Source organism: Bidens hawaiensis, unplaced genomic scaffold (genome assembly GCF_021521415.1).
Source record: "Bidens hawaiensis isolate Kalapana, Puna unplaced genomic scaffold, B.hawaiensis_p1.1 tig00026608_1, whole genome shotgun sequence".
Taxonomy (NCBI): domain Eukaryota; kingdom Viridiplantae; phylum Streptophyta; class Magnoliopsida; order Asterales; family Asteraceae; genus Bidens; species Bidens hawaiensis.
The window spans coordinates 44,658-164,065 of record NW_027494276.1 but is presented as its reverse complement, the minus strand read 5'-3'; the positions used below and the strand labels follow the sequence as shown (position 1 = coordinate 164,065).

General features: G+C 36.4%; 7 protein-coding genes and 3 pseudogenes across 8 annotated transcripts; 5 read left to right on the top strand and 5 right to left on the bottom strand.

The window, feature by feature from the left end:
• The first annotated feature begins 1,730 nt into the window (after positions 1-1,730).
• Positions 1,731-3,906, top strand: LOC143573684 (uncharacterized). Its single transcript, XM_077058495.1, has 5 exons — positions 1,731-1,768; positions 1,882-1,913; positions 2,320-2,516; positions 3,078-3,191; positions 3,266-3,906. The coding sequence occupies exons 1-5, from the start codon at positions 1,759-1,761 to the stop codon at positions 3,309-3,311; spliced, it is 399 nt and encodes a 132-aa protein (XP_076914610.1). The 5' UTR covers positions 1,731-1,758; the 3' UTR covers positions 3,312-3,906.
• A 2,402-nt stretch (positions 3,907-6,308) lies between these two features.
• LOC143573683 (dirigent protein 22 pseudogene) lies at positions 6,309-6,885 on the bottom strand (annotated as a pseudogene).
• Positions 6,886-10,369: 3,484 nt separating this feature from the next.
• LOC143573681 (dirigent protein 22 pseudogene) lies at positions 10,370-11,120 on the bottom strand (annotated as a pseudogene).
• Positions 11,121-18,593: 7,473 nt separating this feature from the next.
• On the bottom strand, positions 18,594-20,783 carry LOC143573664 (glucan endo-1,3-beta-glucosidase 4-like). The gene is made up of 4 exons (XM_077058479.1): positions 20,380-20,783; positions 18,987-20,204; positions 18,861-18,888; positions 18,594-18,773 (listed from the first exon to the last, which is right to left on the bottom strand). Exons 1-4 carry the CDS (start codon positions 20,462-20,464, stop codon positions 18,629-18,631), a joined length of 1,476 nt encoding a protein of 491 aa, XP_076914594.1. The 5' UTR covers positions 20,465-20,783; the 3' UTR covers positions 18,594-18,628.
• A 1,484-nt stretch (positions 20,784-22,267) lies between these two features.
• On the bottom strand, positions 22,268-25,124 carry LOC143573663 (serine/arginine-rich SC35-like splicing factor SCL30A). Its single transcript, XM_077058478.1, has 5 exons — positions 24,916-25,124; positions 24,490-24,567; positions 23,429-23,590; positions 22,814-22,972; positions 22,268-22,737 (listed from the first exon to the last, which is right to left on the bottom strand). The coding sequence occupies exons 1-5, from the start codon at positions 25,077-25,079 to the stop codon at positions 22,458-22,460; spliced, it is 843 nt and encodes a 280-aa protein (XP_076914593.1). The 5' UTR covers positions 25,080-25,124; the 3' UTR covers positions 22,268-22,457.
• A 4,541-nt stretch (positions 25,125-29,665) lies between these two features.
• On the top strand, positions 29,666-32,564 carry LOC143573680 (transcription initiation factor TFIID subunit 7-like). The gene is made up of 5 exons (XM_077058494.1): positions 29,666-30,723; positions 30,800-30,933; positions 31,028-31,147; positions 31,438-31,507; positions 32,379-32,564. Exons 1-5 carry the CDS (start codon positions 30,615-30,617, stop codon positions 32,528-32,530), a joined length of 585 nt encoding a protein of 194 aa, XP_076914609.1. The 5' UTR covers positions 29,666-30,614; the 3' UTR covers positions 32,531-32,564.
• An 8,795-nt stretch (positions 32,565-41,359) lies between these two features.
• LOC143573679 (IQ domain-containing protein IQM2-like) lies at positions 41,360-44,302 on the top strand. The gene is made up of 8 exons (XM_077058493.1): positions 41,360-42,304; positions 42,400-42,514; positions 42,599-42,664; positions 42,751-42,839; positions 42,928-43,018; positions 43,100-43,339; positions 43,430-43,531; positions 43,595-44,302. The coding sequence occupies exons 1-8, from the start codon at positions 42,012-42,014 to the stop codon at positions 44,123-44,125; spliced, it is 1,527 nt and encodes a 508-aa protein (XP_076914608.1). The 5' UTR covers positions 41,360-42,011; the 3' UTR covers positions 44,126-44,302.
• Positions 44,303-50,549: 6,247 nt separating this feature from the next.
• LOC143573678 (putative disease resistance RPP13-like protein 1) lies at positions 50,550-54,265 on the top strand (annotated as a pseudogene).
• Positions 54,266-87,750: 33,485 nt separating this feature from the next.
• LOC143573661 (uncharacterized) lies at positions 87,751-93,976 on the top strand. Its single transcript, XM_077058477.1, has 20 exons — positions 87,751-89,000; positions 89,241-89,444; positions 89,512-89,616; positions 89,752-89,817; positions 89,908-90,072; positions 90,153-90,227; positions 90,305-90,456; positions 90,535-90,670; positions 90,742-90,811; positions 90,892-91,019; positions 91,138-91,194; positions 91,287-91,469; positions 91,614-91,706; positions 91,812-91,897; positions 92,304-92,370; positions 92,454-92,520; positions 92,598-92,734; positions 92,821-92,912; positions 93,025-93,091; positions 93,587-93,976. Exons 1-20 carry the CDS (start codon positions 87,768-87,770, stop codon positions 93,749-93,751), a joined length of 3,348 nt encoding a protein of 1,115 aa, XP_076914592.1. The 5' UTR covers positions 87,751-87,767; the 3' UTR covers positions 93,752-93,976.
• A 21,596-nt stretch (positions 93,977-115,572) lies between these two features.
• On the bottom strand, positions 115,573-119,198 carry LOC143573660 (tubulin alpha-5 chain-like). Of its 2 annotated transcripts, XM_077058476.1 has the most exons (6): positions 119,015-119,198; positions 117,525-117,739; positions 117,252-117,451; positions 116,660-117,168; positions 115,901-116,023; positions 115,573-115,818 (listed from the first exon to the last, which is right to left on the bottom strand). In XM_077058476.1, the coding sequence occupies exons 1-6, from the start codon at positions 119,125-119,127 to the stop codon at positions 115,698-115,700; spliced, it is 1,281 nt and encodes a 426-aa protein (XP_076914591.1). In that variant the 5' UTR covers positions 119,128-119,198; the 3' UTR covers positions 115,573-115,697. The 2 variants fall into 2 exon arrangements, with proteins under 2 accessions (XP_076914591.1, XP_076914590.1); XM_077058475.1 differs by having other exon boundaries at positions 115,578-116,023.
• Between the last annotated feature and the right edge of the window lie 210 nt (positions 119,199-119,408).

Below are 119,408 nucleotides of genomic sequence, written 5' to 3'. Positions count from 1 at the left end.
ATAGCTTTTAAACTAGGTTATAACATCTCATTTATTTGTGAAACAATTTATTATCAAACCATAAGTATATTATTAATTTTCATACAATTAAAAAAATGTAGATTAAAAAAATAAATAAATATTAGAATAAACAATATAAAACAACACTCGTAATACGAGGGATAAAAACTAGTATATTATATCTAACAAGGGTATAAAAAATTGTTTTTGAATTACTTTTGGCACATGATTTGGATTCCTAGGAGTGTACGAAGGTTTTGGTTGTCGTATGAAAAACTTTAGTCAACTTTATATTTTTTAACCATAGACAACCTTTTTGCATAGTGACAATAAAGTAGATAATGGATGAATTTTAGGACTTAGGAATATACTTTAGCGGGTGTATGTTCATCAAATAATTAAACTTTATATAGATATCTATAGAAATTTTAAATCAAAACCTCAATCGTGTTTTGACATGTTTATAATCGGGTTTTGTATGATCCTTTCTTTTTCTTAAAGGTTAATACATAAGATGCCTTCGTATCCAAGACAAATATAAACTTAACAAAGACAATATTAATGTTGTTATAAAATAAAGAGAAATCTGCAATTGCCTCCCTGGAATATATCGTCGCTAGATTGAATAACCACTGAAAACAAAATTGCGCATTATGCACGTCTGTGATATTTTGGCGGGGCATTTTGTGCCCTTCCCTTCAGTTGACCGTTAGTTGACTAACCAAAAAGGTTGAAATGACCATTTTACCCCTGGGTCAATAATTAAATCTAAAATTTCTTTCAAATGGTGTTGCTGTCAGGGTTCAAACCCCCGACCTTTGGTTTAACACAAACAAAACTTACCGTTTGAACTGAACAAGTGTTTGTTTATATTTATACTATATGAAATATATATACTATATGAACTGAACAAGTGTTTGTTTATACTTACAATTTTTTCATATCCTTATCCTCAAAATCATCATATATATCATCATATTTTTAAACTTTTCACCCGAAATGGGCCGTTTTTTAGTAAACTTTTCGCCCGAAAACAAAGAAACGGACCGTTTTTTAGTAAACTTTTCGCCCGAAAACAACGAAACTGGCCGTTTTTTAGTAAACTTTTCGCCCGAAAACAACCAAACTGGCCGTTTTTTAGTAAACTTTTCGTCCGAAAACAACGAAACGGGCCGTTTTTTAGTAAACTTTTCGCCCGAAAACAACCAAACGGGCCGTTTTTTAGTAAACTTTTCGCCTGAAAACAACGAAACGAGCCGCTTTAGTAAACGTTTCGCCGAAAACAACCAAACGGACCGTTTTTTAGTAAACATTTCGCTCGAAAACAACCAAACGAGCCATTTTTTAATAAACTTTTCGCCTGAAAACAACCAAACGAACCCCAAACCCGAGCCCGAACACACAATGAACACAAATATTCTTTTATATATATTACACAAACACAATACATAAACACATATATCAAAACACAATACATTAACACATATATCAAAACACCGGAATTATAAACATTTTACATATAACCTGTTGACCCCGAACACTATGGAAGGAGAAGCGGGTCAAGATTCCTGGTGATCCGTGATGGTGATGGTGTTCCTGTGTAAGCTTCTCTTCTTCACACATTTATCTTTATAACTAGCAGATTCAAAATTCAAGTAACTTCCTCTCTCATCTCTGATTATTTCTCCATTCATCCTCCATATAATAAATAGTCGCATATGGAATGTTGATGCAATTGAAACCTCTCTTTGATTCGTCATGCAATCAGGTATTCACCTTCCCATCTTGCTGCATCTGCCTCTGTTGGTTTTTCCAGAGTGTTTGGCTATCAGTTTTTCAGAACCCCCCTTTCTAATGGTTGATTTTGTGTTTTCTGAACAGAATCCGAGTTAGTCAACGATGCTTCATCTGCGGTATGTAATGTTATATATCTCTTAATCTTTTAGTTTTTAGGGTCACTAGCTTCAATTACAGTGGTGTTGAAAGTTATGATTGTGTTCATGTTTTCTGTCACCACTCACCAGTAGTTGTATAGTTGTGGATAGTTACTTTATTGGGTTGTCTTTTGTCTATATTGTTGGTAGACCAATTTCTTCAATATCAGTGCTTGGTTCGGGTTTTTAGTTTTACTTTATATCTTGTCTAGATTCGTAATGCGAAGTTTACAGTTTCTTATATTTAGGTTTTCTTATGTGAAATTGTTATGGTTCGCTTTGTTTCTATTGAATCTAAATTTAATGTTTTATGTTGCGTTTCATCATAATTTGGATGATGCTCGTATATTTGCGCTAACCTAACGCACATTCCAATTTGGAACAGGCCCAACTGGAACAAATTCTTGCATGCACTGCTGCACATGTGTGCTACTCAAACAAACATAGAGACATGAAAGTCTTTACATACAGAGAGGAGAGGGACAACATTCGCCGACGATCATTGGAGGCTGATCTGATCTTCAGTTCTTCACCGTTGTCATCTTCACTTTCGATATTTAATTTCTCAATGCAACTACTCAGGTACAGTAATCTTCTACCCTTTCTGCACTTATTTCATAAACACTTCCAGATTTTAATAATTAATAATAATAATAATAATTTGGTTTTCTAAGCTACTGTAATGTATTTTCTAATAAATTACTTAGGCTAATCATTATTTTGAATAAGAGTTCAAATGATTTCATTCTACTACTCTGTAACCACATGGATGTGATTTCTAAAAGATACCTACACAATGTCCCATATGTACAGAAAAGTTTCATTACATGGACAGTTTGCACAAACTGAATTTTGTTAATTTTGGACACCCTGACCATTTAATTATGACACAACTTGCCATTTGCTTATTTGACTTTGTTTAGCTTACCTATTTAAGCCTAATCACCTGGCCTGCAAATTGAACCAAGAAATATAAACAAGTTTAGCATGTCAAAGTTTTAGGTAATAACTGTCAAAACAGGTAATTTTTAACATGGTTCAGGTTGGGTGGCTGAATAACAGTTTTTTGTTATCCAGCACGGGGTTGTTTGGATGTGTGTTTTTAAAGTGATCATGTATAACAAGACATTCTTGTGCATAAAGGATATTCTTCTTTAGGACACTGAGCAAAAGTCATGATGCTTATGCTCGGTTTTGTAATATTGGGTATACCTTTTGCTATTATGGGTATGGAGGAAGTAGCCACATGTATAACTGGTAAAATTTGTAAACACCTATTAATTGCTCTTTACCAATTTTAGATGGTCTTTTTAATTTTTAACTTTTTATAGCGAGATACATTTAACGAGAACACGCCACCAACAGAGAGGACCCTGAATACATTTCTTCGCTGGTTGCTGCAACTTTTAATGCAATGCAAAGTGGGGTTAATGATATTGTTTGGTTAATGCAGGTAAACAAAAAAAAAAGTCTTATCAAGTGATGGTGTTTGGTTATTTATTTATTAATATTGTGTGTGCTGGGATGACTATTTGATTTGCATATGATCCATACTGGAGGCCTACACATATGCAGGTACTAACAATGAAGATAATACTTAAATAATTAATTAGTTTTGAGGGAAATTTATGATATGAAATAACTTATTTCAGGCACTTCTACATGCTATTCCTATGCTATTGGTCAAAGTTTGACCACCTAAAATCAAATGTAGTCACCGCTTTTTCCGTAGTCTTCACCGAATGAAGTATCGGTGGCTATTCTTGGTTTAATGGAAGCAAGTAAAAAAATATTACAAGGAATACAACTATCTAATAGTTGCGAATACTATAGTTGTATAGTTTGCATTGGGCTGAGTCAATATTTGTAGAGGTCCAAACTTTTCTTATACAAATGTCAACAGGAGATCAAAAGTGGAATTAACAACGAGGGGCATGTTTGACCATTTGGTTAAACTATTAGATGGGAACACTGGTAATAACGAGTAGCCCGTACGCTAATAATGTTGTGGTTTGGTTCTCTTAGTGGAACTCATTTTTGGACTTTATTAATTTGGCTTTTCATAGTTAGTGTAACCCATCTTTATATTTATTAAATATAATACAAAATAAATAATAAGGAAAACATCCATGAAGCTAATATGAGCAGAAGACCTCAATGAAAATTGTTAGCAACAAAGCAAAAATTATATGAGTATATATACGATTAAGTAGATTAGCCAAAATACTTGGAAATCGTGTTTGGATGTTAAAATATTTTCTAACAAATTTTAAATATTTATTTATATTATATGTCGTGTAAGTTACAGGTTACATATGTATTTGATTATATAATTTTATAAATTATTAATATGTTTTAAAAATAATTTTTTTGACCCTTGTATTACACGGGTATATAGACTAGTATATATATATATAGAAAGTATGGAGAAAGGGGAGGAAGTTAAGAAGAGTAAGGAAGGAAGGAGGGGTGGGGAAAGGGGGAAAAAGTATGGAGGAAGAAAATAATACCCGGTGGTCGTACTGCCATTTTTCCTGTCAAGTTGATTTTTGCAAGCTTTTATAAAAAATAACAAACAGAATGGCACAGACTGACCCGTCAATTTTTTATTCGTAAAAAGACCAAAACACCCTCCATCTTAACGGTCATTAACGAAATTATGTAATTGAATGGACAGACTGCCTCGCCAAAATATCACAGACGTGCATAATGCACAATTTCGTTTTCAGTGGTTATTCCATCCAACGACGATATATTTCAGGGAGGCAAATTGCAGATTTCTCTAAAATAAAAGATAGTAATTCTTATTATAGACAAATATCATCGTACTCAGTATATCCCACCAATAGCAAAGCTATGGTAGGGTCTGAGGAGGGTAAGATGTAGACAGCCTTACCTCTACCCCATGGGGATAGAGAGGCTGCTTCCGGTGAGACCCCCGGCTCTATATTAGTTTTGCCTCAAGCCTTGGACATAAGGCACATAGCACTCAATCATCGGGACGCTGGCTGATTGGTGCATGTACCCTTGTCTTTCGACTATCAACGCCACCACATGATGCCTGATTAACCTTCCATCACTTTTAACGTTATTTTCACGAGATTAGTAAAATAACGTCAAAATTAGTGCAATTTTACTTTTGCCCACCCGAGGGTTCACACATACATACATTATATGCGCGCACCGCAAGCAGTGCACATGTATATAGACAAATATATATATATATATATTTATTATAATACATTCACATCTAGTGAAGAATTTTCTATTATGTATTTTTTTATCAGTTATGAATATTATCATAAGTGGCTCTGTGTGAAACACAATATTACATCATATACAATTATATGTGTCTGAATTGAAAACTTGAAATTCAAATAAATACTTGCCAATGATCAAAGGATATGAATATATGATTTTCATACACATTCAAAAGGAAAAAAAAAATAAAAAAGTTTTCTTTATCATACCGATACAAGGTGTATAATTTCTAAGACCCAACGTAGTGGGCGTCAGGAGTCTCAAAAGCGCCCCATAGCGTCAGAAACACTGCCCCTCGGGGCTCTATGAGAGCTTTGGAGGGGGGGGGGGGGGCTCACACGCAACGCCGGGTAGGGGGAAAGGTTGGTTTTAATTGATGGGTTTTTTATATGTTATTTTTTATAATAATAATAATAATAATAATAATAATAATAATAGTAATAAGGTAATACTTGTTGGAGCTCCATTCACTAGGGATGGGCAAATTCGGGACTGGTACCGATTTGGTGCTGTCGGTACCGATACCATTCACTAGGGATGGGCAAATTCGGGACTGGTACCGAAATTGGTACCGATTTGGTGCCGTCGGTACCGAATCGGTACTAACGTTTTGAGTTTCGGTACCGGTACCGGTACGGTACAGGACCTGTATTTCCCGAATTTTCCCGAAATTTTACCTTAAATACCGGTCCCGTACCGGTACCGGTACCGAACCGAATATTTCGGTACCGGTACCAGTACCAAGATTCCCGATTTTCGAGACCAGGACCGGTCGGTACCGGTACGGTCCCGATCTCATCCCTACCATTCACTACACCCATTTTAACAAAACAAAACTCATATGCGGACATGACACCACAAGTCACACAACGTCCACAAAAAAGTTTCATTAACTACAATGTGAAGCCCCCCGTGACAACAACACTTTTACCCTTTGTTTGTTAATAAAGTAAGACCAAATCTTGACATGACACCACGATTATCATTTGCCACCAACTATACGTGAAATAATAACTAACAAGAAAATGTAAACATTCCAAAAAGAAAATAAATACATAATAAAAATGGAATGATATTGGATGGATTACTCAGGATGATCAATAATTAAAAAGATCAAAAATGCAAAACATAAACATTATACTCAACAACTGCATTCCCAGTCTTGTTATCATAACTATGTGTACTTGCCTTAACATACCATCTAGCAAACCGGAACAGCCGCTTCCACCGATCACCGGCATCTCCCGCACCTTCTCAAACACCGGATTCCGCCCCAAAACCGTCAACGTGCTCCCATTATACTTCCCAGTTGAAAACACAAAGTTCATGGCCATTAACAACCCAACTTCCTCTTGTGATGACAATGCATAAAACCCTTGTGCTCTCCCTAGTAACTTTGACCCTGCTTCGGGTTTTACGGTCAATGCATCATCGATCATGTTGACTTGACCGAAGGCAGTGGCTGCGGTTTTGTTGTTGGCTAATGGTGGTACGATTTTATATGCGCTTGGGTTGGACCCGCTAAGGATATCGTGCCAGTAGAACCGGAAGTGGCTAAGTTTTTCGGTTGGTGGTTCATTGGGTTTGGTTTTACGGATTTTAGAAAGGCGGTGTCTTCTCCGGCTGCCGGAAAAGTTTGTGTGAACACGGTGAGGAGTGTGAGAAGTAGACATAGGACATACTTGGCCATGGAGATCGGAGAGTGAGGTGTATGCTAGAAGTGGTGCGTTTTAGGGGCATCAAGGCACCTAATTTATAACGCAATATCTACCAACTATATATTAAGTTTCTTTATTGTTATTACTAGTTTTACTGTTTTAGAGCTCGTGTAACACACGAGTTGAGGAAAATAGTTAAGGTATAAATAAAGCAATATATAATGTATATTGACGTGAGGTCAAAGACTCACTCAAAAATAAACCGATTACAACTATTAGATAGCGATAAGCGGGTATCGAACACATGGAGTTTGTGGAAAATGTATTACTAAGTAGATTTATGATTAAACTATATTAAACTAAATGCAAAAAGTAAATTCAAAGATTTGGTTGTTTGGTTTTGATAACAAAAAGAAATAAAGCAATAAACGAGTTTTAATCAATATGCGAAAATATGCCTTCCCTCGGTTTCAGGTTTCCATGAATGTTACGGTTAATGTTTAACTGAGATGAACAAAAGGTAAAGTTCGTGTTTATGTAAACGAATGCGATAAATGAAGATCAAGTACTTGGATTATACAACGCAAGATGATCAATCAAAAACCAATTAGTTTATCTAACCCTAAATCCCTCTCGATTAATCTTGATTACTTAAAGAACCAAGAACTGACGGTTTAGAACACAAAATCGATAAACTAATAATCTATCAATCAATACATCAACACCATAATAAAATTTAATCAATATGATCAAACTAATATCTCAGAAATTGTCTAAACATTCAACCAAACAAACATAAGAAACCTTACAATCTGAGGGAAAACACAAAGGAATTTAGCCGAGCATGATTCGGTTCGTCATCCATTCGATTATGATTGTCATACAAATTGAAAACAAGTGTTTTATGATTACCACACTCACAATTAATCAAGAAGCTCTCAAAATCTCCCTCGGGTCGTCCTTAGATGAAAATATATGATAATAATTTGAAAGGTCGTCCAAAATACAAGTAAAAAACGGCAGTTACAATTGCAGCGTCACCTCCCACCGTAGCTTACGGTGGCTTCCAAAAAGCCGACGGTAGCTTAAAACTGCCTTACGGTAGCTAAATTTCTCCAGCCCCATCGTAGCTTACGGTGGGTACCGTAAGCTACGGTGGTCTTCACCACCAATTTCTTATTTTTGCCATAACTTCCTCGTTCTAAGTCCGTTTTCTTCACCGTTTTCGCCCACGCTCTCGTAATTCCATTTTCTATCTTCTCATACCTGCCATTACACGATAAACGTAGTTATCTAATTCAACAAAATAAACAGATTAAACGCGTGAATATTAACGAACTTAAACCACTTAAGGGTTGTCCCATGGACCACCCGTCATATATACAAAAATGTAATACATCTATGCTTGTATCATTATACATAAATTGATTTTATTTATATCATAAAATGATTTTTCTCAAAAAATGAACTTAATAAAAAAAATAATGCACGTGCAAAATCATACACAAGAACAATCTGTTTATCGAAAATTTATTCTCAGTATCATGTATGTATAATTGAAAGAAATTTGGTTATGAACCAATTTTGAAAAATACTTCTCATATAAAAATAGTTATGAGCTACACCACTAAAAAGATTTTGATAAGTTTGAGAGACTTCTTGACTTTGCCAATTGACAAAAAAATAACATATTAATACATTCAATTTTGTGAATATTTTGCTTCACCTAAGCATAATTTTGTACAACATGATTCTCATACAACATTTTGATTACTATTTAATAAAAAGTCAATGCTAACACAAATGTTTCTAATTTGATAAAGGTTAGAAGTGTTGATAGGTCGGGGGGTTGTCATTTTTTTTTAAATTTTAATAGTCATGTGAAAAATACTCAATGTGCAAAATCCTGAATCTTTTGACTATTTTCAAAAATGTCACTAAAAACATATTCGAAACTCAGTCACATTAAAAATTCTAACTTTCATTTGTTTTACATTTTCAAGCCAAAACTTTGAACCCGTGACAAGTTTGACGATAACTCTATTTGCATTCTCATTTTTTTTAAAAATTATTAAGATTACCCCCTTTTTACACGTAACAAATTTGAGCCAAATGTTGTTAATTTGTACCAAACGATCTATTTATCAACATTTAACCCGTAACAATCAAATTTAAGTTTCACCAAAAACTCGAAGCAATCCTTGATAAAAAAAACCCAAGAAACTAAATATGATAAACTTTATTATATTTGAAAGTGATTGGTATATACTATACTTACAATTTAACACATATATGTATAGTAGACTGAATTAACCGAAAAATTAAATAGATAGATTTAAATCATAAGTTTATAATTTATAAATTTATATGACAATGTACAAAAAAATCAATAGATAAATGGATTTATTTTTAAAAAATGGATCAACTTTTAAGCATACATTTATAATTTAATGACTAAAAAAAACTTTATAAATTGAAAGCATATTAGTGTTTTTTTTTAATTTACAATCTTCAACAATAGACATAGTCTAATATGTTAATAATAACATTTAAAATTATACTCTTTTCAATATTTAATAAACATGGTTAGTTGTATATTTTTGGATTTCACCAATTATGTTGTGAAATATATTCAAACAATGTACATTAGTATAATAGGTAAATATTTATTTGTATAAAGGTGTATAAATATAATACAAATATAATTTAAAGAAAAGTGAATAATCTAATTAGATATAATATAAATAAAGTGTAAAACGAAAGTGAATAGTTATAAATTTATGTCATATATTAGTTTTGGAGAGAAAAAAATTGTGAGGACTAACTACAAACTGACACGTGTCACAATTATTTTACTTTATTATAATAGATAGATTATTATTATTATTTAAACACTTCGGTATTACAAAGTGTATATATATATATATTTTTAATTTGTCACGTACTTGTTAGTAACTAATGGGATTAATCTCGTGCCATGTGGTGGGTGGGAATTCGATCGGTCTGGGTTCACTCACTGTTGCCAATGAAAGAAAAAACCTAAAAAATATAGTTATTGAGGGGGGATCAATCTCGCACGTTGCGTCAGGTATCAACTCAGTTGGTTTCGAGAGAATGAGTTAGATAATTGGAATTATGAAAGCTTTATACAGTTAATAAAGATAGTTGATTATGGTAAAATGCGTTTTTGAAAGTTGAGGGTTAAAACTATCAAAACTGCAAAGTATAAAATCCAGAGTCTAAATCGTCATTTATGGAAAGATGACCAAACATACCTTTAGTGTCACTTAGTAAAAAGGCCAAACGCGTTATGGTCAAGCAAACATAAAAGTAAAATTTAACTTTAGTACCTCATTCCACTAAGTTAAGGTTGTTCAAAAAGTTTGACTCGAGTCTCGTCTGATAGAAGAAATCGTTTGTCAACGAACAGACCAAAATTGCATACTATAAGAAGTTAAAAATATCATGAAAATTAATGAGACCATCCGTAACACAGAAGTCCTCCCAGTCGCATTCCGCGTCTAACAAGTCAAGGCTTTCATTTATTATAAAAAAAGAAAATCAAACTTCAAAGTGGTACAAGACTTCATGAGTCATACAACAGACACCATGATTACAAGTACAAGCCACTATAATTTAAAGACAAGACAAGACCTAATATTGGACTCATCACATACCAAAATCAATAATGCAAAACATAAACATTATACTCAACAACCGCATTCCCAGTCTTGTTATCAAAACTATATGTACTTGCCTTAACATACCCTCTAGCAAACCGAAATAGCCTGCTCCCACCGATCACTGGCATCTCCCGCACCTTCTCAAGCACCGGATTCCTCCCCAAAATCGTCAACGTGCTCCCATTATACTTCCCAGTGCAAAACACAAAGTTCATAGCCATCAACAACCCAATTTCCTCTAGTGATGCCACACCATAAAACCCTTGTGCCCTCCCTAATAACTTTGACCCTGCCTCGGGTTTTTCAGTCAATGCATCATCGATCATGTTAATTATACCGAACCCTGTGGCTGATAAATTGTTATTTGGTGGTCTAACAATGTTTACAACGGTCGGGTTGGGACCACTAAGGGTATCGTGCCAGTAGAACCGAAAGTGGCTTAGTTTTTCGGTTTGGAACTTCATCAGGTTTCGTTTTACGGATTTTAGAAAGGCGTCTTCTCCGGCTATAGGGAAAGTGTTAGTGAACATTGTGAGGAGTGTGAGTAGCAAGTAAATTAAATTTCCGGCCATAGTACAAGAGTATTTGAGTTTTTTTTTTTTTTAAAAATCAAATCGAAGTTTTATATAATTTACTATAAAACGATTACAATAAAGTGGCAGGCAAACGGGCAACAAGCTGCGCCGCAACCCCCTTTTGAACAGCAAAGCCAATCCTGCTAAAAACGAAGCTTTGGGACCTAGAAGCTGAAGAGGTTCCGTGTACGACGCGCTGAACCCTACTCAAAAATTTCACAGCCTCTGGAGCCAGAAACCCAAATGTATCAAAGGCAAATGGTAGAAAGACATGTTGATTATCTAAACAAGCTTTCTCGTGTTTAACAACTTTGCCCGATTCAGCCTTCAACGCAGCCTGACCCACAACAAACCCACGGTTCCTGAGCCCAACAAGAGGAGACACTCCTGTAAGATCCACACAGGCGTGTTTCCCCCCTGCCCACCCGAACACAAGAATATCAGCTGGTCGTAAAGTAGACCTCCCTTCAATAGGATCCGTGAGAAAGTTAACAGGGGCCTCCTTTTTAGCAGAAATCCCTGCCCGTTTAAGAACATCACACAGAACATCCCTAACCAGATCATGTCTGTATTTAAAGCCAGGCAATTCTTTGCAATGCACCGCATGGTCACCAAAAGAATCCAAACAGACCTTACGACAAATTGGGCAAGGTTCATCCGTCGGGAACATAGGGATCATTAACCGGTACTTAAGGATAGCCCGATACTCCAAACCCGACATACGTTGGCCTAATCCTTCAATGGGGATGGCCGTTAGAAAATCCTGAGCCCGAGGAGCCCGAAGGCATTCAAACACCGCCTTTTGGCGAGGGGATAGATCAAACTTCACTTCTAAACTCTTGACGATTCCACTAAATAAGGCACTCGCCACAACATGTTGGGCTTTAGGGGGGGCGGTGTCCTTATTAGAGAACCCGCTAAGATCAAAATCTGGAAGTGAAGTACGCAAACGATCCATCGCACACCCATAATCAGAGTCCAACCCATAAATATCACAACCCCGAAGAATATGGTCTTGCAAACACCACGACTGTGCTCTCGAAGCCACAAAAGCATATGTAGATACATCCTCGGCCGAACAGAGACCCAACCCCCCATAACGGATCGGAAGTGATGCCAACCTCCATTGGAGATCCCCAAAGAACGGACCTCCACAAACCACGATGTCCTCGATTGCCCTCCGAAGACCATTGTCAAATATAGAAACAGCTTCCCCCACATACATAGGTTGGCATGTTCTCAAACCGAACAAAAGCTTGGCGACTCCCATACATGAGTGAAGCAAAAGAAGCTCGCATTGAGGATCCCGAAGTCTTGGGAGACAGCTCATCAGTTCCACAGCGCTAGATGCCCTTTTCATAGCCAAACTGCTGATAAACCCCGCATCCTGGCTTACAGCACCACCAAGGAGTTTCACGCCAAGCACCGGCCTTCCAATCCCGCAAGGGAACAACCCCTCCTGTGCCTTCACCCCATTGCATGTTGGCCAAAATAACTCTGTTTTCTTAACGTTTAATTCAAGACCCAAACGAGGCCCCTCAGACCTGATAATATCTAATGCTTTGGCTACCTCTCTAGTATCCCCGATAATCGTGCCATCATCCAAGTACCAAGCATGAAAGAGAAGCTTGCACCGATCTCTGATTTGGTGAACAAGTGGGTGCAAAGCTAAGGCAAAAAGGAGAGGCCCAAGAGGGTCCCCCTGTTGAACCCCAGTGGTGGATTTAATGAAAGTATCACCCACATATAACCTAGCCGACTGCCCATATAAAAAATCCACCCAAAGAGAAATGGAAGGACATCGACTCCGAACCTCATGTAGAAGGGTCGTCCTATCAACTAAGTTGAAGGCATTGGAGAAATCAACAGTAAGCATAGCCAATGACCCATCCGAATGAAACTGATTTAGAAACCTGTTCGCGCTATGAAGCACGGCCTCTGCCCCACTGGGGACTCCCACCCCAAATTGAAAGTCACCGGGGTATTTAACCATCTCCTTCCCGACACCCCTCATAGCCACCTTAGAGACCAACCGCCTCCAAATGGCCCCAACGGCAATAGGTCTAATCCCATTGTCCGGTTTAAGCAACGGCGTAAGTGGGGCAGACGCAACAAACTCTGCCAACACCTTAGGACACCTTCCCCCCAAAAATAAATTAACCACCGCAGAGATAGCCTTGAGCAAACCATCCGCAATCGGAGACCCCTCTCCGCACAACGCATCTAAAATGTGTTGGGCTCGCAAACCGTCCCGCCCACACGAAGTCCCTTTAGGGAAAGACTTAATGCACCCAAGCACACTATCAACGTCCACGACAAGGGGAGACTCAGAAAGCAAGGAAGCAGGCATAATCGGAGGTGCCATGATGGGATGCTTAGACAACAAAGCGTTCAAAGTATCCTTACCGAAAGGTGCAACCCCTGAAGAGCATAATACCTTGACCGCAGCAGTGAAATGCCCGTCCGCAACTTTTCGCAAACATTTTTTAACATTGGCGCCCAACCCGGCGTTGTCAGACTCGGGTACAAACGCATCACCACCCGGGGCATCTCCTAGGGGTTGGTTAAAAAGCGATATAAGGAGCTCAAAGAAACCGTCACGGTCACCCCAAGCGGATAGCGACCGTTGAATAATTCGGCATTGCTCAGACTTTCTATTGCCAGACCTGCGTTGCTGACGATTAGAAGGTCTGAAAACTCGTAAGGTGCAACGTGGTAACAACAACAGTTTCACCCACGCCTCAACAGACTCTGGCATAGCCGCCACCTTACCCAGAGCACCCACTAAGGCTTGGGAAAAAGCCATACGACAACTATGAGGAATGTTTTTAACAGTCGTAATAGGAAGAGTGAAGACACGCTCAAGGAGAGCTACATCCACCTCCACCCTTCCCACCGCGACAACTTCCCTCCCAACATGTGGCTTCGCAATCCCCACTATATATTCCTCCACATCTCCCGTGACACACTTGTACCAGACCAACCCGTCATCATGATGGCACCCCCGACGGAGAGCATGTGACTCCATACACGCTCCACACATCCACCTACGCGAGACCTTTAAAGCCTCACCAACCGAAATAAACAAATCCAAATTTGTCGAGATCGCCTCCCGTAAGGTCTCTTTCTTGTCATCCGATGACAAATGAAGCCGCTTAATATGTGCGGCCAATCGAACCCCCTTGGACCCCGGTAATCCATCCGGGCAACAATGGAAGCCTCTAAACGGACACGGCCAAACAACCTCCTCAATAGCCCCGGTCATACCACCCCCGACCCACAAAACACCCCGGTAGCCAAGTACCACACCAAGAAAAATAATAATAAAACAAAACTCGAGTTGAGTTTGAGGAATGAACACCCGAACCAAAGAGGAAGGAGGAGAGCAACCACCTGTTGCCCTCCCCTCCTCAAAACACCAAAAACAAAGATTATTTCATTGAGGCGTTTTGTCAAACACCTGGCGGGCAAACTATTTTCTTCAAAATTTTAGTTGATGATGATTCCTTTTTAAATGTACAAAGTGAAAATGGGATATTTGGTATATTTTGCAATGAAGGATAATCACAGCACAGGGATTTATCGAGAAAAGCGAAGTTCTGTGAATAGAGATTTTGGGCATGTGATGAATAAGGGGAAATTGAATAATAGAGATTTTGAGTTGAAGGATGTGAAAAAAGATGTGTGTTATGACTTAAGGGGTGTACATAATTTATAATGCAGGCTCCACCCATTATTATCATAACGAATAATTTTATCATATTATGTGACCCCATATTAAACGTTAAACATATAATAATATAGCAAGAAAACTAAGGAAAATATTAAATTATACTCCCATTAACACTATAATATAGTATAACTTTTAGTGACAAAATTTTGGCAAAATATTTTTCTCAATTTGTGAATTAAAAGTATGACTATAACTTTAAGCAAAATTAATGGTAGAGAAAGTTATTAAATAAGATTAAAAATAATTGAGAAACTTTAAAAAGTTTCATTTTAGAAAGATAATAAAATAAACATTGTTTAAAACAAAGATTTTAAATATCAAATTTAAGTATGATAAAATTAGATAAAAGTATGGATTTAAAACGTATAATTATAAAATGGACAAATTAAAGTACCATACAAGAAATCTAGAGGTACGAAATGAGTTATTTATCTTGCTTGTTCTTTAGATAAAATCTTGTAATAAAATAAAAACTAGGTAGCAAACTCGCCGCATTGCGATGACGGACACAAATTCGGTTGGTATTAGTTAGGTTTGTACTGCTACAGTAGCAGACATTAAACCTAAACACTCGTATAACATATGATACGAAAATAAATTAACATATTTAAAACAACGTTTATTTGATTGGTAAAACACGGTTGTTGTAGTGGCGAGTCAAAACGAATTTTGGTATTGGCCACATTTGTTACGGTTCAGAACTAAACCCAAAATATAGTTCCATCAAGTTAGCATATTTAAAATAAAATACGGGCGTTACGGTGTCGAGTCGACGAAATTCGACGGTATCAGTTAGGTTCATTACGAGTAAAAGAACCAAACCTAAAAATATAATTTCATCATATTATCATTTTTAAAAAACAATAAATAAATAAAATATACTAAAAAATTTAATGAAAGAAAAATTTGACGGAAACAGTTAGGTTCATTTCGGATACAATAACCAAACCTAAAAATATAATTTAATCATATTATCATATTTAAAAAACAATAAATAAATAAAACATACTAAAAAAACTAATGAAAGAACCTAATACAACACATAATGTATCCTAACTTGCAAAAAAAAAAAGATTGTTGGCTTGGAGGCTAGAACTCAGGAGGGAAGAAAGCAGAACAAGACAGAATAATACAAGTAGTTACGAAGGCTATCCATGGCCATTGAACCAAGTTATAAGAAATTGGTGTAAACTTTGTAAGTAAATTTATAAAACGTCAAACTAATAGGCTAAAAAAAATTTTGTAGCACCAACAATTGCTTTTTATTTATATATATAACTGTATGAATGTGATACGGTACACTAATGTAACATCCCGAAATTTCCAAAATAATACTAATTGTATTACTTAATAATAGAGGAAAAGTTTACTCGGGTTATCGGGAAATAAATAAATAGAGTAGGAGTTGGTATGGGTCGGGCTAGTGTTGGGTAATGGATATGGGTTATGGACTTGGGTTATGAAAGAAGGAAGGAGAGTCCATGGGCTTAAGCCCATGATCCCTAAATATAAATACCATTAACCACCATTTATCTCACATATTCCATACACACACACCCAAAGCACACACGACCCGAACCAAGATCCGAAGGCGAAAACCCGAGCTTGTTGGTGCTGGAACGTTGTGACGGACCAAAACAACATCAAGGCTTAACCGTGTTCGTAGTTCGACTCGTTCAAGTCAGCCGAGCTCAGTTAAAGAAGGGATTTACAACTATCGAAAGAAGAAGCAGAGTTCAGGTGAGTTTCTAGCCCCATTTCCTTGTTATGTTTTCGGGGCTGTGTGCATACTCGATGTGAAGTGTGAATACACTTACCTTAAGTGGTAAGTGTATGCTATAGATGTTATACGAGGTAGCTATTATATAATACTTGTTGGTGCGTGAACGATCTTCGGATATTGCACGCATCGCCAAGGATAGTAAATTCCAAGTGGTTGATAGTGTGTATGAATGTTATGATGTGACTTGTTTATTACGTAAATAATGTGCTGATAGGAAGTGGGTTATAGACAAGTAGAAGTATAGTGTGATAGAAGTGGATAGGGGTCTAGTAATAGAGTTAGGGGCATAACGTGAGCACGTGGTAGAGTGAGTCTATGCGTGTCTTCGTTATTAAAGTGGCATAAAGTGGCACAAGTGGCATAAAGTGGCACAAGTGGCATAAAGTGGCATAAGTGGCATTAATGGTTAAGCTGTAGGGGTAATTAATTGGCTAAGCTGTAGGGGTAATTAAGTGGTTGAGAAGTAGCGGGTTAGACAGTGGGTTAAGTGTCTTCGGACACGTATATGATGCATGTAGTGGTTGTATGATAAGTTGCTTGATTAACTAGAACTCACTCAGCGTAGCTGACTTTTAGTATGCACGCAGGTGAGTAGAATGAGACAGCTAGCTTGAGCGGGCACATGGTGGGCAAATAGGAGACTGGCATCTGAAGACTCAAGATGTTTTAATGTAATTGACGTTTATTTTGAAGGACAAGAATGTTAATTAAGGCAAGTTTTGGATTGCTGTAACGTTTCATAGAAGTTTTTATATTCCGCGAAAGTTTTAATGAACTCTGATTTGTAAGAACTGTGTTTATGAGTAAATCCGACGCTAAAGTAAGGCTACCGGGTTCGGGGCCTTACAACTAAGCAATATTATGGCATATTATAAGTTATTCAACGTTAAAGTTTTCAGGTTGGACGAGGTGATAAATCATAATTCTTAAATGAACAATTCAAAGTTTTTGGGTTGGGTCGCATCAAAGTTTTTAGGTCATGTTGGTCATCTTTCCTTAAAAAAATCGGCAATAAACCATAACTTAATAGCGAGTCTAAACACCTTAGAATTTACACATAAACATATAATGATATGAAATAGCAAAGTTACCATGAAAAATATTCTTAAATTATAAATCATAATCAAGTTTACAAAATATTACTACATTAGAACAAGAAAAAGGGGGAAACTAACCTTAATTACTCACGTTGAATTTTTGAATGGAGTCATAATTGTCAAGTCAAGTGGTGTTTGATTTTGGGTGGATTCGAAATTGAAGTCGAATGCCGCGCAGAATAATGATGATTGTTGATCGTGTTGAGTAAGGGTTGACGAGCTGAACAAAGACGAGGTCATGAGGAATTTGAAGACCGATGGTTTTTTATTTGTGTGTTTAAAAGTCTTGTTTATTTTATTTGGGAAACCCTTGAGGGTCTTCATTTGATTCCAACAAGTGTTTGCCATTAATAGGGATGAATACAACTGTTCCAGAATTTGAATTCGGGTAAGGTGGATTTATGCAGCTGGTAAGCCTTTGACAGTCCTTTAGCAATCGGTTGCACCAAAGCCATTAAAAAAGTACAATCCTTCTTTAATTGATATCCGGACCACTTTCAAATTCGTTTGGGTCACTCTCTTAGTCTCTTTAATAGATTATATATGGGTTATTGTCTAAGTCATTAATTAATTTTAAATGAATCGTTTGGGCCTTTAACTTAATACTAGGTTTTTCTTTTAACCTTAACGACAGAGGATCTCACGTTCAAACCTCCTTTTTTCGGGGTTATGTCCAAGGTCGGTTCCTCTCACGTTAAAATCTGACATTGGACATGTCAGATGCGGTTACTAAAGTACTATCTATACCTTCCATGTAAAAATGATATGATTTGCAAATACTGATGCATCTTAATATAATTAATCAAATCAAAATGTAAACAATTTACAACACCTAAACTACCAAGAATTTGCAGTTGAAAAATAGGGGACTATAACAACCATATACAAGTCTACAAAAATAAATCTACACATCTAACAACCACAAACTCACAACTGTTGCTAAGCTCATATACCCGGTTTCAAGAACCCGACGTGGCGGCGATACACTCCCTGTGGGTCCCACTGGTCCAAATGCCGGCGGACCGACCCCACCAGCACTCGAATTTGAACTGTTCAGAAACAAACTTTACACGTTAATATTAAACCAAGACATTTATAGTGATCAAATAACAGGTTACGTGTTCGTGTTTGCTCACCTTCCTGTAAATATGCAAGATCCATAACCTACAAGAGAATAATATAACGTAAGTCAGTCTTATCTTTTTTATGCATACAAACCTCCTATATTATTGTATTTAAAATTTTATGTTAAGAGCACATACTCGGATTATTATTTGTGATTACCGCGGTCCCACCAAAATCACACGTTCCACCAAATCGACGCTTTCTTTGGTAATAGTCATTATACGCATAAGAAGCATGGTTTTGTACCGTATTGGGCAGGTAACACGGCTGCCCGGGCTGGATAGCCGTGCAGTTTGCCTGCCCTTGCCCACACGCCCAATTCAAACCACCTTGCAAACTAGTGGGGTCCGCCACTTTTCTCGCTACGCAAAACCCACCAGAAAAATTGCCCGTGGGCCCACCAAAATCAAGGTCATAAACCGAACTCCCGTTCCTAAAAAACAAACCATAACTCGGCTTCTTGCCATCATTAAACATCTCGTAAATAAACGAGTTTAATAATATTCCCGGTTGACTCGGCGGGCCCGACCCGGTCAACACCCGTTGAATCAAATTAGTGTTGAAAGTCTTTGCGGTTTCCACCGTGGCGTCAGTTTCATTGGCTTCACCGGACCACGGCCAGCCCGTTTCAGTCACGAGAATCGGGATCGTTGGAAAGTTATAAGCGGATATAGAATAATAAGTTGCATCCACCATAGCATCAAGCATGCTTTCGTAATGGAAAAGTGTGTTCGGGTCAACGATTTGTTTGACCACCGGAAGTGGCTGAAAAAGAGCGTATTGGATCGGGAGAACCCCGTTGCTATGTACATAACTATCATAAGGAAATGCATTTAACATGTAGAAAGAACTAGTGTTCAACAAAAAGTCAAGAACTTTATAAATAGTTGAGTTCCAAGAAATGTTAAAAGTGGCGGTTGATGGCGGGAATGGTTTCGGAATAATATCCATTGATAAAGGGGTTGAAACTTTAATATCATTTAGATTTGCAGCAACTAAAGCTTTATAAAGATTGTTCATGGCTGAAACAAGAACATTGGAAGCATTTGAATATACGGAAAGGAATTCAATACCGACTGCAATGGCGGTGATATTGGTGGCAGGTTTGAACGCTGCCACGTGCGTGTTAACCCACGAGGCGGCTGAAGATGGTGAATTTCCAATGTCCAACACTTCATTATTGGGAACACTGATTATAACTTCAATCCCGGTGTCAGATAGTGCATTAAGCATGCGTGCATTGGTGTCAAAAAGGCGAACGTGTGTTATGTGATGAGTTTCAAGGATTGCAACTACCTGTTCGGGCGAAAGTTGGTTTGAATTATTAGTGGCAATATTTATTCCTACAAATGCATCTGCAAATTCAAGAAAATGAACATAAATTTGAGGAAACTTTGATCAACATTAAACTACAAAAAAAGTTTGTAAATTTGTGATTACTAAGGTATCAAAGTCAAACTGAAAGTCATAGGTTTGACCAAAATGTCAACTTGACATTATTTTTTGGTAGTTGAGAGAAATGAATATTACCTACTGGATTAGATAAACTGGCAGATATAACTAACATAAATCCAAGGCACAATTCAAGCCTCATTGTTGAAAAATTCCAATGCATATTTAGAAATCAACTTTCTTTACACATAAACTTCATTGTTAGTTTGTAACCTGTCAAGTGTTACGAACAATTAAGCGAAAAAGACGAAATAATCACACACAAAGACAGCTAAATTAACAGACTTTAATATTCTCTATTGGTAAGAAATGAATGAAGAACAACACAATATTTTTTTTGTTTTTTTTACTCAACAAAAATATATAAAAGCAAAGAACTTTATTAAGTACTATGTGCATTTATTAAGTTTAGGTCAATCTTTGCCACAAAACAAAAGAAACCCAAATCAAAACATGTTTCTTTTCACATATTTATCACATTTCAGAACTCTCACATGGTTTCTTGATTGTCTGAACAAAATTCAAGAAACCCAAATCAAAATAGGCTTCCTTTATTGAAACCAACACATTTTTAGAACTCTCACATGGGTTTCTTGATTTTTATAAAAAAAAAAAAAAAAAATCTAGAAACACAAATTAAAACAAGTTTCTTTTCCTAAAACCATCATATTTTCAAAACTCTCACATGGGTTTCTTGATTTTCTTTATTTTCAAAAAAAAAATAAAAAATTAAGAAACCCATATCAAAACAGGTTTAATTTACTAAACCCATCACATTTTCAGAACCTCCACAAAGATTTATAAATTTTCTTAGCAAATTTCAAGAAACCCACATGCAGAAGCAGAACCCTTGGTGGAACAGAGGAAGAATAAAGTAACAGCAATTTAATCAAAGATGATGTCAGATAAAGAGAGTTGTACTGTACAAGCTCAAATCTTCAGTTGAATGTGTGATGAAACTCAAGAGAGAATCTAAAAGGAAAAAGCTGGAAGCTTTCAAAAAGAATAATGTACTTTTAGAAGAACCCTATATTCATTCATCCAAATTTCAAAAACCATTTCACTTATTATTATTACATAATTATTGTGCAACACTGTCATACCCCACCACCCAACAAAATATTAATTATATGTATTAATTTTTATGGTTTAGGCATGTTTAGTAAACAATAAATTAGCAGGAAGCACCAGCTTGGCAAAGACCAAAAGGTAGAAGTCATATTGAGTGTGCACTCTAGTATTATTCAAAACATCTCAATTTTTATATTTACTAAAACTTTCTTTACATATCGTGGGTTGGAGTCTCACCCGAAACATATTTTGTTCCGGGTGTTGGGACAGGGGTTCTCTTAGTTATGGGTTTTCTCTTGAATGACTGCGTAGGATCACCACGTTCTGTCGTTTAGACGGAAGGGTGATCAATTCCCTAAATTTATTAATGCGTGTTTGAATGAGATTATCAACTCTAAAGTAGATGAGACAGGTAAAGTTGGTAAGCTTCACTTTTATTTATTAATTTCTGCCTTCGTAGAATGGTTTCAAGGATTCATATTAGTTTAATAAGTTTTATAACTTAAATACAACATTTTAGATCTCCCATATAGCTGATGTTCTAACCAAATATAAACTAGAGATATTCAAGAGTTCATAATCTACCAACAATTAGAAAATTTTTATAGAGATATCTTACAGCATCAATTTCTATAAGTTTTATGCAAAAATTATAAGTTCTGATTTTAAACACTACTTAATTATATATGAAAGAATTTAAATAGTTTCTTTACAACATACAATGTTCACATGATATTATGATGTGAGGTGCACCTTTTTTGTGTCTTATCTCCTGCTACCTTACCTTTTTGTAAAGATAAAAAAAAGGTTGGTAGCAGTTACTTGTATGGAATAGGGGATTTTATTATATCAAAGTAGGACCAGTGTTGTATAATTTCTAGCATCCACATAACTTCAAGATGAAACACAAATTTAACTTCAAGCAAACATGTCGGTTCAAAGTCGAAAACATATTAGCAGTTGCACAACCATAGTATTAAGGTTTAAAAGTACCAAACAACCGTCTACTACCAGCACGAAAACGAAAGCCAAAAACATGAAAATCCTAAAAACACAACAGCCCTTTCGTCACTCAGGTGCTGGACTCATGGACTAACCGAAACATCCCTATCCGGTTTGCCTCTCGAATAGTCACGTGGATCAGGGCTACGGCTTGGGCTTCGGCTTCTGTCTGGACTTGGGCTTCGGCCCGTTGGTGGCAGCTTCTCTCTTCCAGGACTGGGGCTCGGGCTCCTCGAGTCATTATAAGGTGGAGGAGACCTGTCTCTGATGGGACTTTGACTACGGCTCCTTGACCCCTCTCTCACCGGGGAGGCTGAATACGACCTTTCTCTACTGTACCTTTTTCCTCTAGGTGAAACAGACCTAAAATAATCGAAAATTAGAAATAACAACTCAATATTCCTTTTTACAGCCACAAACACCGTGTTAAAACACATACCTTGAGTGATGCTTTCTCTTGGGAGGAGGTGAGTACTCACGGCTGCGAGATCGTGATCTCTCGTACCGGGGAGGTGGAGACCGGTTGCGGCGTGGTGAGCGAGAATACCGACGTGGAGGTGATCGCCTGCGGTCAGTGTATCTGCCGCCACCGCCTCCTCTGCAACAACATTAACCATGCCAATTTTACTGAATTAGTAAATATCAATAAGCATAACTGCCAACATACACTATGCAAAAACCAATGAATACATAAAAAAAAAAAAAAAAAAAAGACAACTTCTAACCAACTTACAAATGGGTCAGTTCAGTCAAAACAGTTGAGAATTGTCAAATAGTTCATTTCTAACATGTGCAGCCTCTTAGTTTGTTTTAATTCTAAGTATTTTATAATTGTAGAAACAATGTTTGCAAAAATCATAATCATGCATAACGCATTAACTTATAAAAATTATAAGATAAAAAAAATGTTAACTGTCGACCGGAACCCTTTTGACTCATAACCAACCTCAATGACCCACTAATTTTTTCCCATTAACCAACCTTAATGACCCACCAATTTTTACCCATTAACCAACATCAATGGCCCACCAATTTTGTCAGCTCAATTGCTTACCTCCGCTCTCTTTGTCTCATATCCATTGGTTTCTTCCGATTCTCCTCAGCAAAAACAACTGTCAATTCTCTCCCTTGAAAAACTTGGCCATCCATCTGGTATTTTGCTTCTGCAGCATCAGCAGGATCTACAAACTGCACAAATCCAAATCCTCTTGGCTCCCTGCACAAACAATCAAATAAATTTAAGTAACGCCACAAATCAGAAACAAGTTACATGTTTTTACCAAAACTGCTTTTGAAGTCAAATTTCAGAGCCAATAATATGTTGAATTCCAGCTGGTTTAAGTAGTTGTGTTTACAGTCATTTGCTTCCATGTGAGTTTTCATAAATCATTTTGCAAATGAAAAATGAATTAAGAACTTTATAAATTTTCCAGTATTATGGAAGATTGGAAGGTCATGGTCATAAGCAGAACTGCTGACCTTGTAAGTATCAGAGTAATAATATGACTTGAAATCCTTCAAGACTTGGAATCTTCTAAATGTAAACAAATTCAATTTTCTTCCCATCTTCACTACCAAACACATCATCTTCAACAGAATATTTACTACTTGATTGGTACTTAGTTCACTATATCAGAGAAACCTTAAAACTCGATTCACCTCTTCAAAACTTTTACTTCACATTCACTGTTAAATGTCAACAACTTTAATGGATAACCCAGTGGTTAAAATTCTAGGAAAAAATAAATAGAAGATAAAACCTAATCAACTGTATGACATCAATCACAACTGTATAACCTAATCAAAGAACACCAGACCGGGCCTTCACATGTTCAAAAGTTCTGAAAAAATTGACAAAAAAATATATATGGTGTGATAGGCATGGTATGTACCGTAAATGACGTGGCTTTTCATTCCAAAGTTATGACATTACTACTACAAAATACAACCTAATGTCAAACTGTCAATAAAACTAATACTATAAAAATGAAGGCTACACCAACTCAACAACTATAAAAGATAATCCAAAGTTATGACATTACTACTACAAAATACAACCTAATGGCGAACCAACAATAAAATAATACTATAAAAATGAAAGCTACACCAGCTCACCCGCTATAATAATCCCTTGGCAAGTAAATGTCCTTTAAATGACCAAATTGTCCAAATGGCCTCCGAAGATCCTCTGGCCTGCATTAAAGAGAACATTAAAATGTAATTAACAATTACAAATTACAGTAAAGTTGCAGTTAAAAAGTTATAACGTAACATACACATAAAAAAAAGTTTGTGCGATACTACTATTCACATGTAAAAGAACATAAAATTACAAAAATGAGCTGTTTTAACACTTTCAAGTTATTGGAAATTGAAAAATAAAGATGAACAGGTGATAGGCCGAAAGATTAATAAAACTCAAAGCCTCACTGATGCACATCAAGTAATGTATTGTCAAACTTTAGCAATAAGGAGTTAAACCATTGAGATGCACAACAAAAGCTAAGTATTTTCAGCAAAAAGATGTCATTCGAAACATACCGGCAGTCAAGACGAAGGTTACGAACCAAAAGACTTGTTGGGAGATCTCTTTCTCTTCCACGACTACCACCACCGTAGCGTCCCCGGGGACTTGGACTCCTTCCCCTTCTCCCATAACCACCACCCCTAGGTGGTGGTGAAGGAGAATAGCTTCTTCCACCCATGTCTTATCTCTGTTTGGTTATTTTTGCAAAACAGAAAGAGAAACAAGGGTCAGTAATAATAGCATCCTCAATACATAATAAAATGCAGAACACAGTGAAAACTAGAAAGCATCCAAGCTGCAGGTACAACCACTACTAACAAAACCATTCCTATCTTAGTGTCCCATTAAGTTGACAGCTTAAACTATGTTCAGACAAACACGTATGCACGCGAGTAAGTCTTTTATTAAAAAAACGGTCCAATATACATTTCTCCTAATCCTAAACCATCCAAATCATGTCAGAGCAACACAAAACCAACTCACAGGTAAGATACTTACATGATGCAAATCAAACTACACTAATCAAATCATTCTTTATTACCAACGTTGTAGAAGGCGCTATTCGGCTGGTGGTGTAGGGACTAGCAACTAATCAAGATGAAATTTTTATATATATATTTCAGTTTTATATATATGCATACCCACGTTTTTAATTTTATATGTAAAATTAAGTGTTGTATATACACGCATTATTATTATATGTAACTTACAAAGATTGGCCATATAATTGTCCAGAAATTGACTGGAAACTTGGTCCGCCTAAAACCGAGTTGGTCCGACTAGATCAAATTTGAGACAATCTGACCGATTAGCTAAACATTAGTCGGTCACCGGCCGACCAGCTATTAATCACCAACCAGTCCAGAACAATCACAAAACCCTAATAATATGAATCCAACAACTTGGAATCTATTTCTATCAAACTGCAATTACATATAACACCGAGTCTGATATTAAAAGGTTAAAAAGAATCATGAGCTAGCTCAATTTGTTACAAAATAAGTAAAAAAATCGGATTTAACGAGAGATTATGGTTCAAAACCCTAATTCTAGATCTAGAGATGAGATAATACAAATTTAACTAGACGCATAAGCAAATTGAGTACCAAGTGATTCGAAAATCATTGATTAATTTGAAGGTATTAATTATTTAAAGAGTACCTGAATTGTTCGACGACGAAAAAATTATTATTATTAGGGCTAATGATAATATGAGAAAGAGACGCCGCAATTGGCTATTTAGGGCTGCGTTTCTTTATATAAAGTTTCAAACCGGCTAAGCGAACATACATAGGGGTGTAAACATATTTTTACGACATATTTTAACGGAGCCCTTGTAAAAAGCTAAAAAGAACACTCGGAGCCCTTGTAAGCATATTTTTACAACATTTTTATATTGCTCATTTTAACGGGTTTTTATTCCTAGGTTTATTTGTAACTAATTTGTTTTATCCTGAATATGACACGAACAATTGGTTAGTGTGTTGAGCTCATCGGATGAAGTGTTTGTAGCCAAGGTAGTAGACTAGATCATATGTGTGTCTATTTAGTGCGTTTGTGAGTTTGTGAGAGTAGTGAACTTGCACGATCTAGTATAGTCTAAGTCGGGCTCGATTTTAGTTCGAAGGTTGTGTTGGTTTTTAGTTGGGATTTGTACAAACTTGTTTTTTTTTGTGTCGTAGAGAACAAACGACTTGTCTTAAAATGAGAAGTGTGAGAATGATTTATTACCACACAAAAAATCCTTTAAAAATAAATTCAGAAAAAATAATAAAAAAATTCATAACTCAAAATACAAATATAAAACGAAAAAAATTAAAAAATTAAAATGTTTCCGCCATCATTTATGTTCAAAAACAATTTAAAAAATTACAAAAAAAAAAATAAAAAATTTTGACGAAAAGACACAATGCTGATATCAAAAACACAATGACGATAATGAACAAAAAAGACAATTATAACTTAAAAAATACACAATAGATCGCAAAATATAACACAATGCCGAACAAAATATAGCAGAATGTTGAGTAATATAACACAATATAAAGAAAAAGACATAATATTAAAAAAAACACAATCAATGACGAAATAAACACAAAACACAATTATAAACAAAAGACACAATGACTTTTTTAACTTACCATTGTGTTTTTATATGATAACGAGAAAGACAGTGAAAACATTTTTTGTGTTTTTACCTTTTTCGTTTTTTATTAAATTTTGAGTTATGATTTTTTTATTTATTTACTTTAAATTTTTTTAAGGAGTTTTTTTTATGTGGCTATTCTTCTCATCATTTTTTTTTTGTTCCCTTTTATAGAATAACTTGACCCAAAGTTAAATTTGTATTTTGTAAAAATGTCAATGAGGTTATAGTTTATGAAACTATAAACTTAGTAGATGACGATGTTTTGCATGTAAATGACAATGACATCTTAATAACTAAAAAAGGTAAACATAAAAAAGAGCAATATGTCTAAAAAAGTTAATAAATTGTATTTTAGAGATGAACTTGGTACCCATCTCAAATTTTCAAAAAACCTGACACCGATGTAGAAAACGTTCGGTCTAGTACCGATACCGTAGGCAAAAGTTCGTTAAATACATATACCGATACCAATCTCGAAATTCTCAATCTTGAATTTTTTTAAAACTTGATACTGACTTAAAATTTTTTCGTAAGGAAATTTTAAACAAAGTAACAACATCCTTCCCTAGGGCTGTAAACGAACCGGATGTTCGTTCGGCAAGAATTTCGTTTATGTTCGTCCGTTAATAAACGAACTAGGTATGAACAAAAAATTTCGGTTCGGTAAGCTTAACGGATGATCACGGACAGAGGTCGTGCTCGTTCAATAGTGTTCGTGAACGTTCGGTAATGATTATACTTTTTGAAATTAATATGTAATCGTTTATTTAATGTTCGTTTGTTCATTAAAGTTGTTTATGTATGTTTACCCATTAGTGTTGGTTAGTGTCCGTTTGTCCATTAACGTCCGTTTACAATATTAACGAATGAACAAGAACAAACTCGATTCAGACAAACATAGACACAGATTTTGGAGGGTTCGTAACCAGGATTACGGACCCGTAACTAATTTTGAACATGATCCTATCCTCTTCAATTCAATAACCCCCAAATTATACGATTTTATGACTCGAGGCTTCCAAAATCGCCATTGACATCGAATCTTCAATAACCAACCAGGTATGCTTATCTAATCTACACACGTGTTCCTTCTTCGATTACACGATTTCATTATCTATCGTGAATGAATTAGTGATCTGATCTTTGTATTAGGGCTTATTATTGTGTACCTTTTGTCATTCTTACTACTGATTGATTATTGGAGTATTATTATTATTATTGAAATAAAAAGTGATGTTGATATTAACATTATAAAAGGTGATTTTAAGAAACTGTAAGCATGATTCTTTATATTCTGCTACCGTAAGCTAGGGTGATCATTGTGATGAATAATTCTTATAACAAATCATTCAAATGAACTCACACATGTTCTTAACCTGCACTGTTTTCGTTGGTGTTACTTTACCTTCATGATCAGCATCCAATTGTTAATACTTAATAGTGTATTATCATCACTAACGGTGCAAACGAGCCGAGCCAGGCCCAATCTTCACTAGCAGGGCCGGCTCTGAGAATTCATGTGCTCCGGCCGAGCCGAAAAAAATATGCCCCCTAAACCTTAATATACTAAATAATGTAAACACGTTTTTATACGCCGATTAAAGTTATAGGGGGTAAACATAACAATTAGAAAATCATGATATTCATAATGAGTGTATGACATACTTAATATGCTAAGAGCTAATTGAGGATTTGTGAAACTCTCCTAACATTTTTTATAACAAATTTGTGGATCAACTCTTCGCAGATTATGCTCTCTAATTAACCGTTCTCGATAGCAATCATCGCCAACCCGCTAAGTCTTTCTTGAGGCATTTTGGGTCGAAAATAAGATTTCAATAACTATAATTATGAAAAACTCATTTTTGTGAATGCTACCATGATTGCTGGCGTTTGAAGTCGACTTTGCTATTATCCCGCCTATTCGTTTCTTTTATTTATTCAACTTATATTTAATAATTAAAAGTACTTGACCTTTTTCAAAATTTGGTGGGCCTATAAGTAATCCCAAAAAAAGGGGTCCAAAAGGTGTTTGAGTAATATAAAAGTAGTTGATTATAAACACTCGGGTATTCTACATATATAACATTAGGAATTATAAAAAAAAATTGTGCCCCCGAAAAAAATGTGTCCCGGCCGGTCGCCCACTTTGCACAACCCAAGAGCCACCCATGTTGACTAGGCTCAGCTCGGCTCATTTAACTTATACAGGGCTCGAGCTCAAGCTCGGCTCGTTTGCTATTTTATTAATTAAAAGTATTACATATTTATAACATGTTATTTTATATATTTTTTTCAATTATAGTTTTATATATAAAATTATATATATTACTTAGTTATTTTTTTACAACATTTATATATTTATATTATTATACAAATATATATATGTATATACATATATTTTTATATATATTATAAAAAGTTATATAAAATATGGGCTCAGTTTTTAAACAAGCTTACATTTAGGCTCGGACTCAGGCTAGTTTAAGCTTAGCTCGATCGAGCTTTTTCACGAGCCGATCTCGAGTAGCTTGGCTCGTTTGCACCCCTAATCATCACTGTTTTGGTTGTTATCAGTGTCTGCTATGCTTCCTGTATGCATTGGCTAAAATTTGAAAAACACAAAGAAGCCAAATCACATGTTTGGTTCCACCTATTAGAGAACTTGATAAATGATAACTCAATGAAGACTCACAAAACCATATTTACCTGTAGAGTCGCTCATCCACAGCCAATTAGCCCAAGGCCCGTTAGTGGTACTTAAGGTCAGATGTCCTTATGACATGCTATCTCACATATGGGTGAGACGATGTGGGAGTTGCCTACAGTGTCATGCCACATGAGATGTTTGTATCCATTGTTTCTCTTTTATCACCATGAATCTTTTTCCCTGTGTCTTCTGTTTCCTACACTTTCAGAAATTACAGTGATGTTTTATGATTAATGCTTCATAAGTTTTTAACTTTTTTATGGCCTAAGATTGCCAAGAGTGATCGTTGAATCAAATATACTCACATCAGGGCTCTATATTAAAAGCACGCATGTTTGCATTATTGCATGTGGCGCATAATTCTGAGCACTTTCAAAATTTGGATTCGCTACTGGCTTTGTTACCTTTAAAGTGCTTACCTTATTTTGTATATGAATTGTGAACTTATAAAGAGTAAGTTGCCGACTGCATTAAACTTTGTAATAATCGCTACAAATAAACTTGCATCGGATGAAAAAACTTATTGCACCCAAAAATAACAAGGATTGGCACAGAAAATTAAATGGCACCCAAATAAATTTACAATTAATGAAACTAAAAATTGTTGGAGATCATGAAATCAGACAAGATTTTGGCTTAAAAAGCCTGAATGTAATGTATATTGTCATACTTTGGTTGTAATCAGTATTAGTGTATGCTTCTTCTTTGCGTTTACTGAAATAAGAAAATCACAGAAGCCAAACTACATGTTATACACATTCATAATTTAAAACTTGATATCATCATAAAGGCAGTACCTGCACGTGCATCTAATGGAATTTGACTTTGTACAGATCTTTTCTTTTTAATAAAGAATGGAGGAACAGTTTATACTGAGAGTTCCACCCTCTGTTGCTGAGCGTATAGAACGCCTTTTAAACGAGAGTGCTTCTGATGACAAGTCACTGGATTTGTCATTCTCTGGTAAGACAGCAGCGTATTCATTACTTCACTATTAAATATTTTTTAATTCGTTTATATGTTTATTTATTTAATGCAGATGATGGGAGAAACGGCACGTTTGCTATAGGTGATGACCAGTTTCCCGCATCTTTACTGGACCTTCCAGGCATTGTGGAATCTTACAAGACTTATGACGACAGTGTTCTTATCAAAACTGCAGATGTTGGCCAAGTAGGATATGCTTCTTAATTTTTAATCTTATGCATGTAAAGAAGTAACCATGATTGTGATTGGTTTGATGTGGTTATATAAATTATCATGACAGATGATTATGGTGAGAGAAGAGGGTGATCCCGCTCCAGAGGTGGTGGAGTATCGCCATGGTCTTACCCCGCCAATGAGAGACGCTCGAAGGCGTAGATTTCGCCGGGAACCTGATTTAAATGTACGGTCAAAGATTATCACTTTTATTTGAATGGGCGGGTTGGGTAACCGGTCAAACATGAAATGGTTCATGTTGGGTTGACCAGAAACGCTTAATGTGTATGGAACTTTTATTTTCTATAAATAATTTGTGTGTCAGATATGATTGCTAATAATAATATTATGTTACTTTAGTTATAATCTCGGTTTTCGAACTTATTACACCAAAAATGAAATTTATATTCACGTTTTGGTCTTATCACTTATGTACAAACAGTTTCTTTGACCATTTGATTATGATGTCGGTTGCAGCCTGAACTTGTCCGGCGGGTAGAGAAAGATCTGCTGAATATCATGAATGGTGGAACAGCTGAAAATTTTGATATCCTTTCATGTTGGTTATTTGCTTACTTTTCCACAAGGTATATAATTTAGGGGTGTGAACGAGACGAACTTGAGCTCGACTCGTCTGACTTACGAGAGCTCGAGTTCGGCTCGTGAGTAGTTTTTTCAAGCTCGAGCTCGGCTCTTGTATTATATATTTGTTAATTTATATTCATCCTTAATTATTTTTACATAACTGTTATATATAACACAATATATATTACCTAGTTATCTTTATATAATAATTTTATTTATAATGATTATTATATTAATATATATTTAATATATTAGATAAAAGTTGTATAAATGGTTGGCTCGCGAGCCGGCTCGAGCTCCATAAGTGAAGCTCGGGCTCGTTTATTAAACAAGCTTATTTTAAGGCTTGAGCTCGTTTAAGCTCGGCTTGATTTGAGCTTTTAACGCGCCGATCTCGAGTAGCTCACAAGTTGGATTGGCTCATTTAAACCCCTAGTACCATGATTGATACTTGTTTAAAATGTTTGTTTTGAAACTAAATGGAACTTAAATGTTTGTTTACGGGTACTTTTGTCATTAAAACATGTTTTTTTTATTTGGCATAAATGAAACGAGATACATACACTGCTTTAGACATAATTGAAAGGTTATATAATTACCACAAGACCGTTATAACAAGATTTTTGAATTAAAGCATTTATCGTAGGTTTGGTGTGTGATAAATACAAATTCACGATTTTCAACCCGTTTGACTGTGACTGGTTTCTTTTTAGTTAATTTTTTTTTGTTTGACCTGTTTGACCCGTTAGAGATAACATATAACGCGACTTGACTCATTCATAAAATAGTTTCGTGAAATTCCCGGCTCTGTTTATTCCTTGACATGTTTTTACATACGGAAATGGGAGTTGGTGACGAGAATGCTCGTAGCGCTGGGAAAAAGCCCGCACCGGCACCCGCTGCAAAACCGAGTGTTTCAGAGGCTGCACCAAATGCTGGAGAGCCTGAAGGAAGTGACTCAGACGACTCCGATGATTCAATGTAATAATATTATTCCTCGGTAGAAAACATAAAACATATGTAAGATGTAAAACAAATAGAAACAAACTTAAATAAAATTATGTAATATATTTTGGGATAATTATTATTATTATTTAAGTTTGTTGCAGTTAAAGAAGCTTTGTAGAAAATGGGATGAAATTTACAAGTACCAACTTGTTTGACAAGTTCTTGTATTTGCAATATTTGCAATATCTAAAGCTTGTTCTACAAGCTCTAAACGCGGTTAGTAGATGTGAATGGGTCTTATTGGGCCCACTATGTATTGTGATGAAAACCCATTACTGCCGTCACGTGTTGTGACAATCGATGTTTATTTTACGGTTGTCTATGTTTCCAGTTGACCGGAAATATATTTTCTTAAATAATAAAATAATAGTAACAGCGACCAATATTGGATACGAAACAAACGTATCACTTCATCATGAGATATGTTTATGTAATAATATATGTGATCTTTGTTTTGTTAATGGGACCGGAGAAAACATTGATAAATTCATCTTCAATTATAGATTAAAAAATATGTTGAACTTGTTTATGTTCGAGTTTAAAATTACGACGTTCAAGTTAGAATCCGGGTTAGAAGTGATGTGGGCCCTCAGCCGTCACGTGACGGCTGATCTGTGTGGGCCATCTTGAAATATAACTGTTATCAAACAATAGATGGAATCCTTTGTAAATGATTTAAATACTGAGCTGTGTTTGATTTATAAAAAAAATTTACATATTAAGTACATACAAATGATTTATTTTTTGGAAATATTAGTGGGCATTCTACTATGTGAGGATTTCGTCTCAACTAATCAAATTGTGTCCAAAACCCCTCTAAGATAAATGAGATAGTGATGGTCGGAGTTGTGTGGTTAGAAAGGCCATAACTACAAAATTTTGTAGAAAAAACGGATAATTTCGTCTCATATATTAAGTGAGACAAGCTTAGATTGGTATATAATGACAAAAGAACAAGCCGATAAAAAAAGGGTGCACAAGCTTGTGTGGAATGTGTTGATAGCACACTTCACAGTTTACACGGGCTTAGGGCCACACACTTCATCTCCATCTTTGATCCACACTTTGGCGCAATCGGGATTGGAAGCATACGTGCGACGAGCACTTCTTACAAAGTGGTTGTGGAGATACAAAACCAAACCTAACTCACTATCGGTTAAGTTCACTAAGCACATACACTCTTGGAGAGTCTTCCGGTGAAGAAATCGGTCCCAAGAGTTTGGAATAACATTAACAAAGTGGTTGTGGACAACAATGCATCCACTTGCAGCCCTTCATAGAAAAATAGTGTTATTTATACTCAAAAATCCCGATTGCCCTATGGGAAAAAAAATCTTAGGTCCGTCATTGATTGTGGATTCAAAATCTACAAATATGTGATATAAGTTAATATACAATGCGGTTCGTAAGGAAGGCTATGAACGACAAATTTTTTAGCATCGAGTCGAAACAAGATCTTTGACGAGACTATGGCAAATAATATTTACGAATAAAAAACAGGTAAAATATTTTATTTGATATGTTGGAATGCTTTATGTATGTTTGATGCCAATTATATGACGACATTGAACTTAGAAAGATGAAGTCGTACGAGGAGACAAACGATCTGTCGTCGGTGCCGCCGTGACCGTTTAGTGGCAAATAGTTGGCATCAAATACTGCAAAAAACACATATTAAATTAATATATAAAATGAAATATTGATTAAATAATATAAGTTGTATCCTAAAACCATTACATTCTGGAGCCTGCAAGTTGCAATTTAAATGTTGTTTGTTGTTTGTGTCTGTCCTTTTCAATTTGGAAGACAAACTTTTTAATAATATACCAATCACTAAATATTTTTATTTAACTTAATAACGATTCTTTTCTATAATTATAAGTGAGTTTCTTTAAGCTATTACAATATGTTTTGATAATAAACTGTATTTTTTCATTTTCTTCTTTTTATGGGTTTTTTTAATAAATATTTAAATTTTTATATATTGTAAAATAGACTTTGTTCACTAATTTACACAAGAAATCAATCGTTAATGGAACATTATTAAGAATATATGTCAAGTTAGTTTTCTTTACAATTATAAAGTAGTATTTTTTAACAGCTAAATATTACAATCTATAAGAATTAAACTCTTAGATCTTATATTCCGTACTCTAATCGAGTATCCTCAAAATGGGAAAGGCCATAAAGCACTATTACTTTTTTTATAATATATTGCCAACCTAAACTAATAACAATATAATTTACATTAATCTAGAACCAATAATATTAAATTGATATATGTTTTACGAGTCAACTGTAAGAATTTTAACGTCATCACTTATATCACTCAACCAACCACAAGTTTAGTAGTGTCGTATATCTGACCCAGAAACGATGTTGAAAGACATAGAAGAAACTTTCAACACGCTCAGAAAGATAAACATGAAGCTCAACCCGAGCAAGTGTTCCTTTGGGATGGAAGAAGGGAAGTTCTTAGGAGTCATTGTTACTAAAGATGGCTTCAGAGCGAACCCTGAAAAGGTCGAAGCCATTATCAAAATGGAATCACCTACCACCATCAAGCAAGCTCAGACACTGAATGGACGCCTAGTCGCACTTAACCGCTTTTTGGCAAACCATGCAGATAGGTCGTTCCCATTCGTGTCAACATTGAGAAACTGTTTAAAGAAAACGCACTTCCGTTGGACACCAGAAACGGAAGCAGCTTTTCAGGAAATTCGGTCACGCTTGATCGAACTCCCAACGCTCACAGCACCAGAAGTGGGGGAGGAATTAATCCTATACCTTTCCGCCACAGATAGAGCAACCGGGGCCGTCCTGCTAGTAGATCGAAAAGGCATCCAGATGCCAATCTACTATGTTATCCGTGTCCTAACAGACGTAGAAACCCGGTACTCTACCCTGGAAAAATTAGTCTTAGCACTTGTACAGGCTTCACGCAGGCTAAGACGATATTTCCAAGGTCACCCAATCACCATTCTCACCAACTTCAAACTCGCAAACGTTCTAGGCAAACCCGAATTGTCAGGACGCCTAGCCAAATGGGCAATAGAATTGGGAGAATACGCAATAAAGTACAAGCCGAGGCCAGCCATAAAAGGCCAGGTCTTGGCCGACTTTATTGCAGAAGTCCCCGCTTCGCGGGAGAAAGAGTGCCAGGAGGAGGCTCAACCATCTCCAGCACAGGACATCGATGATGTCTGGCGACTCTACACTGATGGAGCAGCCAGCAACGAAGGCTCAGGCGCAGGGTTGAAACTAACCAACCCAGCAGGCCAAGAATACACTTACGCTATTCGACTGGATTTTCCAAATACAAATAACGAAGCGGAGTATGAAGCATTATTGGCCAGGCTGAGAATTGCGCGTAAGATGGGAGTAAAAAACTTGGAAGCCCACGTGGATTCCATGTTAGTAGCCAACCAAATAAACGGGACGTACACGGCTGTGAACGACACAATGGTCATGTACCTCGCACAAGCAAAAACCCTTATGCGCGACTTTAACGATTGTAAGGTCATACACGTCAAGCTTAGCGAAAACAAATCTGCGGATGCGTTAAGCAAGCTTGCATCATTAGCCTTCACCCACTTGGGAAATGACATCCGCATTGAACTCCTTGGAGCACCATCAGTCCCGCACAAGGAAATCTGTGTCATCCAAACCGGCACAGAAACGTGGATGACACCAATAATAAATTACCTTGCGGCGGGTATACTAACAGAGTCAAAAACACATGCAAGAAAAATACGCTGTAAAGCACTGAACTATCAACTCATCCGTGACATCCTTTACAGACGTAATTTTTTTGGCCCACTCCTAAGATGCTTGGACAACCAAGATGCTGGCTACCTCCTAAGGGAAGTGCACGAGGGCATCTGTGGAGTACACGCAGGTCCACGCGCTGTTGTAGCTAAGCTAAACAACGCGGGATACTTTTGGCCGGGGATGCATACGGATGCGCTGGCATACATCAGAAAGTGTAGGTCTTGCCAACTCTACGCACCCAACACGCATCGCCCGAAGAATGAACTTGTTCCAGTCACCTCTTCATGGCCATTTCAGAAGTGGGCCATCGATGTGACAGACCCATTTCCCACAGCAGCAGGGAACGTTCAGTTTCTAGTGGTCGCCATCGACTACTTCACCAAGTGGATAGAAGCAAAACCCTTAGCCCAAACAACCGCAAAACATATCAAAAAATTTATTTGGGAATTTATTATTTGTCGTTTTGGACTTCCCCAGAATTTGGTGAGCGATAACGGCACCAACTTTGCTGACAAGAAGCTACAAAAGTGGCTGGAAGAACTTCAAATTACCCATACCTTTACGTCAGTGGCGCACCCGCAGGGTAATGGTGAGGTGGAAAGAGTAAATAAGAGCATCGTCGACGGCATAAAGAAAAGACTCTTGGAACACAGATCCGCCTGGGTGGACGAAGTTCCACACGTCCTTTGGGCAAACAGAACGCTGAAAAAGGCCAGTACGGGAGAAACCCCGTTCAGCCTCACTTATGGCACTGAAGCCATGGTCCCGGTCGAAATTGGTTTACCCTCACCAAGGGTCTTGATTCAGCCAGAAGACAATGATGCGGAAAGACGGTTAGACCTTATGCTAACCGAAGAACGCAGAGACTTAGCCGCAGCGCGTGAAGAGAACTACAAGCGACAAATGCAAAAGTACTACAACACACGGGTAAAACTCTGCAACTTCAATGTCGGAGACTACATACTGCGTAACAACGAGGCTTCGAACCAAGAACGCCCAGGAAAGCTGGCCCCGGTCTGGGAAGGGCCATACATTATCAAAGAAGTTTTGGGAAAGGGCGCATACCGGCTCGAAAGGCTCGATGGCACCCCCATCCCAAGAACATGGAATGGAGCTCAATTACGCAAATGTTACATGTAGATCAATTCCAAACTTATAACGAAAAGGCCTAGAGCCACTTCTAATGGAAATGATTCTCCTTATCACATTGTGTTGATAGTCTTACCTTTATACTTATTCAAAACACTGATATGCCGGTATTCACCGCATAAATAAGTGGGGAAGTCGTTGCGTGTGGACGGCGGCAAAACCCGCATAAACACAAGAAACGGCAAAAATTTCTAAGGAAAACATGAGGAAAACCTTCACGCAGGTCAGTTATAGGTGAAGTTTGGTCATCCCACTAAAGGAAAATGACGGTCCTACCCGCACAATCATGATAGAGGAAACTGAACATTAACATATTGACAACCGCGCGTCGAAAGGTTAACTTATTCAAAGCACTTGGAAAATTGCTAAATTAAACTATAATATGCATGAGCAAGTCATATAACGTTTATAAAGCAAATAAAAAAGATTCAAAAAGATTCAAAGATTCAAAAATAAGAGGGAATATACCCCCTTACCTTGGTAACCAAGAAACCGTAAGACAAGTGCGGGTACAGTGTCAAGGCGAAACCCTTCACATACTTAGCACCTGCAGGGAATTTAAGCCAATAATACCTTGGTAACCAAGAAACCGTAAGACAAGTGCGGGTACAGTGTTAAGGCGAAACCCTTCACATACTTAGCACCTGCAGGGAATTGAAGCCAATAATACCTTGGGAGTCAAGTAACTATAAGACGAGTGCGGGTACAGTGTCAAGGCGAAACCCTTCACATACTTAGCACTCGCAGGGAATTAAAACCAAGAAGGATCTTCTGGGCCATGCTTGTGGAAAGGGAAATAACATCCCCGCATAGCGGGAACGTTGAGAACTAGATTGTTTGAAAGCTCTAATATGGAATTGGTTGTTTAACATAATTGATCACTATGTCTAAAACTACCAAAACCTCGTGGAGAATCTACACAAGTGAAACTCAACGCTCCTGACTTGCGAGGAGGTTACACACCTACCCGCATCATACCCAAAGATCAAGCAGAAAAGTCGGGAATTTCTGCACATGACATTAGGGAAACCGCGGGAAGAATCCCCACGGACAACCTTAAAACTAAAAACCCTTTTCAAAACCCCTTGCTTAAGTCCAAAAGTTCACCTCACTTATTAACAATTCATGAGAAGAACATTGGACTGGGGAGACTTGAAGAGGTAGGTCCCAGCAGAGCCCAGTTGGACCCGCAAGACTCACATTGAAGAGGGACGTCTGCGCGAAGACCAACTGGTTCCGCAGGACCCACCATGCTCAGAGAGATGAAGACCTTACGCGCATACGCCAGCTGTTCCCGCAGGAAAAGCCTCCCAATGGTGAAGTACCCCGCCTGTTCCCGCAGCTGCGGATACAAGCCATCAGCGGAGGCTACCCGCACTAATAGCAAGGCTACACGCACAAGGCACTAACTCTCAATATTTCAGTAATGTCACCTGAAGAAGGAATGAGCAAGCTGGGAATACTCCCGTCCAAATGAGCCAGTCCGTACGCTTCTGGAGGATCTTTTGTACTATACCTGCCAAGGTATGGACAAAATAGACAAGATCTGACCAAAGCAGCGACAGCTCACTGACAACAGTACGACGAGGAGCACGCTCTAGTACTTAATGTCACTATCAGCCGCTGCCTACTCACCAACCCTTGTCGTGGCACGTACATAGCCTGCAGTTGGTGGAAAAGGAATAGTACACGGCCGGCCATGTCACTATCAGCCGCTGCCTACCCACCAACCACCAGCATGGCACGTGCGTAGCCCACAGTTGGTAGAAAAGGAATATTATACAGCTGGCTGTACCTGCTTGGAAACCTACCTTCGGCTATAAATACTCCAACACCTTGGAACGGTATGATCATTTTATATCTTATATCATATCTTATACCATCATATATCTGCTCTAGCTATTTCTCTTAATATACACATATTCAGAGCAATCTAGTCTGATTCTCACGCCGGTGAGTGGTCACAAGGAGGTACCCCCCCTTCTCAGTGACGAGCTCACGGTGTCTGTTTTGCAGGTCATCAGAAGAATAACCATCTTTGCCAGATCTAACCCTCGTGGGAAACATCTACTTAACCCCCAGATTATCCGTAATCTGCCGGGGTCACTTAGTGTTTCTTCACTCAACCAACCACAAGTTTAGTAGTGTCGTATATAACACTGAAAAGGTTATATTAGTAAATATGCATCCTGTTTGACTAGAAGTAGATTACATGGTTGGTCTAAACTCTAAAATGCCATTTAATTCATTATACAAACAGATTTGTTTGACTTATTATTTTCTCTGTTTTATGTTTATAAGTTAATGTTGTGAGAAACATGTTTTTATTCGTGTAGCTGTAATACAAATTAAATGATTTCACGTATTAACTTTATTCCTTTATCGTAAAATATTTGTCATAACTTTATAAATGTGCTCCGATTACTACATTTTCTCTACATTTAATTTTCTAAGACAGGTAACGTTTTAGAATAGTACATCATGTTTGTATTTTGACTATGCACAAATGAATAAGTGAAAGATGTTTACAAAGAAAACATATCATCAGTCGTTCAATAAATAACCTAAAAAAACTTTTATATATTATCTTAGTTATGAACAGAAATCATGAATAGTTATATATAAAATTAAAATACCACATAAGTTAAAATCTCCGCACTTTAGTTTCATAAATGTTTCACATATATACTTTTTAGCCCCTCAACTTTAGTTTCACATATTTAATCTTTGGCTCCTCAACTTCGGTAATGAAACTTTTGCCCCCAAAGCTTTACCATAATGAATCGAACCGATGCCGACCGACTTCCCACCACGTTTACTCCACAACGCGCAATAGCTTTCAAACATGTAATGTATTTAACCTGCTCTGTCGTAACGTGCTGGTAGAGATTCCTGAAACCGAATCTTATTAAAAATATAGTATGCTACATTTAGCTACTTCTTATCTAAAAAATCAAAATTAAAATATCTATGATAATGATTTATTTTTTCTATTTTAACATAAATAAATGTAACATGGATAAGTAATATTGGGAGTTAAGGCAAAAAAAGGCATTGAAAAGTACAAGAGGAATTGACATAAGCAGTGGCGAGGCGATGGTCGAAACGGTCAATTCAAATGGTCCCTTTGTTTGCACATTACTTGGACAATTTTGACTTTTACTTTGACCACTTCCTATTCTATGGCAATCGCATTGCCTTTTTTTGCTTCTTGTTATTTTTTTATTCTTATGTTTCTAAAAAGAAAATGCAAAAAAAAAATAAATAAAAAAATAAAAAATAAAAAAAAATTGATTCTTGTAGACACATGATTAAAAAATTGGGTGATTTTATTTATACAACGTTGTTATTCAGAAAAGACGTTAAACATCTGATATGTGCATAAGAACATCTTCAATGACCATTTGTTGCAACTGTCTATAAACCCACATGGAAAAAATAGAAAGGATTGTGAAGAATGTGGCGATGTGGTAAAGAGAAGGAATGTTGTCATATGTGGGGCCGAGCTCCCATGGACGAAGTCTACGAGAGAAGGGGGAGGGGGTGCACGTTCTTTTGGTTATACCTCGTAACGTCAACCTAGCATCTATATGTAAAATGTCCCATTAGGATGCTTTAATAAATATAAAAGAGAATTAACTTACACGTATACAACATCAATCTTAGTATATAACATACAAGTATACAACAAAATGTGAGACACTAAATCCAATGTTTTAAATTCAGAAAGACCGTCAAACCATAAGCTTCTTTCATTGGTTCAATACGTGCAAGAACACGCTAGCATAGTCTCACACAACAATCCACCAACAAGGAAATGCGATCAAAAATTGATGACTGTCAGTCAGTTTCCTCATACTTTCACTGGTATTTTATTTATGTTTGAGCCATTAACTTGTAGTTAAACTAATCACCGTTCTATCCTCCTAATTTCAAAATATAATTAAACAAATCCTATGTGATTAGATCATAAGAAACAACTAAAATACATAATTAACATTGCATTCTTGTAAAATACATACTAAATTCCATCCTATTTAAAATACAAAATAATCACACATAATAATAATATTATATTATATAAAATTTTAAACTTCAAAAGTCAGTCACTCGACCCACGTATCAACTCTTCCTGCATTACCCCTTTCACACGCATACACCAACACCTTCTATATAAGAGTACTCTTCACCATTTCTATAGCAAACCAACTTCCTCTGTTTTTTTTTTCAACATTTTATACAAGAAACCAACAAAATTTCAACCAAGTAATCAACTTTCTCAATCTTTACTCACCAATTCATCAAAAGGGTAACATCCCACTTCTTTCCCTTAATTTTCCCCATTTTTTCATGTCAATTTCATAATGTTTTAGCAATCTTTGATCATGCATATAAGGTGTTCGATGAAATGCCCAAGTGGGTTTAAAACTTTAATTTTTGCTAATTTGTGTCATTTGTTCAAATGGGTTTGTTTTATTTGACTAATGAATTGGTTTAACTAACAGTATTTAAAAACTCATAGGCTGTGTTGAACTTGCATGGGTTTATCGATTTCGTGCCCGTTTGCCGCCTGCACAGATTTGGAAACCAGTTTGTCATCCATTGGTTTTCAAGAAGCTGATAAAAGTTTGATCAAATCAGATGTAGTATACTCTGTCACCCCTCAGAAAATGAGGACTCAAGAATCTTTTAAATTGTCTTCATCAGAAGAAGAATACCAACCCGAATTGAGCCCGAAACATGAGGCAGCTATCAAGTTGCAAAAGGTTTATAAAAGCTTTCGAACACGACGAAAACTGGCTGATTGTGCAGTTCTTATTGAACAAATCTGGTTGGTGTTTTGACTTGTTTGAGTTATTTGAGTTGTTTAACTTTTTTATTAGGATTTTTAATTTTGCTAATGCAGTTTTTATGTGTTTGTTTTAGGTGGGAAGTGTTGGATTCTGCAGAACTTAGAAGGAGTTCCATATCATATTTTGATATTGACAAACATGAATCCGCTATTTCGCGTTGGGCCAGAGCAAGAACAAGAGCTGCCAGGGTACATTCAACACCATTAAACAAATTAATATTATAAATATATAAATAAAGATTACTTATAAATTTTTTTATAAAATTTTTGCAGGTTGGAAAAGGATTATCAAAGAATTGTAAAGCTCAGAAGCTTGCATTGCAGCATTGGCTTGAAGCAGTAAGTGAAATTAGAATGACAAACTAATATTACATCATTGTTTTAGATTCGAGTTTTTCTTATATTATTTATCTTACATTATGCAGATCGATCCACGACATCGTTATGGGCATAATCTTCACTTTTACTATCTAAAATGGTTGCACTCACAAAGCAAAGAACCTTTCTTTTACTGGTAAGAACATATTACAAAGCTTAAGTTTTTAGCAAAGAACTATATTCATAACTTATGAACCGAATTCTTATTATTTTTCGAAAATTAGGTTGGATATAGGAGAAGGTAAAGAAGTTAATCTTGTTGATAAGTGTCCAAGATCAAAACTTCAACAACAATGCATCAAATACCTCGGACCGGTATATCTCTTTCCCGCTTTCTTGATTCTTTTTGTAACAAGATTCAATTTTTTTTATATTAATTTATAAAATTATTTGTAGGTGGAAAGGAAAGATTATGAAGTAGCGATCGAAAATGGGAAACTTTTATACAAACAAACCAGTGAGTTGCTCGATACAACCGGTCAAACAAACGGTGCTAAGTGGATCTTTGTTCTTAGCACAACCAAAACTTTATATGTGGGGATCAAGAAAAAAGGTTACTTTCAACATTCAAGTTTTTTGTCCGGTGGGGCTGCGTTGGCTGCTGGGAGAATTATTGCTGAGAAAGGTGTTCTAAAGGTATGTTTTTTGTATAAAAAATGATGTCTTTTCTTTATTTCAAGAAAGTATCCAATGTGAAAATAATGAATCAAATGATTTGTTGAACAGGCAGTTTGGCCTCACAGCGGTCATTATCGACCCACAGAAGAAAATTTTCAAGATTTTATTTCATTCCTCCATGAAAATGATGTGGATACATCTAGTGTTAAGGTAAAAACTGACATCTTAGTCGATTCTTGATTCTTGATTCTTACATTTCTTTTATGATATCAGATGGATTCAATTGATGATGATGATAAAGAATATTATGGCAAACAAAATAGTGTAAACCGTATAAGAACCCCCTCATCGGAAGAAGACTATAGCTCGGAAAAGCCCGTTGAGGAAAAAACGAAGCTGAAAGCGTTAAGTAGTTTCACTAGGAAGTTAAGTGCTCTTGAAATACCGAAACACAACGATTTGTTTGTGAATTTCAAGACTGAGAATCACAAAACAGAACCCATGATAGATTTTTACTCAGACGAAGAACACGAGTTAGTGATTGAAGATAAAGTTTCTAAAGATTCACATAAAGAAACAGAATCTTTTAATCTGGGAAGACAGATTTCATGCAAGTGGAGCACAGGAGCTGGACCGAGAATCGGTTGTTTACGAGATTACCCTTCTGAGCTACAATCACATGCATTAGAACATGCTAAACTGTCTCCAAGAAGCTTAGAGTCTTTAAACAGAAGAAACAGTTGGAAATATAGAACACAACCGTCGCCTTTGAGCGTGAGACCGATGAATTTGGCTACTGTATAAGGTGGCTTAACAGATTTGTTTAAATATTTAATTGATCTGTTAATTCATAGTGTTTATAGTATGTTAACATAGGTATTTTAGGCATTCTTTTGAAGCTTAAATTATTGAATCATATATTGATTATAGGGGTAAGATTTCTGTATAGTGTATAGATATAAATTTGTATAGAAGTTGTAGATGCACATGAGTATTTATTTCAAATACTCTATTTTTACCATTAAATGAAAAAAGATTCAATTTTTGTGGTCTTTCTTTGATTGTGAATTTGATTTCTGTTTCTCTATGTAAACCTTGCACAAGCCTTTTTTTCTTATGTTTATAACATGAACAATCTTTTAACCAAAAAGTTGGAAGCTTTATGCAAAGATTGTGTAGTCCAATTCAAGTTGTAAAGTTGGCAATCATGGTTGTACTATGTGCAAGTATGATTGTATCATTTCTCCCCTTATTAATAAAGTTTGATTTTGTATCTTTTATTAATAAGGGTTGGCGGGTACATACTTTTTATTACAAAAACGTCGGTGTTTTCTTATTATATTTATAAAGTATGTCGGGTTGTCATAACTTTTACTAAACAAATATGGTTGAATCTACACTTGAGATCAATGAGATCATCATGAGCCAAGTAATTGCAGTGGACTTTCATGGAAATTGGATTAAGTTTGCTTGTGGGTTGACCTTATAATTGTCAAAGTGTAATTGATTTGGAAATGTTGGTTTCACCAATATTTGGAAACCGTGTGAGAGATCAAATTATATATTTCAATCATTTTTGTTATTTATATATTGTTGACCTTTTGTTCACCTAATTTAACAAGCTTGGGCGGCATTATTTGTTTAGTAAGGCCCCGTTTGTTTTTTTAGAGATTTAAGTCTGAATCTGAATACCATATCTGAATGTTAAGAGGTGGTTCAAATGTCTGAAATCTGAATCATTAAGAGGTGGAGGCTAGAGACGAACCTCTAGTCGTCGGAGATGGAGCCTAGTCTCCGGGTTAGAAGTTAATGGAGGCAGGAGACAAACGTATGTTTTTTTTTTGGGTTAAGAGGTTTTCAGACCCACTAAAGCTCTTACTGGTTTAGATGCTATTAAGACGCTGAACCTCTTAATGCCAGAAAAAAATCAAACAGCCCCACGTCTGATTACGTCTGACCGAATCAGACGTTTTCCTCTATTCAAAGAAAAGAGGCAAAAACAAACAGGGCCTAAGTAATATGAATAGATAAAATATATGACATGTATTATGAAATATTAATATTTTATATGCATTAAAAATTTTTGGGCTGAATATGAGAGAAAGATTTGAGGCTTAAGTAAAAAAGATTTCTTTTTCTTCTTTTACTTTAAACAATTAAAATTTTCAATTACCTTATTGGGCTATAATTTAAACTGTGTATATATAAACAAGTTTAAATGAAGTGAGTAATTGCATTTAAACATTAATAATATATATATATTTCAAAAAAGATATACATATAAAAATTTGTAAACAAAATGTTGGGCCTACATGGGTTATCGAGCCGGGAGTGTCCACTCCCTCTTCAAAGCCGGCAATGATGTTTTGTAAACCAGATCGATTATCGAATCACACATACTATTGTTTCACTAATTAGACCACACTTAAGTGTGTAGTGAAGATGATCGGGTGGGTCACTGGTCCGCCAGTTACCTGAATGATAACTTAAAAAGAGCGATTCTTTGATTCAACCATCACTTGCCAACAAACCATTTGGTCTGGTTTTGACGACGTTAATAAAGCATTTGTTTATTTCTTTGAACACCAGTAAAGTAAAGTATCTAGTAAGAGTTTTTTTTTCCTTCAAATGTGTCGGTGACAAAGATATTTACCAAAATGAGTTATTTGTAAAATATATATTGAAATGAGCGTTTTTCTTTATTTACCAAAACACTCATTTTGGTAAATTTATTTCAAATAACCTATTGATAAATATTTATTCAACCAAGTTCCGTCGATTCATCAATACCAACCAATAGAAGCACGAGCAATTGATACCGAGTACCATGGATAGTTACCATAGAACAGTTGGCCCAATGATATCTCGTAGTGTAATAGTTTCCTTTCTTTAGAAGTTAACGATTCAAATCCTGCAATAGACATGCTATGTGGATTTAGGAATAGATTAATAGCAGTTAAAAAAAAATACCTTAAATAGTTGGATTGACAACACACCTAGGGGGTGTTTGGTAGAGAGATTTGAGGGTGGAGAATTAGGTTTCTCTTGTTTGGGAGAATTAGGCGGAGAATTGGGCGGAGAATTGGTTTTCTCTGAGAATTGGGTGTAGGCAAAAAGTAGAGAAATCCAATTCTCTCCATTTGGAAGAGAAATGGAATTCTCTCTGCTTCTAAATCGCGTCTCTGCTCTACTCCGTTCGCGTATGATGATGATGATGCTCCGACCGGCGATGGTGATGATGATGCCGACGTCCGGCACGGCGGCCGACGCCGCAGCCACGTCCGTTCGCGTCTCTGAGCCAAAACGAAACCCTAAATCGCGAGGCGGTGTTGCGAGGCGGAACCCTAAATCGCGGTGTTGATGTTGCGCGGCGATGATGATGACGCTCTACTCCGTTCGCGGTGTTGCGACGCGTCTCTGAGCCACCATTTCTCCACCATGATGATGCCGAGGCGGAACCCTAATCACGTCTCTGCTCCCGTTTCTCCACCCATTTCTCTATTGTACCAAACAAAGGAAATGATTGTCAATTCTCCACCCATTTCTATTTCTCTCCAATTCCATTTCTCTCCCATTTCTATTTCCATTTCTTCCCATTCTTTTTCTCTGTACCAAACACCCCCCTAGTGTTATGGCAGATTGCATGAACGTACTACAAAACCCCAATGGTTATATATAGATATTGAGATCTTTTAGTTGGATCAATGAATGCTAGAAACTAGAAAGCAAAAATGCAAATGTTTATAAAAATCGGAGTTGAGGCCTAAAAACGGCCCACGGAAAAGCCTCGGTGAGCCCAATAATCCAATAATTTAGTTTTGTTTATTTGGCCCAATACCTGGCCCGAAATCCATCATTTTGGATCCACTTTCTATGCTTTAGAACTTGGTTTTTTCTAGGTTCTGTTTCAAAATAAAAATTCTCTCATAATCACAATATCACACACACTATATGGAGATAGAGGTGAAACAAAACCCGAACCCGGAGCCACACCCAAAAAAAACCCAGAACCAGTTTTTTACTATCCGAACCCGATTATACTTGTAGGGTACGGATAATGTATGCATTTCAGTATCAAATGTTTCAAGTTGGTGCATAAACAAGTCACCAATTTAAATTGTGCTAGAGTCGCTTGCACTTCTTGGTAGTAGAAAGATCGAAAGCTGGGGTCAGTTAGACTCAAGTTCAGTTCAAAGTTTAGTGATATACGTAAACCCATTTTACACAAACACAAAAACAGACTGCATCAACTAGCCAGGGATATGATCCTTGTTCACGTTAAATCAAAGAGATAAAGTGGATGATATATAGCGTTTATGTAAATGTATAATACATCATATGGATTACAATTTATGTTATTTACATGAACGTGGGAATATACATATACATATACGTCGTACATATAGCGCATAATAAAACAAATAAGGAATACAAGTTGTTGTCCGCCTTGTAGTGTTCGCCATACATGATAATTAATTCGACGTTAACAAATCTAATAATGTTACGGGACACCTTGGTGGTTAAGTAGTGTGCCTTACAAAGAGGGTTGGGGGGTCAGAAACATAAGGCTTGATTTTGGTTCAACAAAAGACGGAGATTAGAGAAAATATGGCATTACAAATTACAGAGATTGAAGTAGGAAAAAAAAAAACTCAACACATGCTTCTTTCTCACAATTGTATAAATGGAACAACAATAAATTCTATGTGGATTTAATAATATGAACAAGTGAGAAGGAAAAAGATTGTATTCTACTCCACCCGTCCCATTTTAAATGTCTATTTTTTATTTTTGGTTGTCCCAATTTAAATGTCATTTCTATACATATAAATTCAATTTCCAATTGTGCCCTTACTATTACATATACTAGATGTTTCAATTTACAAAATGGTTTTTAGCCATAATAACTTAAAGGACATTATTGTCATTTTACAGCTCATAAAATAAAATGATCAAACATTTCTTAATTTGTGTGTTTTGGGTCCAATGACATTTAAAATGGGACGGATGGAGTATTATCTAATGAAATGAGGGTCGGTTATAGTTGAAAACGAGAGACATGGTGTTGCTTACCGAGAGATCTCACAGGAATGTGGAGGTTCTTAATCATACTTAGGACGCATTTTTGTGTTTGCGGTACGTAGATTTTTAGGCCGTTTATTGGGCGATAGCTTTGTTCGGTTTTGCCCTCACAGTTAGTTATGTTACGGGTGTTATTTTGTTTCGTGTATTTCTAGAGTGTGTTTATGTGGGGTTGGTCGGTTTTACATTTCTTTTTTTTTTGGGTTGCTTTCTCTTAGGTCAATGGTTCGGTTTGTCTCAGTTATTTTGGCTGTTAGGTATTTCTTTTGTAGTTTTCTAGCTAGTTTCTTACTATTCGGGGTTTCATTTTAATAAAAATTTAGCCGTTAAAAAAAAAAGAGAAAAAGAGTGGCTGGGGGCTCATATCTCACCTAAAGCAGGTACGACGTATTTTAACTATTTATACTAGACGCATGTACGGTTAAAAATCACAAATTCAAATAATGGAATATATATGCGCAAATTCTGTTATAAGTAAATGAATTGAGGAATAAACAAACACGTTTTGAATTCTCATAATCCTCATTCATGCGATAACGTAGAATGCATGCGTTATGCTTGCTTCTCCGTCAGTTCGACAGTATGATTTACACATGCCCAGTTCCTATTTGTGTAGAATGCATGCCTCTGACAGCGGTTAGGTTCGTCTCCGACCATTTATGGTGTGGACATTTTGGAGACACTTGTGGTTGATGGACAAAATGATGTGGGCCCAAGTGTAGAAGATCAGGCCATGATGTTTCTAGAGGCTCAAGATCGCTTTCAGAGGTATTGCACGAAAATGGGCATAACTTGGGCTACGAGCCTCCGTTTTAAGCGTGCTACTAGCTAAAACGACCGCTGGAACGTGGGCCAAGTCGTGGTGGTAACCAGCCGAAGGCGGGTTATCCCGTTTATTTTTCCGAAATAAGCCTTCTAAATAAATTTTTGGGCTATTTTTATGTTATTTCTCTAGTTTTTGGGTTTTCTTTTGAGCTGTTGTTTGGCATGTGGCTATTTTTGTTGGCCTAAGCCAATTTTGGATGCTTTATTAATATGTTGAGTTACCTTGTGAGTGATCATTAATCAGATTTTAATAAAAATGAATTGGCTTTTAAAATTCCTGTCTTTTGGGGTTGAATTTGGGGGCTTTGGGAATGATCATCACGGGTATTCAAAGAACCAACGTGATTAGCCTTCGCTTACTATTAGTACGCTGCATCACAAAAGCTTGACCAGCTCCATTAAAATGGACTATTTGGGGATTTTTCCTTAAGTTATTAGCATTTTAAAAACACCAATAAGTCGATAAGCATATTTCAAACTTAATCCCAAACGTGCTCTAAATCTTTAAATATGGACATATTATATATATATATATATATATATATATATATATATATATATAAGAGGATTCAATACTCCTCACTAATTTACTATTTAATATTTTAATATTTTATACTAAATCACTAGTCATAATCCATAAACAAAAATGGGAGTTTTTATTTCCTTTATTTTATTTTTTTGTTTCAATTAACTAAAATATTTAACAAACAATATTTTTAACACTAAACTTGAACAAGTATCGGCTTTATGTTTTATTTGTCGGTTAAACGATTTTCTTAAACTTTACTTTATATATTTTATAGTTCGTCTTTACGATGACCAAAACGTTTTTCATGATTTAAAAATATCTCATCGTCACATGGTTTTATATCCGCGTTTCAACGTTTGATACCTTGCATTTATTTATTTTTTGGCTTACTAATTTATGTTTGCGAATTTGTGTTGGTACCCGCTGATACTAACCGAATTTGTGTTGGTTCACAGCTGTAACGTGCTGGTTTTTTTGGTTATACATATGATAATTTGTTGTATTTTGACATTGATGGATTTGTTTCTTTTGTTTTTGATGTCATAACTTGATACATACTGATATCGCATCAATTTGCGGCGAGTTTATAGTTTAACGTTTCTACTTAAGTTTTTTGTTTGATTTAACGGTCCCGTCGCAAAGCGCGAGAGCCTAAATCCTAGTGATCATTTAAAAATGAAAATATGAAAGTGAGAAATTACTTATTCTTTTCATGTAGTAGATGACTAGATAGACAACTAGACATCCTCCTTATCTACTCCCATATTGAAATCACCCAAACAACTATAATCAATGGCTGAAATCGTGGTTTCTTCTTTCCTCACTATCATCTTTGAGAAGCTGGCATCTTCAGCTTTGAAAACACTTGCTCCATACGTTGAAATCAATCCTGAGATAAAGAAACTGGAGAGGTCATTGCTCCAAATCCGAAATGTGCTCATTGATGCTTCTCAGAAGGAGATAACTGATCAGTCTGTGAAACGATGGTTGAAAGATCTCCATCATTTGGCTTATGACATAGACGACATACTCGACGATGTAACAACTGAAGCGTTCGTTGTGGACTAGGACGATGAAGGACAAGATAAATGCTATTACCAACAACTTACAAGATCTAATAGAGGAGAAAGATGCTCTTGGTTTGATTGTCAAAGAGGAATCTAGCACAAAATATGTTATAAATAGAGTGTTACTAGAAACCTCTGTAATGCATGAGCATGTTATTGTTGGACGACAAGCAGAGAAAGAGGCGTTGGTTCGTAAATTGTTGGGGGATGATGAACCATGTGAATATCAAAACTTTAGCATTCTTCCCATAGTTGGTATGGGTGGGGTAGGAAAAACTACTCTAGCTAGACTTTTGTATAACGATAGTTGTGTCTCGGCGCACTTCGAACTCAAGGCATGGGTTTGTGTTTCGAATGAGTTTGATAGCTTTGGTATAAGTGAAATTATCTTTCATTTTGTGACAGGCGAAATCAAGATATTTAAAAGTTTTAATATGCTTTAAGAAGCTCTTAAAGATAACCTAAGGGGTAAAAGATTTCTATTGGTATTAGATGATGTAAAGTGTGAAAGTATTCATGCTTGGGATAACCTGGTTGCCCCATTTCATGCATGTGCTCCGGGAAGTAAAATCATCATGACAACTCAGAAGGTTAAGTTGCTCAAAATGATGGGTTACAGTAATATAAACTCGCTACAAAGTCTATCACATAATGATGCACTGTCTTTATTAGCTATGCATGCGTTGGGTGTAGATAACTTTGATTCACATTTGTCACTCAAATCACACGGTGTAAATATTGTGAGAAAATGTGATGGCTTGCCCTTGGCTTTGAAAACAATTGGGAGATTATTGAGGGCAAAAGGAAATGAAGAAGAGTGTTGGAAGGAACTCTTATATAGTGAGACATGGAGGTTAACGGTTGAAGATGAAATCGTCCCAACGCTTGGAGTAAGCTACCATGATCTTTCTTCACGTTTGAAGATATTGTTTGGATATTGCTCCTTGTTCCCTAAAGGCTATATGTTTAACAAGGAGCATCTAGTTCAATTATGGTTAGCAGAAGGGTTTTTGCCAAAGTCAAATCAAAGTGAATCAACAGAAGAACATTTGGGTCATAGATACTTTGATGAGTTGTTGTCACTGTCAATTTTTCAGCATGCACCTAATAATGAATCATTCTTTGTGATGCATAACTTAATAAATGACTTAGCAACATTTGTTGCTGGGGAGTTTGTTTTAAGGTTGGAGAAGGATATAAGAAAAGACACGTTAGGGAAGTATAGGCATGTATCATTTCCTCGTGAAGAATATGTATCTTACAAGAAGTTCGAGCCTTTTGAAACAACTAAAAGTTTGAGAACATTCTTGGTATAGTCTATTGGGGAGGCAGAAAGTTGGCAAAGTTTCTACTTATCAAATAAGATTCTCGTTCACATACTTCCTAAGTTACTGTCATTAAGGGTTCTAAGTTTGAAAGATTTTAAAATAAGTGAGCTACCAGAGTCCGTTGATACTTTGAAACACTTGAGGTATCTTGATCTCTCTCAAACTGTAATCACACATTTACCAGAAAATGTTTGCAATCTCTATCATTTACAGACATTGATCCTATTCAGCTGTCATAGTTTAGCTAAGTTACCCGACGGATTCTTAAACCTTAAAAACATGCGGCATCTTGACGTTAGGGATACTCCTCTTTTGCAAAAGATGCCGTCGGGGATTGGCGAGTTGGAAAATCTACAAACTCTCTCCAAGATCATTATCGAAGGTCAAAGCAGATTTCAAATAACCGAACTCAAAGACTTAAAGAATTTGTGTGGAAAAATTTCCGTTGTGGGTTTGGACAAAGTGCAAAACGCAGTACTTGCACGACTGGCCAACTTATCACGAAAGAGCCTTAGTGAGTTAGAGTTTGTATGGAGTGACTTGCCAGATGGTTCACGAAATAAAAGGCTTGAAAGGACATCTTGAATGAGTTGAAGCCTCATAACAAATTAAAGCAACTCAAAATTGTGTCATATGGGGGATTAGAGTTTCCAAATTGGGTAGGGAATCCCTCGTTTCTTCAGTTGACGCATGTGTCAATATGTGGTTGTAAAAGATGTACATCTCTACCACCACTTGGGCAACTACCGTCACTTAAGGAGTTGTTTATCACACGCTTAAATGGGGTGGAAGTTGTGGGTATGGAGTTACTTGGCTCTAGTTGTGTATTTGCTTCACTTGAAATTCTAAGTTTTCAATATATGTGTGGGTTGAAGAAATGGTCAATCAATAGTGGGGTTGCTTTTCCATGTCTTCAAAAGCTTTTCATAAGAGATTGTCCTAATTTGGCTGAAGTATCATTTGGATCACTACTTTCATTGAATGTTCTTGAAATATTTGGTTGTAGTAGTGGTGTGTTGAGAAGTCTGGTTGAAGTAGCACCATCAATCACCAAGTTGGACATGTCATCTATTTCAGGGCTTAATGATGTGGTGTGGAGAGGTGTACACAATGTCTTTCGGCAGTTCAAGAATTAAGCATACGGTGGTGTGACGGAATAAAATACATGTGGGAATCAGAAGCAACTGCGAGTATGTTGCTTGTGAGTTTAAGGAAATTGGAAGTAGAGTATTGTGCTAATTTTCTGAGTCTAGGAGAGAAAGAGGAGGGGGCTAATTCTAGGAGCAACCTCGAAACATTTATTAGGACAATGGAAGTAAGTGATTGTCAGAATATGGAGCGTTGCACTTGTCCAGATAGCGCTGTGGCATTGCGAATCGAGAAGTGTGTTTCAATGACAGTTATATCTTTACCAACAGGAGGGCACATGCTCAAGTCACTTTACATTAGTAATTGTAAGATTCATTTAAAAAGAGACTGGGACAACAGAAGTAATATGTCAATGCTTGAAAAGTTAAATATACATGGCTGGTCAAATATGAAATCAATAAGTGAACTAACTTACATGGTTCACCTCACTGAATTAAGTATAGAAAGCTGTGAAAATATGGAGTCATTTCCTGACAACGAGTTGCCCAATTTGACATCGTTAACGAAACTGATGATAAAGAATTGTCCAAGTATAGACGCTTGTTTCCCTCGCGGGTTTTGGCCTCCTAGTTTGCGTTCCCTAGCAATAGGGAAGTTGAAGAAACCCGTCTTAGAGTGGGGCCAACAAAATTTCCCAACATCACTGGTGGAACTATCCTTATGGGGTGAAGATGGTGTGGAGAGTTGTAGTCAATTTTCTAGCCTTCTTCCTCTATCTCTTACCTCTCTTTGCATACAAGAATTTGAGAAACTGGAATCGGTTTTAATGGGACTCCAACACCTTACCTCTCTCCAACATCTACACTTTTCCTATTGCCCAAACATGAGGGATATTCCTGAAACGCTGTTGCCGTCGCTTTTGAGCTTAAGAGTTGGGGATGATTGCCCAACTCTGAAAGAAAGATGCAGTCAAGGAGGCTATTACTGGCCCCTCATCTCCCATATCACTTGTATCCACATATGAAATGAAGGTATGTCTCCATCCATTTATTGATTTTCCTTTTTTTGTCTGTTGATAATAATGTATAAGGTTTTTTCCTGGCTATAAGGTGCAGAGATCAAAGCTGAACTTCTCCAATTTATTCTTATCTAATGATAATGTGTACTTAAGTTACAAACTTGTTTTTTTTTTCCTTTTTCTGTCTGTTGATAATAATGTATAAGGTTTTCACTGAATCGGTAATCCAAAAGCGAGCGACATCACCTGAATAGAAACGTAATATATAAGATTAGATAAAACCAAAAGCGAGCGATATCATCTGACTATTAAAAAAGTCAAAATTTTGACTATGTTACTTGAAAATGGGCCTATTAACTATACTACAACAATAACATAACTTTAACCAACTATTGACCCATTTATACATTTAAAAAATATTACTTGTTTCACCCTTAAGAGATAAAACTTAACCAAAATCAAAACTTATAAGTAAATGTTGGAAGTTTTAAGTGTGTGAATGAAGGAAGTGGTGGAAGTAGTAAATGTTTTTTCCACATCGGTTTGGGAACAAATTAATGAATGGTTTATAAGGTAGAGCCCTTACACCCATTTGAATTCTTTATAACATGTTTTACCACAAGTCCTACGCGCGCACGGGGGGGGGGGGTGCAAATTTGGGTTTTTGGACTAGAAATCCATCGAACTCGTGCGTGCCCGCACGTCCCGTATGATTATTGTGATTCAGTTTCAATTCTTTTTATAATGGTCATTAGATGAATATTATTATTTAATATTCTTTAATGGTCATAACTAAGAAATGATTATATGGTTATGACTCTTGGTTATAAATACCATGACCAGATTCTTGTCAAGATACACCAACTCAAAAACACACTTCATCTTCTTCCTACTACAACAACATTATTTTCCGATTTCGTTTCAGGCAAGTGTCCGAGTTCGGCAGAGCACCGATTCTGTTTCGAACCGGAGTGCCCTGGGAACAGACCGAGAATCTGTTTAAGGGAATTGTGTTAAACACAAGCCCGGTATTACTGTGTCAATTATTTCTTATTTCTTTATTTTCTGTTTATTATTAATACAAGATTTCCAACAAACTTAAACAGATTCCTTATTATTATTCTTGTATTTTTCGTTTCATAATGGAATCCCAACCCATGAGCGCTAATGTTTCTGCCATCGTGACTACCGCTGTTGCTGTCACAACGGGGTTGGTTGCTCCGCTGCCTAATGCAGTCACGTCTCATGCTGAGAAACCCGAGAAGTTCACCGGTGTGAATTTCAAACAGTGGCAACAAAAGATGTTCTTTTATTTGACCACTTTGAACCTCGCGAGGTTCTTGACTGAAACCGTTCCTCATGTTGATGAAGGGGCAACGGATGTGCAGTCGGTGAACGCGGTTCAGGTTTGGAATCATTCGGATTTCTTGTGCCGGAACTATGTCTTGAATGGCATGGTTGATGCACTTTATAATGTGTATTGTTAGGCCAAGACTGCCAAAGAATTATGGGAGTCGTTGGACCGCAAATACAAAACTGAAGATGCCGGTACTAAAAATTCGTGGTGGCTAAGTTCTTGGACTTTAAAATGATAGACTCAAAAACTGTTATGAGTCAAGTCCAAGATTTACAAGTTATTCTTCATGATAGTCATGCGGAAGGGATGTCGCTTAGTGAGACATTCCAAGTTGCTTGTATTACTGAAAAGCTACCACCAAGTTGGGTCAATTTCAAGAACTATCTCAAGCATAAGCGAAAGGAGATGACCATTAAAGATCTTGTTGTTCGCCTTCGTATTGAAGAAGATAACAAAATTGCACTAAAAAGAATTGACGGTCCCGGAACAACAAAGGCCAATGTTGATGAACATGGCCAATCTTCAAAGGGTAAAAACGGTGGAAAGAAAAATCATGGGAAAGGCTTCAACCTTGGTCCTAAGGGGGGAGTTGGGAAGAAAAAGAAGTTCCAAGGAACTTGCTACAATTGTGGAAAGCAAGGCCATAGGGCTAATGAGTTCAAGCTTCCAAAGAAAGAAAACGCTCGACAAGTTAACATGGTTCGTGAGGTTGAGAACCTTGTTGCGGTGGTCACAGACCTCTCGATTATGGTCACCGAAGTTAACTTGGTTGGGCAAAATAACAAAGATTGGTGGGTCGATACGGGGGCTACCCGTCATGTGTGCTTTGACAAAAGTCTCTTTAGCACTTTCAAAGAGGTGACTAATGGAGAAAAGGTGTTTATGGGAAACTCCGCTATGGCCGAAGTCAAAGGTGAGGGGAATGTGGTCTTGAAGATGACCTCGGGAAAGGAACTTACTTTGTCAAATGTGTTGTATGTTCCCGAAATTCATAAGAACCTTGTGTCGGGGTGGCAGTTGAATAAGTTTGGGTTCAAAATGGTGATTGAGTCTGATAAGGTCGTGTTGACCAAAAATGGTGTGTATGTTGGTAAGGGCTATACCCTTAATGGTTTGTTCAAGTTGAATGTAACCGTGTTTAACAAAATGAATGAGAATGCTACTAGTTCTGCTTATATGCTTGAGTCTTCTAATGTTTGGCATGGTAGACTAGGTCATGTTAATTTAATTCCATTCGACGTTTGATTAAACTTAAATGCATACCAACATTCGATATCGACTCAAATAATAAATGTGAAACTTGCGTTGAAGCAAAACAAACGAGATCGTCATTCAAAAAGATTGAACGATTTACCGAACCCCTCGAGATGATTCACACCGATGTGTGTAATCTAAAAGCAATTCCTACTCGTGGTGGGAACAAGTACTTCATCACGTTCATTGATGATAGTACAAGATATTGCTATGTTTACTTACTTAAGAGTAAGGACGAGGCTATTGATAAGTTTATCTTATTTAAAGCCGAAGTTGAGAATAAACTAAATCGAAAAATTAAAAGAGTAAGGAGTGATCGAGGAGGTGAATATGTTTCACCTTTTATTGACTTGTGTGAAAAAAAAGGAATCATACATGAATTCACGCCTCCTTACTCCCTTCAATCAAATGGCATAGCGGAACGTAAGAACCGAACCTTGAAAGAAATGATGAATGCCATGATGACAAGTTCCGGGGTAAGCCCAGACATGGGGGGGAGCAATCTTATCGGCTAATTATGTCTTAAACATGATACCGAATAAGAAGAAAGATCTAACTCCATATGAGTTATGGACGAGAATTAAACCACCATATAAATACTTGCGAGTGTGGGGGTGCCTAGCCAAGTTAGTGGTGACTCTACCAAAACGCCTACTAATAGGACCCAAAACCGTGGATTGTGTGTTTATAGGATATACCCTTCCCGGTGGTGCATATCGATTTCTTGTGCATGATTCCAAGAATCCCGGAATAAAAAATGGCACCATAATAGAAGCAAAGGATGCATCATGGTTTGAATATAAGTTCCCATGTTTGGATAAAGAAAACCGAGATATTCTAGACCGGTTGAGGAAAGTATTCAAAACGAGAGTACCGGAGATGAACCTCAGGAACAATCTGAGACAGAGGAGGTTGAAATCAGAAAAAGTAAATGGCAAAGGACTGAAAAATCCTTCGGCCCTGATTTCCTTACCTACATGGTAGAAGAGGAACCTCAAACGTATCAACAAGCGTTGAACTCCGCTGAAGGACCTCAGTGGAGGGAGGCCATCAAATGTGAGAATAGATTCTATCTTACAAAATCATACGTGGGAACTAGTGGATCTTCCTCAAGGGTGTAAACCACTAGGATATAGATGGATCTTCAAGAAGAAAATGAAACCTGATGGCACCATCGATAAGTATAAGGCAAGGTTGGTGATCAGAGGATATAAACAACGAGAAGGTTTAGATTACTTTGATACATATTCGCCGGTTACGCGAATAACATCTATAAGGTTGGTGCTTGCCATTGCCGCCATTAGAAATTTGGAAGTTCACCAAATGGATGTAAAAATGGCTTTCTTGAATGGAAATCTAGAGGAAGAGATTCACATGGAACAACCCGAAGGCTTCATAGCCGTTGGGCAAGAAAATAAAGTAGGTAAACTTGTGAAATCCTTGTATGGATTGAAACAAGCTCCTAAACAATGGCACCAAAAGTTTGATCATGTCATGCTTGATGTTGGGTTCAAAATCAATGAATGTGACAAATGTGTGTACGTGAAGGACACATCCGATGGATATGTCATTTTGTGTTTATACGTAGATGATATGCTCATTGCTGGAAGTGATGACAAAATCATAACGTCCACAAAGAACATGCTAAAAGCAAGATTTGACATGAAGGACATGGGTCTTGCGGATGTGATTTTGGGAGTTAAAATCACACGAACCCAAAATTGACTTGGTTTAAGTCAATCCCATTACGTGAGAAAAATTCTTGAGAAGTTTAATGCGAATGAATCTAATGTAGCTAGAACCCCCATTGACACGAGTCAACATCTAGCTAAGAATATAGGTGAACCCGTTAACCAGTTGGAATACTCAAGAATTATTGGCAGTTTGATGTATCTTATGAGTTGCACTAGACCCGACTTAGCATATGCTATAAGCAAGCTAAGTAGATACACAAGCAACCCAAGTTCAAGTAATTGGAACTGTGTGATTCGGTTGCTTCGGTACCTAAGATACACTAGAGAATACGGGTTACATTATAACAGATATCCAGTAGTTGTCGAAGGACATTGTGATGCAAATTGGATATCTGACACGAATGATTCTAGAGCAACAAGTGGGTATGTATTCACACTTGGAGGTGCTGCTATATCGTGAAAATCGTCTAAACAAACGGTTATAGCTAGATCCACAATGGAATCAGAATTCATCTCCCTAGATAAAGCGGGCGAAGAGGCAGAATGGTTACTTCAATTTGTTGAGGATATACCAAGATAGCCTAAGCCGGCATCGGCCATCTGTATACATTGTGATAGCCAATCGGTAATTGGCAGAGCTCATAGCACAATGTATAATGATAAGAATAGACATATTAGACGTAGACATAATACGATACGACAACTAATATCTACTGGAATTATCACTGTTGACTATGTGAAGTCAAAGGATAATATTGCGGATCCGCTAACAAAAGGCCTAAGTAGAGAGTTAGTTCAGAAGTCGTCCATGGGAATGGGACTGAAGCCCTTGAAAAATTAAAGTTCATGCGAAGGAAACCTAACTCAACAGACTGGAGATCCCAAGATTGAGTTCAATAGGAAAACCTAATTGTATGAATTAGTGCGTTCACTGTGGGGGGGGGGGGGGATAACCCTACAACTTTAAGAGGGAGTTTACCACGTAGCAATGTAACCTTCCTAGTCCATTCCTAAAAGTGACAAGTGTGAGGCTAAGCATGGCTTTTAATGATTCGACCAAGGTAGTCATACATGGTGAATCACCTATGTGAGAGAGAAGTGGGGTCGCTTCGAAGGGTGTTGTTGGGCACAACACTTAATAGATCTTGCAGAACCAGGCGCATGTTCATGACCATAACGGACATAACTATGAGGACTTGACTTTGTCAGGGAGAGTCTTGTGTGAAGTGTATTGTCGTCTACACAAACAGCAGACGAGTTCAAATACATCATAGTCTACTCAGAGCCAGTGGGCTAAGTATGCTTCATAAGCAAAGGTTCAGAGGATAACACCTACCTATTGTATGCAAGATTCAACTGCTGAAATCTAATCGGAATAATGTTGTTTCGACCTCCATTCATGTGGGGGATTGTTGGAAGTTTTAAGTGTGTGAATGAAGGAAGTGGTGGAAGTGGTAAATGTTTGTCCCACATCGGTTTGTTTGCAAATTAATGAATGGTTTATAAGGTAGAGCCCTTACACCCATTTGAATTCTTTATGACATGTTTTACCACAAGTCCTACGCGCGCGAAGGGGGGGGGGTGCAAATTTGGGTTTCTAGACTAGAAACCATCGAACTCGTGCGTGCCCGCACGTCCCGCGGACACGAATGCAACTCCAAAAACCCGAGCCCGCGTGAGACAGTTTTTGAAATTCAAATTGGTTGTTTGGTCAATACCATTAATAAATCATAATGAGTATGATTATTGTGATTCAGTTTCAATTCTTTTAATAATGGTCATTAGATGAATATTATTATTATTATTATTTAATATTCTTTGATGGTCATAACTAAGAATTGATTATATGGTAATGAGTATGATTATTGTGATTCAGTTTCAATTCTTTTTATAATGGTCATTAGATGAATATTATTATTATTTAATATTCTTTAATGGTCATAACTAAGAATTGATTATATGGTTATGACTCTTGGTTATAAATACCATGACCAGATTCTTGTCAAGATACACCAACTCAAAAACACAATTCATCTTCTTCCTACTGCAACAGCATTATTTTCTGATTTCTTTTCAGGCAAGTGTCCGAGTCCGGCAGAGCACCGATTCTGTTTCGAACCGGAGTACCCTGGGAACAGACCGAGAATCTGTTTAAGGGAATTGTGTTAAACACAAGCTCGGTTTTACTATGTCAATTATTTCCTATTTCTTTATTTTCTGGTTATTATTAATACAAGATTTCCAACAGTAAATGCACCACCACTGATTTTAAATAAATATAAATGTACATTTTTCTTTATTAACAGTTGCAAAAAACAAAAATATTACATACACCACAAAACAACTATAAACTGATGTCGGTAACGACTCAGAAAAATACAAACCGCATAATATTTTAACATATGACCCGTATGTGAATTATGCAGATCATATTGAACTCTTGCAGAACACAACTTTTGCAGAAAATTAGCTTACCAGACAGTTGACAACCCAAAAGTTAAAAGCGTGCTCCTCCGAACTTGGGTTAATAATCTATTTCAACCATAATACATTTAATTAGGCAAGTGTCCGAGTCCGGCAGAGCACCGATTCTGTTTCGAACCGGAGTACCCTGGGAACAGACCGAGAATCTATTTAAGGGAATTGTGTTAAACACAAGCTCGGTTTTACTATGTCAATTATTTCCTATTTTTTTATTTTCTGGTTATTATTAATACAAGATTTCCAACAGTAAATGCACCACCACTGATTTTAAATAAGTATAAATGTACATTTTTCTTTATTAACAGTTGCAAAAAACAAAAATATTACATACACCACAAAACAACTATAAACTGATGTCGGTAACGACTCAGAAAAAAACAAACCGCATAATATTTTAACATATGACCCGTATGTGAATTATGCAGATCATATTGAACTCTTGCAGAACACAACTTTTGCAGAAAATTAGCTTACCAGACAGTTGACAACCTAAAAGTTAAAAGCGTGCTCCTCCGAACTTGGGTTAATAATCTATTTCAACCATAATACATTTAATTAGTCCTTAGTGCTAATTCTAAAGTTATAAAACCTTTAAGATACATATCCTTTCACTTTCTACATCTCCTTTCACTTCTACCTTTAGTGCGCTCATTCACAACTCAAATGTTGGAAATATTCACTAATATATGTTTATAACTTCATATATTAACTACTATAAAACACATGAGCGATATTTTAGACACCAATATACACCACTTACAATAAAAAAATCAAATTTATTATAGAGAGTACAGGCATTTATACCTCGTCCTCTTCGTCCACTTCTTTCTGAAACGTTTTTCATTTTAGTTAGCCTTTTTAGGCTTCACGTTATCACATAGTTGTCAGGTTCATCATACTCGTCATCATTAACCTCAACAGCTTGTAAATCCTCTGCTTTCGGGCTAGCATTGCTGCAGACACTTGTAGTTGATAAAGCTATTACTAAAAATAAGTAACTAAAAATGTGATGTTTCATAACTAAAAAGTAATAATTTTGCCAAAAGTCTCCAATTAAGCCAAGTGAAGTGAAATGAATGAAATTTCTATTTTTTTTCTTGAAATCAAAGCCACAATGCAAAATCAAAACCAAGCATACCGCTACTATAAGACACAAAGCCAAGTTAGTTTTTATTTAATATAATAATATAATTAAAACATGTTTGTTATTGTTAGTGTCGATGCGGTGGAACCGGCTTTTCAGATAGCAAACACGTGAAAAGAATGTGGCTTCAAATCAGCACAACTGATTATGTGTAAACAAAGGTAATATAACAAAGAGTGCACAATGTACAAACCACCGAAATTTTGCAATTATAATATATATAATGAGTTGATGATTAATTGGCTATACAGTAGTTTAATATAAAACTGCAATAGTCAAAACATAACTCCAAAATTGGCTATACAACAGGTAGCAAAATTGGTAAGTTTGGGTCAGAAAATGGGCCAAATGGGCTGAGTAGGATTAGATAACAAATTAAAACAGATTCAGGTGCAAACGGGCAACTTTAAAAGCAGTCCAACCGGTACCGACCGAACAACGATGTTGGTATTTACTTTTTGTGTTTTCGATAATTAGTGCTAACCCGTATTGGTGCCAGTATTTTTTTGGTAATACCATTATACCGAACGTTATCATATTCTTGTTAAACATGTCTACCTTCAATATACCCATACATAAATTGAGCTCACAGAGATAGGCTCTTCCAGCATGACAGGTCTCGCCCAAACCCCTCAAAATTTCTTACCGGCGACAATGAAGAATCTGAACCATAAGTTAGCCGGTTTCATAGGGTGTCATTTTAATAAAAATTTAGCCGTTCAAATAAAAAAAAGAGGCTAGGGGCTCGATCGTATCTCACCTAAAGCAGGTACGGTGTATTTATACTAGACTCAGGCACGGTTAAAAAACACAAATTCAAAATAATGGAATATGCACAAATCTATATCTATATTCTCTAATAAAAGACTACAAGTTTTGTCACTTGTCACTCCTACATTAAACCTCACACTTTTTAACAAATTTATAATAGTAAAATAATAGTTACCATTTTTAGAATTTGTTAATTTAATATTTACTTCATATTTTTTTCAAACATTTGATATTTATAATTGTCTTTTACTTTAAAATTGTTTTAATGACTATTGTATAATAACTGTATTAATATTGTTTAATGAGTTTATTGTTTTCTTATATACTGATTTCTTATTAAATATTGTATTTTCAAGAACTACTCGTGTTATAATTAAATGAATTGACGAATAACAAAACGTTTTGAATTCTCATAATCCTCATTCATGCGATAACGCCATACTTAACAATTATTTAATGTTGTATTACACTAAACCATAATTTTATTACAATTTCATATGTACTTTACCATAATTTTATTACAGTAACATAAGTATTTTCATATATTCCATTTCATATATTTTTTCAAATGTTCAATGTACTTTGAAAGTAACTGAAACATATATGTATCAATAGATAGGTGTCTAGGTGAATTTCTACAAAATCTTTGTGAATCTTGATATCTATTAAGTATTTCAATCAGAAAATTTAGAATGATACAAAACTTATTTTTTTTTCCTCTTAAGAGTACTCTCAACCCATAGTAGACCAAAGAATTTATGTTTAAAACTGTCATAAAGTTTTCAGATGAAACACCCATTCGTGTATTGTGTTGTTTGATAATAAGGTAATTCGGTTGATACGACATAACGCTTCAAATGAATAAATTTTCAGGTTGTTGCGGGCGCCAACTTTAAGAGACATTGACCCCTTCAAGCCAGATTTTAAATTAGTCTCAGAAGAGCATGCACTCTACACCTCCTAAGGGTGGGAGGGACACTGATCCCCTTTGAACGCACAACAACCCACATTAATAACCAATCAACATGTAGTGTAGGAACCGAATTCGTGAATTGAGTAAATAAACAGAAAATTAACAAACAGTTTTATTACTCATACAATACAATACAATAATCTGAAATACAATACAGAATCAAAGAAATAAACCAAATGCAATACGAAAAAAAAATTATAAACGGTTTGGCTGAGGATCGTGTTAAACACGGGGCCCTTAAAAAATATTTCGAGCCTCCCAAGAGAACTCGTTGTTTCCCAGGGTACAACAGCCGGAGCAGTAGTACTGCCGGAGTTAACCGTAAACCTGAAAAAGGTTCGAATAAAAGAAACCGGAAATGTAGAAGAAGAAGAAGTTGGAAAAACCTTGCAACAATGCTTGTATTGTGTGTAAGGTTTGGTGTGTTGCAACTTAGTTTACCTCTCTATTTATAGAGGAAAAACAAGGCACAAGTTTTTCATCCCACCAATGTGGGATACACCACTATAGTATTTTCTTTCAAATACACACAATCACACATCGAAATCTCATTCATCAATGTCTATTAGTGTGCATTTGTTGTGTCATAACAACCTACTAATGCACACGTAACAAATTTTCCAACAATCCCCCACATGAATGAAAATCGATTCTTCGAAGTAAGTTTCAGCAGTTGAGTATTGCCGGATAGGTAGGTGTTACCCTTTGAACCTTCCGTTGTGAAGCATACTTAGCCTCCTAGCGGTTTGTAGTCGCGATGACTTTGAACAAACCCCCATTTGTGTAGACGACAATATGCCTTCACACAATACTCTTCCTGATTTGGTCAACCCCTCATTCTTGTGTCCGTTATGGTCATGGATCACGGTCCTGGTTCTGCGAGAGCTCTAGGAAATTGCGCCTCCCCACAATTCCATTCGAAGCGACCACACTTCTCTCTAACATAGGTGATTCCCATGAATCATTAAAAGCATCATGGTTATTTCACTTAACCTTAATATGCTTAACCTCTCCCAAATGTCACTGGTTTTAGGGTACTCCCCTAGGAGAAAGGACTAGGAAGTTCAAGACTCCCTTTGGTTTTGGGGTACTCCCCCACAGTGACTGCCTCTGGTCATATGATTAAGTTTGCCTATTGAACTTAGCTCTTGGGATCTCCAGTCTGCTAAGTTAGGTTTCCCTCATACTTCTTTTATCGTGGGATTTAGTCCCTCCTCTCGACAACTTATAAAATTTATCCGTGCTTAAGCCTTTTGTTAACGGTCTGCAATGTTATCTTCTGACCTCACATGGTCAATCGTGATAACACCCGTTGACAGTAGTTGTCATATCGTGTTATGTCTACGTCTCATATGCCTTGATTTGCCATTATACATTGAACGTTGAGATCTACCAATTGCAGACTCACTGTCACAGTGTATGCAAATTGCCGACAACGGCTTTGGCCATTGTGGAATGTCTTCCACGAATTGACGTAACCATTCTGCCTCTTCCCCAGATTTGTCTAAGGCAATGAATTCAGACTCCATTTGGATTTAGCAATTACAGTTTGTTTGGATGATTTCCAAGATATTGCTGCCTCACCAAGTAGGAACACGTACCCACTTGTTGATTTGGAATCTTTCATATCCGAAATCCAGTTCGCATCAGTATACCCTTCGATCACAGCTGGATGGCTGGTATAATGCAAACCATAGTCTCTTGTGTATCTTATGTACCTAAGCACCCTTATAATAGCTTTCCAATGTTGAACACTTGGATTGCTAGTATATCTACTTAGCCTACTCACCGCGTATGCTAAATCGGGTCTCGTACATGTCATGAGATACATTAGACTTCCAATGATTCTTGAATACTCTAATTGAGCAACCGGCTCAGCTCTATTTTTACATAGATGTAGAGTAGTGTCAACAGGAGAACGAGCCACTCGCTTGTCTTCCTTGTTGAATTTTTCAAGAATCTTGTCGACATAGTGTGCTTGACTCAAAGTAAGACCTTCTTTGGTTTTAATGATTTTTATTCCAAGAATAGTATCAACTAAACCCATGTCTTTCATGTCAAATCGTGCCTTTAACATGTCTTTTGTAGATTGAACCATTTTATCATACTCCCAATGATAAGCATGTCATCCATAAAGGCATAAAATAACATAACCTCCATTTGTGTTTTTAACGTAAACACATTTATCACACTCATTAATTTTGAAACCATTGCTAATCATGACTTGGTCAAACTTTTGGTGCCATTGTTTTGGAGCTTGCTTCAAGCCATACAAAGACTTGATGAGTTTGCATACTTTGCCCTTTTGACCAGGGGCGGAGAAACCCTCAGGTTGCTCCATGTATATCTCTTTTTCCAAATCACCATTTAGAAAAGCCGTTTTTACATCCATTTGGTGCACTTCCAAGCTTTGTAAAGACACGATTGCAAGCACCAACCTTATAGAGGTTATACGTGTTACAGGTGAGTAAGTATCAAAATAGTCTAGACCTTCCTTTTGTCTAAAACCTTTTTGTAACACCCCGACCAAAGGCGGATTATACATCGGGGCGCCACATATTGCTTCATTACTCGCGACACTATTGGTGTCAATATTTATTAATACACATTTTATCGCGCACAGCGCAGCGGGGAAAATAAAGAACATAAATCAAACATAAATCAATATATCATAAATTATAACATTCACACAACATTAACTTGTCTTGATACATTTTAATTCTAGGTCCAAAAGTAAAAACGTCCTACGTGTCCACAAGCTCCAAAACAGCTACTGCAAACCTGAACATGTGTTAAAATAAACGTCAAACACTTGCGTGTTGGTGAGAAATCAAGTTTAATAGATAATCATAGATAATCACAGTAAATCTGCGCGCAACACGTGTATGTCTAGAGTTTAACAAGGGTGTAATCAGATTGTGATCAAGCCTAAGATAGTTCATAGATCATAGTTCAATCCATGCTCCCAATTGAGCATAAAAACGAGAAAACATCTGTGCAAGTGTAAACAAAGAAAACCGTAAACGATAGGTCTCCCGTGTTCAACTAATGGTACCAACGGAACTGCGGAATAGGCCGAACAAAGCGGTTAATGATACACACATACAAATAAACAGCCAAGTAAACGTCCTCAACACATGGGATACTGCGCGACTAAAGTTCATAAACAGTTTTAAGACTCTAAGTTTGTATGAACACATGAACATCCCAAAGCATTTAAAATAAAAAGGGATTAGATACGAGATAACTCACATGATAAACGATGCGGTGATAGATAAAGCAAGAACCAACTTTAAACAAGCACAAGTTAACCTATAAATAAGATTATTGTTTTAACGATTGGTTTTAAGTCTTGATTATAAGTTAGCATAATTAATAAGTAAACTATTATATATAATATATATTACCGGAAAAGCAGGAAGAACAAGGAGGAAGACGGAGGCAGAGAGGAAGACGGCAGAGAGAGCAAGGAGCAAGAGAACAGGAGAGATTAAGTGTTTTGTGTGTGCTGTGTTAGGAAAAATAATACTATTATTTATAGAGAAACCCTAGGGAACACAATCCTAGAAAAGGGGAAAAGATCTCAAAAAGCAAAAGATATCAAAAAGCATAAGAATCCAAAAGCAAAAGATATCAAAAGATATGGCAGCTGCAGGGGGCAAGATAAAGCTGACAGGGAACAGTAACAGGCATGGGCAGGTCAGATAAAGGTACTGGTCAAGCATGGCAAAAGCAGATTTCAAAAGATAATGTGTCACTTTTTCTGCCAACCAATGGGGTTGGTACGCATGCTGCGCCGAAAGTAACTATTCAGACATAAAGCAGATTAGGTCAACAGCTCAAAAGATAAGACAACACAAAAGCAACGGCTAGATTCAACACAAGAAAACTCAAAGGGTACAGCGCGAGAAGGCTAGGGCGCGAAGGCAAACACAGAAGGTCAAGAGAGCGCGAACGCGAAGGTAGACAAAAACAACCTTAACGCGTCGCGGAAAGAACTATATTTCCATGCGCACTGCGGGAAGAACCACATTTCTTAGCGCGCCGCGGGAGGAACTAAGATTCCTAGCGCGCCGCGGGAAGAACTATAATTCTTCGCGCGTCGAGGGAACTACAAATCCTTAGCGCGTCGCGGGAAGCGTTCGTCTCGCGTAACGCAGGAACAGATGGTCTTCACGCAGGATTCCTTGTAAGGGGTCTGGCGCGTGGAGCTGCGCAGACATCCTTAGGCGGGAAGGAACAAAGGACAAGCAAAGAGTTAGAAGAAAAAGAGGGAAACAAGGCGTAAGGGCGGGACGGCGACAAGAGGGAAAAGAAGGCGGAAAGAGAGAAGGAGAGGGACGGGACAGCGGGAAGGAAACGAAAGGCGGGAAGGAAAATACATATTATTATTAAAAATAAAATACAAGTATAAATATTAAATAATAAAAGAGAGATCGGGTCAGAGAAACGGGTACCTGGGTCGGGTCGGATCGGGGCAGATGTCACAGTCTCCCCTACTTTAAGAAATTTCGTCCCGAAATTTATCTCGAAGTAGGTTGCGCAGAGAACAGGTGCGGGTACTTGATCTTCATTTGATCTTCCCTTTCCCATGTAAACTCGGCTCCGCGCTTGGACTCCCAGCGAACTTTCACGATAGGGATACGACTGCGCTTGGTTTGCTTAACCTCGCGATCCATAATCTCAACAGGCTTCTCAATGAAATGCATGGATTCATCAACTTGAACTTCATCAAGTGGAATGTGAAGGTTCTCGTCAGCTAAACACTTCTTGAGATTGGAAACATGGAACGTTGGATGCACATTACTGAGCGCGAGCGGCAGGTCAAGTCTGTAGGCAACTTTTCCCACACGCGCGAGAATCTTGAATGGACCAACATAACGAGGAGCAAGCTTACCTTTCTTCCCAAAGCGGACAACACCCTTCCAGGGCGACACTTTGAGGAGAACAAGGTCACCAACTTGAAATTCGAGAGGCTTCCGCCTACGATCTGCGTAACTCTTCTGTCGGCTTCTGGCAGTCAGCAGATGATCACGGATCTTGGCGATTTTATCGGTTGTCTCTTGAACAAGTTCGGGTCCTGTGATTTGAGTTTCACCCACTTCGCTCCAACAAATTGGGGAGCGGCATTTACGACCGTAAAGTGCTTCAAATGGGGCCATACCGATACTGGAATGATAGCTGTTGTTATAAGAAAACTCGATCAAAGGCAGGTGTGAATCCCAATTACCTCCAAAATCAAGAACACAAGATCGGAGCATATCCTCAAGAGTTTGAATAGTTCGCTCAGACTGACCGTCAGTCTGAGGATGATATGCCGTACTCATGTCCAAGCGAGTTCCTAGCGCAGATTGGAGAGATTTCCAAAAGCGAGATATAAAACGGCCATCGCGATCGGATATGATGCTCAAAGGAGTACCATGGCGGCAGACAATTTCCTTGACATAAAGCTGCGCGAGATGCTCAACACGGTAGTTTTCACGAATGGGCAGAAAGTGAGCAGATTTAGTCAATCGATCCACTATTACCCAGATGCTATCATGTTTGCTTGCTGTCAAAGGTAACTTGGTAATAAAGTCCATCGCTATACCTTCCCATTTCCACGTAGGAATTTCTGGTTGTTCGAGCAAACCAGATGGGCGCTGGTGTTCAGCTTTAACTTTAGAACAAGTCAGGCACTTAGCTACGAACACAGCAATATCCTTTTTCATACCGGGCCACCAATAAGTTATGCGCAAATCCTTGTACATCTTATCAGCGCCGGGATGAATAGAATACCGAGATTTGTGCGCTTCACTCAGGATATCAGCGCGAAGATTCTCATCACAAGGGATCCAGATGCGATTGAGATAGCAGAGAATTCCACTCAGATTAGGGACAAAGAGTGCTTCCGCGCCACACGCTAACTCGGCGCGAAGGTTACCATTACTGATGGATGCGCGCTGCGCGTCACGAATACGCGATTCAAGGTTGCTTTGAATCGGCGCGAGGTGAAGCTGGGTGCGCGGCAAGATACAGTTAAGTTGGCAGGGTTTTCGGCTGAGCGCATCGGCTACCACATTAGCCTTACCAGGATGATACCGGATCTCACAATCGTAATCGCTGATGAGTTCGTTCCATCGGCGTTGCCTCATGTTAAGTTCCTTTTGATCAAAGATATGCTGAAGGCTTTTATGGTCAGTGTAAAGGATACACTTAGTACCATAAAGGTAGTGTCTCCAGATCTTCAAGGCAAAAACAACTGCACCAAGCTCGAGGTCGTGAGTTGTATAATTCTTTTCATGAACCTTAAGTTGCCTTGATGCGTAAGCGATAACCTTGCCTCGTTGCATAAGAACACAACCGAGACCTTGGTTGGATGCATCGCAATACACGACAAAATCATCATTACCCTCAGGTAGCGCAAGAACAGGAGCTTCACACAACAAACGCTTGAGCGTTAGAAAGGCTTCTTCTTGCTTCGAGCCCCAAATATACGGTTTACCTTTGTGCGTCAGAGCTGTTAAAGGCAAAGCGATCTTTGAGAAGTTTGAAATGAAACGCCGGTAATAACCAGCTAAGCCCAGAAAGGAACGGATCTCAGAAGGAGAGGATGGCGTAATCCAGTTCTTGATTGCTTCAATCTTGGATGGGTCGACATGAATACCCATCTTGTTTACAACATGACCAAGAAACTGTACTTCATCAGACCAAAATTCACACTTGGAAAGCTTAGCATAGAGTTGCTCGGCTCTAAGCTTTTGCAATACCAATCGGAGATGTTGCTCATGCTCGGTCTTGGTCTTAGAATACACCAGAACATCATCGATAAACACGATCACGAATTTATCCAAGAAAGGCCTACACACCCGATTCATAAGATCCATGAAAACGGCGGGTGCGTTGGTTAGACCGAAGGACATGACCAAGAATTCAAAATGGCCATAACGAGTACGAAAAGCAGTCTTCGGAACATCTTCATCGCGGATACGCAACTGATGATAACCAGAACGGAGATCGATCTTCGAGAAACAGGAGGCACCTTGGAGTTGATCAAAGAGGTCGTCAATACGCGGTAAGGGATACCGGTTTTTAATGGTGAGTTTGTTCAACTCACGGTAATCAATACACATGCGAAACGATCCATCTTTCTTTTTAACGAACAACACCGGAGCACCCCAGGGCGAAGAGCTAGGGCGAATGAATCCTTTAGCAGTCAACTCTTGGAGTTGGCTGGCCAATTCTTGCATCTCAGCGGGTGCAAGACGGTAAGGAGATTTAGCAACGGGGGAAGCACCAGGGACAAGATCAACACGAAACTCGACTTCACGAGCGGGAGGGATACCAGGAAGATCATCAGGAAAAACTTCAGGAAAATCACGCACAACAGGGATATCGCGAAGCTTCTTTCCTTCATCGGGTTTAACCACATGGGCTAGAAACGCAATACACTTCTTCCGCATGAGTCTTTGGGCTTTGGCGCAAGACATAAGTTTAAGACCACTGGAGGGTTTTTCGCCGTAGATGTAAAGATCACCATTTTCTCGAGGTAGGCGAACCAATTTCTTGGCGCAAATAACTTCGGCGCGATTCTTCGAGAGCCAGTCCATACCAATGATAACATCAAAGCTTCCAAGTGGCATAGGGATGAGGTCGATCAGAAAATCGTTTTCGTTAAGGTTAAGCGTGCAATCTTTAATTACCGAGTTTATTAAAACAGTTTCGCCATTAGCCAATTCAACTGAAAAATCTTCTTTTAAGTTATCGCGCGGTCGCGCAAGCTTCCGCTCAAAGGCGCGAGAGATAAAACTTCTATCGGCGCCAGTATCAAAAAGCATAGATGCATAAAATCCGTTAAGCAAAAATGTACCATTAACTACGTCGTTATTCGCTTGCGCTTGGTGCGCGGTTATGTTAAAAGCTCGGCCACGCGTCACTTGGTTCGAAATTTGGTTCACCGGATTCGCTTGAGTAATCTGAACTTGTAGCCTTGGGCACGCGTTCCGGAAATGACTGGGATCACCGCAGTTAAAGCACGATCTGGGTCGTGGGTTTTGGTAAGTTGGCTGTGGGTTCTGCGGGTAAGCTGGTGGTGTTGGCGCAATCGGATTGGAGGGAGGGGTTCTACAGTACTCAACGGAGTGACCTACGCGGCCACATCGGTTACATTGTCGACACGGGACTTGAGGTGGGTGATGAAGTCTACAGGTTGGGCAAAAGGGTTGGTTTCCTGTGTAAGGTTTCTTAGTTGGCGGGGCAGGGAGTGCGGGATTGGTTATGGCATAGTTGTGGCCTATAGGAGGTGTTGGGTAGGCTGACAGAGGTTGAGGGGCGTATGCTAGAGGCTGGTAAGCGGGTTGCTGGACTATGGGCGGGTTGGTAAGCGCGTAAGCTTGTCTGCGCCTACGTTTCTGGTTATGGTTTGAGGGTTCTGGTTTGGTTTCTGTTGGTTCAGGGACAGTCTTGGTGGGTTTGGTCTTCTCAGTTCCCCGTAGGAACAGGGTTCCTGCTCTGACATGGTTGTCGCTGAGCACAGCGGCCAATTCGATGGCGTCAGAGAGGGTAACTGGGTTTCTGGCCCATACAGAATCTTGAATTTCCATGGGGAGACCCCCAAGGAATTTCTCGATGGCTCGGCGGGAAGGGGTAACAAGGTGAGGGACCAGTAAGCTTAGCTCGTGGAAGCGCGTCGCGTACTCGCGCGCTTCACCGCTGTATTGCTTCAAGTTCCAGAATTCTTCCTCCAGGCGCTTAACTTCGTTGGGAGGGCAGAATTCTCGCGTAAGAATTTCCTTGAATTCCTCCCATGTCATGCTAGAAGCAGCCTCTGCGCCACGCGCATGAGCTACTCCATTCCACCATGTAAGCGCTCTGGATTCCAGGACACTGGAAGCATATAGGGTTCGTCTTTCTGAGGGGCATTGGGTATGGAGGAAAGTGTTTTCAATCTTCTCAAGCCATTGGAGCATCACGGTGGCTCCTTCAAGACCTGTGAACTTCGGAGGGTTACCCGCATTAAAGGACTTAATGTTATAACTGGAGGTATTAGCATTGTTTTGGCTCAAAGCTTGGGCTATTGCGGCGGCCATTTCCTGGGAACGTTGCTGTCTACGCATGCGCGAGGCTTCTCTTCTCTGAAATCGGCGAGATAGCGGAGGCATTCTATAAAAATTTTAATTTTAGTTAATATCTTGGTTTTAGCGCAAAGTTTTAATCTTATAAAGCTTGGTTTCACGGAGTTAGATACTATCAAAAGTTAAAGTAAAATAAATGATCCTAAATGCAGACTTAATAGAGGTAACAAATTCGAATCAAGAATCGACAATTCATGTATCACCATGACTTTCCGAATTCCCAATTTAAAATATACGGGCAAACGAGTATTGGAGATTGACGATTCATGTATCACCATGACTTTTCAATCCTCAATATAAAACATACAAGAAAATGAGTATTGGAGGTTGACAATTCATGTATCACCATGACTTTTCAAGTCTCCAACCTCAGAACATAATCGTAAATGGAAATTGAAAATCAACTATTCATGTATCACCATGACTTTTCGGATTTTCAATCCCAACAAACGAATATGTAAGTAAAATCAATAAAAATCGAAATTCACAAAAATCGAAATATCGCGAAATAGAACATAAAATCATATACTGCGCAAGTGCGAGCATATTCATAAATAACGAGTAATTAACAATAAGCGCGCAAACATGAGATTTCTCTCATGCGCGAGAAGGGACTCTTAGGTATTCTAGGCCGTTACGTCTAACCACCTATCCTAAGTCAACCAGCTCTGATACCAATCTGTAACACCCCGACCAAAGGCGGATTATACATCGGGGCGCCACATATTGCTTCATTACTCGCGACACTATTGGTGTCAATATTTATTAATACACATTTTATCGCGCACGCGCAGCGGGGAAAATAAAGAACATAAATCAAACATAAATCAATATATCATAAATTATAACATTCACACAACATTAACTTGTCTTGATACATTTTAATTCTAGGTCCAAAAGTAAAAACGTCCTACGTGTCCACAAGCTCCAAAACAGCTACTGCAAACCTGAACATGTGTTAAAATAAACGTCAAACACTTGCGTGTTGGTGAGAAATCAAGTTTAATAGATAATCATAGATAATCACAGTAAATCTGCGCGCAACACGTGTATGTCTAGAGTTTAACAAGGGTGTAATCAGATTGTGATCAAGCCTAAGATAGTTCATAGATCATAGTTCAATCCATGCTCCCAATTGAGCATAAAAACGAGAAAACATCTGTGCAAGTGTAAACAAAGAAAACCGTAAACGATAGGTCTCCCGTGTTCAACTAATGGTACCAACGGAACTGCGGAATAGGCCGAACAAAGCGGTTAATGATACACACATACAAATAAACAGCCAAGTAAACGTCCTCAACACATGGGATACTGCGCGACTAAAGTTCATAAACAGTTTTAAGACTCTAAGTTTGTATGAACACATGAACATCCCAAAGCATTTAAAATAAAAAGGGATTAGATACGAGATAACTCACATGATAAACGATGCGGTGATAGATAAAGCAAGAACCAACTTTAAACAAGCACAAGTTAACCTATAAATAAGATTATTGTTTTAACGATTGGTTTTAAGTCTTGATTATAAGTTAGCATAATTAATAAGTAAACTATTATATATAATATATATTACCGGAAAAGCAGGAAGAACAAGGAGGAAGACGGAGGCAGAGAGGAAGACGGCAGAGAGAGCAAGGAGCAAGAGAACAGGAGAGATTAAGTGTTTTGTGTGTGCTGTGTTAGGAAAAATAATACTATTATTTATAGAGAAACCCTAGGGAACACAATCCTAGAAAAGGGGAAAAGATCTCAAAAAGCAAAAGATATCAAAAAGCATAAGAATCCAAAAGCAAAAGATATCAAAAGATATGGCAGCTGCAGGGGGCAAGATAAAGCTGACAGGGAACAGTAACAGGCATGGGCAGGTCAGATAAAGGTACTGGTCAAGCATGGCAAAAGCAGATTTCAAAAGATAATGTGTCACTTTTTCTGCCAACCAATGGGGTTGGTACGCATGCTGCGCCGAAAGTAACTATTCAGACATAAAGCAGATTAGGTCAACAGCTCAAAAGATAAGACAACACAAAAGCAACGGCTAGATTCAACACAAGAAAACTCAAAGGGTACAACGCGAGAAGGCTAGGGCGCGAAGGCAAACACAGAAGGTCAAGAGAGCGCGAACGCGAAGGTAGACAAAAACAACCTTAACGCGTCGCGGAAAGAACTATATTTCCATGCGCACTGCGGGAAGAACCACATTTCTTAGCGCGCCGCGGGAGGAACTAAGATTCCTAGCGCGCCGCGGGAAGAACTATAATTCTTCGCGCGTCGAGGGAACTACAAATCCTTAGCGCGTCGCGGGAAGCGTTCGTCTCGCGTAACGCAGGAACAGATGGTCTTCACGCAGGATTCCTTGTAAGGGGTCTGGCGCGTGGAGCTGCGCAGACATCCTTAGGCGGGAAGGAACAAAGGACAAGCAAAGAGTTAGAAGAAAAAGAGGGAAACAAGGCGTAAGGGCGGGACGGCGACAAGAGGGAAAAGAAGGCGGAAAGAGAGAAGGAGAGGGACGGGACAGCGGGAAGGAAACGAAAGGCGGGAAGGAAAATACATATTATTATTAAAAATAAAATACAAGTATAAATATTAAATAATAAAAGAGAGATCGGGTCAGAGAAACGGGTACCTGGGTCGGGTCGGATCGGGGCAGATGTCACACTTTTATCACTAGCCTCGCCTTGTATTTATCAATACTTCCATCGGCTTTTATCTTCTTTTTGAATATCCAACGATATCCAAGTGGTTTGCAACCAACTGGAAGATCTACCAATTCCCAAGTATGATTTTGTAAGATCGAATCAATTTCATTCTTGATTGCTTCTTTCCATTGAGGTCCTTCAGGTGAGGTCACCGCTTCATGGTAGGTATTAGGTTCACCTTCAACCATAAAGCTTACAAAGTCAGGACCAAAGGATTTTGCAACCTTTTGTCTTTTGCTTCGTCTTAAATCACCATCCTCAGTCTCGGGCGATTAATGTGTTCCTTCATGAACCAAGTCGTCATTTTGTGTTGACGAGCTTGCACCTACATCATTCGCTCGTGATGATGAGGCCTCATGTGTGTGTCCTAACTTAGGAAACACGTGCTCAAAATACGAGACAGTATTGGGGCTCGCCTCCATGAAAGTGTTTACGTGTACATTTGGATTTTTGGATTCATGTACCAAAAACTGATGTGCACTACTATTGTGAGCATATCCAATGAAAACGCAATAAACAGTTTTGGGACCAATCCTAAGAGCTTTATGAGGCGGTACGGTGACTTTAGCTAGGCACCCCCACACTTTCATGTATTTGTACGAAGGTTCTCTTCCCTTCCATAACTTATAAGGAGTCTCGTCCCTATTCTTGAGAGGTATCTTACTTAAAAGATAATTTGCCGTTAAAATGGCATCCCCCCACATGTCATGGCTCACCCCAGAACTAACCAACATGGCATTCATCATCTCTTTCAATGTACGGTTCTTTCGTTCCGCCATGCCATTTGATTGTGGAGAATAAGGAGGGGTTAATTCATGTATTATGCCACTTTGTGCGCATAAATCCGCAAATGGTGAAACGTATTCACCTCCTCGGTCGCTTCTCACACGTTTAATTTTCTTGTTAAGTTGTAATTCAACTTCATTTTTAAACAAGATAAAATTTTCTATTGCTTCATCTTTACTTTTAAGTAAATATACATAGCAATATTTTGAGCAATCATCAATAAACGTGATGAAATATTTGTTTCCCCCTCTTGTTGGGCACATTTTTAAATTGCACACATCGGTGTGAATTAAATCAAGTGTTTCGGTTATTCTTTCAACCGATTTGAAGGATGATCTTGTAAGTTTGGATTCAACACATGATTCGCATTTCGAGTTTGTATCAATGTGGAATGTTGGTATGCTTTTTAATTTAATTAAACGACGAAGTGAATTGAAATTTACATGTCCTAATCTACCATGCCAAACATTTGAATTTAAAGACTCAATAATATAAGTAGAAGTAGATGCCTTATTCTGTTCATTTCCAATCACGGTTACATCAAGTTTAAACATACCATTGAGGGCATATCCCTTACCAACATACATTCCATGCTTAGTCAAGACAAACTTGTCCGACTCAAACACTAAACGAAAACAAAACTTATTAAGCAACCAACCCGAAACCAAATTCTTACGAATTTCGGGCACATACAAAGTGTTGCTCAAAGTAAGCTCTTTTCCCGAAGTCATCTTCAAGATCACATTCCCTTCACCCTAGATGTCGGCCGTTGCTTGATTCCCCATAAACAACTTAGCATCACTAGCAGTCTCCTTAAAGGTGCTAAAGAGGGTCTTTCACCACACACATGACGGGTCGCACCCGTATCAATGAACCATCCTTGCGGTTTGTCCCCCACGAGATTGATTTCTTCAATCATTGCCGAGAGCTCGGTGATCATTGCCACCAACGGTTCACCATTTTCATCCACCATATGCGCACGCTCACGCTTAGGCTTCTTGCATTGGTTCGCACGATGGCCATTCTCATTACAATTGTAACAAACACCTTGGAAGTTTGAAGATTGAGGTTTCTTTTTCACAACCTCCTTCTTCGGTCCAAGGTTCACCTTTCCCTTTCTATTATTTCTTCAATCATTGCCGAGAGCTCGGTGATCATTGCCACCAACGGTTCACCATTTTCATCCACCATATGCGCACGCTCACGCTTAGGCTTCTTGCATTGGTTCACACGATGGCCATTCTCATTACAATTGTAACAAACACCTTGGAAGTTTGAAGATTGAGGTTTCTTTTTCACAACCTCCTTATTCGGTCCAAGGTTCACCTTTCCCTTTCCCTTATTTCTTCAATCATTGCCGAGAGCTCGGTGATCATTGCCACCAACGGTTCACCATTTTCATCCACCATATGCGCACGCTCACGCTTAGGCTTCTTGCATTGGTTCGCACGATGGCCATTCTCATTACAATTGTAACAAACACCTTGGAATTTTGAAGATTGAGGTTTCTTTTTCACAACCTCCTTCTTCGGTCCAAGGTTCACCTTTCCCTTTCCCTTATTCATTTTACCCTTACCCTTATGCCCCCCCCCCCTAGAAGATTGTCCAAGTTCAACCATGTTGACCTTAGCCATTGGCTCCACACGAGCTGATTTTTGAGCCGTTTTATTGTCTTCCTTAATTCGAAGACGAACAATTAATTCATCAATAGTCATCTCCTTTCGTTTGTGCTTAAGATAATTCTTAAACTCAACCCAACTAGGAGGCAACTTTTCAATTATGGCTGCAACTTGGAACGTTTCACTAAGTGTCATACCCTCGGCATGAATTTCATGAAGTATAACTTGTAGTTCTTGGACTTGGGTGATCACAGTCTTGGAGTCAACCATTTTAAAGTCCAAAAAACGGGCCACAACAAATTTCTTTGTTCCCGCATCTTCGGTTTTATACTTCTTGTCTAAAGACTCCCATTGTTCTTTGGCAGTCTTTATCCCACAATAGACGTTATACAATGGATCCGCCAAGCCATTGAGCACGTAATTGCGACATAGAAATTCAGAATGTTTCCAAGCGTCCAAAGCACTCACACTTTGGGCATCATCTTGGGCAGTGGGTATGGGGGCTGTTTTCTCCAAGAACTGTGCTAAGTTCAAGGTTGTCAAGTAGAAAAACATTTTCTGCTGCCACCTCTTAAAGTGGACACCCGTGAACTTTTCGGGTTTTTCAGCATGGTTAGCCATTGTGGTCGCTCCCACATTGGCTGGGGTGGTCAAATGGACAGCAGGGGTAGCATTAGAAGTGTTTGGGGTTGGTCCTGTCATTCTTTCACACAGAAAACAGACCAAGTTAGTAACTTAGAAAAAAAAATTCCGAAAATTCTGAAATTTGCCAGATAAATTTATCCCGTGCGAGATAGCTTTATCTCGTGCGAGATAACAAAACCAGCCCAAAAAAGGAGCCTTTTCTGATTTCAGAATGCTAAACCAAGAACGAATCTGTCTAAGTCCAACTTTGAAGATCCAATTCTTGATTCGAGACCAAAACAGAAAAGAAAAAACTGTTTTTAAAACATATACTATTTTGAAACAAAACTGGTTTGGATCAAAATAGAATAGTTTCTGAAAATTTAAACAAAGTTTTCACGATAAGCTATCTCGTGCTAGATAGCCAAAATCAACCCAAAAAGGAGCCTTTTCTTATTTCAGAATGTTAAACCAAGAACGAATCTGTCTAAGTCCAACTTTGAAGATCCAATTATTGATTCTGAGACCAAAACAGAAAAGAAAAAACTGTTTAAAAACATACACTATTTTGAAACAAAACTGGTTTGGATCAAAACAGAATAGTTTCTGAAAATTTAAACAAAGTTTTCACGAAACGATTTTTAAAATATTGTTTTAAGATTGTAGGAACCGAATTCGTGAATTGAGTAAATAAACAGAAAATTATCAAACAGTTTTATTACTCGTACAATACAATACAAGAATCTGAAATACAATACAGAATCAAAGAAATAAGCCAAATACAATACGGAAAAAAAAATATAAACGGTTTGGCTGAGGATCGTGTTGAACACGGGGCCCTTAAAACAATATTTCGAGTCTCCCAAGAGAACTCGTTGTTTCCCAGGGTACAACAGCCGGAGCAGTAGTACTGCCGGAGTTAACCGTATACCTGAAAAAGGTTCGAATAAAAGAAACCAGAAATGTAGAAGAAGAAGAAGTTGGAAAAACCTTGCAACAATGCTTGTGTTGTGTGTTAGGTTTGGTGTATGTTGCAACTTAGTTTACCTCTCTATTTCTAGAGGAAAAACAAGGCACAAGTTTTTCATCCCACCAATGTGGGATACACCACTATAGTATTTTCTTTCAAATACACACAATCACACATCGATATCTCATTCATCAATGTCTATTAGTGTGCATTTGTTGTGTCATAACAACCTACTAATGCACACGTAACAAATTTTCCAACATGTAGTACTGGTACCGAATCGGGTACCGTTGGTACCAATTCGATGCCAATCTTTTGAGGTTTTTGGATCGGTACGGTACACGTATTTTCTGAATTCTTGCCCTCAGCAACTATATCACAATGAGTATTTCCGATACTGTTACCGGTACCTATTTTTGATATCGATACCGAGCTCATCTCTATTATTAGCATATAAGGGAAAGTCAAAGAATTAATGACTTGTAAGCCTTACACGCGACTTGGAAGACTTACACGCGACTTGGAAGCTCCAAGTTAGACGCAAAGCTTATTTTCGTTTTTCTTAGTTTTAAGTAGATCCCAATTATCCAAGTAACTTAATGACGCTAAAATCACCAATGCATATATGTGTGTTTCATTTAATACATAACAAGATAACAATTAATTGCTAGACCTCTAAAGCATCCCATATAAACACAACTATGTAAACATAAGTTTTCAAATTCATTGTTTGCACTAAAGTTTAAAATAAATCAACAAAACACACGCAATGAAGCTTTGCATGATCATTGCCCTTTTACTAGTTATCACAACATCATCAGCACACACAGGTGAGGTGTGTTTATATAATTATATATATGTATATATTTTGAACATCAATTCCTAGATTTCTAGGATAAATAATCATAATTTGCACCAAGCGATATTTGAACCCTCAATCTTTTGGCTGTAAGGTACACCACTTAACCGGTAGGAGACATGTGAGTTTATATATGTGTTTGTTTTGTACATATTTTAATTTTTTTGTAGATTACTTGCATTTTATAAACTTTATAATCATATGTATTTAACATGTATGAATTTAAGACTACTATTATTGGTTGTGTTGTTCAGGTGGTGAGAACCAGATGAAGTTACATATCAAGGTATGTAGTTACTATGCTCCATGGGTTGATGGTCCTTGTGAAGATAAAAAGTGTGATAAGTACCGTGCCAGTTTAAAGGGAAGATTGACAGCTAGGGGAAAATGCTTGGGTCCTCCGTTGTGTGAATGTAAGTATATTTGTTAAAAGCTTTCATGTATTGATCAAAATGATGAATAAAAAATGAAGCAAATAAATTCGTAGTTTATTTCCTTTCTTAGGTAAACATTTTGGATGATCATCGCCATTAATTAAAAGCAGAGTTTATTTGAAAAATATTTCGATATCCTCCTTAGCTGTCCCCCTATATGCATTGAAATGATGATTAAAAGATATGTTAATGTTAATACTACGAGATTATTGTCATGCGTTTAGTGTGTTACATAACATGTTTTATAAACTCATGATCAAAGAACTGATTACATCAAAAATAGAATTGAATTCCATGTCTTTTTTATTTTTGTTTTCATGCGTTTATTTCTTTTCTTAAAAAAAACTAAATGGATATATTAAACAATTTTAAGTTTTATAACAAAATATATAATTTCTTAAATTACATTTTTTATATAATTTCTTTCATTATATAGAAACATAGATATTACATCAACATAGCAGGTAGGCGGGCAACATGCTGCGCCGCCACCTCTTTCTGAATGGCAAACCCTAACCTGCTAAAGACATACCCCTGCCCCTTTGGAGTCGACACATTGTTATACACAACCCGTTGGACCCTGGTTAGGAAACGGATAGTTTCCGGTGCCAAGGAGCCAAAAGTATCAAAAGCCAGAGGGACAAAAACATGTTGGTTCTCTTCGCAGGCTTTAGCATGTTTCTCCACCTTCTTCGTTTCAGCCATTTTCATTGCTTGCCCAGCTACAAACCCATTATCCCTCAAACCAGCTAAGGGAGATACACCCTGTGAGGTCAACACAAGCGTGTTTTCCCCCGGCCCAACCAAAGACGAGCAAATCTACCGGTCGTAGAATTACATTTAATTCTAGAATTAGTTTTATCTTATACTTATCCTCGCGTTCATATAAACTTTGTTAAAAATCGACAGTCGACTAAACACTTACTTTCTTATGTTTCGACGTTAATTTTTTCGTGAGGCTATACTAATGTAAAGGTCGTTGAACCCCGCCTCACCGTATGCCCATATCTACAATTCGAACTGGCTGTGACCATAATTATAGAAAATCTATGTTCATGGCAGCAACACTTAATAAAAAAAAATTGCATATGATTACAATTCAATTCAATGTAGTGGCTATAATTTGACTTTGGAAGGATTGAATGTATCATGATTAGGATAGGTATAGAATTAGTTGTATTAATAATTTCCTTAAATAGTAATTTATGATTAAATTTATTAATTTAAGGTAAGCATTTTATGCTTAATTGCTTATCAAGAGTGTGACTGATTTAAGATGAGTCAAAAGATCATATGTTGATGTATCAGTTTTACAATAAATAGAAGAAAAAAAAATGAAAACCAAACCATATGTAAACCACATAAATTTTAAATCAGTCAAACTGACCGACTTGCTTTGATTTGGACAGTTGCTTTAGATTCAATTGTTTATAAGCACCCTTAGACATACGTAGTTATGAAAGCTACTAGGAGGCCTAAAAATCAACCTTAAAGCGGTAAAATTAAGTTTTATAATAGAAAACGACTAATATTAACGACGTAATGCGCTATAGCTGAAAACAATACTCTAACATCACGAGTCACACCCGAACACAAAGCAAACTTTGCTTTAATAGCTTTACCGCGCGAGCCATCTGTCAAACTATAAAGATATTATGAACTTTTTTACCTATCATCCCATGTATGCAATGATCAACAAGGAGTAAAGGACCATGTGTGAGTTGCTATCTACAATCACTTGTACATCACGCAACAAAACTTGCACATGATGCATGAAGAATTGTACATCAAACATATATACACCATCATCTTGATATTGTACCTACACTTATTTCCTTCAAACTCCTAAACTTTTGTTGGTTTTGATCAGGTGAACCCCTCAAAACATCTTTCAATATTTTGTAAAGTAGCAAGAACCTCAACCATAGTCGGCCTGAACCGGTGGTCACTATGGAGACACTTTGATGCGAGTGCAGCCACGGCTTGTGCACTCTTCTTGGAGTATTGGCCACCAAGCCGCGTGTCCATGATTCTTAGAACCCGTTTGGTATCACTTAGAAACGGTTTAACCCATTCTACCAATGTTTCTTCTACCCCACCGGCTCTCTCGTCAGCTATGGCTCGTCTTCCTGATAGCAATTCTAATAAGACTACCCCAAAACTGTACACGTCGTTTTTTGGTGTCAAATGCCCTGAATAGTGTAAAAACCGTCTCGTCTCGCTTATAAAACATTTGCTTGACGTAATAGCTTACGTGTCAATAGATGATATTGTTGGTCGATGATAAATCAAGCTTTGTATAACAACAACCTAAGTTAAATTGTAGACCTACAATGTTTCCGCATTATATAACTTATTATTTCCAGAAATTGGATTGGAAATAAGGGGTCACCGAAATACCATTATACAGTCTAACTTTTAATGTTTGTATGTGATTGTATAACTTTGATTCTTCATACCATCTATCTACGATGCCGCCAACCAATATTTGGGTGTTTTTTGGCTTGACTTGTATGAGTAAAAGTTATTTTCTATATTCTCTATTACTATTTTCCAAATTTCCGGTGACACTTTCTGATTGTCCTCTTGTATATGTATTTTATTTAACTTTGTAAGTTTAATTTACTTTATATAGAAAATCTTCTTGAAAGACAATAACTTTGTGTAATAAAGGCATCAACAACGCAAGGTTTATGGGGCTTGTCCATCCGACGTGGATGCTTGCACACGAACCCAAGCCGGACAACACCACTGCGAGACAAGTTTGCCAAAGAGAAGTTTGTTGCTGCACACGTGTGGAGGGATGGGGAGGAGAGCTCAATCTCTCTCATTATGTTTCTCTCTCTCTCTCTAACACACGCACACACACACATTGTTTTAATATTTATAATAGTGTTAGTGGATGTTTTGTGTTATGGAAGAAAATAAAGATTTTTAAAACAGTTTGAAATCTAATATGACACTGATGCAGCGGGTTGTAAATATCCAATGTTACTAGTGCTCTAAATTTATACATACAAACTTCTTTAAAAAACGGTAATAGTTTTTAAAGAGTTTATTAATGTTATTGGCTGTTGAACAAGTCTTAGGGTGATATGTTGACACGTAATCCAAAATATTTTGACTAACTATTGAAACTATGAATTGTCTTTATGCAATTATTAGTCGTGGTGACTTTCGAGAATGATGTCTCAAAATTTTGTTTTGTCTTTGTCATAGTAAAGGCTTCATAGGTTACCTTAGAAAATCTATTTTTTATATATATAATTTATTCCTTTTAATAGAAAGGCCTGGACACTCAAAATTATCTTAGCAAATAAATCCATTCCGTCTGAATGACAGAGCATGATGATCCATCCTACCTACCCAGAAAAAAAACCCATATTGGAAAAAAAAAAAAACCATGACTTAGCACGAAACAAATTGCTTCAGGTGATACTAAAAACCACAACCTTTAATAAAGAAATTCATGGGCTATTACTATATCAATTCACCAAATTACCAATAATAATAAGAGGTAACACACATGAAAGGTGTAATCAACATTTTCGCTTTGCGCGGCAAGCTATCGGGCTTGTGTGAACTGAACTTTACAGGCTGGGCTGATTTCTCGGTTGTTTTAAATTTGTCTAAGGTATTAAATTTGATTTAAGAAATACCATAACTTCTCGAATCTCAAGAAACAAGTGAAAATGGGAATAGGGGATAATGAATACAATGTAGTCAAAGGTCTTAGTTTACATGCAAAACCCTTTTCGTTTCAATAATGAAAAGGATTTGCATCTAAGCTTAGGTGTATAACAATAATAATGGCAAACACGTAATTCTAAAGAGACTAATTAACAATGTTGTTAAGTAAAAGGTGGTAGCTAATTTTGTCTTTTAAATATGGATGAAATCGGTATCGTAATCGCTCTCATACTCATATCTGTACCCGAGAATACTCATACCCAAAATCAGTAAATCTGGGTACCCATACCAAATTTTATGTTACGGGTATGGGTGCCGGTACGAGTACTTTAGGTACGGTACTCGCTTTGATACCACCTTGTTCTTTTCTTAAAAAAAATCTCCGCTAATCTTGGTACCGGTATGGTACCGACAATCAATTATCTAAAATACAAAAACCGTAATAGCACAACCATAATAGTAATTACACAACCAAAACATAATACCAAAATTAAAAATGAAAATCAACCATAATATAAAATCCATTCATAATCAAGTAAGGAATATCAAAATATACAATCGACTAGGAATAGGGATGAGATTTTTATAACCGATCGAAGGGAAGACTGGAAGATACAAGGCAAGTAGATTTGAAAAATCCGCTTGAAACCCTGAATCGTTTGATGATAAAAAGCACGGGTAATTAAGTCATGCGTGTTGGAAACCTAATAAAAATCTCTACATATTATAAACGGGTACCAAGTACCCGTACCTGTACCTGAAAGTAGAGGTGTTTTTCGGGTCGGGTTCTTCGGGTTTCAAAGTTTTAAATCTTGACCCGAAACACAACCCGAATCTCTCACGGGTTTTTCGGGTTCGGGTTTTTTTGGGTTGGGTTAATCGGGTTTCGAGTATCCTAAAAAACAAACAAATTTAAAAAACTACAATGCTAAAATAAAAACAACATATTATTCTTTGCTCGGAAGCAAATAATCAAATAATAAGCCAACATAATATGGTAAAACAATCCAAAAGAAGAGTAAAACTAACTCGGACCATAATCGTCTTCAATCGGGCGTGATTTGGTTGTTCGATTATGGTTGCTATTAGTAATAAACGGAAAACGTAAATAACAATAAACAATCGATCTATAATAGTTGTAATGGCAACAATTGATTATGACCAGATTCTAATAACGCTAGTGGCTAATACTAAGTCTATTATACCTAAAAAATATATTTAATTTTAAAACAAAAAGTTTATTCGGGTTATTCAGGTTGACCCGAAACATATAAATCAAACCCGAGAACCAACCCGAATTACTTCGATTCGCGTTCGGGTTAGTCTTTTCTCGGGTTCGGGTTTTTCGGGTTGGGTTAGTTCGGATTCTGGTATGTGTTTTCTCGGGTCTGGTTTCGGGTAAAAGTGACAGCCCTACCTGAAAGTACCCATACCTAAAATCAGTAAATTTGGGTACCCGTATCGAATAGACGAGTATGAATACAGATACAGGTACTGTACAAAGACTGAACAAGCTATGGATATGAGTATTCGGAGAAAAATCTCATCCCTACTTTTAAATGTAGACTTTCTTAATTCGAGCACATATAATTAAGATGACCTATTTTTTACGTCCAAATGTGGACTTCCAAATAAATATGTTTAATACACTTTCAAGTGCTAATTGAAAAGAGTTATTGGTAATAAGTGGACGAATGGGTTATGCAGTAGTTCACTTCGTTCTAATATATCACTAGAAAACTATCGTAGTTGGCGTTTTTAAGAATAGTAGCTTCAGCAATCGTCTGAACTAGATTCACATCTCAGGCTTAACCTGCAAACACCTTTACGATGACGAACAATGATTGACAAGGGTAATTTGGTCTTTAGATATTTTAAACATTGCAATACCTTTTAAAAAGTTGACAAACCAAACACCATATAAATTCTGATAGGAATGAATTCCAATTCCTACGAATTTTAATTCCACTCAAACAAACCAATTCCTTCGGAAACATTAGATAAACCACACGGGCCCTTAGTATTACTAAAATAATCAAAAAGTAATAAGAAAAAATAGTGATTGGTTAAAATCTCTTCTCACACTAAAAAGTTCTCTTGTTTAATAAACCTAACTCTCTCATTCCCTATCTCTTTATTTGTCTATATCCATATCTATGCGCCGCACCCACACACACTTCCGTAAACTAGTTAAGTATTTAATAAATTATAAACAAAAGTTGAGTCCAAATCAAACTTGTACTTAAGAAATCAAAGCTCAAAACGGTTAGATAGCCGGAAATCCCTTAAGTTAAATGACCAACAAAGCTCGACTACATAGGCACATCGACTGGCGAAAAACGACCTACACTAGCGATTGTAAACAACATTTATGACCCGACCTGTCATCAACTTAAGAAGAAACCCGTTGTCAGAAGAACCAACCTAGTAAAATAAGTTAGACTTAAAAAATTAAAGAACTAACTGACTCATCAGGCGAGCCCACTTCCTTCCTGTTAAGTATTGTTTACTCAATTCAACTTATTCCAATATATATCATTATATAGTTTTTTTTTAAATATCAACCAAATTTTATGTAACATAAAATGTTTTAATCATGATGTCAAACTAAAATAAACATATATTAAAAGTTATCAAAAGTTACTTTAATCATAGAAAACCAAACCAACATTAAGTTTAATTTAAACTTTCAAACTTGAAAGTTAATGCATTTCTAAACTTTCACTTTCACTTTCACTTTTACTTTTAACCTTTTGTTGTTTCACACTCTCACTCATAACAATAATAATAATAATAATAATAATAATAATAATAATAATGACATTGGATTCCACAGCCCACCCATCATCCTTTTGGGTTCTGCTTCAGCCCTAAAAGACAAACCACTTTATTGGGCTCAGTATCCATCCATCTCCTTTTGCTGACGTCACCTCCCACAATCCCACCCATTTTCATTTTCCCTCCTCCTCTTCTGTCTCTCTCTCTCTCCTAGTATAACTCCCGATCATCACCGTTACCGTTACCGTTACTGTTTCCGTCAATGGATCCTCACCTCCATCACCCGCAACTAACGGCGATCCTCGGCTCCGATCCGGCGCCGTTTGAGTCGTTAATCTCTCATTTAATGGCGCCATCAAACGAGCAACGATCACAAGCGGAGTTAGTATTCAATCTATGCAAGCAAACGGATGCTAACACGCTAATACTCAAACTCGCTCAGTTGTTGCAGTTATCGCCGCACGTGGAGGCACGTGCCATGTCAGCAATTCTGTTACGGAAGCAGTTGACTCAGGATGACTCGCTTGTGTGGAACTCGTTAACTCAGTCGACTCAGTCCACGGTTAAATCTGTTTTAATTAGTTGTCTACAGAATGAAGAGGCGAAAACAGTAATTAAGAAGTTATGTGATACTGTTTCCGAATTGGCTTCGAGTTTATTATTATTAGATAACGGATTAGATAACGGTTGGCCTGAGGTTTTACCGTTTGTGTTTAAATGTGTTTCGTGTGATGAGTTTAAGCTTCAGGAAACCGCATTTTTAATATTAGCTCAGTTAGCGGTAAACGTAGGGGATGTGTTGGTTCCGTATATTAAGGACCTGCACGGGGTGTTTTTACACAGTTTGAATATGTCGAGGAGCGCGGATGTGCGAATCGCGGCGTTGTGTGCGGTTGTTAATTTTATCCAGTGTTTATCGAGTGCGGACCGGGGCCGGTTTCAGGATTTGCTTCCGGCGATGATGCGGACATTGACGGAATCGTTGAATGGCGGTCGGGAGGCGACGGCTCAAGAGGCGTTGGAGTTGTTGATTGAGTTGGCGGGGACGGAACCGAGGTTTTTGAGGAGGCAGATTGTGGAAGTGGTGGGGGCGATGCTGCAGGTTGCAGAGGCGGAGAGTTTGGAAGAGGGGACGAGGCATTTGGCGATTGAGTTTGTGGTTACGCTTGCGGAGGCGAGGGAACGGGCGCCCGGGATGATGAGGAAGTTGCCGCAGTTTGTTAGTAGGTTGTTTGGGATTTTGATGGGGATGTTGTTGGATATTGAGGATGAACCTGCTTGGCATACTGCGGAGAGTGAGGACGAGGATGTTGGGGAGTCGAGTAATTATAGTTTTGGGCAGGAGTGTTTGGATCGGTTGGCGATTGCTTTGGGTGGGAACACGATTGTTCCTGTTGCGTCTGAGTTGTTGCCTGCGTATTTGGCTGCACCGGAGTGGGGGAAACATAATGCTGCTCTCGTTGCTCTTGCACAGATCGCTGAAGGATGCTCGAAGGTAGCCCGATATTACTTTGATAGTTATTATGTAAATGATGCAGCTTTTGTTTTTGAATTTGTTTCAAAACATATGAAACCTTATCATACTGAAAGATCTATTAGACAATCTCATTGATGTGAATGTTAGGACTTGAGAGAAAGTTTTACTTGTACATGGTTTCTTTTGTTTGGGCTTGTGTTTATCCAGCAAAATAATTACTATGGTTGTGAGTTGTGACCTTGTCATTGGCTTCTGTAGGTGATGATAAAAAATTTGGAACAAGTGGTGACAATGGTTTTAAATTCATTTCAAGATCCTCACCCACGGGTGAGATGGGCAGCTATTAATGCCATTGGGCAGTTATCTACGGATTTGGGTCCGGATTTGCAAGTTCAGTTCCACCAGCGGGTGCTGCCAGCACTAGCTTTAGCAATGGATGATTTCCAGAATCCCCGAGTTCAGGTTAGTATTGAAGTTTACGGGTTCATGTTAGTGGTCCACGGTGGATTCTGACTACTTGCTTTTGCAGGCACATGCTGCTTCAGCTGTGTTAAATTTCAGTGAGAATTGCACACCTGATATTTTGACACCTTACCTAGATGGAATAGTGAGCAAACTGCTTGTACTGCTACAGGTAAAGCTTCTTAAGGAAAAGAACAATACATATAAACAGAATAATATTGCTTATCATTTATCTAATAATTATATATCTTTTATTCATAGATCAGTTTTACAACTTGTTCATGATTGTTTCTTTATTCTTATGCAGAATGGTAAACAAATGGTACAAGAAGGGGCCTTGACTGCTTTAGCATCAGTTGCTGATTCATCGCAGGCAAGCCAACACAATCATAATCAAAATATATCCCACTACAGTTAGTTGTATTCTTCAAATGCTTAATTTGGGTGTTTGGTTCATTAATAGGAATACTTCCAGAAGTACTATGATGCAGTTATGCCATACTTGAAAGCTATATTAGTGAATGCAAATGACAAAGCTAATCGTATGCTTCGAGCCAAAGCCATGGAATGCATTAGTCTTGTTGGAATGGCGGTTGGAAAGGAAAAATTCAGAAATGATGCTAAGCAGGTAACTTTGTATCTTAACGAAAAGTTAGTAATTTCTAAGATTTTAATAATCATTTAAATGGCTGCTGATTGTTTATTTAGGTGATGGAGGTTCTTATGTCTTTGCAAGGATCTCAAATGGAGACCGATGATCCTACCACAAGTTATATGCTTCAAGTAAGTTTTATTTTAATAGAAAACATATGAGATATCTATTTTTTTATATTCTTAACTGTGTCTGTGTGGCTTTGTAGGCTTGGGCCAGATTATGCAAGTGTTTGGGGCAGGATTTTCTTCCTTACATGAGTGTAGTTATGCCTCCTTTGCTTCAGTCTGCCCAACTTAAACCTGATGTGGTTATCACATCTGCTGATTCAGATAATGAAATTGATTCTGATGATGAAAGGTATCATTTGTAATTAGTTAAACGACTTTAAAATTGGTTATGGACATATCTAATTGTATATTATTTTTAATCGTACAGTATGGAGACCATCACACTTGGTGATAAAAGAATAGGGATCAAAACTAGTGTACTCGAGGAGAAAGCTACAGCTTGCAACATGTTGTGTTGTTATGCAGAAGAGTTAAAGGAGGGTTTCTATCCGTGGATCGACCAGGTATCTCTTCACACACTATTTTTATTAACAAATATATCATTCTAATATTTATTAATATATACTTTCACCAGGTTGCCCCAATATTAGTGCCACTTCTCAAATTTTATTTTCATGAAGAAGTTAGAAAAGCAGCCGTTTCAGGTTTGGATGCCATTGTTTTTTGCTAATTGTGTATTCAAGGGTTAATTAGTATTTATTTCTTTATTTTTATCCTGTTTCAGTCATGCCTGAGCTTCTGCGCTCCGCAAAATTAGCTATAGAGAAAGGACTTGCTCAGGGTCGTGATGGGTCTTATATAAAACAGCTGTCTGACTACATAGTTCCATCACTAGTGGAAGCTTTACATAAGGTTATAGTGCTATTATATATAAACTAAATAAGGTTAACCTGTTTTAGTATTTTCTGTTTTCTGGTAAAGATAAATGCTTATCATATTGGTTGTAACTGTCCGATATTATATGTTTCAGGAGCCTGATACCGAAATTTGTGCAAATATGTTAGATGCTTTGAATGAATGCCTACGTGTAAGTCAATTATTGTGTTAAAACTGTTTCTTTTCTGGTATAAATGCTTTTTTCATTAATTTTTATTAAATAATTTTGACAATTTCTTTCAGATCTCTGCACCACTTCTAGATGAAAAGCAGGTGAGAAGCATTGTGGATGAGTTAAAGCATGTAATCATTGCCAGTTCAAGCAGAAAAAAAGAACGCGCCGAAAGGACCAATGCTGAAGATTTTGATGCTGAAGAAGGGGAGATACTTCGAGAGGAAAATGAGCAAGAAGAAGTCTTTGACCAAGTTTGACCACTTCCCTTTTAGCAATATTTGATTTTTATCCTTTAGATCTAAGCATAACCCATTGAAATTTATAATCTGTAGCAAAACATAGCTTTTGTAACTCATATAAACTCTGTTTTTTTGACTCTGTGTTCTTCTGGACAGGTTGGTGAACTCGTGGGGACTTTAGTAAAAACATTTAAAGCCTCTTTCTTGCCTTTCTTCGATGAGCTGTCATCTTATTTAATGCCTATGTTGGTAAGTAGTTAACGTTTGTTATCCAGCTTGATGAACTCCATGTTAATTAATTCTATTTGTTTCTTTTTTAATTAAATATTTATGCGCTCTTTTACTTGATTGAAGGGAAAGGATAAATCATCTGAAGAGAGAAGAATTGCTATTTGCATATTTGATGATGTTGCTGAGCAGGGCCGTGAATCAGCTTTAAAGTATTAACTACTTCTCATAATTTGCTTTATAGTGGCAAAATTGGTGGGTTGGGTTACATGCCAAATGGGTTTGGTTCAAAACGGGTTAACTAATCATTATTATAAATTATACTTTCAAATTGTCAAAGATGATATACAAATATATTCGTCTTGATAATAATTAACATGTCTTGTGTGTTGAAATACCCTTTGAACGACTTTCAACCTGTTTTGACCCGTTTTCTTTTCAAGTTTTTATTTTAATTTAACCCGTTTGCCCATTACTGATTCATCATAATTGAATTGACCCAATGTAAATGGGTTGAAATTGTTGTTTCAAATTAACTTTTAAGAATACCTGTCGTTAATGATTTAATTCATTATTATCCAGTGTAACATATATTTTGCTATTTAATTCACAAACCAGGTATTATGATACATATATTCCATTCCTACTTGAAGCATGCAACGATGAAAATTCGGATGTCCGACAGGTCAGCTTGATGATCATCCCAAATTTCGGGTCTAGTTGTTTATTTACGAATTTACCCTTAGTTCTTATGGATGTAATTTTCAGGCAGCTGTATATGGTCTTGGTGTGTGTGCAGAACATGGAGGTTCTGTTATAAAACCCCTTATTGGAGGTAAAGTAGATATCACACGAAGCAAACGTCATGCATTCTAGATTTTGATTATTTGACTTTTGTGTTGGCTTTTTCAGAGGTCCTTTCAAGGATAAATTTTGTTATAAGGCATTCCAATGCTCTCCAACCCGATAATGTGATGGCATACGATAGCGCTGTTTCTGCTCTAGGGAAAGTATGCCATTTTCATCGTGACAGTATTGATTCTGCTCAGGTATTTTTGACATTTTGCTCATCTCATTTTTAAATTTTGTTTATATTTAATTTGGTTTTAAATAAACATCTTTTATTGTTTGGCAGGTTATTCCTTCATGGTTAAGTTGTTTACCATTAAAAGAAGACCTTGTTGAGGCTAAAGCTGTTCATGACCTTCTTTGTTCTATGGTCGAAAGGTTACAAATTACAATCTTCTAAACTGTTTTTATTTGAAGATTTGGATTATTAATATAATAATAATGCTGTTTTTATGATTATAATTAACTTATTTTTAATTATATATAACAGGTCAGCAACAGAACTCTTGGGCCCCAACAATCAGTATCTGCCTAAACTTGTTTCCATTTTTGCCGAGGTTAGTTCACTTGTTACACGTCAAACACTAAATAGTGGAACTAAAACTTTATTAATCGGATAAATGCCATAAATAACCAACATACTTTCTTTGCATTGTAAAGCCCCTAAACTTGTTAAAAGTACACACGGAGTTCCTAAACTTGTCAAAAATACATGCACTTATGATAAAAATTAAATAATAACTTGTTAACTCTTAAATGGTTAAAAATAATAACAATTTTGCACAAATAAAATTATAGTAATTTATTATCATTTTAGTTTATAAGTCACTGTTTATAGTTTTTCTTCACAAGTGCATGCATTTCGTAAATAAAGATTAGGGATTCTAATATATCAAAATAGGGTTAAGACACTTTTTTCAGTGTGTTTTTGACAAGTTTCGGGACTTCATGTATAAAAGTTAGCTTTGAGCAGCTTTTTGTGTAATATAAGAAATGATGTTGGTTTTTTTATAGTATTATAACTTATTATCGATTGATTCGTTGTGGTTTAGATTTTATGTGCCGGGAAGGACCTTGCCTCTGAGCAAACCATAAATCGCATAATCAATCTTTTGAGACAGCTTCAACAGACAGTACCACCTGCCACATTGGCTTCAACATGGTCAACGCTACAGCCTCAGCAACAACTTGCATTGCAATCCATTTTATCATCATAACATCATCATCATGATCACATATCTTTTTGCTATGACGCGTTATTTCCGTTCATTTTTGTGTGGCAACCATGAATGGGATGTTTAGTCGAGTGTGAAGTATGTTGAGAGTGTAATTTTTTGGTTATTATTATGTCTATATTAGAGTTTGAAAGATTTGTAGGTTTGTGGATTGTGAATTTGTGATTAGTATGCAGGACAAGTCAACTAGTGAAGTTTTGGTCATCTTTCTTTACTTATTTGTATCTTATTTACTTTTTTTTTTTACCAAACTTATTAGTTTTGAACTTGTTCAATATTAAGTTTCAGTGAAATATGAGGTAAATGCTATTCATCCACCAAAAGTCTCATGGTCATTAAAATTAAATGCATTCTAAATGCTATATAGGTCGTAGCAAAGGTTGCACTTTGACATAATTTTTTAGCAATGCCAACCTATTGATCCGTCATTTTGATCCTAAGCATCATCACCGGTCACTGGACTGACCCAACAAAAACTGACTGACTCGAGACTGAAAATTAGGAAAAAGTAAAACTAATGAGTGGACCGCGACCACCTATGGCCTATGCCCCATTTGGTTTATATTGGTCCTGATTTGTATTGGTCCCGGTTCTGATTATATGAGACCGATTTAAAAGCGGTAACAGAGGTGAAAATGAAACCGAGGATGAAGACGAAGAGGAGTCGTTAGATGAAAACGAACTTGAAAAAAGACGAAGATGTAGACGAAGGCGAAGAAGAGTAGTATTTATGTAATTTTCATATTTATTTACAATTATATTGTAGTTTTTCATTTTATATTGTTTAATTACATTAAAAAATTAGAAAGACAATAGCAAAATAATAATTGAGTAATGATTGGAGGACAGTTTTACCACGAAATAACTTTTGCAAACTCGTCATTGCCAACTGGGAAGCTATGCATAAAAAAACGTCATTATGTGTTTAGTTACCACTACACATGGTCTAATAAACAAGAAGTTTGATGCCGCAAGGTCTATAATTGGGCCAAGTTACGGACTGCTATTGACCACATCATTATTTTAGTTTTTGTATATGTTGGCCGGCCACATCAAGTTTAAATATATAATTTTTGATTTGTATGTATTATTTTGTTACCTTAACGAATGACATCGAAATCGTTTGTACTTGTGTCAACTCACACGCACAATGTCCGTGACCGACAAAACTAGAGTTTTACCAATCAACTGCCGCAACATTCGGGACTGAGAATGCTCGGGTCTTACCCTTATGGATGTAACCAATACCGACCATCCACTGCAATGCTCAAGCTTTACCAATGCCCACGTTTTGACAACCTAATAAATATTGTTTTAAATATGCTAAAAAATCATAATATGTTATATAAGTGCCGCTATTTTTTGGGTTCTTTATTTTAAATATGTTAATCCGACGAATATATTTTTACACATGTTTTGTTTCAGTACCAACAAACGTAGGAAAGACCAATCGAATTCGTGTTGCCTCCTCGCTACAATGCTCCGACTTAGCCACTGAATTCTCCGCGCAACGCATGGGGAAAATCTGTGTGTCGTTGTCGTTACGCAAATTTGAATATCTTAATTTTATTTATTATAATTTATGTGTGTCATTATCGTAACCTGTGTTGACATATTAACTTTTAACATATTGTCAATATCTTAATGAACTTAATTCATACCAATTGAACCCATATTAGTGCAAACTACCGCAACGAGACGGGTACATAAACACATCCAACTTGCCCCATGCAACACTCCTGGTAAAACACTAGTTTTTTATATGAGAAAAAGTTAAGAAATATATATAGGCCGTTTGGCATCATGCAATAACCTGAAAATATAAATTCCACAACAATAAAGAGCGTGTTTACCGTATATCTTCAGTTGGAAGGCAGTGCAAGAAAGAATTCCTATCCTTAATGCATTTTTTGAGAGAAATTAAGATTCACGTTAATTATCAGATGTGGTGATCACTATGTGAATTGCATGAAGAAACCGCAAATACTTGTTGATAGCTCGTTTGGGCTATATTAGGTCATTGGTTTAGAGTCTGGCCCATTTTTGCGTTTTCAAGTAAGAGACAACATGAACTACCATAATTATATCTGGAAGCGAAAGAAAGAAGAAGTCCATCAATGCTCTTTTAACTATCGCGTGTTAGTGTATTTAGAAAGCTTGAAATTTACAACACAATTTTCAATTATAAGGAAACCATCTCGATTCAATAAATTGTTGAAGATACACAAACTTTGGGTGAAGAGTAGGTCTAGAAACATATCGACTGATTGGAAAAATTGGTGTAACTTATCTTCTATAGCTAGATTCCTAGTGTGTTCGTATATTTTATTTTTCCTTTTTAGCTTGTTGCTTGCCCATTGTGTTGATATATTCTACCATTGCCGCAAAAGTATCATTTCGACCATTTTTTCCTTAGAAAACATATAATAAAAGTATAATAATGAAAAAATATAAATCATATAAAAAAATGTAGTATCTATTTTTCTAAAAATACTAATAATTTTACCTGTATAATATATACAAAATATGCACAATATCACAGATCACGTGTCTCACATTTTTATTTTGAAATAAATAAATAGATATATAGGTTATTGTTTCATTTACTTTTGTTAAGGTTTAGATGAGTTGATCCAACGGTCAGAGCCTTCTTGGATCACAATCCTGTCAGATGAGGGCAGCCAATCAGAAACAAGTACTCGAACATTCCTAGGGTTTATCGAAGCCTTGTTCCTTCAGCCCTTCTATATATATAATAATAAGTTTGGTAGGGTTGCTTACTACATCACTGCCGCCTTCACTGAATATATATATATGTATATACTTTCTAACACGTACATATATGATTCAGTAGCCGCTAGCTAGCTCATCTTTCACATCTCGGTATATATATACATCTATCTCATGTGCTACCAGAATTTCATTCCTCCTATTAGTTATTTCTGTATAGTTTATGCTAGATAGATCTAATTAAAGTACCCACAATGGGGCTCTCTTTTTGTTCTTCCGTTGCCTAGGTGGCGCCTTGTACGTTGAGAGAACTTCTTTGTCCAGCTGGTGTGAGGAGAAGGAGAGAGAATTGAAGACAACAAAAGAGGATGTTACAAATAGCTAAGTGCAATCATGGCCATGGTTCTATAGTTTGGTTTGTAAGCATTTTTTTCTCTTTGCCGGTGTTAAATAATATTTCCAATCAAATTTTATATTTATTTGGGATGGTATTATAGGCCTTGTGTGGGACATATACCCACCCCTCTTAATACACGTCGGGTTTCGGGTATATACACACTAGGCTCGGGCTTTTTAACAATATATTTATTTTGATAACTTCAATTAAAGAAGACATTTGCTAATGTGTTTTTTCTATTATTATACATGATACCACTCATGTATATACACACGGGGTTTGGGCATTAGTAACAACTTCAACAATTAATCAAAGTTAAACAAAAGAAAAATTATCTTCAATCTTCATATAATAATATGTCAGTAAAACATAATGATCTCACATTTGTGATTTTTATGCGGCTTCAATCACCATGCAACCTAATAAATCTAACATTAAAGTAAATATCTTAACTGAATACGCTCACATATGTTTTCTCATATCATACCCACCTTTTAAAATTAGAGTTTTTATGGAGCATCTTCGCTTGGTTATTAAAAATATTTAAGGTGACATGTTTGATCAGATGCAAGAGTGCGTGTAAGTAGTCATCAATTTTTATATCTAACCACTAAGTTAATGATGATGATATTTAATGAAAATGGATTGTATACAAAATATGATCAATACTTGCACAAACTCTTGCAACTGATTAAATATGTTGCATCTAACCTTTTTAGCAAAGCTTAATGTGTTCTAGAGTTAAGATGTGCCAATGAAAACCTAGGCTCGGATTATTGGGTGTGACAATATTGGAAAGTGTGTTTTTATGTTTGTATATATGCGTATGTTAGATTTTCACAACTTGCTTAAAGACGAGTCAACGTGTCAAAAGTTTTTAAGAGTTTGCTATATAAACAAAGTTATATTACTTGATCATTTGTAGAAGGAAAATTGGTTTTAAATACTCCCAACTATCATGTGTTGGCAAATAACGGGCCAAACTTTACATTTGGTTGGTGATGGTCCCAACTAAAGACCTATTTGTTTTTAACAGTCCGCGACTAACGGATTCATAACTCCGTTAGTATTATGCTGAGTTGGCCATCCAGCTGTTAAAAACCATCTGACGTGGAATGATCACGTGGCTGTGATCTCTTTATAAACTCAGGTGACGTAGTTGACCAAAATTACAACCCTAAAATACCCAATTGAACAAACTGAAGAACCCTAAAACACCAAATTGATGGAATTGAGCTCCCAATCATCTCCTTCATCTCGTTGGAAGAAAAACCCTAAAAGGTTCTGCGACTAACGAATGACTAAAATTCAGGTTAATTTTAGTTCTAGGTTTTCAATGGTGGGTTTTTTCATTAGAAGTCTAGAAACGGGCTCCGACTCGAATCCATAATTCGTGTTAGTTGATTACAGATTGCAATTAAAATTATAGGGCTTTTATTTGGTTGATAAAAACTAGTTGAATGATATATTTATTACTTCGAATGGTGTTCGAATTGATATCCCGAAGAGCCTTGCCGAAATTCAAACAACCCACCGAAAAAACGATTTTTGATTTTTTGGATTCAAACTAACCACCGGTGGTGATGATTCGTTTATTCACCGGAAAAACGTGGGTGCGGGTAGGTATATGCGGTGGGAGGGAGGAGCTGGAAAAACGTGATGCAGTGGTGATTTGTTTTTCGACGATTGTTGCATGTGATGGCGATGGTGGTGGCTGCTAGATAATTAAACAGGGAGGAGGAAGACAAGTAAACAACAGATATATACATATATATATACATATATATATATATATATATATATTACTTATTATATATTATATATTACTTCAATTGCCACATAAGCTACCACATATGTAATATTTGACAACTAGGCGTGCCGACTCAGCAACCGACTAATGGAGTTAGTCATCCGTTAGTCGCGGACTGTTAACAACAAATAAGTCTTTAGTTGGGACCATCACCAGCCAAATGTAAAGTTGGGCCCGTTATTTGCCAACACATAATAGTTGGGAGTATTTAAAACCAATTTTCCTTTATAGAATAACTTGACCCTACTAAGATAACCTTTAGAAACTTGCTACAAAATCATAGTTGTTTTCTTAATTGTTAAAAACTTACCAAATATTTTTGAATGATAAAAATATGCATGTGGTATAAGTAGATATGGTAATATTTTAGTAAAACATTCCAATCCCACATTTTTTATCGTTATGCGATTTCTACCTAATAAATCAAACATTAAAGTAAATACGTTAATCTAATACGCCCACATAGTTTTCTCCTTTTCACCCCACCTTTCGAAACTAGAACTTTAGTGGAACATATTTGCTTTCAGGGTTATTAAAAAGATTCAAGGTGAAGGTGAGGCATTTGATTAGATGCAAGAGTGCGTATAAGTATTCATCATTTTTGATATCTAACCACCAACTTAACGATGGTCAATGTGAGATTTAATGAAAATGGATTGCATACCAATACGAGCAATACTTACATACACTCTTGCATCTGACTAAATATGTCATCTCTAACCTTTTTAAATTAGCAACGCTTAATGTGTTCTAGAGCTATGATGTGCCATTGAAACCCTAAGTTCGGATAATTGGGTGTGAAAAAGGTGAAATGTGTATTTGAATGTCCGATTGGGATATGTTTTTTTGTGTTAGAGTTTGCAACTTGCTTATCAACAAGTTAACGTGTTAAAAGTTTTTAAGAAATTATTGTATAAACATATATTACTGTGACAACCTTTAGAAAATTGCTATAAAATTCAAGTTGTTTTCTTGACTATTAAAAATTAACTTACCAAAAAATTATGTTTCGATAATAAATGTATTCGGTACATATGATAATATGTTTAGTTAAACATCTTGATCCCACATTTGTGATCTTAAAGATGTTTCAGTCACCATGCAACTTAATAAATCTAACATACCCTATTGACAAATAATAATCCTAACTTCAAACAAATACCCCTTTACTTGGGACCTTCACCAGCCAAGTTTGAAATTAGGACTGTTATTTGCCAATAGGATATAGTTTGGATTTTTAAAACAAATATTCCTTAAAGTAAATATGTTAATCTAATATGGCCACATAAATGTCTCCTTTTCATCCCCACCTTTTGAAACTAGAGTTTTAGTGGAACATCTTTGCTTTGAAGGTTGGTAGAAACATTCGAGGTGAGGCATTTGATCAGATGCAAGAGTGTGTATAAGTATTCATCATTTTCGATATCCAACCACCAACTTAACGATGGTCAATGTGAGATTTAATGAAAATGGATTGCATACCAATACGAGCAATACTTACATACACTCTTGCATCTGTCTAAATATGTCATCTCTAACCTTTTTAAATTAGCAACGCTTAATGTGTTCTAGAGCTAAGATGTGCCATTGAAACCCTAAGTTCGGATAATTGGGTGTGAAAAGGGTGAAAAGTGTATTTGAATGTCCGATTGGGATATGTTTTGTTGTGTTAGAGTTTGCAACTTGCTTATCAACAAGTTAACGTGTCAAAAGTTTTTAAGAAATTATTGTATAAACATATATTACTGTGATAACCTTTAGAAACTTGCTATAAAATTCAAGTTGTTTTCTTGACTATTAAAAATTAACTTACCAAAAAGTTATGTTTTGATAATAAATGTATTCGGTAGATATGATAATATGTTTAGTAAAACATCTTGATCTCACATTTGTGATCTTTAAGATGTTTCAATCACCATGCTACTTAATAAATCTAACATGCCCTATTGACAAATAATAATCCTAACTTCAAACAAATACCCCTTTACTTGAGACCTTCACCAGCCAAGTTTGAAATTAGGACTGTTATTTTCCAATAGGATATAGTTTGGATTTTTTAAAACAAATATTCCTTATAGTAAATATGTTAATCTAATATGGCCACATAAATGTCTCCTTTTCATCCCCACCTTTTGAAACTAGAGTTTTAGTGGAACATCTTCGTTTTGAAGGTTAGTAGAAAGATTCGAGGTGAGGCATTTGATCAGATGCAAGAGTGTGTATAAGTATTCATCATTTTCGATATTTAATTAGCTACGCTTAAAGTGTTCTAGAGCTAAGTTGTGCCATTGAAACCCTAGGTTCGGATAATTGGGTGTGAAAAAGGTGAAAAGTGTATTTCTAGGTTCGATTGGGATATTTTTTTTCGTGCTAGAGTTTCGCAACTTGCTTATCAACAAGTTAACGTGTCAAAAGTTTTTAAGAAATTACCGTATAAACATATATTAGTATGATAACCTTTAGAAACTTGATACAAAATCCAAGTTTACTTGAGTATTAAAAACTTACCAAAAAATTCTGTTTGATAATAAATGCATGTGGTACATACGATAATATGTCAGTAAAACATCTTAGATCCTACATCGGCAATCTTTATAATGTTCCAATCACCATGCTACTTAATAAATCTAACATGCTCTATTGACAAATAACAATCTTAACTTCAAACAAATACTTATTTAGTTGGGACTAGTACCACCACCAACCAAGTTTGAAGTTGAGACTGCTATTTGCCAATATGACATAAATTGGATTTTTCAAAACCATTATTCCTTAAAAGTAAATATGTTAATCTAATATGCCTACATAAATGTCTCCTTTTCATCCCCACCTTTTGAAACTAGAGTTCTAGTGGAACATCTTCGCTTTGAGGGTTAGTAGAAACATTCGAGGTGAGGCATTTGATCAGATGCAAGAGTGCGTATAAGTATTCATCATTTTTGATATTTAACCACCAACTTAACGATGGTCAAGATGAGATTTAATGAAAATGGATTGCATACCAATGCGAACAATACTTGCACACATTCTTGCATCTAATTAAATATGTCATCTCTAACCTTTTTAATTAGCTACGCTTAAAGTGTTCTAGAGCTAAGTTGTGCCATTGAAACCCTAGGTTCGGATAATTGGGTGTGAAAAAGGTGAAAAGTGTATTTCTAGGTTCGATTGGGATATTTTTTTTCGTGCTAGAGTTTCGCAACTTGCTTATCAACAAGTTAACGTGTCAAAAGTTTTTAAGAAATTACCGTATAAACATATATTAGTATGATAACCTTTAGAAACTTGATACAAAATCCAAGTTTACTTGAGTATTAAAAACTTACCAAAAAATTCTGTTTGATAATAAATGCATGTGGTACATACGATAATATGTCAGTAAAACATCTTAGATCCTACATCGGCAATCTTTATAATGTTCCAATCACCATGCTACTTAATAAATCTAACATGCCCTATTGACAAATAACAATCTTAACTTCAAACAAATACTTATTTAGTTGGGACCAGTACCACCACCAACCAAGTTTGAAGTAGTGACTGTTATTTGTCAATAGGACATAGTTTGAATTTTTCAAAACCATTATTCCTTAAAATTAAATATGTTAATCTAATATGCCTACATAAATGTCTCCTTTTCATCCCCACCTTTTGAAACTAGAGTTCTAGTGGAACATCTTCGCTTTGAGGGTTAGTAGAAAGATTTTAGGTGAGGCATTTGATCAGATGCAAGAGTGCGTATAAGTATTCATCATTTTCGATATTTAACCACCAACTTAACGATGGTCAAGATGAGATTTAATGAAAATGGATTGCATACCAATACGAGCAATACTTGCACACACTCTTGCATCTGATTAAATATGTCATCTCTAACCTTTTTAATTAGGAACGCTTAAAGTGTTCTAGAGCTAAGTTGTGCCATTGAAACCCTAGGTTTGGATAATTGGGTGTGAAAAGTGTATTTTAGGTTCGATTGGGATACTTTTTTTTTCGTGTTAGAGTTTCGCAACTTGCTTATCAACAAGTTAACGTGTCAAAAGTTTTTAAGAAATTACCGTATAAACATATATTACTATGATAACCTTTAGAAACTTGATACAAAATCCAAGTTTACTTGACTATTAAAAACTTACCAAAACTTCTGTTTGATAGCAAATGCATGTGGTACATACGATAATATGTCAGTAAAACATCTTAGATCCTACATCGGTGATCTTTATGGTGTTCCAATCACCATGCTACTTAATAAATCTAGCATGCCCTGTTGACAAATAACAATCCTAACTTCAAACAAATACCCTTTTAGTTGAAATCACCACCAAACAAGTCGGTAATCGTTGTTTACTCGGTCCTGTATGGTCTAGCATTCATATCCACCAACTTTAATGGAGTTGCAGTTGTTGTAGCTTTGTCTTCAGTGGTTAAGAATGTGTATCAAATTCTCAATCCCTTGTAACCAACCGAGTTATTTTGTTGGGAGTTTGTTACTTTCTTAACCTCTAGTCGAGAAGTTTCGACTACAAATCAAGGAAGAATTGCATATATCCCTCCCTAACTTATGCAACTGTATATGTTTTCTCATAATACAAGTTTTTAATGCATAATGCGCAATGGTCATGAAGCATGGTTTGGGAAAATATTCAATTGTTTAAGTTTAGAGGGGGATATATGAAATTGCTACCTTAATTAAAGCGAGGGGAGATGAATACTTGGCCATTGTAAGAAGCAGCTAAAACCGGTCGGTGAAGTTAAAGATGTGGTCACCAATACGATACATGTAGACACATAGTCAAGATATATATGTACATATAACACTCCTCTCTTTTTTCAACCTCGTCTTTGTTGTGGCCGATCAGTAAGAAAAACTATGGTTAATGTAGGATTTCATTAAAAGTGGATCTGTAATAAATATGACCACTAGTTAATTAATCTTGTAAATAAATATTGACGCTTTGGGCCAGTACAATAAAATCCTCGGGAAACAAGCAATGGTAATAAACGTTGATTATGTGCTGGTCTTACTGACAACCTTCTTCCTTGAATAATGAATATGCATTCAAGTATGTGAATGTATAATATAATTGGCATAGTAACACGTTATGTTTATTCTCATATATTATGTGGATTCTGTACAGAAACAAATGTGTTTTGAAATTTATTAGATGCTAATTGTTTTTTACGTTTCGGGTGCTACTACAATGCAAATTATCTAGCAGTTGCTCATCGCTCACAACTGTGAATCGCTTTGATCGATCTATCTTTCTTCTAGTTTTTTTTCACTTTTTTGGACATATATTCATTGTGTACTGTAGTTCTAGATAGGTTTAGTTTGTAATAGCTATTCAAGATATATTCGCCTTTTTCGTTTTCATCTTAAGTTGGGGTTAAATATTTAAGCCTAAACCATGAAATAAGTATGCCGTGAATATAATTTTTTTCATCTTTCTAGATGGGATTTGAAAATAGTTTTTTAACTTTTTTAAAAGGTTAAAATAAAATGAATTTTTGCAATGCCAAACACTGTTTTAACTTATTGATTTTAGAAAAAAAAACAAATAAATCAATAAATTGTTTTTAAACTCAAACCCAAACATGGGCTTATACCAAGTTTGTACCACTATCATAGTATCATTTGCGTCATGTGGCTGCTTGATTTACTTGGTCTATAGACCTCATGCCCTCATCATCTTTTTTCTTTCTTTTAGATGGCCCAGCTCATGAGTTGGCCCATTTGTTTTTGTTACTAAATTACTAGAAATTATTAACTTAATCACGTGTAAAGAATAGAGTTTTACATTAGGCTTTTTTTTTCTAATTTCTTTTACTTAAAACTTTTTTAATTATTTAAGTGAATGATGAATTTAATGCTAATTTCATATTTAAATTAGTGTTACACTTTAGTTAAATGATTTTCACAGTTTAAAGAAAAAAACGAACCCAACACATGTCAATTTCCTTTTGTACATATTACGCCTTTATTTATTTATTTTTTTCTTTAAAAGTTGCTATGGCGGTATTGCACTGTTACCGTAACTAACCGAACCGATACCTACCGAATTCTCGTTATGTCCCGCCGCATGCCTATGTAAAAAGTGGTTTGATGTATTTGTTAAATGTACGCCTAATCTAGATTGGTTTCTTGTTGCCGGTTTCCGGTGGCAAGGGCCGTTATTCGTATTGAATGCACATATTTACTATATCGATTTTTTTTATTATTATTGTATATATAATATAACACTATTGCAAATATACAATACAAACAACTGTTTATATGTTATTCAACATTATTTCAAATATCAAAATGCACACTAAAAATCGATGTATTGCATATATGCATAACAACGAGTTTTTTAAATTTATTTTTATATATTTTTTTTGTTAAGTATAATAGCATATAAGAAGAATGAAAGGAAAAAAAAATTAAAAATATTTTTTTCAATTAAATTAAAAATACTTTATTATTATCTCTCTAGTTCTCTCTCTAAGGAGGAGTTATCTCTTAATCCTTTACTTTATATAGGGGGTGGTTCAGACGAGAAATTATATTAGTGCGATAAATAAATATGGACCACTACTTTTATTTTTTGTTTTAAATGCTTAAAGATAAATGAAGAAAGTATAAATACATCCTCTCTATTTAATTAATATAACTAATAAACCATAATAATCATCTCTCCAATTAATATAACTAATCAAATTATTATAATTAAAAAATATTAAGAAATCATTTATTTTTATTACTTATTTCTTCTCTCTTGAATTTTTATCCTACACAAATAGAATTTATTCATACTTTAAGAATTTAGCGTACAATCCATCATTACTTAATAACTCGAGCAGTATCATAATATGATTATTATGTTCTTCTTCAGATTTAGAATAAATACGTATATCCTCTATAAACACAATTGCCAATTATCTAAATAAGGATTGCGTATTTGATTCATTATACCTATGAACACGGCTTGAGCATTATTGAGAGAAAGCCCTAATGGTAAACTCATAATTTCCACACCTTTACTTAAAAGAAATGTAATAGAAAGAACAAAAGTTTAAAAAGAAAAGCGTAACGACGGTTTGTGTAAATAACGTAATATATTGTTACGCATGATTTTTGTTGATAAAAGTTGAAACCTTCAATTTATAAAAGTAAATGACTTATGTATAACCTTGTATTTTCTTAGTTGCAGTGTTGCACATCTTATTTGTGTAATATTATATATGCTATATTAAAATGTTATAGTGCAATATATTAAAGGGATATCTTCATGTTAATATCTTTTGTATTAATGTATATGGCTATTTAAGAAGTCTTAGTTACAACCACAACATATATCATCTCTTCATTCTAATATCTAGCACTACCCGACATCAAACTAATGGCTTTCACATCAAAACATGCTATTGTGCTAACATTTATTATGCTTGCATTCCTCTTCATGACATTTGTTCCATGTTACGGTATGAGAATTTTATTTAGTTTCTCAATGATGAAATGTACTAATCGAATGATTTTGTATACAGCTCCTTCTCCAACATGCCTTGGAAATTGTTGGGCACTAAGGGAGGATTGCAAACTTCTTTGCCAAAGGCACTCCTTCTCAAATGGTGCCTGCCTTGGAAAGCCACCTAGTTTTAAGTGTTGTTGTTACAATTAGTTTTATAAAGTTAATGTTGGTTATAATAGTTATATCATCCAGTTAAATATTATCTCAAGTAAACTGTTTTCAAAGGAATTTGATGATTAATAAAATTGCGAGTCTAAAATAAATATTCAAGTGTCAACAACGTTGTTACTCTTTTTATTTTTTCAACATATACTATTAATGTTAAAAGTATTTTATTCACCTATGATATTTTATGCTCATAATATTATCATCATTTGAAAGGTAAAATATAGCATTGGTAAAGACGAAGAATTTCTTATTAAATACAAATAATACAATTTTGTTCTTTAAGTGATGACTTATTACGATTGCAGTAAAATAATGTTATTCTTGAAAGAACCCATGAAGACAACAAATTATACGATTATAAAAATCTCAATTATAAACTTGAAGATTGAAGCACAAATTGACAAATTTAGGCAATTCGAATAACAGAATTTGAATTACAAATTTAAAATATTGCTTTAAAGTATTTGAATCGGCCCATATAAATCAAATCAAAATAAAATTTTAGTTTTCAAATTGAATACGAATTTTAATTTCAATTTACAAATCAAACTCATCAATTAATTAGGTTTTGAATTGTCACAACCAGAATATATATAGCCATATAGGGGATGGTTCAAACGAGAAATGACATTCGTGCGAGAAATAAATATAAGCTACTAGTTTTATTTTATGTTTTAAATGCTTAAAGATAAATAAAGAAAGTATATTAATATAACTAATCAAAGTATTATAATTAGAAAATATTAAGAATTCATTTATTTTTATAACTTATTTTTCTCTCTTGAATTTTTATCCTACACAAATACAATTTATTCATACATTAAAATTTTCTTTCTATCCAAAACCAATTTCTTCCAACTCAGTATATTAATATACATCAACACGTAGTTAAATTGTGTTGAATAATAATGCTAGATCGTCGCTATCTAATCAAAAACAAAAATTAACCTCCTACATAAATATTTTATTTTAAGAAAATGTCATCTGGTTCTGTCAGAACGTACCATTAAACAAAAATTAATTAAAATAAAATTATTTGCCACCACAATACCCTTGTATCAAATTGGAATCCAATGTAAGAAACTAACGCAACACTTTAAAAAAATGGTTTTAATAATTCATATAAAAAAATAATTTACTTTGAATTGGTTTTAATATAGGTCGAGACAACTTCGGGTCAACTGAGTATAAGATATACCTCTTGACGCAGTAACCACACGGTCTCTGGGGTCTCCGGAGAGTATAAATTTACAAGCAAGAGCTTTTCCAAGCCCTCCGGTACTGCAATCAAACAATTATATAATGTAATGTGATTGAAAGTTGGAATATAATCAATATGTTGGAATATAATCAGTTTGTTATTTGACATAATAAAATTGAAATTTAGATAATTTAAAGCAAAATGAGAAACATATACCTGCTTCTAGTATGACCACATTTCAAGAAACCATGTTTGCATTGATCATGTTCTAATAATAATACCACCAACCCAACCAACTATTTAAATCTAATCATTCATTTGACCATCTCCATATTTAGTCTAATATCATAAACAAATTATCTGATATTGTTTAGACAAAGAACTTGTATAATTCATTAACTAACCAGATAAACTAAATCCAATTACAAAACCACTCCAGTTTGCAAAACAATATCATATACTATCAAGAAACCTAATATTAAAATTTAGATTTTGAGTAAAAAGTCATAGTATACAAACAACAATAAATAAATAAGATTGAATTTCAAGTTTCAAGTAAAAGTCATAGCTACCGATACTCCACCTCGTTGCCTTATATGAGTTGAGCACCGTCTAAAAACTGATAGCAAACCCTAGGTATCAGTTCCAAACACAAATGAACTAAATATGGCTCAATACTATCAACAGGGAATAATTGAAGCATAATTTGGTTGAACCATAAGACCACCGCTGCAAAGCTCCTTTTAATCGTTGAGGTAAGGAAAGGAGACCGGAAGTTGCGGTAAGAAAGATGTGTGTGTGGGTTTGAATTTGAATTTGAATTTGAATTTGGTTTAAAGATACCCCCGCCTATCGAATCATTTCACGGTTTGTGTCTAGAGGGTGATTGGGAGTGAGTTTGAAAATTGCTTAACTTGAAAAAGTTATTTTCCAAAAGCCTCAAATCCTAGGTTTTCAAAAATACTTTTGGCTTTTTGATTGGAAAATACCCACCCTTTACCCTAATGGGCCTAATCCTATATAATTATATGACGTTCATTATTCTCCTACGTTTCTTTGCTGTTCTTCTTTGTTCTCTCGTTGCTACGATCGGAAGCTATAAGTATTCGTTGTTCTTCTCTTTTTTAAGCTTTAATTAGATTTTGTATTACGCCATCTTTTTGTGAGCCATCAATTTGACTTTATCACATATATTTTTATTTGGCTATTTATTGTTATCACCATATAGCAGAAGACCCTAGCCTGGTTGTTTTTCCTTTTTTTTCTAATGTTAATATTAAGAATTTGCAATTATATTTCATGAAAGCTAGATGCTGAAAGCATGATGTTGCTTTGTTACAAAGTTTTGATAATTTATTATCTTCTTGTTGAATTATGGTACTGCGTTATTATCAGATAATGGATGGAAACAACTCTAATGTTTTTTATTGTGAAACATCAAAAAAAAGAATAAACCAAAAACCATATGGGATAATGCTACATTCACGGAGTTTATCGATGCTTGCTTGACTGAACTTGGAAAAGGGAATAGGCCCGGTACTCATTTCAATAAGGTTGGGTGGGAAAATTTAAGAAAAACCATGAAGGAAAAAACTGGCAAAAACTTTGATAAAAAACAACTTAAAAACAAACAAGACAACATGAAAAAAGATTGGAAGCTTTATGACCGCTTAGTGAGGCTTGAAACTGGAATAGGTGGGATAAGAAGCTTAATTGACGCATCACCTGAGTGGTGGGAGGAGAAAATAAAGGTAGATTATACTATTATTTTTAATTATGTGTAGTTAAAATTGCATCATGAAATCCATAAATTAATTCGTTTATCTTGTAGGTAGATGAAGAGTTTGCCAAATTTAAGGATGCAAATTTTGACATATACGAGACGCATTATGCTCCTTTGTTTCGGGATTGTGTTGCCTTTGGAGATCAAAATATGACTCCGTTACAATTTCAAAACAATAGCAATCCGGACGATGTTCCACGCGAAGAATTTATGGAGGGCATGGGAGATGGAATCAATTTTGGTGATGGAATGCATTTTGGTGATGAAGAGCTTTTTTTTTCCTACTTTTGATGAAAGTAGTTTGGGTAAAAGGAAGAAGTCTAAAGATGTTATCAACAACCGCTCAACCAAGAGTAAAATTTCAAATATTGAGGAAAAACTAGATGTTGCATTGGATGCCATAACAACAAAATACTCGTCGAATAGTCACTCTCCAACAATATCAGATTGCATGAACATTGTCCTCACTTTTCCTGATTTCAAAGAAGGTTCTAAAAAGTATTCACAAGCATTGAATGTCTTAACCAAAAAGCAATTTCGTGAAGCTTTTATGTTTCCAACGACTCACGAAGCAAAGATGGAGTACTTTAAGTTACAAATTGAATAATGATTTTTCGTTTGACATTATATCTTATCGTTTGACATTATGTGATATCATTTGACATTAGGTTTTATCGATGGTGATCCACAACTATATTAGAAAGACTGGTAGGTTTGATGAAACATTTAATAGGGCACAACAAGAATCCTACAATCCCACCGAATGTGGTGCTGGTAACGAAGTTTATAAAGAAGGTCCAAGTGCACGTCGTACGAATAATGATGATTTGTATATGGCAGCGATACGAGATACGATTGCGCAAGATATAATGGGATCGTGAGCATGAGTGTACTAAAATAGCGTTTTGGTTTTTTTCTATGAAGTACTTATATATATAATATACTTTGTAATTTTTTTTAGTTATAAATAATTTTGTCTAAAAAAATTTGTAAAGTGTATAAGATTATATGAAGTAGTAAATGATTTTAATTATATAAGTATGTCCTTTTTGGTCATTTTACGTAAAAAAAGCTAAGCCAAACACTTTAAAAAAATACCTTATTGGCTTATTGGCAGCTTTTCGGCCACATAAGTTAATCCAAACACTTTTTTAAAAACTCCTTTTCAGAAAGTCATAAGCCAATAAGCACTTTTAAAGTTAAATAAACAATCCCGAACACCCTCTTCATATGCAACAAAGGGTTATACATTAAACTTAATTTATTGTACAACTCTTAAATTTCAACATTTTCACTTTCTCTCTCTTATCTCTATTATATATATATATATATATATATATAAATTGGGTAAGGTTAAAATACAGGGTAAAGTTATTCTACAACCGGAAACAAAAATAAGAAGGATGAGAAAGATTTGTAGTCACACAAAAAAATCTCTTAAAAAATTAAATAAAAAAATCATAACTCAAGATTTATTAAAAAAACGAAAAACGTAAAACACAATAATATTTCCACCGTCTTTCTCGTTCTCATAAATAAAAAAACACAATGGAAAGTAAAAAAGTCGTGTCTTTTTGTTTATAATTGTGTTTTGTGTTATTTTCATCATTGATTGTGTATTTTCCTTGACATTGTGTCTTTTTTTCTTTATATTGTGTTATATTACTCAACATTGTGCTATATTGTATTCAATATTGTGTTATATTTTGCAATCTATTATGTCTTTTTTTAGTTATAATTGTGTCTTTTTTTCATTTTCGTCATTGTGTCTCTGATCTCAACATTGTGTCTTTTCGTCATTTTTTTTAACGGGAAAGATTGCGGAAACATTTCATTTTTTTATTTTTTTTGTTTTTTATTTATATTTTGAGTTATGATTTTTTTATTATATTTTTTGAATTTATTTTTTAAGGGGTTTTTGTGTGGTCACAAATCCTTCTCACACTTATCATTTTTGTCTCAATTTGTATTTTAACTTCACCCTAAAATACAAAGTACAATAAAAATGAGAATGATGAGAAATGTAAGGCCCCGTTACCGATGCCTCACTTTAACGTTGGATTTACTCATAAACACAGTTCTGAATATCAGAGTTAAATAAAACTTTCGCGGAATAATATTAATAGTCAACCATTCATTACAAATATTCATAACTTGTCTTTTTTAAAGTATAAATAAAACATAGTATCGAAACATCATGACAAATCTTCAGATGTCAGCCTCTTCAATCTTGCCATGTGTCCTGCGTGCATACTAAAAGTTAACCTGCGTACATCATGACAAATTGAGATGTCTCAATCTGTTAACCTGCGTATATACTAAAAGTCAGCTACGCTTAGTGAGTTCTAGTTAATCAGACGACATACAATACATCCACATACTTACATATGCACCCGAAGGTACATACATTCATATTTACTTATACATACTTACATACATACATACGTTCATTCTTTCTTTCATACTTACATACATACTTTCATTCATACATATACGTTTTAAAGAGCATTCCGCCATATAACCTTCGCCGGTATTATTAGGGTCGGTTCCCTTTTATAACTATATCTTTCATGCCTTTCTATGCATTCATAATTATAACTTCCATACGTTCATACATCATTATACATCATATACATATCAATCATATCTTTAAACTATCCCTTGACGGGTACATGCAATATCCGAAGACCGTTCATGCATCGTCAAGCATTCATTCATACATAAATCATATAAGACATACACTTACAACTTAAGGTAAGTGTATTGACTGATCACATCGAGTATGACACAGCCTCGAAAACATAACAAGGAATTAGGCTAGAAACTCACCTGAACTCGATTACGTTCACCGTTAATTGTTATTCTTTTCCTTAGCTGTGCTCCACTAACTGTATAACAATTAAACGTATCAATTAACTATCACTACTCATATCGTGTTTCTAGTCTAGCAATAACCCTCAACGAACGGGGGTCCGGGGGCAGCGCCCCTGGCAGCGGGGTCTAGGGGTGGGAGCCCCGCATTCGATTACTATACTCGAATTTTAATCGAATTCGAATTTTTTAAAAACGAATTTGAATCGAACTTTTAATGTTTCGAATTCGAATAAAATTCTGAACACCCTTAGGGTAAAGGCTAAAAAATTGTATTTTGCCTTAAAAATGCTTCACTGGAAATGCATCATATCAACATGAATGGTGAGAAGTTGCATGAAAATGATCTTAAAAGGTCACTGGACTTAAGTAGTAATTTGCTACTATAAAACTAAACGTCTCCTCAGATGGATAGAATGGTCGATTTTGGTGAGATCCAATTTAGATCCAACTTTTGGTTCACTCCTGCGATCTAGATTGTCATTGGGCCTCTCTTCTCGAAAATGGAGAATCCATACAACCCTAATTAGTGTATGGACAGTTTATCTCTTGAGCACAGGTTTAGGTTCAGCCTTAATGGTAAAATAAAATGAAGAACCTAACAATGCATCTTCATAGACCAAGAATTACGAGATTGTCTTTTTCTTTCTGGGTGATAGAGGGATCATACTATTCGAGTATATATTTTTTTCGTTTTTTCCCTCGAGGTCTAAATAAAGTTGGAATCAAATGGAATATATATATTTGTCTCTCTCTTTACTCGAATTGGGAGCATGTTTGAAGAATGATCTTTAAGTGTCTAGAGTTGGCCAGACAGGTCTCTTAAAGCCTTTATTATTCTTCTCATCAAAGTTCTTTCAAAAAGACTTGTTATGGTAAGGAAGGGGGTACATGCACACGTGGAGAGCGCAATACAACAAAGATTCCTATCTTACGTCTGTAGCAACTTGGTTACTGAATGTCGGCAATACTTTTAGTTCGGTAGCGGCTTAGACTAAAGAAATGTATTATCTCTGACAGCTGACACGCACTAGCATGTATATTTGGTTGCAAGAGAGAGATGGTGGCATTTTGTACTTCGGTAGAATCTTAGAACTTCGTTAGTTACCGAGGTTACTACTTAATGGAGTTTCAAATACCGATTGTAAGGTCGTGTTCCCGGTGCCTCACTTTAACGTCGGATTTACTCATAAACACAGTTCTACAAATCAGAGTTTATTAAAACTTTCGCGGAATATAAAACTGTAACTGTTTATTACAAAATATTTAATCTTTCTTTAAAACCATAGTACAAAGTATCATATTTAAATCGTCACTTTTCTTCCATCTTCAGATGCCAGCCATTCAAACCATGCCATGTGCCAACCTCATGCTAGCTCTTTAATCGTATTCACCTGCGTGCATACTAAAAAGTCAGCTACGCTGAGTGAGTTCTAGTTAATCAGGCGACATACAATACATACACATATCTTACATACATACATATCTTATCCTTGTATAAATATCCATAAGAGGACGTCACATAATATCTATTGAAAGAACTACTACTATTACCCTACTACTTCCATAGAAGGACACTCTATATATATTTTTCATGGAAGGAACATCCTATATACTTCCATAGAAGGAACACTATGCTTTCCATTAAAGGAACACCATGCTTTCCATCAAAGGAACACTATGCATTCCATCAAAGGAACACGGGGCTTTCCATTAAAGGAGCACTATGTTTTCCATCAAATGAACACTCTGTATATTATCCATATAGGGAACTCTATATATAAGTTATCATTTAATATCCATATAAGGAGACAATCATAGCTATTCTCGGCAATACATGCAATATCCGAAGATCGTTCACGTATCGACAAGTAATCATCCCTGCATTACATACAATATCCATATCTTTATTTATAACCTAACGGTACATGCAATATCCGAAGATCGTTCACGTACCGACAAGCAATCATTCATACCGTACACATATATCACATAGGGCATACACTTATCACTTAGGATAAGTGTATTAACTGATCACATCGAGCATGCACACAGCCCCGAAAACATAACAAGGAAGTGGGGCTAGAAACTCACCTGAACTCGGTTACTTCTTCCGTTAATGGTTACTCCTTTCTTCAGTTGGGCACGGCTAACTGTATAATAATTACATGCATCAATTAACTATCACTACTCATCTCGCGTTTCTAGTCTAATTATAACCCTCAACGAACGGGGGTCCGGGGGCGGCAGCCCCTAGCAGGGTCCAAGGGGCAGAGCCCCCGGCTGGGGTCGAGCTGCCAGGTCAGCTTGGAAAAATTTTATTTACATTAACTGTTGTAACACATTTTCGATTAGGATTTTAATTCATTATTTAATTCGCTAACTCATTCGCCATAACGAATTAAGCCTAATTCGTTATCTGAAACTGTCTTGATTCGTTGTCTAGTTCGTTATCTGAACTTAGCGAATTGGTGAGTAACGAATTGCCTAATTCGTTATCGCGATCTGGTTCGTTATTATGACCCGGTTCGTTATTATGACCCGGTTCGTTATCTTATCATGGCGAACGGGCATATAACGAATGAGAGGTGCTAATTCGCTATGAAGACACGCGAATATCTCCCATTCGTTATGACTATAACGAATTACCAATGATTCGTTCAATCCTAACGAATCCACGTGTTTTGGTTCGTCATGACGTTCCAGCACCAACAAGCTCGGGTTTTCGCCTTCGGATCTTGGTTCGGGTTATAGGATAGTGTGTGTTTCTCAAGGTGTAGGCTATGGTGTTGTGATAGATAATAATGGAAAGGATTAGGGTTTAAGGGGTATTTACTCCCTTAAGCCCATGAACCTAAGACTCATCTTTCCTTTTTGGTCCATAATTAATTTCATCTACTTAGCCTACTTGAACCATCTTATTATTACGTCATCATTTCTCTACGAATTCTAGTAAACTTTTCCATCATTAACGAATAATACATTAAATTTTATTCTTGGAAATTTCGGGATGACCGATGTTGCACCCTGATTGTCATAACCACTAAACGTTGCGACACTTCACCTAAAATAATATAATGGTTCGGCGCCTTCAAATTTCAAAGAGGATAACTTGTTCTTTGGTTGAACTTTTTATCTTGCCTATTTAATAATTTCGTATATAAAGAAAATACTTTAACCTGAAAGTGAAACCATTCACGTACAATAATACTAACCACATATAATGTTGGACTTATAGGGGTACAAAACTCATATACACGTTCCTATAAACTTTAGCTAAGATACGATTCTGAATGCAAGACAATAACAGTCATGGCAGAAAACATATTCTTGATAATCACTTGGTAGTTGATAGACAAAAGAATATAAGCAAACAGAAACACACATGGTTTATTACAAATGAAAAACAGAGAAAATCAATCATCCATAACTCCACACCTCTATAGTCGAAAACAAGTTATACCGCTTCAATACTCATCATCCTCGCCTTCATCATCATCCACTCCCTCAGCACCGACTTCCTCGTAATCTTTCTCCAGAGCTGCAAGATCTTCACGGGCTTCAGAGAACTCGCCTTCCTCCATTCCTTCACCCACATACCAATGAACAAACGCCCGCTTTGAATACATCAAGTCAAACTTGTGGTCAATGCGTGAAAACACCTCGGCAACTGCTGTGTTGTTGCTGATCATGCACACCGCCCTCTGAACCTTTGCAAGATCTCCACCTGGTACAACTGTTGGTGCTTGGTAATTGATTCCGCACTTGAAACCAGTCGGGCACCTGTTGTGTTATCAACCCATAATATTAGCATCATGTCCCAAATATAACACACTAAACAGCTTAAAACGTCATGTTTTATCTCTAATAGGTCAAAATAAAATAGTAGCTTATAAGGTATAAGCTGTAGGCTTGTAAAGGAACCAAACTTCATTGAACCGTTTATAAGCCGTTTGGCAGAAAGTTCGCTTAATTAACGAAAGTACGAACAAGAACATGATCAAAAGATTTTGTTCCTTTAGTTAAACGAACAAACATGAACAAACGTCTCATTCATTCATATATGTTCGTGAATTCAAATCCGTTTATGTTTGTTCGATTGTATTCATTTACTTTCGTTACTTTAGGTTTGTTCATTTACGCTCGTTAATATATACATTTAAATTTTTTAGGCATTACAATTTAGTCTGGTTTTTAATAACCTTTTTACTTCAACTGGATATTGGTTTTAGCTCGGTTATGTTCAACCATCTATGTTCAGTTATGTTTGCTCGTTTACGTTTGTGAACCATTCGTCTATACAGTTAACGAACGAACATAAACGAACACGAACATGTTAATTTTCTTAGCGAACAAACAGGAACAAGAAGACCTCATTTGTTTACTCCGTGTTCGATTGTTGCAAACATGGTTCCTTACCAATCAACAAACTGCACGGTGCGTTTGGTTTTGATTGTTGCAACAGCAGCATTGACATCTTTAGGAACGACATCTCCACGGAACATCAAACAACAAGCCATATACTTTCCATGCCTAGGATCACATTTAGCCATCATGCTTGCCGGTTCAAACACTGAATTTGTAATTTCAGGAACCGAAAGCTGCTCGTGGTAAGCTTTCTCAACCGAAATCACAGGTGCATACGAAGAAAGCATGAAATGGATACGAGGGTATGGGACAAGATTGGTTTGGAACTCTGTAATATCAACATTAATGGCTCCATCAAAACGAAGGGAAGTTGTTAAAGATGATATGACTTGAGATATCAACCGGTTCAAGTTGGTATAAGTTGGTCTTTCAATGTCTAGTGACTTCCTGCAGATGTCATAAATGGCCTCATTATCCAAGAGCACTGCCACATCAGTATGTTCAAGTAGAGCGTGTGTAGAAAGAACACTGTTGTAGGGTTCAACCACTGCAGTTGAGACCTACAATTTAAACCAAATTTTGTTAACTTGCACAAAACAATAGTTGATAAAACATTAAGTCAACACGGTGTATAAAAGGGTACCTGAGGGGACGGATAGATGGTGAACCCGAGCTTTGACTTCTTTCCATAGTCAACAGACAAGCGTTCCAACAACAAGGATCCGAGACCAGAACCAGTACCTCCACCAACAGCATTGAAAGCCAAAAATCCTTGCAATCCAGTGCAGTTATCTGCTAGCTTTCTCACTCGATCGAGACATAGATCAACGATCTCCTTACCAACTGAAAGATACAAAGATTTTTAAATATATTTTCTGACAGATGAATGAATATATCAGTGGATTCAGATAGGTACCTGTGTAATGACCCCTTGCAAAGTTATTAGCAGCATCTTCCTTCCCAGAAATAAGCTGCTCGGGGTGGAAAAGTTGGCGGTAAGTCCCAGTCCTGACTTCATCAATGACAGTTGGTTCAAGATCAACAAATATGGCTCTTGGAACATGCTTTCCTGAGCCAGTTTCACTAAAGAAGGTATTGAATGCATCATCTGCAACGCCAGGTGAGGTGTCCCTGCACAAATAAGTAAATAATCAATCTCTAAAGAATGACAGCGGCCTAATAGTGCATACTAAACAACAAAAATGCAAGTTTCACGTGTCTTTAATAATCAATTTATATCCCCAAACTTAGACTGCAAACAGAAGAAAAGATATAAAAGATCATGACTTGTAGCATATAACTGTTAGCATCAACACTAACACGCTTCGTTGAAATCTAGAATTTAGCGATTTACTTTCTATATATATATATGTATATTACTCTTAGTTAACAAGAAAGCCTCCATCAAATATACTGGAGGTCCTAGAGAATCTATCACAGATTCACAGTAAATCAAGGATCAAACTGTTACAATCACAAATCAGTGCAGGAAAGAAGCATAATATGTAACTGCATTGCAATCAGAGAAGTCCACAAGTAAGTCAACCACAAGTCAATCACAGATCTCTAACTACTAGTCAATCTGTATCTCTTAGCACACACAAAATCCAAAATCACAGTTCAATTATCATCAAAATCCACATGAAGCTTCAGATCCCTAGCCTCTAAACGTCTCTAATCAAATAAATTCGCTTCCAGTAGCATAAACCCCTAAAAACATGCCCTAGCGCACACATTACCATCAATTTAAACGCAAACAAAATTCGTTTGTGTTCGTTTGTTTGCATTCATTTATATTCGTTACTTTATGTTTGTTCGTTTAGACTCGTTAATATACTCATTTATCAGTGGGTGCATGAAAGAAGACATAACACATAAGTCGTAACCACAAAAGTCTACAAGTAAGTCAACCACAATTCAAACGCAGATCTCAAACTGATCTATCTAGCAGACACAAACACACATAAAATCCAAAATCACAGTTCATTAATCACGGTTCAAACGAAAACAGAGTATAAATCATACAGCATTAACATTTAACAAAACTAGAATAGTAACGAAAACAGAAATCCGATTCGATATGCATCTGGAAGAATCTATCACAGATTATTCAGAGTAACTGCATTACATTCAGATAAGTCTACAAGTAAGTCAACCACAAGTCAAACAGTCAATCCGTATCTATAATCAGTTCAAAATCCACATGAAGCTTCAGATCTCTAGCCTAAACCACTTCAAAACGCCTCTAATCATATAAATTCGTGTCCGGTAACGTAAAAACCCTAACGCACACATCACAACGAATTCAGATCTATCAAGTCACACGCTAACAACATTTCAGAGTATGAATCATACAGCATCAACATATAACAGCATTATAACAGTAAAATGAACGGAATAACAAACCTAGGCATCATGCCGTCGGGCTGAATGCCGTGTTCGAGGCAGTAAAGCTCCCAGCATGAGTTTCCTACTTGAATTCCGGCTTGACCGATATGTATGCTTATGATTTCTCTCATCTCTCTGTGCTTGAATGAATCACTACGATATGTGTAGGTTACAAATGGTGATCGATGATGGAGTGAGGTGGAAATATAGTCGAGAAGATATTATTATTATTATTATTATTATTATTATTATTATTATTATTTGTTATTATTCCGATAGCAAGTGTGGGTGGGTCCTACCAACTTCCGCCAGCCTTTCATCCGGCCCCAGCCGGCTGGCTCATTATTACCATTTTGCCCCTTCTTCTGAAGAAACTACAAATTCGGTCCTTCACATCATTGAGTAAAGGTGT

Bases quoted from the DNA above. Each gene is read 5' to 3' on its own strand.
- LOC143573664 (XM_077058479.1), bottom strand. From the start codon at position 20,464: ATGCATTGGAATTTTTCAACAATGAGGCTTGAATTGTGCCTTGGATTT. The intron at 20,205-20,379 runs GTAATATTCATT...TTGAATTTGCAG, and splicing joins CAGTTTATCTAATCCAGTAG to ATGCATTTGTAGGAATAAAT. The intron at 18,774-18,860 runs GTGAGCAAACAC...GTTTCTGAACAG, and splicing joins TCTTGCATATTTACAGGAAG to TTCAAATTCGAGTGCTGGTG.
- LOC143573663 (XM_077058478.1), bottom strand. From the start codon at position 25,079: ATGGGTGGAAGAAGCTATTCTCCTTCACCACCACCTAGGGGTGGTGGT. The intron at 23,591-24,489 runs GTGAGCTGGTGT...TTGTTTGTGCAG, and splicing joins CCAAGGGATTATTATAGCGG to GGAGCCAAGAGGATTTGGAT. The intron at 22,738-22,813 runs GTATGTGTTTTA...CGATTATTTTAG, and splicing joins AAGAGAAAGCATCACTCAAG to GTCTGTTTCACCTAGAGGAA.
- LOC143573684 (XM_077058495.1), top strand. The intron at 2,517-3,077 runs GTACAGTAATCT...TTGTGCATAAAG, and splicing joins TTCTCAATGCAACTACTCAG to GATATTCTTCTTTAGGACAC. The intron at 3,192-3,265 runs GTAAAATTTGTA...AACTTTTTATAG, and splicing joins AGTAGCCACATGTATAACTG to CGAGATACATTTAACGAGAA.
- LOC143573660 (XM_077058475.1), bottom strand. From the start codon at position 119,127: ATGAGAGAAATCATAAGCATACATATCGGTCAAGCCGGAATTCAAGTA. The intron at 117,740-119,014 runs GTTTGTTATTCC...TTATTTGTGCAG, and splicing joins CCCGACGGCATGATGCCTAG to GGACACCTCACCTGGCGTTG. The intron at 117,169-117,251 runs GTACCCTTTTAT...TTTAAATTGTAG, and splicing joins CCATCTATCCGTCCCCTCAG to GTCTCAACTGCAGTGGTTGA.
- LOC143573680 (XM_077058494.1), top strand. From the start codon at position 30,615: ATGGAGGAACAGTTTATACTGAGAGTTCCACCCTCTGTTGCTGAGCGT. The intron at 30,934-31,027 runs GTAGGATATGCT...TTATCATGACAG, and splicing joins AAACTGCAGATGTTGGCCAA to ATGATTATGGTGAGAGAAGA. The intron at 31,148-31,437 runs GTACGGTCAAAG...TGTCGGTTGCAG, and splicing joins GCCGGGAACCTGATTTAAAT to CCTGAACTTGTCCGGCGGGT.
- LOC143573661 (XM_077058477.1), top strand. From the start codon at position 87,768: ATGGATCCTCACCTCCATCACCCGCAACTAACGGCGATCCTCGGCTCC. The intron at 90,671-90,741 runs GTATCTCTTCAC...TACTTTCACCAG, and splicing joins TCTATCCGTGGATCGACCAG to GTTGCCCCAATATTAGTGCC. The intron at 91,707-91,811 runs GTAAGTAGTTAA...ACTTGATTGAAG, and splicing joins CTTATTTAATGCCTATGTTG to GGAAAGGATAAATCATCTGA.
- LOC143573679 (XM_077058493.1), top strand. From the start codon at position 42,012: ATGGGTTTATCGATTTCGTGCCCGTTTGCCGCCTGCACAGATTTGGAA. The intron at 42,305-42,399 runs GTTGGTGTTTTG...TGTTTGTTTTAG, and splicing joins GTTCTTATTGAACAAATCTG to GTGGGAAGTGTTGGATTCTG. The intron at 43,532-43,594 runs GTAAAAACTGAC...TTATGATATCAG, and splicing joins TGGATACATCTAGTGTTAAG to ATGGATTCAATTGATGATGA.